The sequence below is a fragment of the Pleurodeles waltl genome, chromosome 10, assembly GCF_031143425.1.
Source record: "Pleurodeles waltl isolate 20211129_DDA chromosome 10, aPleWal1.hap1.20221129, whole genome shotgun sequence".
In the NCBI taxonomy this organism is placed as follows: Eukaryota; Metazoa; Chordata; class Amphibia; order Caudata; family Salamandridae; genus Pleurodeles; species Pleurodeles waltl.
Genome location: NC_090449.1, coordinates 75797376 through 75941554, shown reverse-complemented (window position 1 = coordinate 75941554; position 144179 = coordinate 75797376). Strand labels below are relative to the sequence as shown.

The following is a 144179-nucleotide window of genomic DNA, read 5'->3' as shown; positions in this document are numbered from 1 at the left end:
CATCCCACAGGGAATACATACAGGGCACACTTATGAGCACTGGGTCCCTGGCTGGCAGGGTCCCAGTGACACATACACTAAAACAACATATATACAGTGAAATATGGGGGTAACATGCCTGGCAAGATGGTACTTTCCTACAGAGGCCCAGGCCAGCTTGGTTGCTGACACCTGCTTTGGGCTCCTGAGGAGCCTTAAACCTATTCTTGTTTTTTTTTTATTCCAGTAAGCGACTATTGTCCAGGCGGTAGTTCTATCCCAGTTGGATTACGGTAACATGCTGTACTTAGGAGCTAACAAGTCAATTATTAGAAGACTTTATCTGGTCCAAAATGCTGTAGCTAGGCTGCTATTCTGGCTCCTAAAGTCTTGTTCTTTGTCCAGACGTTTGTGTAAATTACACCGGCTCACTGTGGCCTTATGCGTGGTTCATAAAATTCTGTATTCCCAGAGGGCTCCAATTTTGTCTAAACTGGTTCTTCCATATTGGCCCTCCCGCTCGCTGCGCTTGGCGGATATTATTCTGGCTGAGGTTCCCCGCGTCAGGTGCATAAGGGCCGGAGGACGCTCCTTTCGAGCCAAGGGCCCTGCCGGCTGGAACTTGCTACATTTTTACATCAGGAACACTGAGAACCCCCTGTGTTTTAGGAAGATTTTAAAGACTTGGCTTTTTTTCCTCCAGCACCTTGCAGAGCACTGCTCCTTCACTTTTAGCAGTAGCAGTTCCTTCCACCGCTCAGGCTTAGCACTGGGAAGCCCCGTTGCTGCGGCAGCCATGCACTTTACAAACCCATTCACATAACATAACATTATACATTCACAATGTAGCATATTGAACTTGTCAATTGGAATTTACACTTATCCAATCTTGACCTATTAAATTACATTATGATAAGATGTGATGTTTCTAGTAATAATTCCCATTCTGGTACATTCAGTTCCACTTTTCTATTCCTATTGTAAATGTTAGTAATACCATTGCCTTAATGCAAGGCTGGATACAAATAATATGAGAAATAAAATATGGATTCTAAACTGCTAAACATTTTTGATTTCTAGAATGTTTTATAAAGAAAATTGTCTCAATTTGTAATTACTGTTTGGGTTTTGTCACACTGCTCTATCACTTTGGGTCTGCGTTCGTGATATATATCTCTCCGTATAAAGGCACGAACAGTCCATGGTTTCATTAAACAAAAATATTTTCACAAGAAATTTGTAGAAAAGTGATATTTTATTAAACTATGTATATTATGAAAAAAACATTAAATAACACACACAGTTTTTCATACAATCTACATTAAGCGAAGCAAAAGCGTTGGAATTAACGCAGCAGATGCTATAAATCCATCAAATGGACAATTCTTCTCTTCTTTGGAAACGTGTGTACCAAAGGCTGGGTCTGGCCAAATTCTCCATTGTTGCAGAACGTTGTTTTGTGCAGTGCGCTTGTCATGGTTATTCTAGAACAGAAAATAAAAATGAGTTAGTGTTATGAAGTCTTTCTTTCTTCCTCCTGCAGCAGGAATTAGAAATACGCATAGCACCTGGAAGAATCTAATGCAAAGATCTCAGCTGCTCCATGTCGGCCCCTTGTCAGGTATAGAAATGTGAGCAAGCCCAGGTTCTTCTTTACATTCTGGTACTGGTACTTTTGCTTTTCCCAGAACGTGGAGGACATACAGGCACACACTCCCACAACACAGAATGGCAGGAGCCCTGGAAGGCAGAGTGAAGGGCCCTGGGGGTTCCCACCATCCATAATATCCACTCCCCTCCTCCCACAAGCAGGCCAGATGAGGGCTACACAAAGAGCTTGGCCAAGCGGAAGGTCCTGAAGTTCTATCAGCCCCTGCGGTGCAGACGCTTCGTGGATCTATGTTTCACCTCGGCAGGTCCAGAAAGCAAAAACTATGACTACGGTTGCTACACAGAATTGACACTGAACAACTTGAGACATCTGGCACAGCAACTACCATCACCAACCACTTTCAGAGTTTGGAGGGAAATGAAAATCCTCCATTTTCTGGAGGAAAGTAATACAGAGTAGAATCCAATGGCAATTCAGACAGATGAGGGCCAATGCTTTTGACAGTCATCATGGTGTTCACCCTCCATTGTACAGAACACATTCTGGTACTAACATTAATCCTGTGCCAACCACTGCAACTACAGTGAAATGCAACATGCGTGAACACTGTACAGCACATACCGCGACCCGAGCTGCCTGTTGGTGTTTGGATGAGTTCAGAGACAATGTCCACCAGCCAATCAAAACAAGGGACCAAAGGTGGTCTTGAGTATTACGTTTTGTTCAAAAAGTCTGAACCTAGCAAGGGCTGTGGTCTTACCTGCAGTGTAACGTAGTTTAAACCCCCTCATCTGCACAGTTCTGTCACTGGAGAAGATTATTTGCACAGAGCTTCTGAAAGACACCCAAGTGTTGGGTGCAACAGTGCCGCAGTATTTGCTTTTCGGAATGTATACTGGAATTTCAGATAGGTCATCAAACTTCATGAAGTCGAACGTACAATTCATGCCACTTTCCAACTCAAAATCTACAAATGTTATGTTCACCTGTGAGAAAGGGAAAGGCACCGTTAAATACCACAAAGCAAATGATTATTGTATTCCAGCAAAGCAGCCCTTTTAGTACCACCCACCAGCAGGAGGCAGTGTGGGGCACATTACTTATGTAAATAACAGCAGATCTTTCATTCCCACCAAGAGGTGTCGCTGTGTGGCCATTACATGGTGTGTCTGTGTGGAAGATGAACGTAATCTATTCTCGATTACTGTTATTTTCTTACCTTGTTAACCCTTGCCTTCCTTACATTTTTTTACAAAAATTGCCATTTTGTGAATTTTGGGGCAAATCACAAAATCCTGGAGAGTTTGACTAAACCATGACAAGTCACATAGGACACGTGACTTGAATAACAAACATATATTATGAAACATCCTGGGATGACCGGTCTGAGCCCCACCAACAGAATTGATAGCCACCCTGGTATTGATGTTAATAGGAGGATGTGCCTTTGGATGCATTGAAGAGTCTAAGTGTGAACCTCTCTTACCAGTTTAGTGGCTCTGATGATCCAGGTGCACTGTGTAGATCTTGGGTACTGCAGAGGATAGTATGGGGTGGTTATTTCTCCAGACTTAGCCGTCAGTGTGCCACCACAAGCTGCAAGAACATTTAAAATTTTACTCATCATTGACACATACAGAAGGTAACCTTCATGGGTTCTCCTATGACAAAGCAGGCAACCTCACAGGTATGCTTTAACATCATGCACAAGCCATCGTTTCTTGCAGAGTTGAGGGAACAGACCACTTCTGAAGCCCTTTATGTCTGTTAGATGTTTTTATTCAGCACCCTGGCTTCTATGTCACAATAACAAACATATAGGAAAGTACAGATTTACTATTGTTAACTTTGCCTAACTTGAAGATATAATGGTAGTCTAAACTGTGGATTCCATATTTTTGCAGAGCTATATTTTTGTACCATTTTTTTATTAACCGTCCCTCCCACTCCCAACTGATCTTGGTCTATTGCCCTAGAACTGGCTGACATTGTGCACAGGTGACTATTTTGGCAAATACCTGTTTTCCCAAAAACTGGTCTGCTCTACAGCAATGTTTCAATATGATTTTAATGGATACATTGCCTAAGGATCATTCATCCACATTCATCATTTGCACTAAATGGAAGAAAGCCACTGTCTGCTGCACCCCCCCCATCTCCCCCCTCCCCACCAGAAACACATAAAGGGAATGGAAAAAACCTTGGTCAATCAAGTTAATATTCAAAGGAAACTGTGGCTCTAATGATGCACAACACCTTCTGTCTGAGGGATCACCCCTTCCTATATTAGAACCAAGTTTCCCTCTTCCAGTGGCAGCTCTTGTTTCTGAATACCTGCTACTTTACGCTTTCTGAGCCTGACTTACCACACATTCACAAACACCAAGTCTTCGTTGGCTGCATGGAATATCTGTTTATGTGGAGATTGTAGACTCAACCGCACCCCAGTAAAGGAATGTTATCAGCATCCTCTACTCTGTTCAGTGTTTGCATGCCTCATATTTCCTTGCACCCAGAGTCTATTGCTCCCACCCAAAGCTAGATCTGGCCACCGAGCTTGAGCTAATGTGAGCTGATATGTTGTCTTCTCCAGGAAGAAGCAGCTCCAGAACGATGCAATGATATGGAGGTACCTAACACACTGGAATATGCTCCGATTGCAGCGAGAGCCCATTAGCAGCACACTGGATGCTCTTATTACAATGATGGCACACAGGGAGCTGTTCTTATTATAGAGACAGCACACTAAAACAGAACCATTCTAACACTTCACTGAAAAAATACTGATGTGATGGAAAAAGACAAAATTCAGAAAAAGACACATAAATATGTTTTATGGCTATTGAGTCAGCTTTGCAGATGAAACCACCTTCCTAACTTTTTAGTTGTGTGGTCCACGTTGTAAAGTTGTATAATATATTGAAGATTCAGAATCCTGTGGTTCTCCTTTTAAATTTGTAACAATGTCAACTCAGTAGTAAAACTGTGAAATAAAGCAAAGGTTATTGCAACTTTAAGCCCAAGGGCCCGATTCTCAAAGAGCCTCTACACTCATGGCGAAGGCGCCGCAGTCATCGCGAGGGGGGGCGCATTATTGGCAGGGCCTTTGCACTGCAGTTTCTCATTATGGAGGCCCCACCACAAGGGCAATCCCCCCACCATGAATGCAGTGCCTCCAACACGAGTACAGAGGCCCTTTGTGATTGGGTCCCACGTGTTTTCAGGTTGTGGTTGTAATACCTACCTCGATCATTGGAAACAGTGGTGGTAGTTCCCAGAGTAGTTGGAGTTGTTGTTGCCTTTGTGGTTGTAGTTTCAGTTGTTTTGGTCGTTGTCGTTGGAGTGCTGGTAATTATCTTCATCAACGCAGTGGGAGCCTTTACAGTGGTGGAGGTCGCTGAAGTGGGGGTGGTGGTTGTTGCTGCTGTGGTGGTGGTTGTGGTCTTCATCGTCGTACTTGGAGTGCCGGTGGTCGTAGGTGTTGTGGTGGTTGGAGTGGTAGTGGTGGTGGTTTTTGCTGAAGTGATGGACTGAGAGGGCAGGGCAGTCCTCTGAGGATTCAGAGGTCGCTGGTCCCTGGGGAGAGCGTCGCTGGAGCAGTGTCTTTAGAAGTGGGGAGACAGGACGGTAGAGCTGGGGCCAAAGCAGTTGGTGTCTCCGTCTTCTCTGCAGGGTTTTTCAGCTTAGCAGTCCTCTTCTTCTTAGGTTGCAGGAATCTGAGTTCCTAGGTTCTGGGGAGCCCCTAAATACAGAATTTAGGGGTGTGTTTAGGTCTGGGAGGGCAGTAACCAATGGCTACTAGCCCTGAGGGTGGCTACATCCTCTTTGTGCCTCCTCCCAAGGGGAGGGGGTCACATTCCTATCCCTATTGGGGGAATCCTCCATCTGCAAGATGAAGGATTTCTAAAAGTCAGAGTCACCTCAGCTCAGGTTGCCTTAGGGGCTGTCCTGACTGGCCAGTGACTCCTCCTTGTTTTTCTCATTATCTCCTCCGGCCTTGCCGCCAAAAGTGGGGCCGCGGCCGGAGGGGGCGGGCAACTCCACTAGCTGGAATGCCCTGGGGTCCTGTAACAAAGGGGGTGAGCCTTTGAGGCTCACCGCCAGGTGTTACAGTTCCTGCAAGGGGGAGGTGATAAGCATCTCCACCCAGTACAGGCTTTGTTACTAGCCACAGAGTGACAAAGGCACTCTCCCCATGTGGCCAGCAACATGTCTCGAGTGTGGCAGGCTGCTAAAACCAGTCAGCCTACACAGTAGTTGGTTAAGGTTTCAGGGGGCACCTCTAAGGTGCCCTCTGGGGTGTATGTTACAATAAAATGTACACTGGCATCAGTGTGCATTTATTGTTCTGAGAAGTTTGATACCAAACTTCACAGTTTTCAGTGTAGCCATTATGGTGCTGTGGAGTTCGTGCATGACAGACTCCCAGACCATATACTCTTATGGCTAAGGTTTTGCTTAGACACTGTAGGGGCACAGTGCTCATGCACTGGTGCCCTCACCTATGGTATAGTGCACCCTGCCTTAGGGCTGTCAGGCCTGCTAGAGGGGTGACTTATCTATACTGCATAGGCAGTGTGAGGTTGGCATGGCACCCTGAGGGGAGTGCCATGTCGACTTACTCGTTTTGTCCTCACCAGCACACACAAGCTGGCAAGCAGTGTGTCTGTGCTGAGTGAGGGGTCCCCAGGGTGGCATAAGATATGCTGCAGCCCTTAGAGACCTTCCCTGGCATCAGGGCCCTTGGTACCAGGGGTACCAGTTACAAGGGACTTACCTGGATACCAGGGTGTGCCAATTGTGGAAACAAAAGAACAGGTTAGGGAAAGAACACTGGTGCTGGGGCCTGGTTAGCAGGCCTCAGCACACTTTCAAATCGAAACTTAGCATCAGCAAAGGCAAAAAGTCAGGGGGTAACCATGCCAAGGAGGCATTTCCTTGCAGGATGTTAATATTGATTGGAAGCTGTGAAAAGAATGAACCTTGTTGTTGGCATATGAGAGTGCTATTTTACTACTAATGTATTTCTGATGGGGTGCAGTTGCACCTGCTTGCTTCAGTGGCTTATTCATGGGAGTTATTTCTATGCGTGGTGTAGTGTCTTGAGTTTAGAATGGAATCTTAGTAGATTCCTTTATAGAACGGTCGGGGGACGTGCAAGGAGAAGGGAGAGGAGAGTTGGAGAGTGTCGGTTGGTAGCGCCGGTGGCTGAGGTCTTTTTTCCTGATTTATGTCTTAATAAACTTATCTCTTCGGAAGAACTGAAGAATGGATTTCGTGAATTAATCTACACAGAATACAACACTTGGCGACGAGCGTTTTACGATTGAATTCTACAATTAAGACCTCAACATCAAGATATGCAGCGTGGAATTTCTACCGTTATGTTGAAGCTGTGAGTCTCTCGTTTAGTGGGAATTCCTTTGTTTTCAAACATTACTAAATTTGGAATCACCTGTTTAACAAGCTGACCTGCTCTTTTAACGGATTGCATATACCTCGCGCTCACCGATAGTGGTCTCGTGACGCTTTTCAGTCAAGCAAGCGCACGTGCCATCCTCTCTCTCTCGTGTTTTTTTTTTTGTCTTAACTCCTCAACTCAACATGAGCAACATGGAAATAGACAAGAGACTATATTTCTTTTACTAGAGTCTGGTACGCTAACCTGCAACTCCTGTGAATTCTTTTGGCTGCCATTTTTTTTTTTTTAATAAAGAGAAGGATATAGTGATTTCTTATTACTATTGGAATTCAACTATCATATATTTTCTTGTGTTTTTTCTCTTCTATTTTTTTTGTCTTTTCATCGAAAATTGATAATGCAGAATGTATCTGCTCCACCATTTTTTTTATCCTCCCCAAGTGAACCACCAATCCAATGGTTGAAATGGAAAAAAGTATTCTCACATTATGCCAGAGTGTGTGGTACGTCTTTAAGTGCCGAAAGAAGAACCTCCCTTCTAATGCATTACTTAGGGTCAGAAGGGCAAGATATTTTTGAACATCTTCCAGAACTTCAAGACCAAGAGGCCACTAACCTGAATGAATTTGAGATTTGTATTAAAAAATTGGACGTGCACTATCTACCCAAAATCAGTACCGTTCTTGAGAGATTTCATTTTGGGAGACGCACTCAACGTTCAGGGGAAACAATTGAACAATATATAACAGAATTACGCAAGTTAGCTTCTACATGTAATTTTGGATCTTCCTTAGAGGAGAGGCTAAGAGATCAGTTAATGCTAGGTAGTTCTTATGAAAAAGCCTGGGAGAGCATGAGGCATAAACACAATCCTTTACAAGACGTGGTGTTGGCTGCTAAGAATGTTGAACATGCGAAAGCCTGTACGGAAGTTTTAAGGAAGGAATTGCCTTCGACTTCAAGTGGTTTTGAAACTGGAAAGGGAGACTTTATACATACCATACAAAAATCTAAAGTTGCCAACAAAAATATTGAGTCTAGTAAGACTGTCAGTGGATTTCACCAAGGGAAGTGCTTCAGATGTGGCAATGAAGGCCATTTCGCAACCAATAAAGGATGTCCTGGGTGGAAAGCTATGTGTAAATCCTGTGGGAAGAAGGGACACTTCACCAGATGTTGCAGATCTACAAGAAGCTTGAAGAAAGTTCAAGAAATTGATTTAAGTGAAGGAAATCCGGAGGAAAGTTACAATATTTTTCAAGTTAAAGGTTTTTCTCCAAATGGCCCATTAGAAGAAGTCAAAGTCAACGGGAATATTGTTAAAATGCTGTTTGATTCAGGAGCCAAGATAACTTTGATTCCAAAGACATTTTATGATCATAAATTGGCTGGGCATGTTCAAATATTCAAACCGGACATCAAACCTAGAGGTTATGGGGGTGTTCCAATACCTCTTCTGGGATATTTTTGGGGAACCATTGAGTTTAGTGACATAATTATTTCTGGAAAGATATATATTTCTATGAAGGGTGATTCTCTAATAAGCTGGTTACACCAGCGAGGTCTAAACGTAATTTTAGATCCAAATGCTGACTTCCCTGTGTGTAGTAGGAAGAGTATTGCTAGCTCTCTGTCCGTTGATTCTGTTAATGTGCTAGGGGAAAATTCATCAAGTAGTGAGCAAGAAAGTAGTATGTCTTGGATGAAAGAATTCCCAGAAGTATTTAACAAAAAGATTGGATGTCTTAAGAATGATTTGCACTTAATAAAGTTGAACTCCAATGCTAATCCAAAAATAGCTAAAGTTAGAGGGGTACCGTTATCAGTGCGAGACAGTATGAAGATGGAGTTGGATAGGTTGGTTAGTGAAGGGATTATACAGAAGGTGGAGGCTACAGAGTGGTTGTCTCCAGTAGTTATGGCTTGCAAGGGTAATGGGGAGGTGAGATTATGTGTAGATTTGAAAGAGTTGAACAAAATGGTGGTAGTGGATCACTACCCTCTGCCCAATATATGTGAGTTGTTGTGCTTCTTAGATGGTGCCAAGCATTTTTCGTCACTAGATTTGGCATCCGCCTATCATCAGATAAAGTTACATCCAGACTGTCAGGAATTAACTGCTTTTGTTACACCGTTTGGTACATTCAAATACACAAGAATGCCGTTTGGGTTGATTTCAGCTGCTGCTGTGTTTCAAAGAAGCATGGAACATATTCTGAAGGGTTTAGAAAGAGTCAGAGTTTACCAAGATGATGTATTAATTGTGGCTTCGTCTGAAAAAGGACATGATGTGCGGGTGAGAGCAGTATTGTCAAAGCTGAAGGATGCAGGTTTGACTCTGAAGAAAACAAAATGTAAATTTAATGTTGCAGAAATTGAGTATTTGGGTCATATCATAAGCAGCACTGGGATTAGACCAAAAAATGACTTAGTCAATACCATCAACAGTATGAGATCTCCTCAAACTAAGGAGGAAGTATTTACATTTTTGGGTATGACTGAGTTTTATAGTAAGTTCATTCACAACATGGCTCAAAATACTACACCCATAAGAGAACTTTTGCGTAAAGGGAAGGAGTTCCGTTGGACAGAACATTGTGAAGAAGAATTTTGTTTTTTGAAGCAATGCTTGAATTCAGCTCCAAATCTAGGTAGCTTTGACTGTAGAGATGAGACTTGGGTTGTGACTGATGCCAGTTCCAAAGGTTTAGGAGCAGTGCTAATGCAAAGGAAGAATGGACTAGAACGGACAATTTTATTTAGTTCACGTGCATTGAGAGGAGCTGAGTATAACTATTCTGTGGTTGAAAAGGAGGCGCTTGCTGTGTATTGGTCGGTATGCAAACTAAGGAAGTTTTTGTGGTGAAGGAAGTTTTTGGTTAAAACTGACCACAAACCACTGAAGGAAGTATTTGGTAAGAAAGGGATTGACCTAGTGTCTCATAGGAAACGTAAGTGGGTTGTGGCATTACAGGAATTTAACTTCGAGGTGACATATATCCCTGGTGTGGACAATGTCTTGGTTGATTGTCTTTCAAGATTGGTGGAGATTGGATGCGAGCTGGAGGATGATTGTGAAGATTCTGAGGAGAAAATCAGAGTGTGTGCGATTTCGGAAGGAATTATTTCTGAGGATCAATGGAAAGATGAGTTGAAGAAGGATGATGTTTTAATAAAGGTTATGTTTAATGTATGTAATACTTGGTGTGAAAAAAATAAATGTGAAGAAGGTATGAGAGGCTTTTGGCAAATCAGGAATGAATTATCTGTGTTGGATGTACTACTCATGAGGGGCACAAAATTAATTCCACCTGCTGCTGTGAGGAATGTGTTGATAAAGCATGCTCACGCTAGTCATATGGGCATAGCCAAAATGAAAGAAAGAGTAAGGGAAGGATACTGGTGGCCTGCCATGGACATAGAAATTGAAAGACTGGTTAGAAACTGTGTTGAATGCTCTCAGTGTGATAAGGGTTTGAAGTGTAGGACACAACCCATGGTTGTGAGAGAACAAGCTAGTGGCCCATGGTCTGATATTTCAATTGACATTTTGGGGGGCATAAAATGTCATTCTTGTGACAGATATGTTTTAGTATGTATTGACATGTTTTCACGTTGGCCAGAAGTAAAAATTGTGAATTCAGTAGAGTCTAAAGTTGTCATGGGATTCTTAGAAAGCTTATTTGAGAAAGAAGGGTTTCCTTCTTCAATTTATTAGACAATGGTGTACAATTTGTCTCCAATGAGATGGAGAAATTTCTTCAAGAAAGAGGGGTAAGACATAAAAGGGCTGCTTTATACCATCCTGAAAGTAATGGCGTTGTGGAAAGGTTTATTAAGGTGTTGAAAGAAAGTATACAGTTAGCAGTATCGACGGGCAGTAATTGGGAAAGTGTTGTATATCAAAAAGTGAGGGAGTACCGTTTTACCCCGCATTCGTCCACTGGGGTTTCGCCGTTCAAATTGTTTAGAGGAAGGAGACCTAATACTCACATCATGCCTTTGTGGGTTTTTGAGAAAAGAACATTGGTTGACAATCAAGTTGACAATACTGGGGAATGGAGAGAGAGAGAGAAAGAGAAAATGTTGAGTAGGAAGGTGGTGTTTGATGAGAGAAATGCTGTTAAGGAGACAGTAGTGAGAGTGGGAGACTGTGTTAAAATAAAGTCTCCTAAGAAGTTAGGTTCATCTGGTTTTAGTCAACCTTTTAAGGTGATCAAGGTATTTAGGAATGCTGTGAATCATAGGGTGTGGAACCTTAATAGAGTAGCTAAGTTCATTCCCATCAAAAAAAGTGAGTTGGTGGGGAGGAGCTTAGAAAATAGCTCCTCAAGCAGTGAATCTGTACAAGGATACAAATCTCAACGTGTTCGGAAACGTCCTTCTTACATGAAAGATTATGTCTTGTAATGTTATTAGTATGATATACACACGTTGCATACGCATACATAAAAAAAAAAATTATAATGTTATCTTGTAAAGTTAAGTTTATACATATGTTGTACATCTATTTAATAGTGAATTGAGGGAGGTGGTGTAGTGTCTTGAGTTTAGAATGAAATCTTAGTAGATTCCTTTATAGAACGGTCGGGGGACATGCGAGGAGAAGGGAGAGGAGAGTTGGAGAGTGTCGGTTGGTAGCGCCGGTGGCTGAGGTCTTTTTTCCTGATTTATGTCTTAATAAACTTATCTGTTCGGAAGAACTGAAGAATGGATTTCGTGAATTAATCTACACAGAATACAACACTTGGTGACGAGCGTTTTACGATCGAACTCTACAATTAAGACCTCAACATCAAGATATGCAGCGTGGAATTTCTACCGTTATGTTGAAGCTGTGAGTCTCTCGTTTAGTGGGAATTGCTTTGTTTTCAAACATTACTAAATTTGTAATCACCTGTTTAACAAGCTGACCTGCTCTTTTAACGGCATATACCGGTGATGCTGGTGCAATGAGGATGTATCAGAGGTATGATGGAAGGACCTGGTCATATGGGACTGCAGCTAGCATGATTATGTGGCAATTTTACATGAGCTGATGAGGTGGTATAACATGGACCGCTGTAAACTGAGGCTGGTATAAATAAGATGGTGGGCATATGGGGCTGCAGGTAGCAAACAATGGCTGTTTCTTAGCATAGCAAGGCTTTTTCCAGTGTGTGCTTGTCAGTGACGGTCCCTTAGCAAGTGAGGCAGTATCTATCAAAAGGAGAATGTATTTACGCAAGAAGTGCCATATCTAGCTATGGGAACCTGCACCTGGTTATGTAAGGCTGTCTCAGGAATAAAATAGCAGTACCTGGGCATGTGTGTATGTACCTGGCACATGATGGTTACACGGGTCCGCAACTTCAATACCTGAGCATGTAAATTTGTACCAGGACAGCCGTGGTCGTGGCTGTGCATGGAAATGTGAAACCATACATGAACACGAGAAACTGTGGCTGTGTATAGTCTGCTATATCTGGCACATGATCACAATATCTGGTCCTGGGATGGTTTACCTGGGCACTTGAGCCTGAGCATGTCAAGCTACACACGGGCATCTGAGGGTGTAGCGGCCATAGACAACTGAAGGCAGTCTGGGAAGGCCGACCATCTGGATTTGCCAGTGCTAATTTAAAGATCAAAGTATTTGCTTAACAGGGTTTGGGTGGGTAGAGTAATTGTGTAATTAACCGAGACCCCTTAATTGGAGGCGACAGAACTATGAAACAAAATGGGGAGTTTTGCATACCTAATTAAAATGTAAGCACACATTGTGAAATAAAAAATGTATGTCGTCTAGTCTGACACATTAGTGAGAAAGACTCTCCTTTTCACTACAGACCTTCCCGCACTGCACTTTGGGGGTCATGCCATGTGAGAAGTTCTACAGTACAGCTGGATGTCAAACCATAGCACATAGGGTAATCTAATAGTGACTGAAAGGCCACATGGAGCACAATGCTGCAACCTTAGCCAACCTCACCCTTGCTAGGTGCTGACCACATGGGAACCCTGCTTCCCAACGCACTGGGATGCTGTAACCAGGTAACATGTCCTTGGCTACAGATTAGATGCATCTAATTGTCACTCAGCTACACTGCCGTTTGCAAGACGAATAAAGAAAAGACAGTAAAATTAGAAAACTGCAGTGCTTAAAATAAATAGAAGACGAGTCGATAGCAACTGGACTGGGAACAGATATTTCCCATGTAAGCTGCAGATCACTTGTAACAGTTATTTCTGCTGGTAGATGCTGGACCCCGTGGGAATCATTCTACACTACAAATGCGTCAATTAGATATTACTGTAAAGATGCTATAGTGCTACCAGATGAACAGTGCTGGGGTGTAGCTCCCAGAACATGGACTACTACGTTGGAGAGAGCTCAAACCTTCAGGTAACGTTACGTAACCACAAAACTTATTTCATCTCAATGCACAGATAGAGAAGAGTCAATTTTGTGCAGCAGAAGTGCCTTATCTAATATGGAAATGATAATTTTGCATTTTGGCATGGCATCTCTCCTTTGCTTAACACAGGCCATACATGAGTTTTCCCATCTAGTCATTCTCCTTCAAGATGTGTGGAGTATACTGGTCGGAGTGATGCTCGGAGGAGCACTGACCAAGCACATCGACCAATGGAGGTTTCTGCCTCTTCTCCCCTCCCGCCCCAGGACCAGCAACCCATTTTGGGGAAACATACATCATTATCTATGACTCTTAAAAGTATGGAACATCCGTATGTATCACAAAAATACAAAGAGTATTTTCAATTTGCTGTCATCCCTCCTTGCACTCCATGCAAGGTATCCCTTCTTCACAAAATAGTAAAGAAACCTGTGTTTCTAAAAATCGAGTCTCTTTATTTATAAGCATCATGAGAAGGCACTGATCAAAACGTCCCATGACATGAAAAACTCCCAGGCTGTGGAAAAATCATGAGCCTTGTGAAAAAATAAAGAGAGATAGAAATTCAAGATAGCTGGCAAATGTACCATTTTTTTTTTATAGTCGCAGACATCTGATTAAAACACAGGAGATTAAATATTCTACCCCAATGAGTATCTGTTCCACAAAGTGTAAAACATATGCAGAAATCTATTACAAACTGTATCCCAAGCATACTATGCTCACCTTCCAGGTCTCTCTTCAGTCTATGATTTCTCTCCAAAAGAGGATTCTGGGGGGGGAAAAAAAATCATCACTTGGAACCACGGTTTATTTCAAGAAACTAAAAGCCTCATACAGGCTAATGCTAAATGCAGCACTTGAGGGCAGTTACTCAATATGAAACCTGAGCAGGAGGGGTTAAATCAATGCAATCCTATATAATCCCCATCAACAGACAGGCGTGTTGTGAATTCAAAATATCCCTTCCTTAAACATGGCATTCACTCCTCTTTCGATGTAGGGCCTAGATTACGTAGGTTGCACAGGTTGTATGCAGATTTGTTGTCAAATGTCCATGTTACATATTTGCCCCAATATTTACAGTAGCTTTCTGTATGTATGTTTGTGGTTCTAAAGGGGCTAGGAGGTGGGTACAAACATTTCAATTTTGGGTAAAATGCTATGCTTTCTTTTGAACAGTTATTTTGTCTCTGGTTGCTTTCAAAATCAATTAGGAATAATCTTACTGAGTAAAAACCTTTTCGACTTGTTTTAAGGTAATGTTTAAAAGTGGGAAAATGCCACATTTTATTATTTTGTTTTACCTGTCTTGGAAGGAAAATACTAGTCATGCTGGTAAAATACTGATCGGGTGACATCCCTAGTGAAACAGGAATGCCAAATTGCACCAGCACAAGTGCAGCCTATATAATCCAGAAATATATGTGCAAAATGTCACTAGCAGTCACGCACAAAATGTAACTCCCACCTAGACTTAAAACACAGAGGTCTACAACTGCTTGACTGCTCAGATTTGCAAAATAATGGCTGTTGAAGTAAAGTCACAATGATGCAGTGTGTACTGTATGCTTCTTTTAACACCAGCATCCATTGGTGGGTTTTTAAGAACAATAATATACCACGCCACGCGCGCACCTCAAGAGCAAAAGTTTTAGTGAAAGCGTTGTGGCGCGCGGGTAGGGACAACGTAGTTCACAAGCAGTCTCGCCTCTACCAGGCAGCGTCAGACTAACCTAAACTTGCGCACCCTGTAACGTCCCGCCGACGCGAGCGCATTACGTCATTGCGCCTGTTGTCTCCCAAAACCTTCCAGACATGCACACAGTACGTCTTTCTGCGTAGGTGTGAGTTGTTACAGTGACATCCATGAGAATGTGCGTAAAAATAAAGTTTGGTGTCTATATAAAGTTTCTGGTAACAAATTAATACACCTGTCTGTAAGTTTATCTACTAGGACAAATGTTTGTGGAAATTCTAGATCCATTAAGTAGGCACGCCCCTGCCAAAATGCAAAGAGGTAAGGCTAGGGTGCCTAGGAGACCCTGAGACAAAGAAGGAATATTGTCCCGTCAGATGTGATGTGCAGTCGGCCACTAGAGGCCTGTATCGCTCCCCCTAACGCTCTAGTGAAAGATGTTTGGCTCTGATGGAGTCCACCCAGTTCTGGAACTAGAGGGGCACTTGGACTCCCCGCAGAGAGTGCAATCTGAAAAGAGTAGTTATTACCAGTGCACGACATGGAAAAATAGAAGCGTAGGTACTCTGCACCACGGTAACTGCTTGTTTCTGAGAAGTGCCGGTTCTCTCCAATTATAAGTATGACGTTTTTTCTTGAGAAGTGCAGCTACTCTCCCTCAGAATAAAAAAGTGCCGGCACTCAGTACCGGACAGTACCGACCCATTTAAAGCACTGGTAAACATCACCTTGTTTTCCGAGGAAGAGATGGCGTGCTCGCCCAGCTACTTCTTAGATTAAAACAATAAAGTGACGAATGCTTACATTCATTAAATACACCCGATTTTCCCCCTCGCCCCCCCACACACAACCGACACATGAAGTGGTAGAAACAAAATCTGAAGCGCTCTTCCCGCTGAAGCAAGACTTACCAGTGCAGGGAGTGCCCACCCGGTGGCACAGAGTGCCAGCAGCCCCATCAGTGCCAGGGCGTGCATGGTGCAAGCAGTTTCTGAGACAGCAGGGGCTCGGGTGCCGTGTGCCAGGCAGAGGGCGCGATGCTTCGTGCCGCAGGAGTGGCCAAATATGAGGCGCCATCCCCGGTTTAAGCCCTTTATACTCTGTCATTCGAACCACACCCCCTACCCAGGGGCATTCGCCGAGGCCGAATCAATCCCATGGACAACAGTTCCTGGGAAATGACAGCAGATAGCTATTCTGAGGCTAGTGAGTGTCTAAGAAAGTGTGAAAACCGCATGTAATCGCGGTGGGCGAAAAACAACGATCCTCGCATGGGGACACATTCTCATATGAAGTGTCTTTGTTTAATAGGAGGTGACCCCTGCATTGGGAAATTCCAGCTTCCCTTCTGAATTGCTTCAAGGTGTTCTCTAGGGGTCTGAAGTCACTGACCCGGGGTTCAAACGAGTCTTGGATAAGGCGGTCCCCACTTCACCCGGCTAGTAAAGAAAGTGTGATCATATATTCATTCGTCGTGTTATACTGTATTGTAATCCCACATATATAATTCTTACTTTCTCTCAGAAGCCTAATCATGGCTGCAAACATTTAACCAGAGTGTCCTGCATGTGATGCTAAGAAGCCCCCCAAAAAAGTATTAACGGGTCACCAAAAGTTTTCTCTTTTGTTTCAAGCTCTCAGGGCATCGTGCCCTTCCACGATGCCTTGTACCCCTCCCTCCCACCCCTCTGCCTGGGAATGGACTCTTTTCAACACCATCGACTGGTTTTGCCTCCTGTTTACACTCAGAGGTGTATTTATTTACTAAAAGTTATATTACCCGACAGCGTAAGAACATTCTATATATAAAAGAATCACATTACACACGTGTAAAACGTTGCACGAGAGTTGCAAATGGAATTACAGGTTATAGGCACGAATAAAGTTGGATAAACTTATTTAAATTTCACTACGCCATTTTTCAGGCCTTTTAACAGGGGAACACCCCCCTTGCATATATTATGCCTGGTATAGGCATAATGTGGCACAAGGGGGTACAAACTGGCGCATTTCTAAATATGGCGAGGGGTAAAGGCCACCTTAGCGCCGCTTTAGCGTAAAAAAAAAGACTAATGGCTAAAGTGTCCACGGGGTTCTTAAATCTGCCCCATGTGATTTGCCCAGAATAACAGGATGTGGAGCCAACGCAGATTCGAACGTTGTTCCCCAGCTCCAAGTCCGGCAGCTCTGGCCGCTACTAAAGAATATACCATTCACGAAATGTGAAACACGTCATTATTCTAATGATGTTTTATGACTACCACTCCCTGAAAGTTAATTGAAGCTTTGCCTTGCCCTTGGGTGTTCGGAGCCCTCCATCTCAAGGGGAATCCCTTATCTGGCTCTGCTAAGGCTTTGGGGATGCTTCCCACCAGGTCATGTGATTCCAAGAGATGCGGTGCGTTTATCAGCGCTCCGGGGCAGGGCAGAGGCGCTATAAACAAAGGACGCTGGCCCTTTCGAATTTAAAATAGCTTAATCTTTATTAATTAGGGCATTAGAAAGGTGTTCACAAGGCCAAGTTATTAATCCACATAATTATAAGGTATTCTTTCGGATTTATTAAACTCACATCAGCATCTGCAGGGCCCCTTTCGAGTTTACAGAATGACCAAGAAAGACCACCGAGGGGGACATTGTTTACTTGCTGCTGCAGACCCATGGGGAACAGGGTCAAGACTGATTTGCATATGGCTGGGTCCAAACTGGGGTGGCATGGTGAGCAAAAGAACGATGGATTAAACCCAGATCTGTGACTGGGGGTGAGTGGGCAGTGGCCTCACAAAACGTGATGGCCCCCCCCCTCACTACAAAGTACCTTGAGGCCCTCTCCACCCTGTCCCCCAGTCAGGGGCCTGTCGCCTGTGCACACTGTATTGTGCTGAGGGGGCCCCCTGGAGCGGGGGCCTTTGTTAAGGTACCTGGTGGTGGGGCGCATTTTCAAATACATTATAGGACAAGTAGGGAGCACGAGAGGTGTTCATGGGGCGGTGGAAAGGACGAGAGATGCGGATGGGCATGGTACTACTAAGTGAGAGAAGACAACAAAATATTTGGCAAAATAATCAACATTTTTGCAGACTTTCAAAATAGAGACAGAGGAGAGTCTGTGTGTGGGTTTCTGTCAGTGTGTCTGGAACAACTCCTGGTGAAATCCGACAGGCACCTCACAATACCCAACTGAAAGCCCCCGTTCCAAATTATTTACCTGAAAATACATTTATTGGGGGGAGGGGTAACACCCCAAGCACCCCCCATCGCCACCACTACCTGAAGATAGGCCCCTGGTTACTTGCCAGGAGCTGTGGGCGGGCGGGGGGGGGGGTGCTAATGAACAGCAGCTAAAGTAAAGTGCAGAGATGGCGGCTGTAGCAAATACAACAGCGAGTCCAGGGAGAAGCCGTCAGTAGCAGATTCTATGATCTGAAACAAACTGAATTAAAATTAATTAGTGAATTAAGTGCACAATTACGTGATTTACCTCCACGAACTGCATGTTTTCAAGTAACTGAAGTCTCACTCGTTCAGTGTGACCTTCACGCTTTTGCGGACAGTCTCACTCTTGGTCACAATAGTATAAGAGGGCTTCCATGCCAGGGAAACGCCATGCAACAGGATGTTCGTAAGGGGTGCATTCTGTGGCAGTGCATTGCGTAGCATTACTGGTGGCAGCAACCACGCCCTGCATGCATTAGGCGTGGGCCTAGGGGGGGTGGGGTACAAAGCACGGCATACCGAGGTGTCTGGTGGTGCTGCACAGGACATTGTACATTAAACAGTATGGATTCGTGCTCTGAAAAATAATAGTGCAAGGCAGGAGCAGGGCTGACCCAGGACTTGCTGTGATCAAAGGCGTAACACAGGCCCCTGCAGCCCCTATGGTGCAGTTTGCGCCCCAGCTATCAAGCGGTACCGCATTCAGCCCAATGACCAAGAATATCTGTAGGATAAGGCAGACTCGGGATCCCTCATCACATTCTGCACAGGCCCCATCCTTTTGTGCTACCCTGCTGACCATGATGGGATCTCACAAGGGATGGAGTACTTTCCTGCTGCACAAAGAACTGCTAAACATGCTCAACATATAAAAAAAAGTCGCAAACTTTGTATTATGTGGACTTTGCATGGTTTAAAAAAGAACTTGCAAGTCTAACTTTAGATCTTTGCTTCCCTCTCCTGTGCCACCACACATTGCGCTGCCCTTTGATCTAAAAGTTGGTGTGAAATACTCTACAGCAAAGGACATGGCCTATAGAATGCAGACTCTGTTCTCACGAATGGCCCCATCTTGGATTTATTGCCAACTATCCACTATTAATACACTGTTTTTATTGGTCCATCAGAACACGCAATTGTTAGAGTACTTGGGGTCTTACAACAAGGAAATACTTCCTCCTAGGTTTCAAATTTAAGGAGAATCACCTTACCTTGGGGTGCATCTCAGAATTCACCTACTTAGTTTCCTTTGCCTTTGTTGGAGTATGTGATAACATTGTGAGCACTTGTTCGAATAGGCCATTTGCATTTGGTGTACCCCTCATATATGGTCATGTTAATTCTCTCACGCACACTTACTTTGACCTCCCCCCCAAACATTTTGGGCAATGATATGTAATTTCATCTGGTATGAAAGTGCCAGTGGTGCAATCGTGGTTTCCAGGAGCACTTGCATGCGCACACTAACATGTGTGGTTGCTATGGTGCACGGGGAGGAGGTACTAGTGTGAAAGAGTTTGGTGTGGCGTGTGAGTTTGAGAGATTTGTTCCAGTCGTGCCATGGCAGGCGTGCTGCTGAAGCAAGGTGGGCATATGCCAGGGAGAGGCTTATTAGATTGTAACAGTTCCGTACATTTCATGGCTGTCATGGCGAGGTCTTCCTGAGGCACATTGAAGACTGAATGCCGGTGGATGTAGTGTGGAGACCACATGGCTCAACAGCCATGCGAGGGAAGCAGCCGTGATGTAGCAACGCTTTGTATGGAGGGTTGGTCCTAGAATGTGGTAAACAGGACGGATCCTGAGTGCTTCAGTGCAGTCAGGGGGTAACAGCCTACTGTTGAGAGCTCTATGGAAGGAAAGATGCTCACGGATTAGGTGGCTGCATCCACACTTTTACAGTCTGGACTAGGAAGGAGGGAGCTCGCGATAGAGCTGTAGTATCGAGTAATCTCAGTTACGAGGAGGGTATTTGAGTGTAGACTTGCACAGAGTTGGTAGCTTCACAACTCCTCTTGCACGTTGTTTTATCTCATTCCCTGGAGTCTTCAGTATTCATTGTGAAGACCAAGATTGAGGTTGACCATGACCAGAAGCTGGTGCAGGGCTTGCAGTGGTGAAGGGATGCTGTTCAATGGGTGCAGATAAAAAATGAGGGGTGTAGCTTTGTTCTGAACCCATTGGAGTTTGACGAGTGAGTACAACTGTAGGTCAAAGAAGAACCCAATGCTGTGCTTCTGGTAAGAGAGTATTAGGAGGACGTGGCGGATTGAACTCATTGCAGCAATCCAAGGAAAGGAAACATTCCCCTTAGGCGTCTGAGCATGTGGGAAGGAAACTTGACCTCAAAGTTGGCTTTAGGTCCCAACATGACTGTGAGTTTCCTCACAGAGCTCTCTTGCTTGGTAAGGAGTGTAGCTGTATTAGCCAAGAGTAGGGGAGGGTTTTGTTTGCAGAGAGAGCCAGTTGCCATGTGTCATAAGTATGATTTTGATTCATTCAGTTTCGGATGGTTCTTGGTCATTCAGTCATCAACTTGGAGCCACGGAACAAATGTGCAAGTCGAGAAGTGAGATGAGCATTGTAGTTTCAGCATGTCCTGAGTGCATTGTGAAGGGGATGAAGCACTGGGAGTCAGAAAAGATTGCTTGACATGCTTTACTAAATGAGGCAGACACCATGAGGAGATATGTAACTAAAGATACCTAGCGCATGGACATTAAGTGCAATAGTGATACAGGGCAAAGCCAACATGATTCACAACACTGGATTAAATCAAAATACATTGGCAAGGAAACATCATTCCAAAGTTATGGTAAAGAACTATATTCAGTCATCTTGTCCATTGATATCCTAAAAGTAACAGAGACCTTCCTTAACTTTTGGAGTAAAAAAGCTTGAAGTTGCATAGTGATTGGCTGCATGAGAAGCCCGGCAATGCCAATTATTTTGGCAGCACAAAGGAACTGCCTGGTGTCAATAACCGGGAGCTAAGCGAAGGCTAGCTAAACAGAAGTGAGACAAGAACATGAGCAGCTCAGTGTTTAGTTTGTAAATAACAACGTGCGCGTGCCCAAAGCCCTCCTCTTAAACAAGCGGCTGCTGCAATTAAATATGTGAACACGGAATACTGAGGCTGCAGCGTAAATCTTGAGCCATCTCGGGCCCCTTTAATCCATTCTAAGCCACTCCGTGCCCCTTCAGCCCACTCTTGCAGCTTTCTGCTTTCTCCCGTTGTGACGCTTTTTTGTTTTTCTCTTCCTCATTCTTTCCCATATGTGTTTTTTGATGGCAGTAAATGTTTGAGGCAGAAAAATAAGCGCCGGCCCTCAGAAATAAGTGCCGGTGCTCCGCACCGGAAACAACAAGCACAAATTAAGCACTGGTGCAGCTAGACATTGCAAGGTAAACTTAAAGAAGTCTTCAGTTATGTGTCCTTGTATATATGAGTGTGTGCCTGCCTGTCTTATACTGTGTCTGTATGTGTGTCTCTGACTGCTTGTCTGTTTTAGGACAATTTTACCATGTACTCTTTCAGGACATTTGCCCTTTCAGTTGAGAAGATAGGAAGTAGGATCAGTAAAATATTCTGTTCCACCTGCGAAATTGGCAGAATTTTAGCAACTTCTCATTACTCTTAGAACACAGAGTTCTGTCCAAATTTCACCAATCGCTGTGTGGCAGATTTTTATCTCTTGAAATATGCCCCATAGTCCTGTGTTTTGCAGCAGGCATATTAACCCTCTATGCTACTTTATGTTGAGTCAAAGCTGCGGCTAGGCAAAACTCCCATCTCTCTCCCTAGCAGGAACATGAATCACAAGTGGTATCTTGACATTTTAATTGTTTCCTGAAGGCTGGACGCGCAAGGAACTTTTCAGCAGGTGCTTTTAAATCGCAGGTTTCGGAAGTTATTGATAACACAGCGCCCCCTCTGAGGTCAGCGCCTGGTGTGGCCGCACCGCTCGCACCGCCCAGAAGCCAGCCCTGCGCACATTCAGGTGCTCATTCTGACTTCGGCAGTAACTGAGCCGCCACGCCAGCAGCAGTCTTTTGACCGCCGCCATGGTGGAGGTGCAGACCGCCAAATAAAAAGTGTGGCGGTTTGGCCTGTGCCAAACCACCATTTCCCTGTGGTTACTGCCAGGGCGGTTGGACCCGCCGGGCCGGAGATGAGCATCTCCGACCCTGCGGGCCACCCAATACCGCTGGCGGAATTCTGAGTCCCCTTTCCACAAGAGATTCCGTGGCAGTAGCACCGCTGCGAAATCCCTAGCAGAAAGGCTACCGGCAACAGGAATTTGCATTCCTGTTGCCAGTAGATGACTCCCCCCCTCCACTCCCAGTAGTGAGCCCCCCACTACCACCCTAGTAGAGACCCCCCCAGGAAAGATCCCCCAACCCCTGTAGAGACCCCCCACCCCGATCCCCTTACTGAACCTCGCCCCCCAAATACACACATGCACACCCTTCCACTCATGCGCACACACGCATCCCCACAATTACACACAGACACACACACATGCACACACAAACACTCCCCTCCCACCCCCCATTCATTACACGCATACACAGACTCACACACACCCATTCAGACACCCCAACTCCCTCCCCTTGTGGAGGACACTTACCTCGTCTGACGAGGTGGTCCTCCCTGAGGCAGTCCCCCCACCGGCCCCGCACCACCATCAGTACACCGCCAGGCCGCACAGGTCGTAATACGGTTGGCGGAGTCCTTTTTGGAGGGGTGGGGCCGGCGGTGAAACCGACTCTGCACGGCCGACCGCCAGCATGACTACTGGAGGATTTCTGCCCAAATTGAGGCAGAAGTCCTTCAGCACTCGGAATATGGCAGTCGGAGGACCACCAGCACTGGCGGTCCTCTGGCGTCCGCCACTTCGGCGGTTTCACCAGAAGACCGCCGAAGTCGGAATGAGCACCTCAGTGTTTGGCCTCTCTGCAGAGAGTAATGAGAGATGGATACAAATGTGCCAATCATAGTTAGGATTCTATGGGACAGTATGAAAGAGCTGTCGAAATATGTGTGTGGGAGTGAAAGGGTATGGTGACATAAAAGAGACAAAAGGGAACACATGCTGAAGGAGAGAGTGAAATTATAACAATGGAGAGGAAGTAGTTCAGAAATGGAGAGTGTGTAAGTGACTGACAGAGAGAGAGAGATTGTAGAGGACATTGATATGAAGGCACAAGTAGGAGCTGCTACTCATTTATCGGACATTGAATAAAAATCAGTCCTAACAAGCACTGGTAAAGGCAATAGGTCTGACTGGTTTTAGCTGTGTGTTCGTTGCTGTGTGAATTACGTGAATTAACTGACAGGAAAATAACAATCTGTCCACATCCAAATGCTGGTCAGGTGGCACGCAGTGTCAAGCACAGGATTGTATTAGGACACAGGATGTTGGGATACAGGATGTTTTAGGCCACGCCCTTAATTATGTGAACACATTGGACTGGGCGCTTGTAAATAGTGACAGGTATGCTGGAGGGCAAGCATCTGTAAAGGGTGCCTTCTGGGTGAGGCTTCTGGCAGCACAATCTGAAACACTACCAGGATAGCTCTACCAGGAGAGGGCCTGGATAGCCTCACGGGTGATTGGCCGTGCTCTACAAATCCGAGTTGATTGATTGAACAATTGCTGGACAATATGGGTGGATGGAGGAACGGTGGGCATCCTTGCGGAGCAAGTGACAAAAGGAGGAATTCCAGACCACTAGCGAAACAGAATCACTGCCCAGATTGCACCCTTTGATACCACCCTAGGACTCTCTCAACATTGCTTTGTTTAAGCAGTTCTGCATGCTTACATTGCCTCAGAGTACTGCGAAGTGGCTAAAAGAGGAAATATTAGAACTACAAAATTCACCTCAATAATCAAGCAAAACCCGCTAGACTAAGTAAGTTGGTTCAGGGTTCAAGAGTCCCCCTCAAAAGACTGAGATCTTTGGTACAATATTCTACATTTTGTATTTGGACCGGGTATAACTATCTGAACAGGACAAATCACATTTGTGCTGTCACACACATTGAACTGAGAGGCTCAGAGGGCCTAGGAGTGTATCAAATCATTGGATGAGATACTTTCTTACTGACCGGTATGTGCATAAAGGTCGTTTATAGGACATTATGCACAGACCCAAGAATCAATGAGTGTTTGTGTCTGGCATGGACAGTGTTGGAGCATATTTAATAAACGTTTATGCAACGCAAGCCAGCAAACAAAGTTGCTGTGCTGCGCTGTGGGAGAGAGTTGAACAGTGCTGTTTCTACTAAGATATGGTGCTCTTCAGCTTCTCTTCTACCTGCACTGGCGCTCTTGAGGCGGCTGGACCCAAAGCAGGCACCCTTGTGCCATGCTGCAAGGATGCCTGTATTACAGGCAGGATTGTGTTCGTGCAGGAAGGACCACCTTCCTGCACAAAAATAATCCTAAAAGGCAATTTCCTCTTTTTATGTGTGATGCAGAATGTGCTATACATTGAATGAGGATGTAACAAGGGAGAAATAAACATGTTTCTCCTTGTTTCACCTCCAGTGGTAGGTCTCTCCTCCAGGGCTACTGTGCCTTGCTGCCTAGGTTCTCGAGCTCCCACAGCAAGCCTTCTCTCTGTTATCCCCTTCTCCACAGCAAGGCATATTAGTCTGCTAAACCTCGGTCTTCATGCCTCCCCCTATAAGTCCCTAATCTGCTTGGTGACTGCTCCAAGCACTATGACTTCGTAGACATCCGCCCTGTAAGGAAATGCCTCCTTGGCATGGTTACCCCCTGACTTTTTGCCTTTTGCTGATGCTAAGTTTTGATTTGAAAGTGTGCTGAGGCCTGCTAACCAGGCCCCAGCACCAGTGTTCTTTCCCTAACCTGTACTTTTGTTTGCACAATTGGCACACCCTGGCATCCAGGTAAGTCCCTTGTAACTGGTACCCCTGGTACCAAGGGCCCTGATGCCAGGGAAGGTCTCTAAGGGATGCAGCATGTCATATGCCACCCTGGGGACCCCTCACTCAGCACAGACACACTGCTTGCCAGCTTGTGTGTGCTAGTGAGGACAAAACAAGTAAGTCGACATGGCACTCCCCTCAGGGTGCCATGCCAACCTCACACTGCCTATGCAGTATAGATAAGTCACCCCTTTAGCAGTTCTTACAGCCCTAAGGCCGGGTTCACTATACCATAGGTGAGGGCACCAGTTCATGAGCACTGTGCCCCTACAGTGTCTAAGCAAAACCTTAGACATTGTAAGTGCAGGGTAGCCATGAGAGTATATGGTCTGGGAGTCTGTCATGCACGAACTCCACAGCACCATAATGGCTACACTGAAAACTGTGAAGTTTGGTATCAAACTTCTCAGCACAATAAATGCACACTGATGCCAGTGTACATTTTATTGTAACATACACCCCAGAGGGCACCTTAGAGGTGCCCCCTGAAACCTTAACCGACTATCCGTGCAGGCTGACTAGTTCTAGCAGCCTGTCACACACCAGACATGTTGCTGGCCACATGGGGAGAGTGCCTTTGTCACTCTGTGGCTAGTAACAAAGCCTGTACTGGGTGGAGGTGCTTCACACCTCCCCCTGCAGGAACTGTAACACCTGGTGGTGAGCCTCAAAAGCTCACCCCCTTTGTTACAGCACCACAGGGCACTCCAGCTAGTGGAGTTGCCGGCCCCCTCCGGCCACGGCCCCACTTTTGGCGGCAAGGCCGGAGGAGATAATGAGAAAAACAAGGAGGAGTCACTGGCCAGTCAGGACAGCCCCTAAGGTGTCCTGAGCTGAGGTGACTCTGACTTTTGGAAATCCTCCATCTTGCAGATGGAGGATTCCCACAATAGGGATAGGAATGTGCCCCCCTCCCCTCGGGAGGAGGCACAAAGAGGGTGTACCCACCCTCAGGGCTAGTAGCCATTGCCTACTAACCCCCCAGACCTAAGCACGCCCTTAAATTTAGTATTTAAGGGCTCCCCAGAACCTAGGAACTCCGATTCCTGCAACCTAAGAAGAAGAGGACTGCTAAGCTGAAAAACCCTGCAGAGAAGACGGAGACACCAACTGCTTTGGCCCCAGCTCTACCGGCCTGTCTCCCCACTTCTAAAGACACTGCTCCAGCGACGCTTTCCCCAGGGACCAGCGACCTCTGAATCCTCAGAGGACTGCCCTGCTCTAGACGGACCAAGAACTCCTGAGGACAGCGGCCCTGTTCACCAACGACTGAAACTTTGAAACAAAGAAGCAACTTTGAAACAACTTGCGTTTCCCGCCAGAAGCGTGAGACTTGACACTCTGCACCCGACGCCCCCGGCTCGACTTGTGGAGAACAATCACTTCAGGGAGGACTCCCCGGCGACTGCGAGACCATGAGTAGCCAGAGTTGCCCCCCCTGAGCCCCCACAGCAACGCCTGCAGAGGGAATCCCGAGGCCCCCCTGACCGCGACTGCCTGCTCCTCAGATCCCGACGCCTGGTAAAGACTCTGCACCCGCAGCCCCCAGGACCTGAAGGATCCGAACTCCAGTGCAGGAGTGACCCCCAGGAGGCCCTCTCCCTTGCCCAGGTGGTCGCTACCCTGAGGACCCCCCCCTTGCCTGCCTGCATCGCTGAAGAGACCCCTTGGTCTCCCATTGCTTTCTATTACAAACCCGACGCGTGTTGGCACACTGCACTCGGCCGCCCCCATGCCGTTGAGGGTGTACTTTCTGTGCTGACTTGTGTCCCCCCAGTGCCCTACAAAACCCCCCTGGTCTGCCCTCCGAAGACGCGGGTACTTACCTGCTGGCAGACTGGAACCGGGGCACCCCCTTCTCCATTGAAGCCTATGCGTTTTGGGCACCACTTTGACCTCTACACCTGACCGGCCCTGATCTGCTGGTGTGGTAACTTTGGGGTTGCTCTGAACCCTCAACGGTGGGCTACCTTGGACCCAAACTTGAACCCCGTAGGTGGTTTACTTACCTGCAAAAACTAACAAACTCCTACTCCCCCCAGGAACTGTTGAAAATTGCACTGTGTCTAGTTTTAAAATAGCTATATGTGATTTATGTGAAAACTGTATATGCTATTTTGCTAATTCAAAGTTCCTAAAGTACCTACCTGCAATACCTTTCATTTGAAGTATTACATGTAAATCTTGAACGTGTGGTTCTTAAAATAAACTCAGAAAATATATTTTTCTATACAGAAACGTATTGGCCTGGAATTGTCTTTGAGTGTGTGTTCCTCATTTATTGCCTGTGTATGTACAACAAATGCTTAACACTACTCCTTTGATAAGCCTACTGCTCGACCACACTACCACAAAATAGAGCATTGGTATTATATCTTTTTGCCACTATCTTACCTTTAAGGGGAACCCTTGGATTCTGTGCATACTATTCCTTGCTTTGAAATAGTGCATACAGAGCCAACTTCCTACATTGGTGGATCACCGGTGGGGTACAAGACTTTGTATTTGCTGGACTACTCAGCTAATACCTGATCACACGACTAAATTCCAAAAATTGTTATTAGAAACTGATTTTTGCAATTTGAGCTATTTTTCTAAATTTTTAAAAGTCCTGCTAGGGCCTTGTGTTAGTCCCTGTTAGCATTTCTTTTAGAGTTTAAAAGTTTTGTGAAAGTTTGAATTAAGTTCTAGAGATAGTTTTAGATTCTTAAAAAGTATTCCAACTTTTAGAAACATAGGGGGTCATTCCAACCCTGGCGGTCGGTGTTAAAGCAGCGGCCAACCCGCCAACAGGCAGGCGGTCAAAAAAATGGAATTCTGACCCTGGCGGGAACTGCCAACACAGCACGCCACTTTAACACTCCGACCGCCACGGCGGGACAAACAAACAGCTTGGCGGTCACCGCCAACAGGCAGGCGGCAGACAATGTACCGCCCACCCTATCACAACTTACCAATCCACCACCTTTTCCGGGGCGGGAGCCCCGCCGATAAAAACACGGCGGAAACAGACTACGAACGGGAAAACGCTCACCTCTATACACTCCACGAGGAATCTGGACAGCATGGAACCTGAATTAAACATCCTACCAGCTATTGTCTACCTGCTCTTCTACCAGGAGCATGAACGCCGGCGCAGACGACAACGGTGAGTACTGCACCTACGACACAGGGGAGGGGGGAGGAGAAAAGGTCACAGGCACACACATACGCGATACACCCACCCCCCCACCCCAAATACCTACACACCAATGCAGAGCAACAAGTCAGAGTGACACCCCCAAACCCCCCGGAATAATGCAAAGACAAAATAAAATGATCATTAAAATAGAAGTATATTATAGCTCAAATGAAGTAATGTGAATTATGAAAGATGAAATATACATATTAAATAAAGAACATAGTTAAAAATATATACATAGGCTATAAGTCCAGCACATTTTGCCAAAGTTCCATCGTTCGTGGGCCAATGTGCACAAACACATGGGCAAAGCCCACACACGAGACCAGATACCATTGGAGAGAACACTGCTGGGGCATCAGATGATAAAATTACAGGCACCTCAGGGGTAAGGGAAGGGGGGGCACCTCAGCCACATGAGTCCACGACGCCAGATCCACGAGGGGCCTCCATGGCCACTGTACCATCCTGGGGAGTGCAAAGCCACAGTCTCTCAAGTCCATACAGTGGGTGGGTTGCCCACTGTACCATCCTGGGGAGTGCAAAGCCACAGTCTCTCAAGTCTCTACAGTGGGTGGATTGCCCACTGTACCATCCTGGGGAGTGCAAAGCCACAGTCTCTCAAGTCTCTACAGTGGGTGGATTGCCCACTGTACCATCCTGGGGAGTGCAAAGCCACAGTCTCTCAAGTCTCTACAGTGGGTGGATTGCCCACTGTGCCATCCTGGGGAGTGCAAAGCCACAGTCCATCAGGTGGATTACAGACTCCACTGGTCATGGAGGAGGCATGGTGGCCCGAGTGCTTCGTGAAGCCCTGCTCGACACAGAACCGTCACTGCCAATGGGCCAGCGGTGCCTGACAGGAAGGGCCCAGCAGAGCAGTTCAGAGACGGCGGTGCCCAGCGGAGCGGTGTTTGACAGGAAGGGCCCAGCGGAGCGGTGCTTGAGATGAAGGGCCCAGCGGAGCGGTGCTTGAGATGAAGGGCCCAGCGGAGCGGTGTTTGACAGGAAGGGCCCAGCGGAGCGGTGCTTGAGATGAAGGGCCCAGCGGAGCGGTGCTTGAGATGAAGGGCCCAGCGGAGCGGTGCTTGACAGGAAGGGCCCAGCGGAGCGGTGCTTGGCAGGAAGGGCCCAGGAGAGCGGTGCTTGACAGGAAGGGCCCAGCGGAGCGGTGCTTGAGATGAAGGGCCCAGCGGAGCGGTGCTTGACAGGAAGGGCCCAGCGGAGCGGTGCTTGACAGGAAGGGCCCAGCGGAGCGGTGATTGACAGGAAGGGCCCAGCGGAGCGGTGCTTGAGATGAAGGTCCCAGCGGAGCGGTGCTTGACAGGAAGGGCCCAGCAGAGCGGTGCTTGACAGGAAGGGCCCAGCTGAGCGGTGCTTCTCACGGCGGCCCCTGTTCAGCGGTGCTTGTCTTGGCGGGGCCCTGTTCAGCGGTGCTTCTCACGGCGGGCCCCTGTTCAGCGGTGCTTCTCACGGCGGGCCCCTGTTCAGCGGTGCTCCTCACGGCGGGGCCCTGTTCAGCGGTGCTTCTCACGGCGGCCCCTGTTCAGCGGTGCTTCTCACGGCGGGCCACTGTTCAGCGGTGCTTCTCACGGCGGCCCCTGTTCAGCGGTGCTTCTCACGGCGGCCCCTGTTCAGCGGTGCTTGTCTTGGCGGGGCCCTGTTCAGCGGTGCTTGTCTTGGCGGGGCCCTGTTCAGCGGTGCTTCTCACGACGGGGCCCTGTTCAGCGGTGCTTCTCACGGCGGGGCCCTGTTCAGCGGTGCTTCTCACGGCGGCCCCTGTTCAGCGGTGCTTGTCTTGGCGGGGCCCTGTTCAGCAGTGCTTGTCTTGGCGGGGCCCTGTTCAGCGGTGCTTCTCACGGCGGGGCCCTGTTCAGCGGTGCTTCTCACGGCGGGGCCCTGTTCAGCGGTGCTTGTCTTGTGTTTCTAGGGAACCAGACCTGGCCAATACTTCCCGCTCAGTCGCCATCCGACCTTTCGGTTGCGGGGCCCTCCTGTGATGGAGTCCTGGGCCCGTGGGTGTCCTCCGTCACACCCAGAATGGGCTGGTGGGGCCCTCCTGGCCAGCTCGCCTGCTGCCTGACTTGTCCACCCTGCTGCCCTTGCCCTCCTTCGCTGAATCTCTGGGGCCCTTGCCTCCCTTTGTTGATGTGCCAGGTGACGGGGTAAGGCTACTGTCCTTGGTGGCAGCCATCTCAGGCTTGTCGCGCAGGCCCTTCACTTTTTTGGTCCTCTTCCCAGGGGGTGGGCTCGCTGTCCCCTTGCTGCTGGCCGATGTTCCTGCCCTAGGAGCTGGTGGACTCCAATAGCCCTGAACTATGGTCCTAGTAGGTGCAGGGCTTGTGGTGGCTGAGGTGCTGTTTGGACTCGTACAAGATGGAGGGGGTGGGTCAGGTCATGCAAAGAGGTCAATTTTGGAGAGGAAAAACTTTTTAGGAGCAGTGGGAAGGGTAGGTGCAGTGGGTATGGGAGTGGAGGAAGAGGATGTGGTTGTAGGAGAGTCAAGTGTGCTGTCTTTGGGTGCAGGTGCTTGTGACGGAGGCTGTCGTGAGGTGGATGGCTGTTGGGTGGGTGTCTGTCTGCGTTTGTGTGGTTTGGAAGAGGGGGTGACAGACACACTGGAAGAGGACACTGGGGACGTGTAAATGGCAGTGGGGGTGGTGACTGCACGTGTGCGGACTGGTCTGGAGGGTGTGCTGGTGATGGACGTACTGGCTGATGGGGGTGTGCATGCAGGTGTGAGTGGAGACGTCACAGGGAGGGAGGAGGGAAACGAGGAGGTGGGGGACTGTTGGCATGTCTGCATCTGGATGTTGCTTGGGTGAATGCTTGTGTGATCTGTGGTGCTTATGTCTGGATGAGCTGCCCTTGGGTGTTGAGGTGTGTGCAGGCTGGTCTGATGGTGTTGATGGGGTAGGCAGAGGAACAGGGGTTTGGGACTGGGTGGAGGGAGTTTGAAGAGGGAGGCTGGAGACAGGGACAATGGCTGCCGTCAGTGCTGAGGCCAGAGCATTGAACGATCGCTGATGGGCAGCCTGACCCGAATGAAGGCCCTCCAGGTATGCATTGCTCCGATGCACCTCACTTTCTACACCCTGGATGGCATTCAAAAGGGTAGACTGCCCAACAATGATGGTCCTCAGGAGGTCAATGACCTCCTCACTGAGGGCAGCTGGGGTAACTGGGGCAGGGCCTGAGGTGCCTGGGGCGAAGGAGATGGCCGGCTTCCTGGCCGAGCTCGCACCGCCCAGAAGCCAGCCCTGCGCACATTCAGGTGCTCATTCTGACTTCGGCAGTAACTGAGCCGCCACGCCGGCAGCAGTCTTTTGACCGCCGCCATGGTGGAGGTGCAGACCGCCAAATAAAAAGTGTGGCGGTTTGGCCTGTGCCAAACCACCATTTCCCTGTGGTTACTGCCAGGGCGGTTGGACCCGCCGGGCCGGAGATGAGCATCTCCGACCCTGCGGGCCACCCAATACCGCTGGCGGAATTCTGAGTCCCCTTTCCACAAGAGATTCCGTGGCAGTAGCACCGCTGCGAAATCCCTAGCAGAAAGGCTACCGGCAACAGGAATTTGCATTCCTGTTGCCAGTAGATGACTCCCCCCCACTCCCAGTAGTGAGCCCCCCACTACCACCCTAGTAGAGACCCCCCCAGGAAAGATCCCCCAACCCCTGTAGAGACCCCCCACCCCGATCCCCTTACTGAACCTCGCCCCCCAAATACACACATGCACACCCTTCCACTCATGCGCACACACGCATCCCCACAATTACACACAGACACACACACATGCACACACAAACACTCCCCTCCCACCCCCCATTCATTACACGCATACACAGACTCACACACACCCATTCAGACACCCCAACTCCCTCCCCTTGTGGAGGACACTTACCTCGTCTGACGAGGTGGTCCTCCCTGAGGCAGTCCCCCCACCGGCCCCGCACCACCATCAGTACACCGCCAGGCCGCACAGGTCGTAATACGGTTGGTGGAGTCCTTTTTGGAGGGGTGGGGCCGGCGGTGAAACCGACTCTGCACGGCCGACCGCCAGCATGACTACTGGAGGATTTCTGCCCAAATTGAGGCAGAAGTCCTTCAGCACTCGGAATATGGCAGTCGGAGGACCACCAGCACTGGCGGTCCTCTGGCGTCCGCCACTTCGGCGGTTTCACCAGAAGACCGCCGAAGTCGGAATGAGCACCTCAGTGTTTGGCCTCTCTGCAGAGTAATGAGAGATGGATACAAATGTGCCAATCATAGTTAGGATTCTATGGGACAGTATGAAAGAGCTGTCGAAATATGTGTGTGGGAGTGAAAGGGTATGGTGACATAAAAGAGACAAAAGGGAACACATGCTGAAGGAGAGAGTGAAATTATAACAATGGAGAGGAAGTAGTTCAGAAATGGAGAGTGTGTAAGTGACTGACAGAGAGAGAGAGATTGTAGAGGACATTGATATGAAGGCACAAGTAGGAGCTGCTACTCATTTATCGGACATTGAATAAAAATCAGTCCTAACAAGCACTGGTAAAGGCAATAGGTCTGACTGGTTTTAGCTGTGTGTTCGTTGCTGTGTGAATTACGTGAATTAACTGACAGGAAAATAACAATCTGTCCACATCCAAATGCTGGTCAGGTGGCACGCAGTGTCAAGCACAGGATTGTATTAGGACACAGGATGTTGGGATACAGGATGTTTTAGGCCACGCCCTTAATTATGTGAACACATTGGACTGGGCGCTTGTAAATAGTGACAGGTATGCTGGAGGGCAAGCATCTGTAAAGGGTGCCTTCTGGGTGAGGCTTCTGGCAGCACAATCTGAAACACTACCAGGATAGCTCTACCAGGAGAGGGCCTGGATAGCCTCACGGGTGATTGGCCGTGCTCTACAAATCCGAGTTGATTGATTGAACAATTGCTGGACAATATGGGTGGATGGAGGAACGGTGGGCATCCTTGCGGAGCAAGTGACAAAAGGAGGAATTCCAGACCACTAGCGAAACAGAATCACTGCCCAGATTGCACCCTTTGATACCACCCTAGGACTCTCTCAACATTGCTTTGTTTAAGCAGTTCTGCATGCTTACATTGCCTCAGAGTACTGCGAAGTGGCTAAAAGAGGAAATATTAGAACTACAAAATTCACCTCAATAATCAAGCAAAACCCGCTAGACTAAGTAAGTTGGTTCAGGGTTCAAGAGTCCCCCTCAAAAGACTGAGATCTTTGGTACAATATTCTACATTTTGTATTTGGACCGGGTATAACTATCTGAACAGGACAAATCACATTTGTGCTGTCACACACATTGAACTGAGAGGCTCAGAGGGCCTAGGAGTGTATCAAATCATTGGATGAGATACTTTCTTACTGACCGGTATGTGCATAAAGGTCGTTTATAGGACATTATGCACAGACCCAAGAATCAATGAGTGTTTGTGTCTGGCATGGACAGTGTTGGAGCATATTTAATAAACGTTTATGCAACGCAAGCCAGCAAACAAAGTTGCTGTGCTGCGCTGTGGGAGAGAGTTGAACAGTGCTGTTTCTACTAAGATATGGTGCTCTTCAGCTTCTCTTCTACCTGCACTGGCGCTCTTGAGGCGGCTGGACCCAAAGCAGGCACCCTTGTGCCATGCTGCAAGGATGCCTGTATTACAGGCAGGATTGTGTTCGTGCAGGAAGGACCACCTTCCTGCACAAAAATAATCCTAAAAGGCAATTTCCTCTTTTTATGTGTGATGCAGAATGTGCTATACATTGAATGAGGATGTAACAAGGGAGAAATAAACATGTTTCTCCTTGTTTCACCTCCAGTGGTAGGTCTCTCCTCCAGGGCTACTGTGCCTTGCTGCCTAGGTTCTCGAGCTCCCACAGCAAGCCTTCTCTCTGTTATCCCCTTCTCCACAGCAAGGCATATTAGTCTGCTAAACCTCGGTCTTCATGCCTCCCCCTATAAGTCCCTAATCTGCTTGGTGACTGCTCCAAGCACTATGACTTCGTAGACATCCGCCCTGTAAGGAAATGCCTCCTTGGCATGGTTACCCCCTGACTTTTTGCCTTTTGCTGATGCTAAGTTTTGATTTGAAAGTGTGCTGAGGCCTGCTAACCAGGCCCCAGCACCAGTGTTCTTTCCCTAACCTGTACTTTTGTTTGCACAATTGGCACACCCTGGCATCCAGGTAAGTCCCTTGTAACTGGTACCCCTGGTACCAAGGGCCCTGATGCCAGGGAAGGTCTCTAAGGGATGCAGCATGTCATATGCCACCCTGGGGACCCCTCACTCAGCACAGACACACTGCTTGCCAGCTTGTGTGTGCTAGTGAGGACAAAACAAGTAAGTCGACATGGCACTCCCCTCAGGGTGCCATGCCAACCTCACACTGCCTATGCAGTATAGATAAGTCACCCCTTTAGCAGGCCTTACAGCCCTAAGGCCGGGTTCACTATACCATAGGTGAGGGCACCAGTTCATGAGCACTGTGCCCCTACAGTGTCTAAGCAAAACCTTAGACATTGTAAGTGCAGGGTAGCCATGAGAGTATATGGTCTGGGAGTCTGTCATGCACGAACTCCACAGCACCATAATGGCTACACTGAAAACTGTGAAGTTTGGTATCAAACTTCTCAGCACAATAAATGCACACTGATGCCAGTGTACATTTTATTGTAACATACACCCCAGAGGGCACCTTAGAGGTGCCCCCTGAAACCTTAACCGACTATCCGTGCAGGCTGACTAGTTCTAGCAGCCTGTCACACACCAGACATGTTGCTGGCCACATGGGGAGAGTGCCTTTGTCACTCTGTGGCTAGTAACAAAGCCTGTACTGGGTGGAGGTGCTTCACACCTCCCCCTGCAGGAACTGTAACACCTGGTGGTGAGCCTCAAAGGCTCACCCCCTTTGTTACAGCACCACAGGGCACTCCAGCTAGTGGAGTTGCCCGCCCCCTCCGGCCACGGCCCCACTTTTGGCGGCAAGGCCGGAGGAGATAATGAGAAAAACAAGGAGGAGTCACTGGCCAGTCAGGACAGCCCCTAAGGTGTCCTGAGCTGAGGTGACTCTGACTTTTGGAAATCCTCCATCTTGCAGATGGAGGATTCCCACAATAGGGATAGGAATGTGCCCCCCGCCCCTCGGGAGGAGGCACAAAGAGGGTGTACCCACCCTCAGGGCTAGTAGCCATTGGCTACTAACCCCCCAGACCTAAACACGCCCTTAAATTTAGTATTTAAGGGCTCCCCAGAACCTAGGAACTCCGATTCCTGCAACCTAAGAAGAAGAGGACTGCTAAGCTGAAAAACCCTGCAGAGAAGACGGAGACACCAACTGCTTTGGCCCCAGCTCTACCGGCCTGTCTCCCCACTTCTAAAGACACTGCTCCAGCGACGCTTTCCCCAGGGACCAACGACCTCTGAATCCTCAGAGGACTGCCCTGCTCTAGACGGACCAAGAACTCCTGAGGACAGCGGCCCTGTTCACCAACGACTGAAACTTTGAAACAAAGAAGCAACTTTGAAACAACTTGCGTTTCCCGCCAGAAGCGTGAGACTTGACACTCTGCACCCGACGCCCCCGGCTCGACTTGTGGAGAACAATCACTTCAGGGAGGACTCCCCGGCGACTGCGAGACCATGAGTAGCCAGAGTTGCCCCCCCTGAGCCTCCACAGCAACGCCTGCAGAGGGAATCCCGAGGCTCCCCCTGACCGCGACTGCCTGCTCCTCAGATCCCGACGCCTGGTAAAGACTCTGCACCCGCAGCCCCCAGGACCTGAAGGATCCGAACTCCAGTGCAGGAGTGACCCCCAGGAGGCCCTCTCCCTTGCCCAGGTGGTCGCTACCCTGAGGACCCCCCCCTTGCCTGCCTGCATCGCTGAAGAGACCCCTTGGTCTCCCATTGCTTTCTATTACAAACCCGACGCGTGTTGGCACACTGCACTCGGCCGCCCCCATGCCGTTGAGGGTGTACTTTCTGTGCTGACTTGTGTCCCCCCAGTGCCCTACAAAACCCCCCTGGTCTGCCCTCCGAAGACGCGGGTACTTACCTGCTGGCAGACTGGAACCGGGGCACCCCCTTCTCCATTGAAGCCTGTGCGTTTTGGGCACCACTTTGACCTCTACACCTGACCGGCCCTGATCTGCTGGTGTGGTAACTTTGGGGTTGCTCTGAACCCTCAACGGTGGGCTACCTTGGACCCAAACTTGAACCCCGTAGGTGGTTTACTTACCTGCAAAAACTAACAAACTCCTACTCCCCCCAGGAACTGTTGAAAATTGCACTGTCTAGTTTTAAAATAGCTATATGTGATTTATGTGAAAACTGTATATGCTATTTTGCTAATTCAAAGTTCCTAAAGTACCTACCTGCAATACCTTTCATTTGAAGTATTACATGTAAATCTTGAACGTGTGGTTCTTAAAATAAACTCAGAAAATATATTTTTCTATACAGAAACTTATTGGCCTGGAATTGTCTTTGAGTGTGTGTTCCTCATTTATTGCCTGTGTATGTACAACAAATGCTTAACACTACTCCTTTGATAAGCCTACTGCTCGACCACACTACCACAAAATAGAGCATTGGTATTATATCTTTTTGCCACTATCTTACCTCTAAGGGGAACCCTTGGATTCTGTGCATACTATTCCTTGCTTTGAAATAGTGCATACAGAGCCAACTTCCTACATTGGTGGATCACCGGTGGGGTACAAGACTTTGTATTTGCTGGACTACTCAGCCAATACCTGATCACACAACTAAATTCCAAAAATTGTTATTAGAAACTGATTTTTGCAATTTGAGCTATTTTTCAAAATTTTTAAAAGTCCTGCTAGGGCCTTGTGTTAGTCCCTGTTAGCATTTCTTTTAGAGTTTAAAAGTTTTGTGAAAGTTTGAATTAAGTTCTAGAGATAGTTTTAGATTCTTAAAAAGTATTCCAACTTTTAGAAACATAGGGGGTCATTCCAACCCTGGCGGTCGGTGTTAAAGCAGCGGCCAACCCGCCAACAGGCAGGCGGTCAAAAAAATGGAATTCTGACCCTGGCGGGAACCGCCAACACAGCCCGCCACTTTAACACTCCGACCGCCACGGCGGGACAAACAAACAGCTTGGCGGTCACCGCCAACAGGCAGGCGGCAGACAATGTACCGCCCACCCTATCACAACTCACCAATCCACCACCTTTTCCGGGGCGGGAGCCCCGCCGATAAAAACACGGCGGAAACAGACTACGAACGGGAAAACGCTCACCTCTATACACTCCACGAGGAATCTGGACAGCATGGAACCTGAATTAAACATCCTACCAGCTATTGTCTACCTGCTCTTCTACCAGGAGCACGAACGCCGGCGCAGACGACAACGGTGAGTACTGCACCTACGACACAGGGGAGGGGGGAGGAGAAAAGGTCACGGGCACACACATACGCGATACACCCACCCCCCCACCCCAAATACCTACACACCAATGCAGAGCAACAAGTCAGAGTGACACCCCCAAACCCCCCGGAATAATGCAAAGACAAAATAAAATGATCATTAAAATAGAAGTATATTATAGCTCAAATGAAGTAATGTGAATTATGAAAGATGAAATATACATATTAAATAAAGAACATAGTTAAAAATATATACATAGGCTATAAGTCCAGCACATTTTGCCAAAGTTCCATCGTTCGTGGGCCAATGTGCACAAACACATGGGCAAAGCCCACACACGAGACCAGATACCATTGGAGAGAACACTGCTGGGGCATCAGATGATAAAATTACAGGCACCTCAGGGGTAAGGGAAGGGGGGGCACCTCAGCCACATGAGTCCACGACGCCAGATCCACGAGGGGCCTCCATGGCCACTGTACCATCCTGGGGAGTGCAAAGCCACAGTCTCTCAAGTCCATACAGTGGGTGGGTTGCCCACTGTACCATCCTGGGGAGTGCAAAGCCACAGTCTCTCAAGTCTCTACAGTGGGTGGATTGCCCACTATACCATCCTGGGGAGTGCAAAGCCACAGTCTCTCAAGTCTCTACAGTGGGTGGATTGCCCACTGTACCATCCTGGGGAGTGCAAAGCCACAGTCTCTCAAGTCTCTACAGTGGGTGGATTGCCCACTGTGCCATCCTGGGGAGTGCAAAGCCACAGTCCATCAGGTGGATTACAGACTCCACTGGTCATGGAGGAGGCATGGTGGCCCGAGTGCTTCGTGAAGCCCTGCTCGACACAGAACCGTCACTGCCAATGGGCCAGCGGTGCCTGACAGGAAGGGCCCAGCAGAGCAGTTCAGAGACGGCGGTGCCCAGCGGAGCGGTGTTTGACAGGAAGGGCCCAGCGGAGCGGTGCTTGAGATGAAGGGCCCAGCGGAGCGGTGCTTGAGATGAAGGGCCCAGCGGAGCGGTGCTTGAGATGAAGGGCCCAGCGGAGCGGTGTTTGACAGGAAGGGCCCAGCGGAGCGGTGCTTGAGATGAAGGGCCCAGCGGAGCGGTGCTTGAGATGAAGGGCCCAGCGGAGCGGTGCTTGACAGGAAGGGCCCAGCGGAGCGGTGCTTGGCAGGAAGGGCCCAGCGGAGCGGTGCTTGACAGGAAGGGCCCAGCGGAGCGGTGCCTGAGATGAAGGGCCCAGCGGAGCGGTGCTTGACAGGAAGGGCCCAGCGGAGCGGTGCTTGACAGGAAGGGCCCAGCGGAGCGGTGATTGACAGGAAGGGCCCAGCGGAGCGGTGCTTGAGATGAAGGTCCCAGCGGAGCGGTGCTTGACAGGAAGGGCCCAGCAGAGCGGTGCTTGACAGGAAGGGCCCAGCTGAGCGGTGCTTCTCACGGCGGCCCCTGTTCAGCGGTGCTTGTCTTGGCGGGGCCCTGTTCAGCGGTGCTTCTCACGGCGGGCCCCTGTTCAGCGGTGCTTCTCACGGCAGGCCCCTGTTCAGCGGTGCTCCTCACGGCGGGGCCCTGTTCAGCGGTGCTTCTCACGGCGGGCCCCTGTTCAGCGGTGCTTCTCACGGCGGGCCACTGTTCAGCGGTGCTTCTCACGGCGGCCCCTGTTCAGCGGTGCTTCTCACGGCGGCCCCTGTTCAGCGGTGCTTGTCTTGGCGGGGCCCTGTTCAGCGGTGCTTGTCTTGGCGGGGCCCTGTTCAGCGGTGCTTCTCACGACAGGGCCCTGTTCAGCGGTGCTTCTCACGGCGGGGCCCTGTTCAGCGGTGCTTCTCACGGCGGCCCCTGTTCAGCGGTGCTTGTCTTGGCGGGGCCCTGTTCAGCAGTGCTTGTCTTGGCGGGGCCCTGTTCAGCGGTGCTTCTCACGGCGGGGCCCTGTTCAGCGGTGCTTCTCACGGCGGGCCCTGTTCAGCGGTGCTTCTCACGGCGGGGCCCTGTTCAGCGGTGCTTGTCTTGTGTTTCTAGGGAACCAGACCTGGCCAATACTTCCCGCTCAGTCGCCATCCGACCTTTCGGTTGCGGGGCCCTCCTGTGATGGAGTCCTGGGCCCGTGGGTGTCCTCCGTCACACCCAGAATGGGCTGGTGGGGCCCTCCTGGCCAGCTCGCCTGCTGCCTGACTTGTCCACCCTGCTGCCCTTGCCCTCCTTCGCTGAATCTCTGGGGCCCTTGCCTCCCTTTGTTGATGTGCCAGGTGACGGGGTAAGGCTACTGTCCTTGGTGGCAGCCATCTCAGGCTTGTCGCGCAGGCCCTTCACTTTTTTGGTCCTCTTCCCAGGGGGTGGGCTCGCTGTCCCCTTGCTGCTGGCCGATGTTCCTGCCCTAGGAGCTGGTGGACTCCAATAGCCCTGAACTATGGTCCTAATAGGTGCAGGGCTTGTGGTGGCTGAGGTGCTGTTTGGACTCGTACGAGATGGAGGGGGTGGGTCAGGTCATGCAAAGAGGTCAATTTTGGAGAGGAAAAACTTTTTAGGAGCAGTGGGAAGGGTAGGTGCAGTGGGTATGGGAGTGGAGGAAGAGGATGTGGTTGTAGGAGAGTCAAGTGTGCTGTCTTTGGGTGCAGGTGCTTGTGACGGAGGCTGTCGTGAGGTGGATGGCTGTTGGGTGGGTGTCTGTCTGCGTTTGTGTGGTTTGGAAGAGGGGGTGACAGACACACTGGGAGAGGACACTGGGGACGTGTAAATGGCAGTGGGGGTGGTGACTGCACGTGTGCGGACTGGTCTGGAGGGTGTGCTGGTGATGGACGTACTGGCTGATGGGGGTGTGCATGCAGGTGTGAGTGGAGACGTCACAGGGAGGGAGGAGGGAAACGAGGAGGTGGGGGACTGTTGGCATGTCTGCATCTGGATGTTGCTTGGGTGAATGCTTGTGTGATCTGTGGTGCTTATGTCTGGATGAGCTGCCCTTGGGTGTTGAGGTGTGTGCAGGCTGGTCTGATGGTGTGGATGGGGTAGGCAGAGGAACAGGGGTTTGGGACTGGGTGGAGGGAGTTTGAAGAGGGAGGCTGGAGACAGGGACAATGGCTGCCGTCAGTGCTGAGGCCAGAGCATTGAACGATCGCTGATGGGCAGCCTGACCCGAATGAAGGCCCTCCAGGTATGCATTGCTCCGATGCACCTCACTTTCTACACCCTGGATGGCATTCAAAAGGGTAGACTGCCCAACAATGATGGTCCTCAGGAGGTCAATGACCTCCTCACTGAGGGCAGCTGGGGTAACTGGGGCAGGGCCTGAGGTGCCTGGGGCGAAGGAGATGGCCGGCTTCCTGGCCGAGCGGGCACGGGCCGAACGCTGAGGGGCTGCTGAGAGGGCGGAGCTGGTGCGCTGGGTGGCGGCTGTACCTGTTGTAGCGGTGGGCACGGATGTTGCCGCCAACGCAAGGGAGCTCCCTTCCGAGGACGTGTCGGTGTCGCTGAGGTCTCCACGGGTCCCCGTTGTGGAGCCCCCCTCGCCCTCCGTCTCACTGGTCAACTCGGAGTCGGTTGCATGGCCCTCCGGGCCCATGTGAGATCCAACTCCCTCGTGCGCCGATGCTACTTCTCCTCCGCCTGATGATGCTAATGCACACATGAACAGGAAGACAAAGAAAATGGGGGGGGGAGAAATAAAGACAGGTTGAGTGCATGCATTGGCAACACCGTTGTCGGAGAGGACAGACACAGAAGCCCCCAGCACTACGCCGCGCACTCGGGGTACACTACTCAATTATTGTGACTTGGCCTACAGGTCTATGGACGACAAATGCACACATAGGTGAGGCCGGACCATGGATAGCTGTACATAGCACCCTACAGAGGTGGGGGGCGGGGGCACAGAGCCATGCCTAACGGAGGGGCCTAGCCTACAGAAAGCGCCCTGGCCTAGAGATAGCCACAGCCCTCCTCCCCCACCCAGACACCTCCACTGCGCGCAAAGATAGCAGAATGTGCTGATACTCACCCCCTTGTGTCTGCTGTGATGTCCTCACGCGCCCATCCAAATCGGGGTAGGCCACCGCCAGGATCCGGGACATCAGGGGGGGTCAATTGGCGGCTGGCACCCCTCCTACGTTGGGAGGCCATCCCCAGCAGAGCCTTGGCGGTCTTTCTGCTCCCGCGGCGGATGTCCTCCCACCTCTTTCGGCAGTGGGTGCCCCGTCTGTTGTGGACCCCCAGGGCCCGGACGTCCTTGGCGATGGCACGCCAATTGTCGATCTTCTGATGGGCGCTGACCTATGTGACATGTACAGGGTTGGAAAGGAAATATCATCACTTTTCTGCATGGTCGATGTGAGTGGCCCCCCCTCCCCAACCTTGCCATGTGGCACATGCTCTCATCTGTCGTGCGTTGCACTCCTCATTCGCTCACCTCCCCACCATCTTACAGCCACCCCACTCAACACAGGCATAGCCCATACTACGTGCTCCCTGTGTACTTACCTGTTGGTCTGGAGGACCGTAGAGTAGCGCATACTGGGGGAGGACCCCATCCACAAGTTTCTCCAGTTCCTCAGATGTGAAGGCAGGGGCCCTTTCCCCAGTCGCAGCAGCCATTGTCTCTCCCAGACCGAGGTCACAGCAGCACTTGCAGTATAGGTCCTCTCCTGTGGATGATCAGGTCGCGAGTGATTAAGCAGTTAGAAAATGGCGGTCACGCCCGCGGCGGTGCGTACCGCGACCGCCGGCGCACATCGTCATTGGCTCCTGAAACCCATAGGGTTCAATGTTAACCAATGCGGTTTTGCACCGCGGTCTTCGACCGCCTACCGCTACGGTGTGCCACGCCAGCGCATTGACCTCACATCCCATTGTCACACTTCACAGGTCAGGCAGCCGCCATTTCAAGGGCCCACATGGCTTTATTTCTACTGCGTCACACAGGCCTAGGCCTTGCATTGCCACTCATACAAGCCATTCAATGCATAGCGAATCGTGTACTGTGCAAGCTGTGTGAACGTACCTGTGGGTTGCTTGACTCTGTGCTCCATGTTGTCCTTCCTAGGCACCGTCCGGTGGGACTTGCGAGGAGAAGGATGAATCCTCCCGTGTACAGACCGCTGGTGGACCTGTCGACAATGGAAGAACGACATATCATACTGACATACAGGCTTGACAGAGCCACTATACATGAACTGTGTGCCCAGCTGGAGCCAGACCTGATGTCCCCCATTCGCCAACCCACAGGGATTCCCCCTCTGGTGCAGGTTCTGTCAGTACTCCATTTTTTGGCAAGTGGATCATTCCAAACAACAGTGGCCATATCATCAGGGATGTCTCAGCCTATGTTTTCTAAGGTTTTGTCCAGAGTGTTGTCTGCCCTGATGAAATACATGCGGAGCTACATTGTGTTCCCTGAGGTGGGCGATTTGGCTACAGTGAAGGGTGATTTCTATGCCCTTGGACATATCCCCAACATCATTGGTGCCATTGATGGGACCCATGTGGCTTTGGTTTCCCCCAGAGAAAGTGAACAGGTGTACAGGAACAGAAAAAGTTATCATTCGATGAATGTCCAGGTGGTCTGTTTGGCAGACCAGTACATCTCCCATGTAAATGCCAAGTTCCCTGGGTCAGTGCATGACGCGTATATCATGCGAAATAGCAGCATCCCGTATGTGATGGAACAGCTACAGAGACATCGTGTGTGGCTATTGGGGGACTCTGGTTACCCCAACCTCTCCTGGCTATTGACCCCAGTGAGGAATCCCCGGACCAGGGCAGAGGAACGGTACAATGAGGCCCATGGGCGTACTAGGAGGATCATAGAAAGAACCTTCGGCCTCCTGAAGGCCAGGTTCAGGTGCCTACATATGACAGGTGGATCCCTAATGTACTCACCAAAGAAGGTGTGCCAGATCATCGTGGCCTGCTGTATGCTTCACAATATGGCTTTGCGACGCCAGGTGCCTTTTCTGCAGGAGGATGGTCCAGATGGTGGTGTTGTAGCAGCTGTGGAGCCTGTGGAGAGTGAAGAGGAGGAAGACGACGGGGACGACACAGACACCAGGGACACAGTGATACAACAGTATTTTCAGTAGCACACAGGTAAGAATCAACCACCCCATTTTACATTTACTGACAGCCTCCTGCCTCTCTACTGTCGGTGTTTCCACCCAGTTCCTGTTCACTGATTTGTGACTTTACCTTCCCTTTTCAGAGCTGTATGCGCCACTGCGTGACTTCTGCTTTGTTTGCCCATGGACTACAGCCGTATGACAGTGGTATGTTGTCATCACAATGTAACTGAACATTTTTGCACCGTTATGTGTAATACATTTGTTAAGAATACAAGCAGGCTCCAGATTATTTGAGTGAAATAAGTGATTTAATTAAAGTGCTACATTTAGGTACATGATTGTAAAACGGTGATGGGTGGGGGTGGAGTAATGTCCATGGCAGAGTCCAGTTCTCAGTCTCACAGGTGCATTGTCCATATGCCTGTGGAAGGATGGAGCAGGGGCAGTTTGAGGTTGGACAGGGTGACAATGTGGGACAGTGGGATGACATCAGGAGGTATCTTATGCTGGCGGGGGTCTTGGCATCCTACTCTGTCTTCTTGTGAGATCTCAGGTTCCGCTTGCGGGGTGGTTGTTCTTCTGCAGGAGGTGGGGTTCTGGTGGCCTGTCGTTGTGTGGGGGCCTCCTGTCCACTAGCGCCGGCGGAGGTGGTAGGTTGTTCCTGGTCGAGGCTAGTGACAGGGGCCCTTTGGGGTGCCACATGGTCCCGCAATGTGGTGACTATCTGGTTAAGGGCCACGACGATGGTCCCCATTGCGAACTAATGTTCCTCAGTTCCTCTCTGAACCCCATGTACTGTTCCTCCTGCAGTGCCTGGATCTCCTGGAACCTGGCCAGTACCGTCGCCATCGTCTCCTGGGAGTGGTGGTATGCTTCCATGATGGAGGAGAGGGCCTCGTGGAGAGTGGGTTCCCTTGGCCTGTCCCCCCCCTGTCGCACAGCAGCCCTCCCAGTTCCCCTGTGTTCCTGGGCCTCTGTCCCCTGGACGGTGTGCCCACTACCACTGCCCCCAGGTCCCTGTTGTTGTTGGGGTGGTGGGTCAACCTGGGTGCCCTGTAGTGGTGGACACACCGCTGATTGACGTGTCCTGGAGACAGAGGCATGGGCCCGCTGGGTGGGAGCTGTGCTGGTGTTCCCAGAGGGGATTGGGTCTGATGTAGCCTGTGGCTGTCTGAGGGGAACCGACTGTCCCGAGGTCCCCGATGGGCCGGGCTGGTCATCTGGGTCCAGGGAGACAGAGCTGCTGTCATAACTGGGGGCCTCTTCTGGGGGTGGGATGGACATCTCTGGACCCTCCGTGGCGGTGTAGTGGCGTTCGGGTCCTGCAGGGGTATAAGGGTATGGTTATTGCTTCTGTGTGTGGCATTTCCTGTGATGGGTGGGTGGCCGTGTACCCAAGTGCAGGCATTCCCTTGTGGGGGCTTTTGTGAGGGTGGCTTGTGGGGGAGATGTGTGTGTGCAGTGGGCATGCTTTGGTGATGGGTGTCCATGCTTTGTGGACGCATGCAGGGCTTGGTGTTGGGATGGGTGGGTTGTGATGGTGAGCCATTTGCAAGGAGTTGGTGTGATGGGGTGGGGGTGAGGGTGGTGGTATGATTTGGGATGCAGGTGGGGAGGGGGTGGGAAGAAGTAGTTAAGATTAGACTTACCAGAGTCCATTCCTCCAGATACTCCTGCGAGGCCCTCAGGATGCAGGATGTGCAAGACTTCCTCCTCCCATGCTGTAAATTCTGGGGGAGTAGGTGGGGGTCCGCCGCCAGTCTTCTGCACCGCTATGTTGTGCCTTGATACCATGGAACGCACCTTCCCCCGTAGGTCGTTCCAGCGCTTCCTTATGTCATCCCGATTGCGTGGATGCTGTCCCACAGCGTTGACCCTGTCGACTATCCTTTGCCATGGCTCCATCTTCCTAGCAATTGTGGTGTGCTGCACCTGTGCCCCGAAGAGCTGGGGCTCTACACAAACTATTTCCTCCACCATGACCCTGAGTTCTGCGTCAGAGAACCTGGAGTGTCTTTGGGGTGCCATGGGGTGGTGTGGATGAGGTGAGGGATGTTGTATGTGTTGTAGAGTGTGGTGTGTGTGGTGGTGTATGGTGTTTTGTGCGTGGGAATTGTGTGGGTGATGTTTTGATTTGCCTCTGTGTGATGGTCTACTCTAAGCAGTGCTGTCTCTCTCTGTCCTTCAGTCGCTATTGTGGTCGTAAGGGTTTGTGGGTGATGTGGGTGTGTGTTTTATATTGTATTGGGTGTGTGGGAGTGTTGTGTGTATGTGTATCAGGTGTGTGTGTTTCAAATTGTCCAATGTGGTTGTGTTTTGTAAGGGTGTGTGTATTTTGACCGCGGCGATGTGTACCGCCAATGGAATACCGCGGTAGAAAGACCGCCGCGTGGATTCGTGGGTCGGAATGGCATGGGCGTATTTCTGTTGGCGTGACGGTGGAGGTTTGGTCATCGCCAGTTTTTCGCTGACCTTTGGTGTGGCGGACTTTTGTTGATGTCGGGTTTTTGGCGGTTTGCCAGTTGCGGGTCAGAATGACCGTGGCGGTTTACCGCGGCCGCGGCGGTGTTATGGCGGTCTTCTGACCGGTGGTAAGCGCCTTTTACCGTCGAGGTCAGAATGACCCCCATAATGTCTAATGCAGAAGAGAGTGTGATGGAACTCGACCTCACACCTTACCTCCATCTTAGAATGAGGGAGCTAAGGTCTCTCTGCAAAATAAAGAAAATAAAAGTTGGCATAAGCCCTTCCAAAGCACAGATCCAGGAGCTGCTGGCAGAGTTTAACAAAGCCAACCCCTCTGAGGATGACCTCCCAGAGGATGAAGCTAGTGACTTGGAGGAAAGTTCCCCCCCTCCAGTCCTAATTAGGGAGATCAGGGCACCTCAAGCCCTGACTCCAACTGTGATAGTCAGAGATGCTGCTTCCCTCACAGGAGGGTCCAGCACCTCTGTAATCACTGAGGATAGCCTCAGTGAAGATGACCTCCTGCTAGCCAGAATGGCCAAAAGATTGGCTTTAGAGAGACAGCTCCTAGCCATAGAAAGGGAAAGACAAGAGATGGGTTTTGGTCCCGTCCATGGTGGCAGCAACATAAATAGGGTCAGAGATTCTCCTGACATGTTGAAAATCCCAAAAGGGATTGTAACTAAATATGAAAATGGTGATGACATCACCAAATGGTTCACAGCTTTTGAGAGGGCTTGTGCAACCAGAAAAGTAAACAGATCTCAATGGGGTGCTCTCCTTTGGGAAATGTTCACTGGAAAGTGTAGGGATAGACTCTTCACACTCTCTGGAAAAGATGCAGAATCCTGTGACCTCATGAAGGGTACCCTGATTGAGGGCTTTGGATTCTCCACTGAGGAGTATAGAATTCGATTCAGGGGGGCTCAAAAGTCCTCGAGCCAGACCTGGGTTGATTTTGTGGACTACTCAGTGAAATCACTGGATGGTTGGATTCAAGGCAGTGGTGTAAATGATTATGATGGGCTGTACAATTTATTTGTGAAAGAACACCTATTGAGTAATTGTTCAAATGATAAACTGCATCAGCATCTGGTAGACCTAGGACCAATTTCTCCCCAAGAATTGTGAAAGAAGGCGGACCATTGGGTCAAGACTAGGGTGACCAAGACTTCCACAGAGGGTGACCAAAAGAAAGGGGTCACAAAGCCTCCCCAGGGGAAGAGTGTTGAGACATCCAAAGGTAAAAATAGTAAAGAGTCTTCTACAGGCCCCCAAAAACCTGCACAGGAGGGTGGGCCCAGAGCCTCTTCACAAACCAATTTTGGGTACAAGGGTAAAAACTTTGATCCCAAAAAGGCCTGGTGTCGTAGCTGTAATCAGCCTGGACACAAAACTGGAGACAAGGCCTGTCCCAAGAAAAGTACCACTTCTAACTCCACTCCAGCTAACACTGGAATGGCCAGTCTCCAAGTGGGATCAACAGTGTGCCCAGAGCAAATCAGGTGTCACACTGAAGCTACATTAGTCTCTGAGGGTGGGGTAGATTTAGACACACTGCTTGCCTGGCCTCCTAACATGCAAAAATACAGGCAGCAGCTCTTAATTAATGGGACAAGTGTAGAAGGCCTGAGGGATACAGGTGCCAGTGTCACCATGGTGACAGAGAAACTGGTTTCCCCTGGTCAATAGCTGGCTGGACAAACTTACCCAGTCACCAACGCTGACAATCAGACTAAAGTACATCCCATGGCTATGGTAACTTTAGAGTGGGGAGGGGTCAATGGCCAGAAAAAGGTGGTGGTCTCCTCAAATATCCCTGTAGACTGTTTGCTTGGAAATGACCTGGAGTCCTCAGCATGGGCTGAGGTAGAACTGAAAACCCATGCAGCCATGCTGGGTATCCCTGAACTGGTGTGTGTCAAGACAAGGGCACAGTGCAAGGCTCAGGGTGAAAAAGTAGTGTTGGAGCCTGGAAAAAGGCCCCAACCTACCAAGAGAAAAGGAAAGACAACTGGGGAACCAGTTGCAACACAACACCAAAGAGAGAACCTCTCTTCTCAGGAAGAAGTTCTGCCCTATGAGGGAACTGAGCCTATGGAGTTCGGACCTTATCAGGTTGAGCTCTTAGGCCCAGGGGGACCCTCAAGGGAGCAGTTGTGTAAGGGGCAGGAAACCTGTCCCTATCTTGAAGGCCTTAGGCAGCAAGCTGCTGAAGAGTCCAATGGAAAGAAAACAGGAACACATAGGGTTTATTGGGAAGATGGACTCCTTTACACTGAGGCAAGAGATCCCAAACCTGGTGCCACTAGGAGAGTGGTAGTGCCTCAGGAGTTTATGGAGTTCATACTGACCTTAGCCCATGATATTCCTCTTACTGGGCATTTGGGACAGACCAAGACGTGGGAGAGATTAGTCAACCACTTCTATTGGCCCAACATGTCCCAGAAGGTCAAGGAGTTTTGTGTCTACTGTGCCACCTGTCAAGCCAGTGGTAAGACAGGTGGGCACCCAAAGGCCCCCCTCATTCCACTTCCAGTGGTGGGGGTCCCCTTTGAAAGAGTGGGTGTGGACAAAGTGGGTCCACTTGAACCTCCCACAGCCTCAGGGAACCTATGCATACTAGTAGTAGTGGATCATGCTACTAAATACCCTGAAGCAATTCCCCTTAGGTCGACTACTGCCCCTGCAGTAGCCAAAGCACTCATTGGTATTTTTACCAGCGTGGGTTTTCCTAAGGAGGTGGTGTCTGACAGAGGTACCAACTTCATGTCAGCATACCTGAAACACATGTGGAATGAGTGTGGGGTGACTTACAAATTCACCACACCATACCATCCACAAACCAATGGCCTTGTTGAGAGATTCAACAAGACATTGAAAGGCATGATCATGGGGCTCCTTGAAAAACTCAAAAGGAGATGGGATGTCCTCTTGCCATGTCTGCTTTTCGCTTACAGAGAGGTGCCTCAGAAGGGAGTAGGGTTCTCACCCTTTAAACTTCTGTTTGGCCACCCTATAAGGGGACCACTAGCTCTTGTTAAAGAAGGCTGGGAGAGACCTCTTCATGAGCCTAAGCAAGATATAGTGGACTATGTACTTGGCCTACGTTCAAGGATGGCAGAGTACATGGAAAAGGCAAGTAAAAACCTTGAGGCCAGCCAACAGCTCCAGAAGTTTTGGTATGACTAAAAGGCTGCAATGGTTGAATTTCAACCAGGGCAGAAAGTCTGGGTTTGGGAGCCTGTGGCTCCCAGGGCACTTCAGGACAGATGGAGTGGCCCTTACCCAGTGCTGGAAAAGAAGAGTCAGGTCACCTACCTGGTGGACCTAGGCACTAGCAGGACCCCCAAGAGGGTGATCTATGTGAACCGCCTTAAGCTCTTCCATGACAGGGCTGGTGTGAATCTGTTGATGGTAACAGATGAGGACCAGGAAGCTGAGAGTGAACCTCTCCCTGATCTCCTCTCCACCAACCCTAAAGATGGCTCAGTTGATGGAGTGATCTATTCAGACACCCTCTCTAGCCAACAGCAATCTGACTGTAGGAAGGTCCTGCAACAGTTTGCTGATCTCTTTTCCCTAACCCCTGGTCAGACACACCTGTGTACCCATGATGTGGACACAGGAGACAGCATGCCTGTCAAAAACAAAATTTTCAGACAGTCTGACCAAGTTAAGGAAAGCATCAAAGTGGTAGTCCACAAGATGCTGGAATTGGGAGTCATTGAGCACTCTGACAGCCCCTGGGCTAGCCCAGTGGTCTTAGTCCCCAAACCTCACACCAAAGATGGAAAGAGCGAGATGAGGTTTTGTGTGGACTACAGATGACTTAATTCTGTCACCAAGACAGATACCCATCCCATTCCAAGGGCTGATGAACTGATTGATAAATTAGGTGCTGCCAAATTCTTAAGTACCTTTGACTTAACTGCAGGGTACTGGCAAATCAAAATGGCACCAGGAGCAAAAGAAAAGACAGCATTATCCACACCTAATGGGCATTATCAGTTTACTGTTATGCCCTTTGGTTTAAAGAATGCCCCTGCCACCTTCCAAAGGTTGGTGAATCAAGTCCTTGCTGGTTTGGAGTCCTTTAGTGCAGCTTTTCTTGACGATATTGCTGTCTTTAGCTCCAGCTGGCAGGATCACCTGGTCCACCTGAAGAAGGTTTTGAAGGCTCTGCAGTCAGCAGGCCTCTCTATCAAGGCATCCAAATGCCAGATAGGGCAGGGAACTGTGGTTTACTTGGGACACCTTGTAGGTGGAGGCCAAGTTCAGCCACTCCAGCCTAAGATCCAGACTATCCTGGACTGGGCAGCTCCAAAAACCCAGACTCAAGTCAGGGCATTCCTTGGCTTGACTGGGTATTACAGGAGGTTTGTGAAGGGATATGGATCCATAGTGACAGCCCTCACAGAACATACCTCCAAGAAAATGCCCAAGAAAGTAAACTGGACTGTAGAATGCCAACAGGCCTTTGACACCCTGAAACAAGCAATGTGCACAGCACCAGTTCTAAAAGCTCCAGATTACTCCAAGCAGTTAATTGTGCAGACAGATGCCTCTGAACATGGGATAGGGGCAGTTTTGTCCCAAACAAATGATGATGGCCTTGACCAGCCTGTTGCTTTCATTAGCAGGAGGTTACTCCCCAGGGAGCAGCGTTGAACTGCCATTGAGAGGGAGGCCCTTGCTGTGGTTTGGTCCCTGAAGAAGCTGAGACCATACCTCTTTGGTACTCACATTTGTAGTTCAAACTGACCACAGACCTCTCAGATGGCTGATGCAAATGAAAGGTGAAAATCCAAAACTGTTGAGGTGGTCCATCTCCCTACAGGGAATGGACTTTATAGTGGAACACAGACCTGGGACTGCCCATGCCAATGCAGATGGCCTTTCCAGGTTCTTCCACTTAGAAAATGAAGACTCTCTTGGGAAAGGTTAGTCTCATCCTCTTTCGTTTGGGGGGGGTTGTGTAAGGAAATGCCTCCTTGGCATGGTTACCCCCTGACTTTTTGCCTTTTGCTGATGCTAAGTTTTGATTTGAAAGTGTGCCGAGGCCTGCTAACCAGGCCCCAGCACCAGTGTTCTTTCCCTAACCTGTACTTTTGTTTGCACAATTGGCACACCCTGGCAACCAGGTATGTCCCTTGTAACTGGTACCCCTGGTACCAAGGGCCCTGATGCCAGGGAAGGCCTCTAAGGGATGCAGCATGTCTTATGCCACCCTGGGGACCCCTCACTCAGCACAGACACACTGCTTGCCAGCTTGTGTGTGCTAGTGAGGACAAAACGAGTAAGCCGACATGGCACTCCCCTCAGGGTGCCATGCCAACCTCACACTGCCTATGCAGTATAGATAAGTCACCCCTCTAGCAGGCCTTACAGCCCTAAGGAAGGGTGCACTATACCATAGGTGAGGGCACCAGTGCATGAGAACTGTGCCCCTACAGTGTCTAAGCAAAACCTTAGACATTGTAAGTGCAGGGTAGCCATAAGAGTATATGGTCTGGGAGTCTGTCATGCATGAACTCCACAGCACCATAATGGCTACACTGAAAACTGTGAAGTTTGGTATCAAACTTCTCAGCACAATAAATGCACACTGATGCCAGTGTACATTTTATTGTAACATACACCACAGAGGGCACCTTAGAGGTGCCCCCTGAAACCTTATCCGACTATCCGTGTAGGCTGACTAGTTCTAGCAGCCTGCCACACACCAGACATGTTGCTGGCCACATGGGGAGAGTGCCTTTGTCACTCTGTGGCTAGTAACAAAGCCTGTACTGGGTGGAGGTGCTTCACACCTCCCCCTGCAGGAACTGTAACACCTGGCGGTGAGCCTCAAAGGCTCACCCCCTTTGTTACAGCACCACAGGGCACTCCAGCTAGTGGAGTTGCCTGCCCCCTCTGGCCACGGCCCCACTTTTGGCAGCAAGGCCGGAGGAGATAATGAGAAAAACAAGGAGGAGTCACTGGCCAGTCAGGACAGCCCCTAAGGTGTCCTGAGCTGAGGTGACTCTGACTTTTAGAAATCCTCCATCTTGCAGATGGAGGATTCCCCCAATAGGGATAGGAATGTGCCCCCCCTCCCCTCGGGAGGAGGCACAAAGAGGGTGTGCCCACCCTCAGGGCTAGGAGCCATTGGCCACTAACCCCCCAGACCTAAACCCGCCCTTAAATTTAGTATTTAAGGGCTCCCCAGAACCTAGGAACTCCGATTCCTGCAACCTAAGAAGAAGAGGACTGCTAAGCTGAAAAACCCTGCAGAGAAGACGGAGACACCAACTGCTTTGGCCCCAGCCCTACCGGCCTGTCTCCCCACTTCTAAAGACACTGCTCCAGCGACGCTTTCCCCAGGGACCAGCGACCTCTGAATCCTCAGAAGACTGCCCTGCTCTAGACGGACCAAGAACTGCCGAGGACAGCGGCCCTGTTCACCAAAGACTGCAACTTTGAAACAAAGAAGCAACTTTGAAACAACTTGCGTTTCCCGCCGGAAGCGTGAGACTTGACACTCTGCACCCGACGCCCCCGGCTCGACTTGTGGAGAACAATCATTTCAGGGAGGACTCCCCAGCGACTGCGAGACCGTGAGTAGCCAAAGTTGCACTCCCTGAGCCCCACTGCAACGCCTGCAGAAGGAATCCCGAGGCTCCCCCTGACCGCGACTGCCTGCTCCTCAGATCCCGACGCCTGGTAAAAACTCTGCACCCGCAGCCCCTAGGACCTGAAGGATCCGAACTCCAGTGCAGGAGTGACCCCCAGGAGGCCCTCTCCCTTACCCAGGTGGTGGCTACCCGAGGAGCCCCCCCCCTTGCCTGTCTGCATCGCTGAAGAGACCCCTTGGTCTCCCATTGCTTTCTATTACAAACCCGACGCGTGTTTACACACTGCACCCGGCCGCCCCCGTGCCGTTGAGGGTGTACTTTCTGTGCTGACTTGTGTCCCCCCCCGGTGCCCTACAAAACCCCCCTGGTCTGCCCTCCGAAGACATGGGTACTTACCTGCTGGCGGACTGGAACCAGGGCACCTCCTTCTCCATTGAAGCCTATGCGTTTTGGGCACAACTTTGACTTCTGCACCTGACCGGCCCTGAGCTGCTGGTGTGGTAACTTTGGTGTTGCTCTGATCCCCCAACGATGGGCTACCTTGGACCCAAACTTGAACCCTGTAGGTGGTTTACTTACCTGCAAGAACTAACAAACTCTTACTCCCCCGAGGAACTGTTGAAAATTGTAGTGTCTAGTTTTAAAATAGCTATATGTGATTTATGTGAAAACTGTATATGCTATTTTGCTAATTCAAAGTTCCTAAAGTACCTACCTGCAATACCTTTCATTTGAAGTATTACATGTAAATCTTGAACCTTTGGTTCTTAAAATAAACTCAGAAAATATATTTTTCTATACAAGAACCTATTGGCCTGGAATTGTCTTTGAGTGTGTGTTCCTCATTTATTGCCTGTGTATGTACAACAAATGCTTAACACTACTCCTTTGATAAGCCTACTGCTCGACCACACCACCACAAAATAGAGCATTGGTATTATCTCTTTTTGCCACTATCTTACCTCTAAGGGGAACCCTTGGACTCTGTGCATACTATTCCTTGCTTTGAAATAGTGCATACAGAGCCAACTTCCTACATGCCCTCAGCTTTTTCTGTTTCTTTCAGGCTCTATGAAGACACGCGACAACAACACACAAAGTACCTGGCCTAAATAAAAATAAGAAACAACCAGCCATTATGATAGAAAGCTGAGTTTGTGCTGGCAGCTCTGGAAGAATTCCAGTTGACTATTTGCAAATTGTTTTAACAGATTTTTAGTTGCAAATGGATGTTTTATTTTTTGGGAAATTGGCCTGTTTGTGCACACATGAAAAAAAATGCTCTAGAACTGAATCCAAAAAATGCTTGTATGTCAAAATATAAAACATTAAATATCGACCTGCAATAATATCCACTGCATGATATCACCTAGCACACAAAATGGAGTGGGATTCACCACTCTAACTCCACATCTGCCTGATTTGATATTATGCAAGTCGATATCTTGTAGTCGATATGAAAGTCAACATTGTGGTACCACACCTCAGTAGACACCATCAGACACCAATAACAAGCTCCAAAATGCAACTGGAATCAACTAGAGTTTCTACACAAGACTTCATTATATATTCCAGTATACATTGCATCCAATATACATTGCGAGACGTTAGCAGACTATTTTGTCGACAAGATAGAAGATATTTATACACATTTTCCCACGGACATTTCTACAGCTAAGTTAGAAGACATAACAACATTTGAGGACATCAAGTCCACACCTGCACTCAATTCTTTTCCCCTCTTGGATTTGCCAGAGCTGACTGCCATCCGTCGTCAAGACAAATCTGGGTCTCCTGCAGACCCATTAAAACCTGATTGGTTACTTAAGCTCACGGACCCCCTCCTCCCACTCTGCTTACAGGTTATAAATGTATCTCTGTCCTCAGGTCAGGTGCCTACTAAGTGGAAACATGGTAAGGTCATTCAACCCTTGAAGAAGCCATCTCTAGGTGCCTCCAAGCCAGAAAACCTCTGCCCTATTTTGCTCCTGCCTTTCTTAGCAAAGGTAACAGCGAAGCATGTAAACAGCATTTTGGCAAAATATCTGGACGACAACCATCTCCCACAATGCTTTCAGGCCATGGCGCAGCACAAAATCTGCACTTCTTGCGGTCACTGAGCAACTCCGATGTGCCCTAGATAAAGCCCGTACATCTGTTCTGATCTTGCGTGATTTGAGAGCTGCTTTTCATACGGTGTCTCACAAAATTCAAATACAGCGCCAACAGAGCATCGGCATAGGCTGTACGGCACTGTCCGGGTTCACCTTTTTCTCCAAGAATGCTCCTTTCAGGTTATTTCCCCTCCTTTTAGTTCTGATACACATATTTTACAGCATGGTGCTCCACAAGGGTCTTCACTAAGCTCTACCCTGTTTAACATGTATATCCAACCACTAGCACAGGTCGCTAAATCCACCGGAATGACGTTGATATCCTATGCTGACAATCCCCTGTGCTCTCACTTACAGATAATCCCTCACTTGACTGTGCAAACTTCTAAAAAGAACTGTTAGTGCTTGCAGAGTGGGTGAATGTTAACTGTCTCCGCCTGAACACTAATAAAATGAAAGTACTCCTTTTAGGAAAAGATACCCACATTTGGGGTGACTATTGGTGGCCTACCCCCCTTGGAGCTTCTCCCACACCTAAACCTTCTGGAAAAAAATTAGGAAAACTCTTTGACATTTGAGGCTGTAGGAGGCTGGCCTGGCTTGTAGTGGGTACCAAGGGGTACTTACACTCTGTACCAGGTCCAGTTATCCCTTATTAGTGTAGAAGAGGTGTTTCTAGCAGCTTAGGCTGATAGAAGGATGCTATAGCAGAGCAGCTTAGGCTGAACTAGGAGACATGCAAAGCTCCTATTATACCACTGGTGTCATATGCACAATATCATAAGAAAACACAATACACAGATATATAAAAAATAAAGGTACTTTATTTTTATGACAATATGCCAAAAGTATCTCAGTGAGTACCCTCAGTATGAGGATGCCAAATATACACAAGATATATGTACACAATACCAAAAATATGCAGTAATAGCAAAAGGAAGTAATGCAAGCAATGTAAAGTTACAGTAGATTGCAATAGGAGCACATAGGTATAGGGGCAACACAAACCATATACTCCAAAAGTGGAATGCGAACCACAAATGGACCCCAAACCTATGTGAGCTTGTAGAGGGTCGCTGAGACTGTAAGAAAACAGTGAGGGTTAGAAAAATAGCCCACCCCAATACCCTGAAAAGTAGGTGTGAAGTGCACCTATAACTCCCAGAGAGCACAGAAGTCGTGATAGGGGGTTTCTGCAAGGAAGACCAGCAAAGCAACAACAGTGGATTTCTGGACCTGAGTACCTGTGAAACAAGGGGACCAAGTCCAAGAGTCGCGACAATGTTGAGAGTGGGCAGATGCCCAGGAAATGCCAGCTGAGGGTGCAAAGAAGCTGCCACCGGATGGAAGAAGCTTTGGTTTTTGCAAGAACGAAGAGGACTAGGAACTTCCCCTTTGGAAGGTGGATGACCCACGTCGTGAAGAAGCTTGCAGAGGTGTTCCCACGCAGAAAGACCACAAACAAGCCTTGCTAGCTGCAAGGGTCGCGGTAAGGGTTTTTCGATACTGCTGTGGCCCAGGTGGGACCAGGATGTCACCACTTGGACGAGGAGACAGAGGGGGCGCCCAGCAAGTCAGGGAGCCCTCACAGAAGCAGGCAGCACCCGCAGAAGTACCGGAACAGGCACTTGGAAGAGGAGTGAACCGGAGTCCACCCGAAGACACAAAAGGGAGTCCCACGACGCCGGAGGACAACTCAGAAGGTTGTGCACTGCAGGTTAGAGTGTCGGGGACCCAGGCTTAGCTGGGCACAAAGGAAATCCTGGAAGAGTGCACAGGAGCCGGAGCAGCTGCAAATCACGCGATACCCAGCAATGCAGTCTAGCGTGGGGAGGCAAGGACTTACCTCCACCAAACTTGGACTGAAGAGTCACTGGACTGGGGGAGTCACTTGGACAGAGTTGCTGAGTTCCAGGGACCACGCTCGTCGTGCTGAGAGGGGACCGAGAGGACCGGTGATGCAGTCTTTTGTTGCCTGCGGTTGAAGGGGGAAGATTCCGTCCACCCACGGGAGATTTCTTCAGAGCTCCTAGTGCAAGAAGGAGGCAGGCTACCCCCAGAGCATGCACCACCAGGAAACAGTCGAGAGGGCGGCAGGATAAGCTTGTTGCGGTTTTGCAGGCGTCCTGAGCAGTCAGCGGTCGATCCTTTGGCAGAAGGTGAAGAGAGAGATGCAGAGGAACTCTGGTGAGCTCTTGCATTCGGTATCTGAAGAATTCCCCAAAGCAGAGACCCTAAATAGCCAGAAAAGGAGGTTTGGCTACCTAGGAAGGAGGATAGGCTAGTAACACAGGTAAGAGCCCATCAGAAGGAGTCTCTGACATCATCTGCTGGCCCTGGCCACTCAGAGCAGTCCAGTGTGCCAGCACACCTCTGAATCCAAGATGGCAGAGGTCTGGGGCACGCTGGAGGAGCTCTGGGCACCTCCCCTGGGAGGTGCAGGTCAAGGGAGTGGTCACTCCCCTTTCCTTTGTCCAGTTTCGCACCAGAGCAGGGCTGGGGGATCCCTGAACCGGTGTAGACTGGCTTATGCAGAGATGGGCACCATCTGTGCCCATCAAAGCATTTCCAGAGGCTGGGGGAGGCTACTCCTCCTCAGCCCTGACACCTTTTTCCAAAGGGAGAGGGTGTAACACCCTCTCTCTGAGGAAGTCCTTTGTTCTGCCTTCCTGGGCCAGGCCTAGCTGGACCCCAGGAGGGCAGAAACCTGTCTGAGGGGTTGGCAGCAGCTGCAGTGAAACCCCGGGAAAGGCAGTTTGGCAGTACCCGGGTCTGTGCTAGAGGCTCGGGGGATCATGGAATTGTCTCCCCAATGCCAGAATGGCATTGGGGTGATAATTCCATGATCTTAGACATGTTACATGGCCATGTTCGGAGTTACCATTGTGACGCTATACATAGGTAGTGACCTATGCATAGTGCACGCGTGAAATGGTGTCCACGCACTCACACAGTCCGGGGAATTTGCCCTGAACTATGTGGGGGCACCTTGGCTAGTGCCAGGGTGCCCACACACTAAGTAACTTAGCACCCAACCTTCACCAGGTGGAGGTTAGACAAATAGGTGACTTAAAAGTTACTTAAGTGCAGTGGTAAATGGCTGTGAAATAACGTGGACGTAATTTACTCAGGCTGCAGTGGCAGCCCTGTGTAAGAATTGTCAGAGCTCCCTATGGGTGGCAAAAGAAATGCTGCAGCCCATAGGGATCTCCTGGAACCCCAATACCCTGGGTACCTCAGTACCATATACTAGGGAATTATAAGGGTGTTCCAGTATGCCAATGTGAATTGGTGAAATTGGTCACTAGCCTATTAGTGACAATTTAGAAAGCAGTGAGAGCATAACCACTGAGGTTCTGGTTAGCAGAGCCTTAGTGAGACAGTTAGTCATCACACAGGGAACACATATAGGGCACACTTATGAGCAGTGGGGCCCTGGCTGGCAGGGTCCCAGTGACACATACACTAAAACAACATATATACAGTGAAATATGGGGGTAACATGCCAGGCAAGATGGTACTTTCCTACACAATCCCCCCCCCCCCCAAACGAAGGACAATAAGACTAGCCATGACCTGATGAGTCTTTATTGTCTAAGTGGAAATATCTGGAGAGTCCATCTGCATTGGAGTGGGTACTACCAGGTCTATGTTCCACTGTATAGTCCATTCCCTGTAGAGATATGAACCACCTCAACAATTTAGGGTTTTCACCTTTCATCTGTTTTAGCCAAAGTAAAGGTTTGTGGTCTGTCTGAACAATGAAGTGAGTGCCAAACAGGTATGTCCTCAACTTCTTCAGTGCCCAGACCACAGCAAAGGCCTCCCTCTCTATGGCAGACCAACACATTTCTCTAGGGGTCAACCTCCTGCTGATGAAAGCAACAGGTTGATCCTGGCCCTCAGAATTGAGTTGTGATAAGACTGCCCCTACCCCTAATTCAGATGCATCAGTTTGAACAATGAATTTGTTGGAGTAACATGGGCTTTTTAGGACAGGTGCAGGGCACATGGCCTGTTTCAGCTCCTCAAAAGCTTTCTGACAGCTAGCTGTCCACAATACCTTTTTAGGCATTTTCTTGGAAGTGAGATCATTAAGTGGGGCTGCAATGGAGCCATAGCTCTTAATGAACCTCCTGTAATACCCAGTGAGGCCTAAGAAGGCTCTCACCTGGGTCTGAGTTGTAGGGGGAACCCAATCCATGATTGTTTGGATTTTCCCCTGAAGTGGTGCAATCTGTTCTCCACCTACCAGGTGTCCCAGATAAACCACTTTCCCCTGCCCTATCTGGCACTTTGAAGCCTTGATAGTGAGGCCTGCCTTCTGCAGGGCCTCCAAAACGTTCCACAGGTGGACCAGGTGATCATCCCAGGTGGAGCTAAAGACAGCTATATCGTCCAGATATGCTGCACTAAAAGCCTCCAACCCTTGCAGGACTGTATTCACCAACCTCTGAAAAGTGGCAGGTGCATTTTTCAAACCAAAGGGCATTACTGTGAATTGGTAGTGCCCTCCAATAGTCGAAAATGCAGTTTTTGTTTTAGCATCCTCTGATAACTTGATCTGCCAATACACTGCAGTTAAATCAAAGGTGCTTAGATACTTGGCAGATGCCAGTGTATCTATGAGCTCATCTGCCCTGGGTATAGGGTGAGCAGCAGTTTTAGTTACCTGATTGAGACCTCTGTAATCTACACAAAACCTCATTTCCCTTTTTCCATCTTTAGAGTGAGGCTTTGGTACAAGCACCACAGGAGAGGCCCATAAGGCCCATAAGGCTTTCAGAATGTTCAATCACTCCTAGTTCAAGCATTTTCTGAACTTCTTGTTTTATGCAGTCCCTGACATGGTCAGGCTGCCTATAGATCTTACTTTTGACAGGCATGCTGTCTCCAGTATCTATAGTGTGCTCACACCAAGAAGTGGTGCCTGGCACAGTAGAGAAGAGTTCAGAAAACTGACCTAGGAGGTTTATGCAGTTGTCTTTTTGCTCAGCAGTAAGACAGTCTGCCAAAACTACACCTTCCACTAGAGCATCCTGTTCTGTGGAAGAGAAGAGATCAGGGAGAGGGTCACTATCTTCTTCCTGTCCTTCATCTGTTGCCATGAGCAGGGTGAGATCAGCCCTGTCATAGTAGGGTTTAAGGCGATTGACATGGAGCACCCTAAGGGGACTCCTGGCAGTGCCCAGGTCAACCAAGTAGGTGACCTCGCCCTTCTTTTCAACAATGAGATGGGGTCCAGTCCATTCGTCTTGGAGTGCTCTTGGGGCCACAGGCTCCAATACCCACACCTTCTGTCCTGGTTGGTACTCAATCAGAACAGCCTTCTGGTCATCCCATTGCTTTTGGAGCTCTTGGCTGGCCTGAAGGTTTTTACTGGCCTTTTTCATGTACTCAGCCATTCTGGATCTTAGGCCGAGTACATAGTCCACTATGCCTTGCTTAGGAGCCTTTAAAGGTTGTTCCCAACCCTCCTTTACAAGTGTTAGAGGACCTCTTAAAGGGTGCCCAAATAGGAGTTCAAAGGGGCTGAAGCCCACTCCTTTTTGGGGTACCTCCCTGTAAGCAAAAAGGAGGCAAGGTAACAGGACATTGCATCTCCTCCTGAGTTTTTCAGGGAGTCCCATTATCATTCCTTTGAGAGTTTTATTAAACCTCTCTACCAGTCCATTTGTTTGTGGATGATAAGGTGTGGTGAATCTGTATGTTACACCATATTCCTTCCACATGGCCTTCAAGTATGCAGACATAAAGTTGCTACCCCTGTCTGATACCACCTCTTTTCAGAAACCCACCCTGGAAAAGATTCCCAGGAGGGCTTTTGCCACTGCAGGAGCTGTAGTGGTCCTTAGACGAATAGCTTCAGGATATCTTGTGACATGGTCCACTACCACCAAGATAAACCTATTGCCTGAAGCAGTAGGAGGGTCAAGCGGGCCAACTATGTCAACCCCTACCCTTTCAAAGGGAACCCCAACCACAGGCAGTGGAATAAGGGGAGCCTTTGGAGTGCCACCAGTCTTGCCACTGGCTTGGCAGGTCACGCAGGACTTACAAAAGTCTTTTGTGTCCTCTAACATCCTAGGCCAGTGAAACAGGGGGACAAGCCTTTCCCATGTTTTAATCTGACCCAAATGTCCAGCGAAAGGAATGTCATGTGCCAGAGTTAGGAGGAACTCTCTGTACTGCAGGGGAATGATCAATCTACTGGCTGCTCCAGGTTTTGGGTCCCTTGCCTCTGTGTACAAGAGGTTGTCCTCCCAGTAAACTCTATGTGAGTCACTGACATCCCCATTTTGCTGTTTGACAGCTTGCTGTCAGAGACCCTCTAATGTGGGACAGGATTGCTGTGCCACACTCAGCTCCTCCCTGGCAGGCCCCCCTCCACCCAAAAGCTCAGCAGTGTCTGCTGCCAGCTCCTCTGGTGAAGGTTCTGCACAGGGTGGAAATTCTTCTTCCTCAGAAGTTGAATCATCTGTAGAGGGAGGGATAGTGGGTAGGGATTTACCCTTACTAACCCTAGCTTTAGGGAGCACTTGGTCCATTGTTCCAGGATCCAAGTCACCCTGTCCTTTTTGCTTTTTGGCCTGAGCCCTTGTCAAAGCAAAAATATGCCCAGGAATGCCCAGCATTGCTGCATGAGCCTCCAACTCCACTTCTGCCCAAGCTGATGTCTCTAAATCATTCCCTAGTAGACAGTCTACAGGTATATCTGAGGCAACCACAACTTTCTCTGGACCAGTAAGCCCCCCCAGTTGAGATTTACAACAGCCATGGGGTGGCTAAGAGTGTTGTTATGAGCGTCTGTCACTTGGTACTGGTGACCAAGTAGGTGTTGTTCAGGGTAACACTGGCACCTGTGTCCCTGTAGTCCTGAACCTCAACACCATTGATTAGGGGGAGTGCCTTGTACTTATCCATATTAAGGGGACAAGCAACCAAGGTGGCCAAATCAATGGCACCTTCAGAGACTAGCACAGCCTCTGTGGTCTCCCTAACAAGACCAACCCCAACTAAATTACCAAAAGTGAGCCCAGCTACTCCCTTGGATTGGCTATTAGTAGGTTTGCTCCCACCACCACTGCTATTACTAGGGGCACTAGAGGTTGCAGTAGGGGTTGTGGTAGTGGGATGCTTAGTGCTTTTCTTTGGACAACTGCCATCAGTTGTCCAATGGCCTTTTACTTTACATAAATAGCACCATGTTTTTTTTTACTTGATTAGAAGAGGATTTGGACCCACCACCCCCACCAGAGTGTTTTTGTGGGCCTGATGAAGACTAATTTTTAGATTTGTCCCCACCCTTGTCTGAAGACTTACCATCCTTCTTCTTGCCATCCTTGTCACCCCCTGTATGAACTTTTCTGTTCACTCTGGTTCTGACCCATTTGTCTGCCTTCTTTCCCAATTCTTGGGGAGAGGTCAGATCTGAGTCCACTAGATATTGGTGTAACAAATCAGACACACAGTTATTCAGAATATGTTCTCGCAAGATTAGATTGTACAGGCTTTCATAGTCAGAAACTTTACTGCCATGTAACCACCCCTCCAAGGCCTTCACTGAATAGTCAACAAAGTCTACCCAGTCTTGTGAGGACTCTTTTCTGGTTTCTCTGAACTTAATCCTGTATTGTTCAGTGGTTAAGCCAAATCCATCCAAGAGTGCATTCTTCAAAACCGTAAAATTATTGGCATCACTTTCCTTAACAGTGAGGAGCCTATCCCTACCCTTTCCACTGAAAGATAGCCATAGGATAGCAGCCCACTGCCTTTGAGGGACTCCCTGTACCATACAGGCCCTCTCAAGTGCAGCAAACCACTTGTTAATGTCACCCCCCTCCTTGTAAGGGGGAACTATCTTGTGCAGATTCCTAGAATCATGCTCTTTCACAGGATTGCTATCAGGAATACTGCTGCTGTCACCATGGGGTCCAAACCCCAACCTCTGTCTCTCTTTTTCTAAGTCTAGGGATTCCCTGGCTAGAGCCAGCTGTTGCTGTTTAAGCTTCAGCCTGGTCTCTTCCACTCTCAACTTATTGAGTTCCCTTTCTAACATCTTTCCATCAGGGTGGGTGGGTTTGGAATGTTTTGACACAGAAGAAAGATTTGAATGAGCAGAGGGAGACCTGTCCCTAACAGTTGGCACCCTAACAACCTGGCCTACAGGAACAAAAACATCCCTACTGTGATGGGAGCTTCTGGTACTACCAGCATGTTAGGTGGTCTGCTAAGGGGCAGATTAAGAAGGGAACCCTGTAACACTCTCTCAAGGGGCTCCCCTGAGTCAGAGTGGGAGCTATCTATCAACTTTTCAGATGAGGTGCCACCCTGGGCCTTATCATTCTCAATAAGCATATTAGACAGTAACTCTCTAGAAGGGTTCTTTCCTACCACTAAACCTCTCTCAATGCAGAGACTTCTTAGGCTCTTAAAGTTAAGATTGTCATAAGTTGTACTGACCAAATTAAGAGGAGTTCCTACACCAGACATGATAGAAAAAGGTTTAGAGACAGATAAAAGACAGAAAAAGTTTCAGGACTTTTTAAGGAACAAGAAAAAAACTTTTTCAACTTTTTTGAAAGTTTAGGAGTACTTTTCAGCACTTAGCAGATAGTGTAAGAGAAGAAAAGCAAAACTTTTTGGTTAGGTGTACATAGACTGAACTTGTTTTGTATATTATTCTCTTATGAAAAGTACACAATGACAAAGTGGTAAGTAGTTGCAAGTACTTATCCCACCGCTGCACAACCAATGTAGGAGGCTGGCCTGGCTTGTAGTGGGTACCAAGGGGTACTTACACTCTGCACCAGGTCCAGTTATCCCTTATTAGTGTAGAAGAGGTGTTTTAAGCAGCTTAGGCTGATAGAAGGTAGCTATAGCAGAGCAGCTTAGGCTGAACTAGGAGACATGCAAAGCTCCTACTATACCACTGGTGTCATATGCACAATATCATAAGAAAACACAATACACAGATATACTAAAAATAAAGGTACTTTATTTTTATGACAATATGCCAAAAGTATCTCAGTGAGTACCCTCAGTATGAGGATGCAAATATACACAAGATATATGTACACAATACCAAAAATATGCAGTAATAGCAATAGGAAGTAATGCAAGCAATGTAAAGTTACAGTAGATTGCAATAGGAGCACATAGGTATAGGGGCAACACAAACCATATACTCCAAAAGTGGAATGCGAACCACGAATGGACCCCAAACCTATGTGAGCTTGTAGAGGGTCGCTGGGACTGTAAGAAAACAGTGAGGGTTGTAAAAATAGCCTACCCCAAGACCCTGAAAGTAGGTGTAAAGTGCACCTATAACCCCCAGAGAGCACAGAAGTCGTGATAGGGGGTTTCTGCAAGGAAGACCAACACCAGCAAAGCAATAACAGTGGATTTCCGAACCTGAGTACCTGTGAAACAAGGGGACCAAGTCCAAGAGTCGCAAAAATGTCGAGAGTGGGCAGATGCCCAGGAAATGCCAGCTGAGGGTGCAAAGAAGCTGCCACCGGATCGAAGGAGCTTTGGTTTCTGCAAGAACGAAGAGGTCTAGGAAGTTCCCCTTTGGAGGATGTATGTCCCACGTCGTGAAGAAGCTTTCAGACATGTTCCCACGCAGAAAGACCGCAAACAAGCCTTGCTAGCTGCAAGGGTCGCGGTACGGGTTTTTGGATGCTGCTGTGGCCCAGGAGGGACCAGGATGTCGCCACTTGGATGAGGACACAGAGGGTGCGCCCAGCAAGTCAGGGAGCCCTCACAGAAGCAGGCAGCACCTGCAAAAGTACCAGAACAGGCACTTGGAAGAGGAGTGAACCGGAGTCCACCCGAAGACACAACAGGGAGTCCCACGATGCCGGAGGACAACTCAGAAGGTTGTGCACTGCAGGTTAGAGTGTCGGGGACCCAGGCTTGGCTGTGCACGAAGGAAATCCTGGAAGAGTGCACAGGAGCCGGAGCAGCTGCAAATCACGTGGTACCCAGCAATGCAGTCTAGCGTGGGGAGGCAAGGAATTACCTCCACCAAACTTGGACTGAAGAGTCACTGGACTGGGGGAGTCACTTGGACAGAGTTGCTGAGTTCCAGGGACCATGCTCGTCGTGCTGTGAGGGGACCCAGAGGACCGGTGATGCAGTCTTTTGTTGCCTGCGGTTGCAGGGGAAGATTCCGTCGACCCACGGGAGATTTCTTCATAGCTCCTGGTGCAAGAAGGAGGCAGGCTACCCCCAGAGCATGCCCCACCAGGAAACAGTCGAGAAGGCGGCAAGATAAGCGATACAAAGTTGCAGTGGTCGTCTTTGCAACTTTGTTGCGGTTTTGCAGGCGTCCTGAGCAGTCAGCGGTCGATCATTTGTCAGAAGGTGAAGAGAGAGATGGAGAGGAACTCTGGTGAGCTCTTGCATTCGGTATCTGAAGAATTCCCCAAAGCAGAGACCCTAAATAGCCAGAAAAGGAGGTTTGGCTACCTAGGAAGGAGGATAGGCTAGTAACACAGGTAAGAGTCCATCAGAAGGAGTCTCTGACGTCACCTGCTGGCCCTGGCCACTCAGAGCAGTCCAGTGTGCCAGCACACCTCTGAATCCAAGATGGCAGAGGTCTGGGGCACGCTGGAGGAGTTCTGGGCACCTCCCCTGGGAGGTGCAGGTCAGGGGAGTGGTCACTCCCCTTTCCTTTGTCCAGTTTCACGCCAGAGCAGGGCTGGGGGATCCCTGAACCGGTGTAGACTGTCTTATGCAGAGATGGGCACCATCTGTGCCCATCAAAGCATTTCCAGAGGCTGGGGGAGGCTACTCCTCCCCAGCCCTGACACCTTTTTCCAAAGGGAGAGGGTGTAACACCCTCTCTCTGAGGAGGTCCCTTGTTCTGCCTTCCTGGGCCAGGCCTGGCTGGACCCCAGGAGGGCAGAAACCTGTCAGAGGGGTTGGCAGCAGTAGCAGCTGCAGTGAAACCCCGGGAAAGGCAGTTTGGCAGTACCCGGGTCTGTGCTAGAGGCTTGGGGGATCATGGAATTGTCTCCCCAATGCCAGAATGGCATTGGGGTGATAATTCCATGATCTTAGACATGTTACATGGCCATGTTCGGAGTTACCATTGTGACGTTATACATAGGTAGTGACCTATGCATAGTGCACGCGTGAAATGGTGTCCCCGCACTCACAAAGTCCGGGGAATTTGCCCTGAACTATGTGGGGGCACCTTGGCTAGTGCCAGGGTGCCCACACACTAAGTAACTTAGCACCCAACCTTCACCAGGTGGAGGTTAGACATATAGGTGACTTATAAGTTACTTAAGTGCAGTGGTAAATGGCTGTGAAATAACGTGGACGTTATTTCACTTAGGCTGCAGTGGCAGGCCTGTGTAAGAATTGTCAGAGCTCCCTATGGGTGGCAAAAGAAATGCTGCAGCCCATAGGGATCTCCTGGAACCCCAATACCCTGGGTACCTCAGTACCATATTCTAGGGAATTATAAGGGTGTTCAAGTATGCCAATGTGAATTGGTGAAATTGGTCACTAGCCTGTTAGTGACAATTTAGAAAGCAGAGAGAGCATAACCACTAAGGTTCTGGTTAGCAGAGCCTCAGTGAGACAGTTAGTCATCACACAGGGAACACATACAGGGCACACTTATGAGCACTGGGGCCCTGGCTGGCAGGGTCCCAGTGACACATACTCGAAAACAACATATATACAGTGAAATATGGGGGTAACATACCAGGCAAGATGGTACTTTCCTACGCAACCCCCCCCCCTAACGAAGGACAATAGGACTAGCCATGACCTGATGAGTCTTCATTGTCTATGTGGAAATATCTGGAGAGTCCATCTGCATTGGAGTGGGTACTCCCAGGTCTATGTTCCACTGTATAGTCCATTCCCTGTAGAGATATGGACCACCTCAACAATTTAGGGTTTTCACCTTTCATTTGTTTTAGCCAAAGTAGAGGTTTGTGGTCTGTCTGAACAATGAAGTGAGTGCCAAACAGGTATGGCCTCAACTTCTTCAGTGCCCAGACCACAGCAAAGGCCTCCCTCTCTATGGCAGACCAACACTTTTCTCTATGGGTCAACCTCCTGCTGATGAAAGCAACAGGTTGATTCTGGCCCTCAGAATTGAGTTGTGATAAGACTGCCCCTACCCCTAATTCAGATGTATCAGTTTGAACAATACATTTGTTGGAGTAACATGGGCGTTTTAGGACAGGTGCAGACCACATGGCCTGTTTCAGCTCCTCAAAAGCTTTCTGACAGCTAGCTGTCCACAATACCTTTTTAGGCATTTTCTTGGAAGTGAGATCATTAAGTGGGGCTGCAATGGAGCCATAGTTCTTAATGAACCTCCTGTAATACCAAGTGAGGCCTAAGAAGGCTCTCACCGGGGTCTGAGTTGTAGGGGGAACCCAATCCATGATTGTTTGGATTTTCCCCTGAAGTGGTGCAATCTGTTCTCCACCTACCAGGTGTCCCAGATAAACCACTTTCCCCTGCCCTATCTGGCACTTTGAAGCCTTGATAGTGAGACCTGCCTTCTGCAGGGCCTCCAAAACTTTCCACAGGTGGACCAGGTGATCATCCCAGGTGGAGCTAAAGACAGCTATATCGTCCAGATATGCTGCACTAAAAGCCTCCAACCCTTGCAGGACTGTATTCACCAACCTCTGAAAAGTGGCAGGTGCATTTTTCAAACCAAAGGGCATTACTGTGAATTGGTAGTGCCCCCCAATAGTCGAAAATGCAGTTTTTGCTTTAGCATCCTCTGATAACTTGATCTGCCAATACCCTGCAGTCAAATCAAAGGTGCTTAGATCCTTGGCAGATGCCAGTGTATCTATGAGCTCATCTGCCCTGGGTATAGGGTGAGCAGCAGTTTTAGTTACCTGATTGAGACCTCTGTAATCTACACAAAACCTCATTTCCCTTTTTCCATCTTTGGAGTGAGGCTTTGGTACAAGCACCACAGGAGAGGCCCATGGGCTTTCAGAATGTTCAACCACTCCTAGTTCAAGCATTTTATGAACTTCTTGTTTTATGCAGTCCCTGACATGGTCAGGCTGCCTATAGATCTTACTTTTGACAGGCATGCTGTCTCCAGTATCTGTAGTGTGCCCACACCAAGAAGTGGTGCCTGGCACAGTAGAAAAGAGTTCAGAAAACTGACCTAGGAGGTTTATGCAGTTGTCTTTTTGCTCAGCAGCAAGACAGTCTGCCAAAACTACACCTTCCACTAGAGCATCCTGTTCTGTGGAAGAGAAGAGATCAGGGAGAGGGTCACTCTCTTCTTCGTGTCCTTCATCTGTTGCCATGAGCAGGGTGAGATCAGCCCTGTTATAGTAGGGTTTAAGGCGATTGACATGGAGCACCCTAAGGGGACTCCTGGCAGTGCTCAGGTCAACCAAGTAGGTGACCTCGCCCTTCTTTTCAACAATGAGATGGGGTCCAGTCCATTCGTCTTGGAGTGCTCTTGGGGCCACAGGCTCCAATACCCACACCTTCTGTCCTGGTTGGTACTCAATCAGAACAGCCTTCTGGTCATTCCATTGCTTTTGGAGCTCTTGGCTGGCCGGAAGGTTTTTACTGGCCTTTTTCATGTACTCAGCCATTCTGGATCTTAGGCCGAGTACATAGTCCACCATGTCTTGCTTAGGAGCTTTTAAAGGTTGTTCCCAACCCTCCTTTACAAGTGTTAGAGGACCTCTTACAGGGTGACCAAATAGGAGTTCAAAGGGGCTGAAGCCCACTCCTTTTTGGGGTACCTCCCTGTAAGCAAAAAGGAGGCAAGGTAACAGGACATCACATCTCCTCCTGAGGTTTTCAGGAAGTACCATTATCATTCCTTTGAGAGTTTTATTAAACCTCTCTACCAGTCCATTTGTTTGTGGATGATAAGGTGTGGTGAATTTGCATATTACACCACATTCTTTCCACATGGCCTTCAAGTATGCAGACATAAAGTTGCTACCCCTGTCTGATACCACCTCTTTTGGGAAACCCACCCTGGAAAAGATTCCCAGGAGGGCTTTTGCCACTGCAGGAGCTGTAGTGGTCCTTAAAGGAATAGCTTCAGGATATCTTGTGGCATGGTCCACTACCACCAAGATAAACCTATTGCCTGAAGCAGTAGGAGGGTCAAGAGGGCCAACTATGTCAACCCCTACCCTTTCAAAGGGAACCCCAACCACATGCAGTGGAATAAGGGGAGCCTTTGGAGTGCCACCAGTCTTGCCACTGGCTTGGCAGGTCACGCAGGACTTACAAAAGTCTTTTGTGTCCTCTGACATCCTAGGGCAGTGAAACAGGGGGACAAACCTTTCCCATGTTTTAATCTGACCCAAATGTCCAGCCAAAGGAATGTCATGTGCCAGAGTTAGGAGGAACTCTCTGTACTGCAGGGGAATGACCAATCTCCTGGCTGCTCCAGGTTTTGGGTCCCTTGCCTCTGTGTACAAGAGGTTGTCCTCCCAGTAAACTCCATGTGAGTCACTGACATCCCCATTTTGCTGTTTGACAGCTTGCTGTCTGAGACCCTCTAATGTGGGACAGGATTGCTGTGCCACACTCAGCTCCTCCCTGGCAGGCCCCCCTCCACCCAAAAGCTCAGCAGTGTCTGTTGCCAGCTCCTCTGGTGAAGGTTCTGCACAGGGTGGAAATTCTTCTTCCTCAGAAGTTGAATCATCTGTAGAGGGAGGGATAGTGGGTATGGATTTACCCTTACTAACCCTAGCTTTAGGGAGCTCTTGGTCCATTGTTCCAGGATCCAAGTCACCCTGTCCTTTTTGCTTTTTGGCCTGAGCCCTTGTCAAAGCAAAAATATTCCCAGGAATGCCCAGCATTGCTGCATGAGCCTCCAACTCCACTTCTGCCCAAGCTGATGTCTCTAAATCATTCACTAGTAGACAGTCTACAGGTAAATCTGAGGCAACCACAACTTTCTTTGGACTAGTAACCCCCCCCCCCCCCAGATGAGATTTACAACAGCCATGGGATGGCTAAGAGTGTTGTTATGAGCGTCTGTCACTTGGTACTGGTGACCAAGTAGGTGTTTTTCAGGCTGTACCAGTTTCTCTATTACCATGGTAACACTGGCACCTGTGTCCCTGTCAGAGAATTGTCAGAGCTCCCTATGGGTGGCAAAAGAAATGCTGCAGCCCATAGGGATCTCCTGGAACCCCAATACCCTGGGTACCTCAGTACCATATTCTAGGGAATTATAAGGGTGTTCCAGTATGCCAATGTGAATTGGTGAAATTGGTCACTAGCATGTTAGTGACAATTTAGAAAGAAGAGAGAGCATAACCACTAAGGTTCTGGTTAGCAGAGCCTCAGTGAGACAGTTAGTCATCACACAGGCAGGGAACACATACAGGGCACACTTATGAGCACTGGGGCCCTGGCTGGCAGGGTCCCAGTGACACATACACTAAAACAACATATATACAGTGAAATATGGGGGTAACATACCAGGCAAGATGGTACTTTCCTACGCAACCCCCCCCCCCTAACGAAGGACAATAAGACTAGCCATGACCTGATGAGACTTCATTGTCTAAGTGGAAATATCTGGAGAGTCCATCTGCATTGGAGTGGGTACTCCCAGGTCTATGTTCCACTGTATAGTCCATTCCCTGTAGAGATATGGACCACCTCAACAATTTAGGGTTTTCACCTTTCATTTGTTTTAGCCAAAGTAGAGGTTTGTGGTCTGTCTGAACAATGAAGTGAGTGCCAAACAGGTATGGCCTCAACTTCTTCAGTGCCCAGACCACAGCAAAGGCCTCCCTCTCTATGGCAGACCAACACTTTTCTCTATGGGTCAACCTCCTGCTGATGAAAGCAACAGGTTGATTCTGGCCCTCAGAATTGAGTTGTGATAAGACTGCCCCTACCCCTAATTCAGATGTATCAGTTTGAACAATACATTTGTTGGAGTAACATGGGCTTTTTAGGACAGGTGCAGACCACATGGCCTGTTTCAGCTCCTCAAAAGCTTTCTGACAGCTAGCTGTCCACAATACCTTTTTAGGCATTTTCTTGGAAGTGAGATCATTAAGTGGGGCTGCAATGGAGCCATAGTTCTTAATGAACCTCCTGTAATACCCAGTGAGGCCTAAGAAGGCTCTCACCTGGGCCTGAGTTGTAGGGGGAACCCAATCCATGATTGTTTGGATTTTCCCCTGAAGTGGTGCAATCTGTTCTCACCTACAAGGTGTCCCAGATAAACCACTTTCCCCTGCCCTATCTGGCACTTTGAAGCCTTGATAGTGAGACCTGCCTTCTGCAGGGCCTCCAAAACTTTCCACAGGTGGACCAGGTGATCATCCCAGGTGGAGCTAAAGACAGCTATATCGTCCAGATATGCTGCACTAAAAGCCTCCAACCCTTGCAGGACTGTATTCACCAACCTCTGAAAAGTGGCAGGTGCATTTTTCAAACCAAAGGGCATTACTGTGAATTGGTAGTGCCCCCCAATAGTCGAAAATGCAGTTTTTGCTTTAGCATCCTCTGATAACTTGATCTGCCAATACCCTGCAGTCAAATCAAAGGTGCTTAGATCCTTGGCAGATGCCAGTGTATCTATGAGCTCATCTGCCCTGGGTATAGGGTGAGCAGCAGTTTTAGTTACCTGATTGAGACCTCTGTAATCTACACAAAACCTCATTTCCCTTTTTCCATCTTTGGAGTGAGGCTTTGGTACAAGCACCACAGGAGAGGCCCATGGGCTTTCAGAATGTTCAACCGCTCCTAGTTCAAGCATTTTATGAACTTCTTGTTTTATGCAGTCCCTGACATGGTCAGGCTGCCTATATATCTTACTTTTGACAGGCATGCTGTCTCCAGTATCTGTAGTGTGCCCACACCAAGAAGTGGTGCCTGGCACAGTAGAAAAGAGTTCAGAAAACTGACCTAGGAGGTTTATGCAGTTGTCTTTTTGCTCAGCAGCAAGACAGTCTGCCAAAACTACACCTTCCACTAGAGCATCCTGTTCTGTGGAAGAGAAGAGATCAGGGAGAGGGTCACTCTCTTCTTCGTGTCCTTCATCTGTTGCCATGAGCAGGGTGAGATCAGCCCTGTCATAGTAGGGTTTAAGGCGATTGACATGGAGCACCCTAAGGGGACTCCTGGCAGTGCTCAGGTCAACCAAGTAGGTGACCTCGCCCTTCTTCAACAATGAGATGGGGTCCAGTCCATTCGTCTTGGAGTGCTCTTGGGGCCACAGGCTCCAATACCCACACCTTCTGTCCTGGTTGGTACTCAATCAGAACAGCCTTCTGGTCATCCCATTGCTTTTGGAGCTCTTGGCTGGCCTGAAGGTTTTTACTGGCCTTTTTCATGTACTCAGCCATTCTGGATCTTAGGCCGAGTACATAGTCCACCATGTCTTGCTTAGGAGCTTTTAAAGGTTGTTCCCAACCCTCCTTTACAAGTGTTAGAGGACCTCTTACAGGGTGACCAAATAGGAGTTCAAAGGGGCTGAAGCCCACTCATTTTTGGGGTACCTCCCTGTAAGCAAAAAGGAGGCAAGGTAACAGGACATCGCATCTCCTCCTGAGGTTTTCAGGAAGTACCATTATCATTCCTTTGAGAGTTTTATTAAACCTCTCTACCAGTCCATTTGTTTGTGGATGATAAGGTGTGGTGAATTTGTATATTACACCACATTCTTTCCACATGGCCTTCAAGTATGCAGACATAAAGTTGCTACCCCTGTCTGATACCACCTCTTTTGGGAAACCCACCCTGGAAAAGATTCCCAGGAGGGCTTTTGCCACTGCAGGAGCTGTAGTGGTCCTTAAAGGAATAGCTTCAGGATATCTTGTGGCATGGTCCACTACCACCAAGATAAACCTATTGCCTGAAGCAGTAGGAGGGTCAAGAGGGCCAACTATGTCAACCCCTACCCTTTCAAAGGGAACCCCAACCACATGCAGTGGAATAAGGGGAGCCTTTGGAGTGCCACCAGTCTTGCCACTGGCTTGGCAGGTCACGCAGGACTTACAAAAGTCTTTTGTGTCCTCTGACATCCTAGGGCAGTGAAACAGGGGGACAAACCTTTCCCATGTTTTAATCTGACCCAAATGTCCAGCCAAAGGAATGTCATGTGCCAGAGTTAGGAGGAACTCTCTGTACTGCAGGGGAATGACCAATCTCCTGGCTGCTCCAGGTTTTGGGTCCCTTGCCTCTGTGTACAAGAGGTTGTCCTCCCAGTAAACTCTATGTGAGTCACTGACATCCCCATTTTGCTGTTTGACAGCTTGCTGTCTGAGACCCTCTAATGTGGGACAGGATTGCTGTGCCACACTCAGCTCCTCCCTGGCAGGCCCCCCTCCACCCAAAAGCTCAGCAGTGTCTGCTGCCAGCTCCTCTGGTGAAGGTTCTGCACAGGGTGGAAATTCTTCTTCCTCAGAAGTTGAATCATCTGTAGAGGGAGGGATAGTGGGTATGGATTTACCCTTACTAACCCTAGCTTTAGGGAGCTCTTGGTCCATTGTTCCAGGATCCAAGTCACCCTGTCCTTTTTGCTTTTTGGCCTGAGCCCTTGTCAAAGCAAAAATATGCCCAGGAATGCCCAGCATTGCTGCATGAGCCTCCAACTCCACTTCTGCCCAAGCTGATGTCTCTAAATCATTCACTAGTAGACAGTCTACAGGTAAATCTGAGGCAACCACAACTTTCTTTGGACCAGTAACCCCCTCCCCCAGTTGAGATTTACAACAGCCATGGGGTGGCTAAGAGTGTTGTTATGAGCGTCTGTCACTTGGTACTGGTGACCAAGTAGGTGTTTTTCAGGGTGTACCAGTTTCTCTATTACCATGGTAACACTGGCACCTGTGTCCCTGTAGGCCTGAACCTCAACACCATTGATTAGGGGGAGTTGCTTGTACTTATCCATATTAAGGGGACAAACAACCAAGGTGGCCAAATCAATGGCACCTTCAGAGACTAGCACAGCCTCTGTGGTCTCCCTAACAAGACCAACCCCAACTAAATTACCAAAAGTGAGCCCAGCTACTCCCTTGGATTGGCTATTAGTAGGTTTGCTCCCACCACCACTGCTATTACTAGGGGTACTAGAGGTTTCAGTAGGGGTTGTGGTAGTGGGAGGCTTGGTGCTTTTCTTTGGACAACTGGCATCAGTTGTCCAATGGCCTTTTACTTTACATAAATAGCACCATGTTTTTTTTACTTGATTAGAAGAGGATTTGGACCCACCACCCCCACCAGAGTGTTTTTGTGGGCCCGATGAAGACTCATTTTTAGATTTGTCCCCACCCTTGTCTGAAGACTTACCATCCTTCTTTTTGCCATCATTGTCACCCCCTGTATGAACTTTTCTGTTCACTCTGGTTCTGACCCATTTGTCTTCCTTCTTTCCCAATTCTTGGGGAGAGGTCAGATCTGAGTCCACTAGATATTGGTGTAACAAATCAGACACACAGTTATTCAGAATATGCTCTCTCAAGATTAGATTGTACAGGCTTTCATAGTCAGAAACTGTACTGCCATGTAACCACCCCTCCAAGGCCTTCACTGAATAGTCAACAAAGTCTACCCAGTCTTGTGAGGACTCTTTTCTGGTTTCTCTGAACTTAATCCTGTATTGTTCAGTGGTTAAGCCAAATCCATCCAAGAGTGCATTCTTCAAAACTGTAAAATTATTGGCATCACTTTCCTTAACAGTAAGGAGCCTATCCCTACCCTTTCCACTGAAAGATAGCCATAGGATAGCAGCCCACTGCCTTTGAGGGACTCCCTGTACCATACAGGCCCTCTCAAGTGCAGCAAACCACTTGTTAATGTCACCCCCCTCCTTGTAAGTGGGAACTATCTTGTGCAGATTCCTAGAATCATGCTCTTTCACAGGATTGCTATCAGGAATACTGCTGCTGCCACCATGAGGTCCAAACCCCAACCTCTGTCTCTCTTTTTCTAAGTCTAGGGATTCCCTGTCTAGAGCCAGCTGTTGCTGTTTAAGCTTCAGCCTGGTCTCTTCCACTCTCAACTTATTGAGTTCCCTTTCTAACATCTTGTCATCAGGGTGGGAGGGTTGGGAATGTTTTGACACAGAAGAAAGATTTGAAGGAGCAGAGGGAGACGTGGACTTAACAGTTGGCACCCTAACATCCTGGCCTACAGGAACAAAAACATCCCTACTGTGATGGGAGCTTCTGGTACTACCAGCATTGCTAGGTGGTCTGCTAAGGGGCAGATTAAGAAGGGAACCCTGTAACACTCTCTCAAGGGGCTCCCCTGAGTCAGAGTGGGAGCTATCTATCAACTTTTCAGATGAGGTGCCACCCTGGGCCTTATCATTCTCAATAAGCATATAAGACAGTAACTCTCTAGAAGGGTTCTTTCCTACCACTAAACCTCTATCAATGCAGAGACTCCTTAGGCTCTTAAAGTTAAGATTGTCATAAGTTGTACTGACCATATTAAGAGGAATTCCTACACCAGACATGATAGAAAAAGGTTTAGAGACAGATAAAAGATAGAAAAAGTTTCAGGACTTTTTAAGGAACAAGAAAAAAACTTTTTTGAAACTTTTTTGAAAGTTTAGGAGTACTTTTCAGCACTTAGCAGATAGTGTAAGAGAAGAAAAGCAAAACTTTTTGGTTAGGTGTACATGGACTGAACTTGTTTTGTATATTATTCTCTTATGAAAAGTACACAATGACAAAGTGGTAAGTAGTTGCAAGTACTTATCCCACCGCTGCACAACCAATGTAGGAGGCTGGCCTGGCTTGTAGTGGGTACCAAGGGGTACTTACACTCTGTACCAGGTCCAGTTATCCCTTATTAGTGTAGAAGAGGTGTTTCTAGCAGCTTAGGCTGATAGAAGGTAGCTATAGCAGAGCAGCTTAGGCTGAACTAGGAGACATGCAAAGCTCCTATTATACCACTGGTGTCATATGCACAATATCATAAGGAAACACAATACACAGAGATACTAAAAATAAAGGTACTTTATTTTTATGACAATATGCCAAAAGTATCTCAGTGAGTACCCTCAGTATGAGGATGCCAAATGTACACAAGATATATGTACACAATACCAAAAATATGCAGTAATAGCAAAAGGAAGTAATGCAAGCAATGTAAAGTTACAGTAGATTGCAATAGGAGCACATAGGTATAGGGGCAACACAAACCATATACTCCAAAAGTGGAATGCGAACCACGAATGGACCCCAAACCTATGTGAGCTTGTAGAGGGTCGCTGGGACTGTAAGAACACAGTGAGGGTTAGAAAAATAGCCCACCCCAAGACCCTGAAAAGTAGGTGTAAAGAGCGCCTATAACCCACAGAGAGCACAGAAGTCGTGATAGGGGGTTTCTGCAAGGAAGACCAACACCAGCAAAGCAACAACAGTGGATTTCCAGACCTGAGTACCTGTGAAACAAGGGGACCAAGTCCAAGAGTCGCGAAAATGTAGAGAGTGGGCAGATGCCCAGGAAATGCCAGCTGAGGGTGCAAAGAAGCTGCCACCGGATGGCAGGAGCTTTGGTTTCTGCAAGAACGAAGAGGTCTAGGAACTTCCCCTTTGGAGGATGGATGTCCCACGTCGTGAAGAAGCTTGCAGACATGTTCCCACGCAGCAAGACCGCAAACAAGCCTTGCTAGCTGCAAGGGTCGCGGTTAGGGTTTTTGGATGCTGCTGTGGCCCAGGAGGGACCAGGATGTCGCCACTTGGATGAGGAGAGAGAGGGTGCGCCCAGCAAGTCAGGGAGCCCTCACAGAAGCAGGCATCACCCGCATAAGTACCGGAACATACACTTGGAAGAGGAGTGAACCGGAGTCCACTCGAAGACACAAAAGGGAGTCCCACGATACCGGAGGACAACTCAGAAGGTTGTGCACTGCAGGTTAGAGTGTCGGGGACCCAGGCTTGGCTGTGCACGAAGGAAATCCTGGAAGAGTGCACAGGAGCCGGAGCAGCTGCAAATCACGCGGTACCCAGCAAAGCAGTCTAGCGTGGGGAGGCAAGGACTTACCTCCACCAAACATGGACTGAAGAGTCACTGGACTGGGGGAGTCACTTGGACAGAGTTGCTGAGTTCCAGGGACCACGCTCGTTGTGCTGAGAGGGGGCCCAGAGGACTGGTGATGCAGTCTTTTGTTGCCTGCGGTTGCAGGGGGAAGATTCTGTCGACCCACGGGAGATTTCTTCAGAGCTCCTGGTGCAAGAAGGAGGCAGGCTACCCCCAGAGCATGCACCACCAGGAAACAGTCGAGAAGGCGGCAGGATAAGCGATACAAGGTTGCAGTAGTCATCTTTGCAACTTTGTTGCGGTTTTGCAGGCGTCCTGAGCAGTCAGCGGTCGATCCTTTGGCAGAAGGTGAAGAGAGATGCAGAGGAACTCTGGTGAGCTCTTGCATTCAGTATCTGAAGAATTCCCCAAAGCAGAGACCCTAAATAGCCAGAAAAGGAGGTTTGGCTACCTAGGAAGGAGGATAGGCTAGTAACACAGGTAAGAGCCCATCAGAAGGAGTCTCTGACGTCACCTGCTGGCCCTGGCCACTCAGAGCAGTCCAGTGTCCCAGCTCACCTCTGAATCCAAGATGGCAAAGGTCTGGGGCACGCTGGAGGAGCTCTGGGCACCTCCCCTGGGAGGTGCAGGTCAGGGGAGTGGTCACTCCCCTTTCCTTTGTCCAGTTTTGCGCCAGAGCAGGGCTGGGGGATCCCTGAACCAGTGTACACTGGCTTATGCAGAGATTGGCACCACCTGTGCCCATCAAAGCATTTCCAGAGGCTGGGGGAGGCTACTCCTCCCCAGCCCTGACACCTTTTTCCAAAGGGAGAGGGTGTAACACCCTCTCTCTGAGGAAGTCCTTCGTTCTGCCTTCCTGGGCCAGGCCTGGCTGGACCCCAGGAGGGCAGAAACCTGTCTAAGGGGTTGGCAGCAGCAGCAGCGGGAAAGGCAGTTTGGCAGTACCCGGGTCTGTGCTAGAGGCTCAGGGGATAATGGCATTGTCTCCCCAATGCCAGATTGGGGTGACAATTCCATGATCTTAGACATGTTACATGGCCATGTTCGGAGTTACCATTGTGACGTTATACATAGGCAGTGACCTATGCATAGTGCACGTGTGAAATGGTGTCCCCGCACTCACAAAGTCCGGGGAATTTGCCCTGAACTATGTGGGGGCACCTTGGCTAGTGCAAGGGTGCCCACACACTAAGTAACTTAGCACCCAACCTTCACCAGGTGGAGGTTAGACATATAGGTGACTTATAAGTTACTTAAGTGCAGTGGTAAATGGCTGTGAAATAACGTGGACGTTATTTCACTCAGGCTGCAGTGGCAGGCCTGTGTAAGAATTGTCAGAGCTCCCTATGGGTGGCAAAAGAAATGCTGCAGCCCATAGGGATCTCCTGGAACCCCAATACCCTGGGAACCTCAATACCATATACTAGGGAATTATAAGGGTGTTCCAGTATGCCAATGTGAATTGGTGAAATTGGTCACTAGCCTGTTAGTGACAATTTAGAAAGCAGAGAGAGCATAACCACTGAGGTGCTGGTTAGCAGAGCCTCAGTGAGACAGTTAGTCATCACACAGGGCACACTTATGAGCACTGGGACCCTGGCTGGCAGGGTCCCAGTGACACATACACTAAAACAACATATATACAGTTAAATATGGGGGTAACATGCCAGGCAAGATGGTACTTTCCTACAGCGGCCCAGGCCAGCTTGGTTGCTGACACCTGCTTTGGGCTCCTGAGGAGCCTTAAACCTATTCTTGTTTTTTTTTTATTCCAGTAAGCGACTATTGTCCAGGCGGTAGTTCTATCCCAGTTGGATTACGGTAACATGCTGTACTTAGGAGCTAACAAGTCAATTATTAGAAGACTTTATCTGGTCCAAAATGCTGTAGCTAGGCTGCTATTCTGGCTCCTAAAGTCTTGTTCTTTGTCCAGACTTTTGTGTAAATTACACCGGCTCACTGTGGCCTTATGCGTGGTTCATAAAATTCTGTATTCCCAGAGGGCTCCAATTTTGTCTAAACTGGTTCTTCCATATTGGCCCTGCCGCTCGCTGCGCTTGGCGGATATTATTCCGGCTGAGGTTCCCTGCGTCAGGCGCATAAGGGCCGGAGGACGCTCCTTTCGAGCCAAGGGCCCTGCCGGCTGGAACTTGCTACATTTTTACATCAAGAACACTGAGAACCCCCTGTGTTTTAGGAAGATTTTAAAGACTTGGCTTTTTTTCCTCCAGCACTTTGCAGAGCACTGCTCCTTCACTTTTAGCAGTAGCAGTTCCTTCCACCGCTCAGGCTTAGCACTGGGAAGCCCTGTTGCTGCGGCAGCCATGCACTTTACAAACCCATTCACATAACATAACATTATACATTCACAATGCAGCATATTGAACTTATCAATTGGAATTTACACTTATCCAATCTTGACCTATTAAATTACATTATGATAAGATGTGATGTTTCTAGTAATAATTCCCATTCTGATACATTCAGTTCCACTTTTCTATTCCTATTGTAAATGTTAGTAATACCATTGCCTTAATGCAAGGCTGGATACAAATAATATGAGAAATAAAATATGGATTCTAAACTGCTAAACATTTTTGATTTCTAGAATTTTTTATAAAGAAAATTGTCTCAATTTGTAATTACTGTTTGGGTTTTGTCACACTGCTCTATTACTTTGGGTCTGCGTTCGTGATATATATCTCTCCATATAAAGGCACGAACAGTCCATGGTTTCATTAAACAAAAATATTTTCACAAGAAATTTGTAGAAAAGTGATATTTTATTAAACTATGTATATTCTGAAAAAAACATTAAATAACACACACAGTTTTTCATACAATCTATATTAAGGGAAGCAAAAGCGTTGGAATTAACGCAGCAGATGCTATAAATCCATAAAATGGACAATTCTTCTCTTCTTTGGAAACATGTGTACCAAAGGCTGGGTCTGGCCAAATTCTCCATTGTTGCAGAACGTTGTTTTGTGCAGTGCGCTTGTCATGGTTATTCTAGAACAGAAAATAAAAATGAGTTAGTGTTATAAAGTCTTTCTTTCTTCCTCCTGCAGCAGGAATCAGAAATACGCATAGCACCTGGAAGAATCTAATGCAAAGATCTCAGCTGCTCCATGTCGGCCCCTTGTCAGGTATAGAAATGTGAGCAAGCCCAGGTTCTTCTTTACATTCTGGTACTGGTACTTTTGCTTTTCCCAGAACGTGGAGGACATACAGGCACACACTCCCACAACACAGAATGGCAGGAGCCCTGGAAGGCAGAGTGAAGGGCCCTGGGTGTTCCCACCATCCATAATGACCACTACCCTCCTCCCACAAGCAGGCCAGCTGAGGGCTACACAAAGAGCTTGGCCAAGCGGAAGGTCCTGAAGTTCTATCAGGCCCTGCGGTGCAGACGCTTCGTGGATCTATGTTTCACCCCGGCAAGTCCAGAATGCAAAAACTATTACTACGTTTGCTACACAGAATTGACACTGAACAACTGGAGACATCTGGCACAGCAACTACCATCACCAACCACTTTCAGAGTTTGGAGGGAAATGAAAATCCTCCATTTTCTGGAGGAAAGTAATACAGAGTAGAATCCAATGGCAATTCAGACAGATGAGGGCCAATGCTTTTGACAGTCATCATGGTGTTCACCCTCCATTGTACAGAACACATTCTGGTACTAACATTAATCCTGTGCCAACCACTGCAACTACAGTGAAATGCAACATGCGTGAATACTGTACACCACATACCGCGACCCGAGCTGCCTGTTGGTGTTTGGATAAGTTCAGAGACAATGTCCCCCAGCCAATCAAAACAAGGGACCAAAGGTGGTCTTGAGTATTACGTTTTGTTCAAAAAGTCTGAACCTAGCAAGGGCTGTGGTCTTACCTGCAGTGTAACGTAGTTTAAACCCCCTCATCTGCACAGTTCTGTCGCTGGAGAAGATTATTTGCACAGAGCTTCTGAAAGACACCCAAGTGTTGGGTGCAACAGTGCCGCAGTATTTGCTTTTCGGAATGTATACTGGAATTTCAGATAGGTCATCAAACTTCATGAAGTCGAACATACAATTCATGCCACTTTCCAACTCAAAATCTACAAATGTTATGTTCACCTGTGAGAAAGGGAAAGGCACCGTTAAATACCACAAAGCAAATGATTATTGTATTCCAGCAAAGCAGCCCTTTTAGTACCACCCACCAGCAGGAGGCAGTGTGGGGCACATTACTTATGTAAATAACAGCAGATCTTTCATTCCCACCAAGAGGTGGCGCTGTGTGGCCATTACATGGTGTGTCTGTGTGGAAGATGAACGTAATCTATTCTCGATTACTGTTATTTTCTTACCTTGTTAACCTTTGCCTTCCTTACATTTTTTTACAAAAATTGCCATTTTGTGAATTTTGGGGCAAATCACAAAATCCTGGAGAGTTTGACTAAACCATGACAAGTCACAGAGGACACGTGACTTGAATAACAAACATATATTATGAAACATCCTGGGATGACCGGTCTGAGTCCCACCAACAGAATTGATAGCTACCCTGGTATTGATGTGCCTTTGGATACATTGAAGAGTCTAAGTGTGAACCTCTCTTACCAGTTTAGTGGCTCTGATGATCCAGGTGCACTGTGTAGATCTTGGGTACTGCTCAGGATAGTATGGGGTGGTTATTTCTCCAGACTTAGCCGTCAGTGTGCCACCACAAGCTGCAAGAACATTTAAAATTTTACTCATCATTGACACGTACAGAAGGTAACCTTCATGGGTTCTCCTATGACCAAGCAGGCAACCTCACAGGTATGCCTTAACATCATGCACAAGCCATCGTTTCTTGCAGAATTGAGGGAACAGACCACTTCTGAAGCCCTGTATGTCTGTTAGATGTTTTTATTCAGCACCTTGGCTTCTATGTCACAATAACAAACATATAGGAAAGTACAGATTTTCTATTGTTAACTTTGCCTAACTTGAAGATATAATGGTAGTCTAAACTGTGGATTCCATATTTTTGCAGAGCTATATTTTTGTACCATTTTTTTTATTAACCGTCCCTCCCACTCCCAACTTATCTTGGTCTATTGCCCTAGAACTGGCTGACATTGTGCACAGGTGACTATTTTGGCAAATACCTGTTTTCAAAAAAACTGGTCTGCTCTACAGCAATGTTTCAATATGATTTTAATGGATACATTGCCTAAGGATCATTCATCCACATTCATCATTTGCACTAAATGGAAGAAAGCCACTGTCTGCTGCTCCCCCCCTTCACTCCCCCCTCACCCACCCCACCAGAAACCACATAAAGGGAATGGAAACACCTTGGTCAATCAAGTTAATATTCAAAGGAAACTGTGGCTCTAATGATGCACAACACCTTCTGCCTGAGGGATCACCCCTTCCTATATTGGAACCAAGTTTCCCTCTTCCAGTGGCAGCTCTTGTTTCTGAATACCTGCTACTTTACGCTTTCTGAGCCTGACTTACCACACATTCACAAACACCAAGTCTTCGTTGGCTGCATGGAATATCTGTTTATGTGGAGATTATAGACTCAACCGCACCCCAATAAAGGAATGTTATCAACATCCTCTACTCCGTTCAGTGTTTGCATGCCTCATATTTCTTGCACCCAGAGTCTATTGCTCCCATCCCAAAGCTAGATCTGGCCACCGAGCTTGAGCTAATGTGAGCTGATATGTTGTCTTCTCCAGGAAGAAGCAGCTCCAGAACAATGCAATGATATGGAGGTACCTAACACACTGGGATATGCTCCGATTGCAGCGAGAGCACATTAGCAGCACACTGGATGCTCTTATTACAATGATGGCACACAGGGAGCTGTTCTTATTATAGTGACAGCACACTAAAACATGCTTCTACTGCAGTGACAGCACAAAGCATCTCCTATTACAATGATATCACACTGGACACTGCTCTTATTGCTGTGACAGCACCCAGGAAGATGCAGCAACCGCAGCAACAGCATAATGGTAGCTCTTTTTGCAGTGACTGCACACTGAGAACTTGCATGTGAAATATCTATCTGTAGCAGAAAAGGATGGTAGTACTTATAAGACAGTGTTTAATATTCATTCAGAGCTGCTTCCTGGATTGGGTGATCCCTCCTTCATGCAATCCTGAAAGCAGCCCTGTATCCCTAGGCTGCTGCAGGGTGTGGTTATCCCTTGTGCACACTCTGTCTGTCCAGCATATGACTGTGGAAGCACACTGCTAGTGTTTGTCACTATGGACACTGCAAGAGGCCATGAATGATATTTTTATGGTAAACTATACATAAAAAAAGATGAGAAAAGTGCACAAACAGATGCAACACACAGAACCATTCTAACACTTCACTGAAAAAATAATGATGTGATGGAAAAAGACCAAATTCAGAAAAAGACACATAAACATGTTTTATGGCTATTGAGTCAGCTTTTCAGATGAAACAACCTTCCTAACTTTTTAGTTGTGTGGTCCACGTTGTAAAGTTGTATAATATATTGAAGATTCAGAATCCTGTGGTTCCCCTTTTAAATTTGTAACAATGTCAACTCAGTAGTAAAACTGTGAAATAAAGCAAAGGTTATTGCAACTTTAAGCCCAAGGGCCCGATTCTCAAAGAGCCTCTACACTCATGGCGAAGGCGCCGCAGTCATCGCGAGGGGGGCCGCATTCGTGGCAGGGCCATCGCACTGCAGTTTCTCATTATGGAGGCCCCAATGCAAGGGCAAACCCCCCACCATGAATGCAGTGCCTCCAACACGAGTACAGAGGCCCTTTGTGATTGGGTCCCACGTGTTTTCAGGTTGTGGTTGTAAAACCTACCTCGATCATTGGAAACAGTGGTGGTAGTTCCCAGAGTAGTTGGAGTTGTTGTTGCCTTTGTGGTTGTAGTTTCAGTTGTTTTGGTCGTTGTCGTTGGAGTGCTGGTAATTATCTTCATCAACGCAGTGGGAGCCTTTACAGTGGTGGAGGTCGCTAAAGTGGGGGTGGTGGTTGTTGCTGCTGTGGTGGTGGTTGTGGTCTTCATCGTCGTACTTGGAGTGCCGGTGGTCGTAGGTGTTGTGGTGGTTGGAGTGGTAGTGGTGGTGGTTTTTGCTGAAGTGATGTACTGAGAGGATGCTAGGTTTGATTTTGAATTTTCCAGATAACGATCTGTTGGAAAGGAGATAAATATAAAGACATAGATATATATGTATCCTTTATATTTAATAGCCAATCTGCTTATCTTATGCTCTCACATGTAAATCACTCATTTGTGCATGGAAATCTATTCATAGTCTTAGAACAGCAGCAGTATCGACATAACATTGTTCATAGACTACTTCTGCCTCCCAGCTCCTTCTTACATGCAGAGGGGATGCTGGAGTGCCATGCTGATACCTGGGCACAAGTGTTGAAGGCGAGCGCCCATGGGCAAGTAGGTGCCTGATGTTTTGGAAAAGACAGTGGCTGCTATGTGCGGTTCCTCCTTTCTGTGTGGTAGGTGCACACATTATACTGGCAGCAATAAGTTTAGCCATCACTTACTTGCTCCTCCAAAGCAGTGCCACCCTACACCTGCTGAACAAGCACTGGTATTCCCAACCCATAAACATTCAGCTGCTGTCTTGCTTCCATCTACATCCCAGGTTCCCATGCCAGCAGAACAAAGGTGCATCCAACCGAAAAAGACGCAGGGGCATTGAGCCATTTGCTACATCAACATAAAAGAACATCATCACTGTCAGAAATGACCAAAGCCACTCACTTTTACCTTCAATGGTGTATTCTCCCACCATCAGCAGACATTTATGAATGCATGCTCCAATTCCAAGCCTGCTTGTATCAGGGGCCCCAATGCTTCATTCACCTTCCTCAACCAACCTTTTTTTCATGCCTTGTCAGCTTTTTAACGGTCTGTGATTCACTTCATTGACTTACTATCTATTGGGTGCACTGATACTTAACAAAGACTTTCTGGTGCTCAGAAAAAAAAACAATAATCCTTTGAAACAAAAAAAAAGTAAAACTAAGACAAGATCACAGCCGGGTAATGGATCAAAGACAACATAAACATGATTTTCAGTGCAATAATCGTGAATTTCTAACCCCTGCATTTGAAATGGCGTTATTCCAGAGTGGACGCATGAGATACTTGGGGTGCCTACCCTTGTGGGGCTTATCAGTTCTTGGCACATGGTACATGGAAATATTTGGATACCACAAACTCAAATAAGAGCATGATTCTTCAGCAACAGGCTAGTCTCTGATCTCTCGTGTTGTAAAATATACTGCTGGCCCTGCAGAGAAATTTAGGCGCAAAGTGACACAAACTGGAATAAAGTGTTGTTTTTGGATTTACTATCCAGCTCACAGTTCACTTTGTGTTGAAAAGCATTCCTAAAGTAACACAAAGCAGTAATTTGCACTACTTTGTCCTACTTTGCATCAAGAGGGCATTGCATGGGTGGTACATAGCTGCTCCCATCCACTCAACCATGGGTTTTACACAATCTCTATTTGCTAACATTAGTAGATGTGGATGTGCACCAACAAATTACAGCTCCTCAATAAAGCCATACCTTTAGAAGGTTATCTAAATGTTTCCAAACCTTTCAAACTTTGGATGTGTGCGTCATTGTAAACAAGCACACATAAAAACTGAGAAACAATGTAATATTTAGGCATCGTATTTTCTTACTGGAAAAGTACCCTTCCACTACAAAACCTTTGCTAAACATCACACTTGCAGTTTGGTGCAAGGAATTGTGGGTGGCACAAGACAGCCTTAAGTGCACCAGCTATGAGGGAGAGAGCAACAACCTCATATTTTAATAGATAAGGCTCTGCCCTCTGTCTTCTTTTCACGCAACAGTTGCTGTGCTGACTTGCTGCATGACCTCCTAGTACATTTGCTTACTGAAGTGAACATGTTACACCACGGTTAGCCAATGAAAGCTTCCACAGGCTCACAAACATGATCAAATTATTGGAATACACAAAGAGTTCTCACAGAGTACTCCACTCTCTGAAGGATTGCCATGACATAGGTCAGAGGTTCAGAATACTAACTATTGCAGTAGTTTATTTAAGATATAAGACAGGCCACATTAGAACATATGTGTTGACTTGGTGCAGGGAGGGTGTGTGATGGTCGAACATGGTTCTGGAATTGGGAACAATGAGATGTATACTTGCCAATGGACTGCTAAACATTGAGATCTCGGTTTTACCACTGTTGAGACAGAAGCACTGTCCCTCTATATTACAAATGGGACAGGGTCAGGTGAAGCAGCAAGATGCTCTACATTTCTTTTTAACATAGAGTCCTCCAAGTGGTAAACATTTTTTGCCACTGACTGTTCCCTTACTAAAGGAAAGACTCCTCCATCCACAGAGTAAGCTGAGCGGGCTGGGTCCCACATCTGCAGAAGTGCCTTAAAACCCCTTTAACTAATGCTCTTAAGTTGCCCCAACCCATCCATGTGTAGATTACTGTACCATACTATTCTGCTATACTATTATTATCATTATTGTATTTATACAGAGCAGGCCTCACTACATGGGAAGCAGGTTACAGATTACATACAACTAGTTAACAACAACAAGGTTGTGTCTACTGCTGTAGAACAAGTTAGATGTAAACTACAAGAAACCCGAATAAAGAATGTCTCCATGACCAGTCCAATGTCAGATGGAGTTTGAACAGGTGAATTTGTAGTGCCTGTCTTAAATTGAGCCTGAGTCCTCCAGGGAGTAGATAATCTAGTTTAAAACTTTCTTTGCATTCTGGAACTTGTAGTCCTGTTTATCCCATTGTAAACACAGGACTACAGGTAAAGAAATGCAAAAACACGAGAACAAAAAGAGCTACTCACTCAAGGACCTGGGAGACATGAAAACTCTGCTCTAGGCAGCTCTAAGAATTCATCGCCACAGCCTTCAATGACACCCTATCTTCCTGATACTTTTTGCCTAAGTAGTCTCTGGGTGAGTGGCTGCGTTCCTATGTCACTATGTACACAAGCATTGGCAAAGCCAATAGGTCTCGCTTTGGTCACCAACCTTTTCACTTTGTCAATGCTTGTCAAGGTCTTTACAAAACATTATTGTTAAGGAGGGTGCAGGGTCCCAAAAAAGAACAATGATTAAAAATAAAAAATACAAATGTTTTAGGTCTCAAAAAGCACACATTGCTTTAGCAGTCTCTGGCACTTAAAGACAACTCCTTTGTGGACGTGATCATTGTGGAAGGGCAGAATGATGTCACGCACAGTGAAGTTAGCCAGACATGGGCTGAACACTCTCATGCAGTATGCTGAGGTGGGACGAAATAAAAAGTAAATGAGACAATAACCATATCACTGGATGAAGAGTGTTAGACTTGCCATCCTTGGCGTGGTCTACCCTAACTTTTTGCCCCTGTTTCCCAGATTGTTGATGAGTGACTATTTTGGCAAATACCTGTTTTCCAAAAAACTGGTCTGCTCTACAGCAATGTTTCAATATGATTTTAATGGATACATTGCCTAAGGATCATTCATCCACATTCATCATTTGCACTAAATGGAAGAAAGCCACTGTCTGCTGCTCCTCCCCCCTCCCCCCCCCCACCAGAAACCACATAAAGGGAATGGAAACACCTTGGTCAATCAAGTTAATATTCAAAGGAAACTGTGGCTCTAATGATGCACAACACCTTCTGTCTGAGGGATCACCCCTTCCTATATTGGAACCAAGTTTCCCTCTTCCAGTGGCAGCTCTTGTTTCTGAATACCTGCTACTTTACGCTTTCTGAGCCTGACTTACCACACATTCACAAACACCAAGTCTTCGTTGGCTGCATGGAATATCTGTTTATGTGGAGATTGTAGACTCAACCGCACCCCAGTAAAGGAATGTTATCCGCATCCTCGAATCTTTGTTCAGTGTTTGCATGCCTCATATTTCCTTGCACCCAGAGTCTATTGCTCCCACCCCAAAGCTAGATCTGGCCACCGAGCTTGAGCTAATGTGAGCTGATATGTTGTCTTCTCCAGGAAGAAGCAGCTCCAGAACGATGCAATGATATGGAGGTACCTAACACACTGGGATATACTCCGATTGCAGCGAGAGCACATTAGCAGCACACTGGATGCTCTTATTACAATGATGGCACACAGGGAGCTGTTCTTATTATAGTGACAGCACACTAAAACATGCTTCTACTGCAGTGACAGCACAAATCATCTCCTATTACAATGATATCACACTGGACACTGCTCTTATTGCTGTGACAGCACCCTGGAAGATGCAGCAACCGCAGCAACAGCATAATGGTAGCTCTTTTTGCAGTGACTGCACACTGAGAACTTGCATGTGAAATATCTATCTGTAGCAGAAAAGGATGGTAGTACTTATAAGACAGTGTTTAATATTCATTCAGGGCTGCTTCCTGGATTGGGTGATCCCTCCTTCATGCAATCCTGAAAGCAGCCCTGTATCCCTAGGCTGCTGCAGGGTGTGGTTATCCCTTGTGCACACTCTGTCTGTCCAGCATATGACTGTGGAAGCACACTGCTAGTGTTTGTCACTATGGACACTGCAAGAGGCCATTAATGATATTTTTATGGTAAAGTATACATAAAAAAAGATGGGAAAAGTGCACAAACAGATGCAACACACAGAACCATTCTAACACTCCACTGAAAAAATACTGATGTGATGGAAAGAGACCAAATTCAGAAAAAGACACATAAACATGTTTCATGGCTATTGAGTCAGCTTTGCAGACGAAACCAACTTCCTAACTTTTTAGTTGTGTGGTCCACGTTGTAAAGTTGTATAATATATTGAAGATTCAGAATCCTGTGGTTCCCCTTTTAAATTTGTAACAATGTCAACTCAGTAGTAAAACTGTGAAATAAAGCAAAGGTTATTTCAACTTTAAGCCCAAGGGCCCGATTCTCAAAGAGCCTCTACACTCATGGCGAATGCGCCACAGTCATCGCGAGGGGGGGGCGCATTATTGGCAGGGCCTTTGCACTGCAGTTTCTCATTATGGAGGCCCCACCGCAAGGGCAATCCCCCCACCATGAATGCAGTGCCTCCAACACGAGTACAGAGGCCCTTTGTGATGGGGTCCCACGTGTTTTCAGGTTGTGGTTGTAAAACCTACCTCGATCATTGGAAACAGTGGTGGTAGTTCCCAGAGTAGTTGGAGTTGTTGTTGCCTTTGTGGTTGTAGTTTCAGTTGTTTTGGTCGTTGTCGTTGGAGTGCTGGTAATTATCTTCATCAACGCAGTGGGAGCCTTTACAGTGGTGGAGGTCGCTAAAGTGGGGGTGGTGGTTGTTGCTGCTGTGGTGGTGGTTGTGGTCTTCATCGTCGTACTTGGAGTGCCGGTGGTCGTAGGTGTTGTGGTGGTTGGAGTGGTAGTGGTGGTGGTTTTTGCTGAAGTGATGTACTGAGAGGATGCTAGGTTTGATTTTGAATTTTCCAGATAACGATCTGTTGGAAAGGAGATAAATATAAAGACATAGATATATATGTATCCTTTATATTTAATAGCCAATCTGCTTATCTTATGCTCTCACATGTAAATCACTCATTTGTGCATGGAAATCTATTCATAGTCTTAGAACAGCAGCAGTATCGACATAACATTGTTCATAGACTACTTCTGCCTCCCAGCTCCTTCTTACATGCAGAGGGGATGCTGGAGTGCCATGCTGATACCTGGGCACAAGTGTTGAAGGCGAGTGCCCATGGGCAAGTAGGTGCCTGATGTTTTGGAAAAGACAGTGGCTGCTATGTGCGGTTCCTCCTTTCTGTGTGGTAGGTGCACACATTATACTGGCAGCAATAAGTTTAGCCATCACTTACTTGCTCCTCCAAAGCAGTGCCACCCTACGCCTGCTGAACAAGCACTGGTATTCCCAACCCATAAACATTCAACTGCTGTCTTGCTTCCATCTACATCCCAGATTCCCATGCCAGCAGAACAAAGGTGCTTCCAACCCAAAAAGACGCAGGGGCATTGAGCCATTTGCTACATCAACATAAAAGAACATCATCATTGTCAGAAATGACCAAAGCCACTCACTTTTACCTTCAATGGTGTATTCTCCCACCATCAGCAGACATTTATGAATGCATGCTCCAATTCCAAGCCTGCTTGTATCAGGGGCCCCAATGCTTCATTCACCTCCCTCAGCCAACCTTTTTTTCATGCCTTGTCAGCTTTTTAACGGTCTGTGATTCACTTCATTGACTTACTATCTATTGGGTGCACTGATACTTAACAAAGACTTTCTGGTGCTCAGAAAAAAAAACAATAATCCTTTGAAACAAAAAAAAAGTAAAACTAAGACAAGATCACAGCCGGGTAATGGATCAAAGACAACATAAACATGATTTTCAGTGCAATAATCGTGAATTTCTAACCCCTGCATTTGAAATGGCGTTATTCCAGAGTGGACGCATGAGATACTTGGGGTGCCTACCCTTGTGGGGCTTATCAGTTCTTGGCACATGGTACATGGAAATATTTGGATACCACAAACTCAAATAAGAGCATGATTCTTCAGCAACAGGCTAGTCTCTGATCTCTTGTGTTGTAAAATATACTGCTGGCCCTGCAGAGAAATGTAGGCGCAAAGTGACACAAACTGGAATAAAGTGTTGTTTTTGGATTTACTATCCAGCTCAAAGTTCGCTTTGTGTTGAAAAGCATTCCTAAAGTAACACAAAGCAGTAATTTGCATTACTTTGTCCTACTTTGCATCAAGAGGGCATTGCATGGGTGGTACGTAGCTGCTCCCATCCACTCAACCATGTGTTTTACACAATCTCTATTTGCTAACATTAGTAGATGTGGATGTGCACCAACAAATTACAGCTCCTCAATAAAGCCATACCTTTAGAAGGTTATCTAAATGTTTCCAAACCTTTCAAACTTTGGATGTGTGCGTCATTGTAAACAAGCACACATAAAAACTGAGAAACAATGTAATATTTAGGCATCGTATTTTCTTACTGGAAAAGTATCCTTCCACTACAAAACCTTTGCTAAACCTCACACTTGCAGTTTGGTGCAAGGAATTGTGGGTGGCACAAGACAGCCTTAAGTGCACCAGCTATGAGGGAGAGAGCAACAACCTCATATTTTAATAGATAAGGCTCTGCCCTCTGTCTTCTTTTCACGCAACAGTTGCTGTGCTGACTTGCTGCATGACCTCCTAGTACATTTGCTTACTGAAGTGAACATGTTACACCACGGTTAGCCAATGAAAGCTTCCACAGGCTCACAAACATGATCAAATTATTGGAATACACAAAGAGTTCTCACAGAGTACTCCACTCTCTGAAGGATTGCCATGACATAGGTCAGAGGTTCAGAATACTAACTATTGCAGTAGTTTAATTAAGATATAAGACAGGCCACATTAGAACATATGTGTTGACTTGGTGCAGGGAGGGTGTGTGATGGTCGAACATGGTTCTGGAATTGGCAACAATGAGGTGTACACTTGCCAAATATTGAGATCTCGGTTTTACCACTGTTGAGACAGAAGAGGCTTTTTTCGCACAATAGCAGGAGTGATCCAAGTCATCTGATGCAAGCCTGAATTCATAAGTTCCTTTCCAGACAAAGATGGATTTGTGCATCCTCAGCATACATCTGCAGATTGTGGTGGATGCTTAATTCACCTAAGGGACTGATTCAGTTAAACAGAATTGTTGCATCCATTTCAGGATGGTCCCTCAGATCACTATCCCTAGATTTAGCCTTGGAATGGAGTAGTCTACAGTGTGATAAGCCATCAAGAGATCCCCAAGGAGCTGGTCTTACTGGTTCCAGGTACCCATCGTCTAGTACAGGATCTCTAGAATTATTGTAACTGCAGTTTCGGGTCCCCTCATAGAAATGAAGGCTGACTGGTGGTCTTGAAGTATATTATTTCCTAACACAGGGGCTTTCAGTTGCCTTATCATTTAACTCTCAAATACTTAGTTGGAGCGATGGAAGTTTGAGACCAGTTTAGACTTGGCTAATATCACCGGGTCAGCTGTGGGCTCCTTCAAGCCTCACATAATGAATGCTCGTTTCATGCAGATGGGGACTGGTCCTTTAAGATTCATGTTATTGGAAAATACATTTAGGAGCAGGTCTTTGTGGGATGCTGGTAAGTAAAGTCCAACTGCCGTGTTAGAGAGTTTGGTTCTTCTGTTTAATTTTTTGCAGTCTTTCTTTTATCTCTATTGAAAGGGTGCAGAGATGTAGGCTTGATGGCTGGAGTCAAGGTGTGGGGAAAGGCAAGTTCACAAATTGACTGTATAATGCCAGATAGCAACTATTTTTATTTTAAAAAGGCTACATTTTGGGCATTCTTCTGCCCCTCTGCTGGTGTTCCAAGTTAAGGCCTACACATTGGTGTGTGGCCAGTTCCGAGTCGTACAGATTGCTGCTCTATGACTTTATTTTGCTTTGGTATGGTCCCTTCAATTTGGTTAGTGTGATAATGTCTAATGTTCTTGTGGTGTTCAAGTGAGGGGCTTATAGAAGGACTCCACTTTCTGTGATTTCAGGAGGTGTTTGTTGTACTGAGATGGATTGTTGTGGAAGTGATTTTGCCCTGTTTTAAGTCTGATAGCCATTTGCTTTCTGGTGCACGATATGGTGAGGTGCCCGGATCTGCCTCATTCCCGGGAGCAGAAATCTGATCAATGAGTGTTCTGACCAAAGCTGATGTTATACTGATAGAACAGATATTTCAGCATTATATATAAGCACCAGGTTTAGCCTGTAGTCAACCTTGTCTTGGGGTCATTCAAGAGTTGGCTGATTCCCCAGAGCTGCCCTGCACTTTATGAAGTATGAACCCCATTTATTCCCAGGAATGTTCATCCACAGATTAAAATCTCTAACTATTGATCTTCTGGGCTTTCGGTTACTGGTACAGTACCAGATTCAGGTACTCCTCGAGGAGGGCTTTATTTACCCCATATTAGAGATCACTGTAGTGATGAAAGTCATATTTGGGGTGACTTAGCAACTAACTTTCACACATTCATACAACTTATTTGTTGGTACCATGATGAAGGCACATAGTTGGTCATGTGTGAGTACAATGATCTCTAGCCCCTCCACATACCTTACTATTTGTGTAAATGATCCTGTAACTCAATGGCGAAGCAACCCAAAATCTTGGAAATAAGGTTTCTGTCAAGTGTGAGCCGAAATTCAGATTCACTAACCAACGGAGGGATGTTGAAAACATGCAATGGGCAATCATGACCAAGCCAAGGGGAGACACTTGGCATCCATGGGTCATGCACCAGACGGTGTTGGTCAGACCCCTTCTACCATTGCTGTAAGAACAGTTCCAGAGTCTATGACGTGGAGCTTCGTGGAAACCTTAACCGTGTTGTGCTGATCACCTATGCATCGCCATCCAAATTTCTGAGGAACTCTTGAATGTGCATCTGCTCTAAATATAATCACCAGTGGTATTGACATGTGTCCTAATGCAAAATAAGACAGTAGTCCCCGTTCCCTATCTGGAAAGCAAAAGAGAGTCATTATCGTGATGCAGTGGGTCCATCATTCCTCTCCTCTGGGCCCCTATAGCACTGCACCTGCTACATTAAAAACAACTACACCCCTGATGATTGCGGAGCGGTGGGTCTGGCAGCTCAGTGGGTTAACACATCCACTTCAGGAATCTCTGGTTGATGTCATGGTCACGGTTTCTGATCCAAGTGAGCCCACTCAGCTTTTCATCTTTCTGAGCTCAACAAAATTAACACAACTGAGATAGATACGTACAAACATTTGTTAATGAGTGCCAAGATGCCTCAAAGGTGAAACCTTTACATTAGGTGTAGTGTATGTAAGTCCTTCGGAGACCAGAGCACTACCATGTGAATACCTTCTGTAAGCACTGTCCCTCTATATTACAAATGGGACAGGGTCAGGTGAAGCAGCAAGATGCTCTACATTTCTTTTTAACATAGAGTCCTCCAAGTGGTAAACATTTTTTGCCACTGACTGTTCCCTTACTAAAGGAAAGACTCCTCCATCCACAGAGTAAGCTGAGCGGGCTGGGTCCCACATCTGCAGAAGTGCCTTAAAACCCCTTTAACTAATGCTCTTAAGTTGCCCCAACCCATCCATGTGTAGATTACTGTACCATACTATTCTGCTATACTAATATTATCATTATTGTATTTATACAGAGCAGGCCTCACTACATGGGAAGCAGGTTACAGATTACATACAACTAGTTAACAACAACAAGGTTGTGTCTACTGCTGTAGAACAAGTTAGATGTAAACTACAAGAAAACCCGAATAAAGAATGTCTCCATAACCAGTCCAATTTCAGATGGAGTTTGAACAGGTGAATTTGTAGTGCCTGTCTTAAATTGAGCCTGAGTCCTCCAGGGAGTAGATAATCTAGTTTAAAACTTTCTTTGCATTATGGAACTTGTAGTCCTATTTATCCCATTATAAACAGAGGACTACAGGTAGAGAAATGCAAAAACACGAGAACAAAAAGAGCTACTCACTCAAGGACCTGGGAGACATGAAAACTCTGCTCTAGGCAGCTCTCAGAATTCATCGCCACAGCCTTCAATGACACCCTATCTTCCTGATACTTTTTGCCCAAGTAGTCTCTGGGTGAGTGTCTGTGTTCCTATGTCACTATGTACACAAGCATTGGCAAAGCCAATAGGTCTCGCTTTGGTCACCAACCTTTTCACTTTGTCAATGCTTGTCAAGGTCTTTACAAAACATTATGGTTAAGGAGGCTGCAGGGTCCCGAAAAAGAACAATGATTAAAAATAAAAAATAAAAATGTTTTAGGTCTCAAAAGCACACATTGCTATAGCAGTCTCTGGCACTTAAAGACAACTCCTTTGTGGACGTGATCATTGTGGAAGGGCAGAATGATGTCACTCACAGTGAAGTTAGCCAGGCATGGGCTGAACACTCTCATGCGGTATGCTGAGGTGGGACAAAATAAAAAGTAAATGAGACAATAACCATATCACTGGATGAAGAGTGTTAGACTTTCCATCCCTAGCGTGGTCTGCCCTAACTTTTTGCCCCTGTTTCCCAGATTGTTGATGACGGCTGGACTCTGTTTTTGTTACTCTGGGCACTTTACCACTGCTAACCAGTGCTAAAGTGCAAGTGCTCCTATATAAAATGTGTATGTAATTGGCTTTCCATGATTGGCATATTTGATTTACTATTAAGTCCCTGGTGCAATGCACTAGAGGTGCCCGGGGCCTGTAAATCAAATGCTACTAGAGGGCCTGCAGCACTGGTTGTGACACCCACATTAGTAGCCCTGTAAACGTGGCTCAGACCTGCCACTGAAGGGTCTGGGTGTGCAGATTTTCACTGCCAATTCGACTTGGCAAGTGTACCCATTTGACAGGCTTAAACCTTCCCATTTCTTACATGTAGAACACCGCCATGTTAGGCCCTAGGTAGCCCTATGGGGGGTGTGCAGTGTATGTTTAAGGTAGGACATATACTATTGTGCTTTATATTTCCTGACAGTGAAATACTACCAAAATCGTTTTCATTGTTGCAAGGCCTATCTCTCTCATAGGTTAACAGGGGGGCTACCTTTAAATATGATTAAAGTGTAGATTCCCCTTGGGAGCAGATAGACGTGGAGTCTGGGGTCTCTGAGCTCCCAATTTAAAAATACATCTTTTAGTGAAGTTAGTTTTGAGATTGTGTTTTAAAAATACCACTTTTAGAGAGTGGGTATTTTCTTGCTTAAACCATTCTGTAACTCTGTCTGTTTGTGGATTCCCTGTCTGGGTCAGTTTGACAGTTGGGCTGGTTGCACCTCACACTAGACAGTGACATAAAGGGAGCTGGGGTGTAGCCTGCATATCCTGATGAGCCATCTGTGCTAGGACGGAGGGGAGGAGTGGGCACTTACACCTGAAAGGGCTGTGCCTGCCCTCACACAATGCAGTCTCCAACCCCCTGGTGTGTGTCTGGGGCCTGGCCAGGGCAAGGCAGGATTTCACAAACAAGAGAGACTTTCCTTTGAAGTAGGCCTACTTCAAAGGCCAAAATGGTTGTAAGAAGAGGACACAAACCCCTGAAAATTAGATCACTTCTGGACACCAAGAGGAACCTCTGCCTGGAGAAGTGCTGAAGAGCTGAGGAGAAGTGCTGCCCTGCCTGTGACTGTGCTTTGAGGAGCTATCCTGCAGTTGCTGCTTCTGCCTGTGCAAGGGGACAAAGACTGGACTTTGTTGTGCATTCCTGCTTGTGCCAAGCTACCAAGGGGGTGAGCGAGGTTAACTAAGGGTGATCCTCCTTTACCCTGACTAGAGTGAGGATCCTTGCTTGGACAGGGAGTAACCTGACAGCCAACCAAAGACCCCATTTCTAACAAAGAGAGTTTGTTGAAAATCAATGAGTAATAATAGTTAAGGCTCCCGCTTTTCCGGTTTTACTGAGTTTTACAGAAAAATACAGACAGAAACCCGTCTATTTTCCTGACTGTATTTATTTTTAAATATGGATAAATACGGAAAATAGATTTTCTTTTGGATGACTCTCACTACTGTCAGTCACAGGTGCTAGGTCAGTAGCTGTGCAGATTGTCAGGTAGAGGAGTTAAGAAATGAAAAACTGATTTTCTATTGAAGCTTAAACAACTGCAGCAGTACATCTGTTTAAGCTATTCTACAATCCAAATAGTTCCAAATGACTGTATTGTACTGTAAGAGATTAAAACTCATTGGACATTTAAACATGAGTAAACAATTGCCGGGTAAATAAGTGTGGAAATATTCCCATTACAGCTTTATTTTTTTACAATAAATACACAATAAATATATAAATACAGATAAAATTAACAAAAAATTAATACTAAACAATTCAGATGGAAATGTCAAAAAATAACTAACATAAAAGAGGAAACCCTAATAATGATATACATATCATTTTAGTAAGATCAAAATGTCTTTGCAGACTTTGAATTGGTCTTAGGCGGCCTGAATTGACTTGTTTATGAAATGCAGCACTAGTCGGTATCTAAAAACACCACAACCTACTTTTGAGGAATGCAACTGAATCTCACCTTTTGCACAAAAAAACCAAGGATTTCCCAGTGGCCACAAAGAATCAGGAAGAAGCCGGCTCTGCGCAGTGATTGTATGCAGAGCCACAGCACTTGGTTACATTGAGTTGAAGCGCTCTGTGAATGAGTGAATATCAACAGTAGGCTTGCTGAGCAAATATCAAGGGGAGATAAAGCGGCAAACAAAGGAAGTGTCCGAACGAGAGGGAGTTGTGGAGATAGGAGCGAGAGTCTAGGAAGTGTCATGGAAAGTGCTGAAACCAAGTTAAGGGTAGGGAGGAAAAGGAATATAAAAAAGGAAACCATGGGGGAGGGAGGGAAAGGGAGAGGGGAGAAAGAAGACAGAGTGGAAGGAAAAGAGATGGGATAGGTTTGAAAACTAAGAGGGAGACAATTAGAAGAGGAGAAAGAGAGGGCAGTCTAAAATGAGGAATAACAGCTTCATGAGGGAAAAGTGAAATAGAAGGGTTGATGGCGAGAGGAATCGAGAGAGTGATAGCGGCGGAGGAGAGATAGGGTCAAGCGGAAAAAAGAAAAGTAGAGAGGAAAGAGACTATAACTACTGGAGGAAGATGAGGCAAGAGGATAGAAGAGATAGAGGGGTGGATGCGTGAGAGGGGAAGAGAGAGAAAAGTATATTGGGAGGGAAGAGGAAAAAAGAAAGAGACAAGAGGTGGACGATGGGGGAGTGATGGTGAGGAGCATGGGGAAGGAGGAAGGAAAAGTAGTATCTCAACATCAGGCAAGCTTTGAGGGGGTATCTGAAGCATTGGTACTACTAGAGAGACAGGATGTCCAACCCTCTCCCATGGGTTTTTGACACTGTGCTTTCACTTTCTTACATATTCCTGCCTGGAACTTTAATCTCTGTATATTCTAGGGTATCTCTTATTTTTGTGTTTACTTCTTTTTCTACACCCCTTGCCTCTGCATTTAAAAATCCCAATTTTCCAAGGAAGAAAAGGCCTCAAGTGCTATCTGTTTCTAAGTAATGATTATCTAAATTGGAAGTCTATCACTTTTTTAGGACTGGAGCTAGCGAAGACGTTTTCCTTTTACTGAAATAATATATAAACATACTTCCCTACCTAGGCTACCAGCCAACCCTCTACTTCCACTGGTCTGTTGTTGTGTCATTCAAAATTTACTTCCACCCACCATAACATCCAGCATGGGAAAGTTGGTCAGCCCACTTCAGCCATTGGCTAACTTCACTGTGAGTGACAGCGTTCTGCTCTTTCACAAGGAACACTGCCACGCACAAAGTAGTTATCTTCAGTGCCAGAGACCACTTAAGCAATGTGCGCTTTTTGAAACAAAAAATGTTTCACTTATACATATATTTTTTTAAAGATTGACTAGAGCCTGGCATCCCAAAGTATGACGTTTGGCAAAAGCCATGGCAAAACAAACATCGGCAAAGCCAAAAGGCTAGCAGCCAGGACTAGATCTATTGGCTTTGCAAATGGTTCTTTCTATCAGAGCACGTGAGGTTTTTGGTTTTAACTAAAAGCCTATATTTCTGTCTGGTGGACTGTTTTCAGTGGTGATCAACTGAAACCAAAATCATGTACACCATTTACTCAGATCTCTTCAAATATTCCCTATCGGGCACCAAAAACTTCTGAACCAGACAGCCATAATTTATCCTGCCCCTAAACAAGTACCAGAATCACATCAGATCAAACTCACACTGGAAGCATTCCACTGGCTCAATTCAACTAACTTGTGCACTGTCCATAAAGCATACTAAGGCATGAGTCCCAACTGAGGAACTTCAGATACTGTCATTCACCCATCTGCCTGGAATCTTGAATCCCCGCCACACTGTAGTATACCAACCGACAAGGCTCTTAGGTAAGCAGAAAGAGGCACACTGCACTTTACAAACTTACTTCACAAACAAATAACTAAATATGTCTCATATGCTGTGTTTTTAAACAATCACTTGATGAAACAATGATAGAGCCAGCACATTTTGAATTGCTGGTTGTTCTACAGCATAACATTCATTGTGAGATCTAGCCCTCTCTTTCAGATGTTTGCAGAGGAGAAAAAGTATCCGGTAATCAGGCTATCAGACATTTTTCATACTATGCACCATTATGAAAAGATGTTCAGCGTTAGTGTAAAAGTGAGCTGTAATGCCAGTAGATGACATTCTAATGCCACTTATTTTCAACAATTTCACCCACCCACAGCTTTTTGCTGTCAGAGGAAAGTTACACAATTACCAATGGTAACAATACTTCCGTCAGTAAGTCCTCTAATTACTGACCCCAAATCTAAATACATCAGAAAGAGTTGCCAGGAATGGTATTACCGGCACTGCGATCTCTACCAATGTTACTGGCATACAGTGCAATTGAGTCCAGGAAAAAAAGGTTTATGTTGTTCTCTTGAATACTGAGGCAAGACCTTTGGAAATCTTAAGTATCTCTTTTCTTCTATTTCCAATTAAGAAAGAAAGAAGAAGAAAGTAAGCAATTAATTTTTAAAAACTGGCTGCATACTGAAGATACCATCACCAAGGATCTAGCGTGATCTCGTAAACCTGATTAGATTCACTCGTAGAAAAAGGAGAATGACCGCCATACTTGACCAAACTTACCACAATGGTAGAGCAGATTGATTTTCTGGATATCTACATCGCTCATGGCAAAAGTCTGCCCTATGTTGACACTGCTGTCGGGAACTGGGATCAAGGTCTGGGAGACACCATCTTTAGAGTATGCCTTCCTGATGGATATAAAGAAGAATAGAGTAAAACAGATGCGTAATCTCACATATTTCTCTCAGTCGTAAAATTTTTAGAGATGTTAAATGGTGAACTAATTTGTGATATACATATAATATAATAAAAATGAACATCTTGAAATATTAAAGTGAAGTTGCACAGCCTCGTCCAGGAATGTTTATAAACATATAGGATAAGATACAAAGAATTATATTCATGTGGCTAAACATGGCCTTACCACAGTCTGCCCAATAATCAAAACCTTTGCCTATCACTAGATCAATAATGCAACCCCATTTACAGAGTAGCTGACAAACAATAGCCCACTGCACCATGCTGATGTCTTCCATGGGTATGTATGAACTATGATTTGCCTTTGTGCTTGTTCATGTTCAATCACATGATACATTTGCATGTTTGCAAATGTATTGCATGCATTGCATGTCATTGCATGTTCAATCACATGATACATTTGACCCAAAGAGGGCAAATGTGCTGGGAATTACACCCAAAAATCAAAGTTCTAAAATCCTGAAATGCTCAGTAATGTTTTAAATTGGATCGGTGGCATCATGCACAGACTAGTAGGTAAGTAGTTGGCTTTCTGATCTGGTCTTTATTGGTACACACTACTACTGTAGGTGGCTGCCCATATGCTGTTCTACAGTATTATCTCCCCTACCCCACTCACTACCTGTGCCTTGCCCTTGCAGGAGGTGGTGTCATTTGCCCAGAGGCAGGCTATCAGTCTTCAGTTCCTGCTGCCCCTTCTAATGACACAATATCATATTTTCTGAACATGCCACGTCCACCAGCTGTGCAGTATCCTTTGTGAAAGAGCAACTGCAAAAAGCAGAAGAAGCCCATACAAAAAATACCCTATGTCTGAGAAAAGCCTCCCCAGTAGAGGCCATGGATCTAAACATCAGCCAGCCATCCTCCTACTTAGACAACAGATTTAGAAATATAACCCCAAAGTCACACGTGCCATGATGGAGTCCCACAGAGGGCACAGTACTTACTTCCCATAGTGCAGGATGGAGCCATAGTCATATGGAGTGTATTTTATATTGTTGGTGTCATCCATTTCGAATTCATATTCATGACCTGAAAGAAAAAGAAACACCCACCCCTGTAAATATTGACCCACGCCAGTCACTTTGTCATGTAGATGTACCAAATGAAAAACAAATTGATACAAAAAACTGCATCTTTGGCAATGTATGTTCAAGTCAATCTGCATTGCTTTACAGGTACTATAAAGTTATGGGATGGGCCACAACACGAATTGTGGAATATATGACCCTCCGCCTAACAAAATAATTGGAAAAAACTAGAAGTAACCAGTAAACCCACCAGAATCAAGGGGGAAACACAAACAACAGAGTGATGAATGAGTAGTTGTGCGTCAAGGTAGGTCTACTGCATTAAGGGATAGCTGGTGCTTTAATCTAGGTCAAATGGTGCACATGTCTCACAGTTCAAAGTCAGCACTCTAGAGCTCTGTAGAAAGGAAGAATTAGACTTACTGGTGAGGCATGTGAGAATATTTCTATATTCGCTAATTGCTTTCCTTAGAGATTGAACAAGTAGCATTCTATGCTGTACAAAATATTTTCTTTCACAGTGCTTGTGTCACACGTAAATGTGTTCTGAAATTCATGTTATGTCCCAAATAAGGTCTGGTTGCAACTGATGACTTATGAGGGCTGAAACACATGCAAACAAGTGACATATATTCGGTACGTATTTTTATCTTTCTCTTTTGTGACCAGTGTTGAACAGCAAATTGCCACTGCATGAATTTATTTTATATTTAATCATGATCACTGTGAAATTAATCTTGTAATTTATGTTGCAATTATATGAATTGTATTTCTCTGCTCATTATTTCTTCAATGTCTGTTTCCTGTCAAACTTTGAAAAATATTCTACAATAAACATTGAGTTTTAAATTGTTGATCAATAGTATAATGTCGACCGCTTAAAAACGATTTACATATAGCAGCCTCATTTCGAATATTTATACAATCTCTCTCGGAGTCTTAAAGGACATATAATAATGCTGTTCTCCAATGCAGTCATTTAAGGGGGCACTGTAATAGTCCACAATTATTTACCGATTGCCCCCTATGTTCTTTACAACATTCTGGATGTTTTCTTATAGTAAGTCCGTCAGGGATTCTACATACATTTTGCTATTCAAATTTACAAACGAGATAGGTCAGTTCAGCACACAGCTAGGATATTTGCCTGATTTATTAAAAACCACAATGTATGTTCTCTGCCATGAAGTTGGAGTTTGTTCTGTTCAAATACCTCCCAACAGCATATTAACAAACACCCTTTAATTTCTCCTCAAAAGTACTTCCAAAACTCATTGGGTAGACCATCTGGCTAGCTCATTTTCCTACTTTAAGTTACAAACACCTTTTTCAATCTCTTATGTATTAATTTCAGACGCAAGATTCTTTTGTTCGCTGTCTTTTATCATCTGATTCATAATCAAGAGTTCAAAGTTCTAGGGAGCACTGGTTGGGATACAAGGTGGCAAAACGTTCGAGGATCTCATCTTCTTTGTAAACTTGTACCATGTTTTTTGTTTATTAGCGTTTGTCTTAAGATTTGAGTAGGTTAACCATTCAGTATATCTTTCTTGTTGAGCTGTCAATTTGCTTTCTATCTGGAAGGATAGACTTTCTTAAAAACATAGAAACATTTCATCAATTGGTCAACCTTTGCTGGTGTAAGTCCATTTTGAGTCTGCAGTAAGACACCAACATTTGCTAACAAATGAATATTCTTAGGGCTGGGCATTTCCTGCCCATTGGTGCCCTGGTGAATCAAGATATTAGTGAAAGAAACTAATACTCATGTCGTTATTGTATATTAAAAAAAATGTTTACTTGGAAAAGTATTGCAATTATTCAAGGAACTAAAAAACGGCTTCAGCTTCAGAGTCAATACTGCTAAAACATGGAAAGGCTAGAGGACACATTTGGAGCTGGTTTGTGAGAACAAAAGTGTAGGCCTAATTTAAACAGACAAAAATCCTGTAGAGAAAATGAAAAAAGTTAAAAGAAATATACCGCTTAGAATGTTGTCCCACTGCACAGACACATAATTGTCTCTGTCCTTCCTGACATGCTCGTGGTGGAAACCCAGACTATGCATCAGCTGGTGTGCTATGACGCCGGTCACCATGCAGGACGATTTGGCTATTGAGACAAACTGCTGGTTCCCCATACGGCCTATTGGAGACCAGCACCTAATGGGTAAAAAGAAAAGTGCAGAGGCAAGGCACATGTTACATATTTTTCCATGCACAACACAATAACAATCGCACAGTTTTGTTTGCAGTCTATCAGCAACTAAGAACAATGAGCCTAGTATTTTTTTTATTTGATCAAATGATTACTAGAGCCGTTGCTACTTTTACACAAAGCAGCACTGGAGCTTGACTTTTTCTACATCCATGGAAGTTGTAGAGCACTTCCTCTATGAACCGAGGGAGCAAGAGCTCCATCCGCTGTGCCGCATGAGGAGCTGAACAATCCATCCAGCATCTTTTCAGCTGTGTTGAGCGGTTCTGACATCAGGTCTCCTTCCAGGTGAGAACATCTCCATTCCCTAGCTTGAGTTTTTACGCCCTCATACCCACAGAACTACATTATTTGACCCTTTTGTCTATTCTTGTAGCTTGCCTACTGTGACACTTGACTTAACTATGAGCTCCGTCTTCCAGAGCTACCATATTTACATGCGTGCCAACTTGAGGCAACTTCCACCAAACAGCTGCGGAGATTTCTTGTTTCTACTTGAATCTAACAAAGTTTCTCTCTGCTCTCCCAAAGGTATTTTACTACACTTATTATTATCATAACGATGTACAACTACTTCAAAAGTACTGCATCCAGGACCACAACATAGTCAAGGCAAGTATGTAATGTATTTCACAACTACTTTGACCTCTCTCATTTACCTTACACCTATACATACCTTTTTATGAGTTTATCAAATTATAATTTGAATTATTTTTCTCGATTGTAACTTCATTGCCACCTTTTCTTCTATATGCATAGTAAAGTGTTCTCTTATATGTTGCCCTTTATTTAATTCTAATATTAACCCTAAATAGTAATTATTTGTATTGCCTTTATCTTATTTCTCCTTATTCTAGCCTTAATTATTATCTGAACCTCAACTTTCTGTTCACTTTTTATTTCATTAACGTACATTATTCAACCTTAACCAAAACCTAATGTTAATTCAAACACTTATTTTTCCATTTTAATGTCACTCATCCTTAACCTCAACTGAATACTCATTCTAAACTGATTTAATTTAAATTGTTTACTGAACCTAAACCTATACAAAACACTAACCTCTCAAATTATTTTAATTATTTATATATTGTATTGTGTTTTTTTCCCTATACTAAAACTAACCCATAATTATTCTAAAATATGTTAATCTAAAGTAAATCACCTGATTACAATGGGAAATATATGTCTCAAGGTCAACTCTACATTTTAAAAATAAATGTAGTTATACTATAAATGTTATTTTCTTTATATATATAAATGTACTATATCAATGAACCCCTTTTTTAAAGAATACATTATGTTAATTAATGATTTATGTCTTGCGGGTGGGGAAGTGGGTTGGAAACCTCTTGTGATCTTTTTATTCCTTTTTCATCAAATGGTAATACATTTCAGTGGGTTGTCCTTAGGTTTCTTTAAAATGTATTTATTTTTTAATGGACCGAACTTATTTTCCTTCGTTTTTAAATGCTTACCGTAGTTGACGCAGTGGCTCATTATGTTGTTGTTATCTTGAAATGATGTCCCATGAAGTAGAGTTCTCAATGTTGAGCCATCAATGCTGCAGAGCTTTACCCATGCAGTCACCACGGACCTTGCAAACATTCTGTCTATTCCTATGGTGTCTACCAGGCCGCCTCAATGTTTCACTCTTAGATCACTGCACAGTGAAGTAACCTCTGGTCTACTCAATCTCTGCCATCCAGGCCTCAGCCTCTCTGGTATCCTACTTAAATCTCTTATTGTGAAGTCTCCCACCAATCAATACCTGAAATAACAAGCTTTGTGCATTTCAAGTCATACTACCCTACCATGTAGGCTGAGTTCCACATCAGCCATTCAATTGCCCTTTTGCCCACTACCCTGTACCTTGCCATGTATTTTCAGCCTTTCCTTATTTTCAGATATTACGCTTTGGTAGCAATTTATTTATATTTTTTCATTTTTAAGTGTATTCTATCCTTGGAGGTATGTGCTCTTCTGTGTCCCCTATTTTGCTCTTCTAGTCATATTGTTTGAAATCAAACATCGGAATCATCACACACCATAAGAAGAACAACATTTAGGTGGAGGAAAGAGTTGGTTAGTCTCTCTGGCAACTTTCTGCCTTCACTATCTACCAAAGTGCAAGCATGTTAGGAAAAGAAGTTAGCATTGCTGAGCACAAAGGGGAATTACTGTGCATTAATGCCTCCTTTTACCGCTCTGTTGTCGCCATGAATCAACATATGTGCCAGTTGAAAACTAGGCATACTTTATATGTATGTGTTATGATGAGTTGGGCATACTTCAACCTTGCAAATCAGGTCATACAATGTATTCAGTTAATTCTTACCCACTGCCTGACTCAAAGGTGATGTAGTCTGTTTCGTTGGTTCGTGGCACAAATCGAATACAAGTCGCACTGGCAAATTCTCTGAACGCAGTGAGAAAGACAATGTTGTGGTAGCGGGCTACAGAGGAGACAGAAGCAACCCATTGAGAAAGATGTTTTGGAGTAAAGAGGCGTTCTTCCAGAAAACACAGAAAGGTTTATGAAAAGAACTAGCTGAGTAATGGATTTTATATAAACCTATTGCAGCCACAGATGCAAACAGTGCCAACGACTAAATGAATCAGACACCAGGATCTGACCTCCACCCTGAACTACACCATTCCCAAACACACTCATCTTCAGGAACCAAAGTGTACCTGTTCATTCCAGAAATTGTCATTGGTCTCTTGTGAGATTACCTCCCTAAAGGGGGGCAATGGAAGATGACCAAAAAGTAAGCAAAATGTCTATTCTGAGCAGGCTATGGACAGCGCATGCTCAACCAAAGTATAAAATTTGCAAGCCCCAGTTGCATTGCACTTCTTCAACTCACTCATTTGAAGGTGCTTTCATATGTGGTAAGAAAGAAGAAGAAGGTTCGTTGAAATAAAATATTTGCCTACAATCACAATCTGTTGAAACGGGGAAGCTGGAATTGAGCCAAAAAGTTCTGGTTTCACATTGTTCAATTCAGCTACTAGATGGGTATTTTTTTTCTCTCCCCCTTTTTACATCCAATGTCACTGTTTTAATCTTTAATTCATGGTGAGTGAGGCTAGATGTGAGGGCATGCAGAAGGCATATGAAAGCTTAGCTCTTTTTGTGTTCAAAGATCCAAGATGACCTTAAGATGAGCTGAAACCAGGCTTGAGCTTTCAGTGGCTTGGCCACCTCTAAGACTGGGCCAGATATGGCAGAGTGACCTATGAAAATGTGTGTGATGCGCAGGCAGAGCTGAGGGCACTATTCTAATTGGGCCCCCAGCCTGTCAATCAGTCCATAGCAGTGTGCAACCTGCAGGGCATGAAGCAGATTGAATCCTGCCAGGTCTTAGATGTGACAGTAATTAAACACCAGCTGTAAAAGCCTTGAGGTAATCGATCACAGCCATGAGGTCCCTGTTAACATTTAATTTTAACTTCATCATGCATTCTTAAAGAGTATTTGATTTTTTCTGTATGTTGTGTTTCTGTAGTTTTTTCATGCAACATTTGACACTTATGTGAGACAAGTCGCCTCTAAACGCCTGGGTGAGTTCCAGTTGTGGGTCAGTATTCATGATGGGGCACAACTGAGAGCTATGGATATGAGCCTATAGGTGGTATGTCTTTCTCATAGTGACTGTCAGTGGTTCATAAAGGTATTAAGACTTCATACACGTGGAATCCTTGGCCTCTCTACAGAGTGCGAAGAGTGATGGTCACGTATCTAGTAATTGAGAATTTAGGCCAAAAGTGTGAAAGTGGTACACATAATATGAACAGTGCCAGATGAAAATAATATGCAGTGCTTAAAGCTAACTTGTTGGGTGGTGTTTGGGGCTGGGGTGAACTTAGGACATGAACCGAAAGAACTTAATAACCACTTGAAGTCGTATGTACTATTTTACACCACAGTAGAACTAAACTAATTGCAAAGTACTTCGACATACAAATCCACACACATCATCTTCAAAGCTTTAAATTTGTGTTGTCATTTCAATTTTTTCTGTCAGAAGGGAGAAAGCAAGAGGGATCACTGGTTTCTTTCTGTTATATCACCCCAGTGTGCAGGGTTTTATGGTCTAAGTAGATTTTAAACTTTCCTTTTCTGGAGTTTTATGTGCCGTATGTCACTACACCCAGCTGGGTATTTTGCAGCCTTTCTTCTATTTTGCAGCTTTCAACTAGCCTATTCTCTCTGATTCTTGTCTTCTTCCACATATCATCTGCTGCTGGGCCTGTGCTAGTAGGACGCCTTCTCTTGCTGCCCATCCTGGTCTGCTGATGTTAGGTATAAGTTTATGCTAGCCTACTCTGCTGGGTCTCTTTGCCCTACATTGCCACAAGGAAGAAATGGACTAGAGTGGACAGGCTACCTCACTGGAGCTCCACGCTAGCTAACCATACTTTTCAGAAAAATGGACAATTGATGCACCAAACCTTGTTTATTACCACTGTCCAGCTGCCCCAGCCTGCCCTATTCTTTTTAGTTGGGTCCACCTCTTTGCTTTTTGGGAAATCTAAAACTCGCACCCACCTAACTTTACAGACTTTCTGACTAACTTTACGCTAAAACCTTGAAGAAACCTGAAGCAGCCCTCCTCTCCTGGGTACTCACACAAATGATGGCTCTGTCTCATCAGTTAGCTAAGACCCAAACTCCACTATTCAGGTGATGCTTGAACATGGCTACCATCTAAATACTAGAGGAAATTACATCACACACTTTGTATCTCCCTCCGCCTTTCCATGACGTCAAAAGGACCCTGTTGGCAGTGCATTCAGTGAAATATGGTGCCAGCTGCTTCAAATACGCTCCATGTTCTCTGTGCAGGTGGCAACGGGCCTGCACTTTGAAGAGGGTTTAGAGGTCCCCATGCAGGCAGGAGAAGTGATTGACTGCTGGAGGATGTCTGGGGGTCCATGGGATCCCCTTAACCGGCTCTAGAGGGCTTCCTCCAGGAGACACACTGACAGTGCACCACCTTTTTGGGGCACTTTGTCAGTGTGCTTCCTTAGGGCATGTTTGCCTCTGAACCTGCATCCACTGCCCATTTTGTAATACTATAGTGCCTGAGGGTGTAAAAAGTGGGTGCAAATGTCCATTGGGACCCAAGGGCACTCTCTGTAATATGGCTCTAGCACTACTCATGTAACATTCACTGGATGCTTGATATTTCCTTTGAGGCAATGTTTCATTGCAGCCACAGAATTCTCTCAAAAGTGTAGTAGAGATTCTGTAGGCAACTATCTGCTGTGCTTAACACGGATGGTGTCTTCCTAGTAAAGCTACAAACATCTTCTGTTCTCTTGAGGTTTTCTGGGACTTTCCGACCTTTGTTGACATTCTTGTACATCATTTAAGACCCTTTAAATTCATTGGGAAAATCTGTCCTGTTGTTGTAGACATGGGTGGAGCCTGGGATATTGCAGCTTCTTGTTCGTCAGTACCCTTTTTTTTTACTCTCAGCACATTCTGGGCCAAATCTACTAAGCATTTTAAAAGTTACAAACACTCCGATTCAGGGTTGTGATTGTTAAAATATTTTTTTTCAAATATGTTAAAGTCATTTTAGGAGTTAGTACGTTTTACAGAGTTTTAAAATGGCTTTGCCAATTGATACAGATTCACAATTTGGAAGGGATACGTTGTACGAGTCCTTCCCAAAAATGCAAGTTCGCTTGGAATGTATCAGTGTTTTGCAATTGTAATCCGGTCGCAAAAAAATACCAACACCCAAGACAGTGATGTTAATCCATTCTCAAATGGTAAGGGGTCCCAAAGGCACCACTGCCAATTCTTATTTTTTTAATGCACCCATGTTTCCTTTAGGAGAGATAGGCTACATTTATTCAAATGCAGCCCATTGCATGACGCCTGTCCCTCGCAAAAGACTAGTATTTGCATAATGGCGACATTCCCTGCCATTCAGGGCATCATGCCCACCAGTACTAAAGTCCTGGCCCTGGTATAATAGTAGCATCACTTCATATTTAGTGGCAAACCATGGTCTGATGGTATGTATCTCTGCATTATGGTAGTTAGCCAATATATATTGTGCAAAGGAGTGCCATAAAGGTGCCCACACTGGCAGAATTATGGCACCAGTTTAGTGATGGTACATTATGGGCAGTCATGGTATGATGGCGCAAAGGGACAAATGTAAGAAAGAGAACATGGGAGCAAGGGCAAGTCAACATACGTCCTATGTACGCTAGTGTAACATGCTTAGCCAACTCCCTCTCCAGAGCCCAGGAGAGACATGTCTTTAAAATGTCCCAGTTTTGGAGAGAAAATGTTGATCAAGGTGAAACCTGCTGAATTACTAAACGATTTTTTGTTATAGACATCATTTACATCCAACTTTCAGGTGCAGAAATATTGGCTTTTTGGACGTCATGGTACAGAATTGTATCACTTCCTCTCTTAAGAAATAAAGTTGTGTGGGTGGGTATCGAAGATGCACCTATAATGTTTTAGGATCACCGCTGTGTTAAACACTCCTGCATGTTTAAATGGCTTCCTCAGTCAGCATGGAGGTCTGTCGATATAAGCAGTGTATGAGCCCTAACAATCTGGGACAGCAAAGTGGGAATCTGCACTTGAGTGTAAAGATGGGTGTTTGAAGATGGTGTCAAGTGGTGTCTGTGGAAGCAGATAATGCAAGGCTGTTCAGTAAACTTGGTCCATCCCCGGATTCAAGAGGCATGGAGGATAATTTGTCTACAAAAGCAGTAATGCTAGTACTGCTTTATCAGGAATTACAAAATCAGAGGTTTGCAGCTTTGTGAGTTCTGCTGTATCAGGAATTGCACAGCATCACAGTAGTAAATTTTAGAATAGAATTCCTTTTCATTTCCGGTAAGGAAACTGTTTCATACTCTACTCTGAACTGTTTTGAAAACAGTCAGCTGAAAAAAGTGTTTAAAGTAAGTTTTTTTCGAGAGGTTACTGGCAGGAAAAAAATAACACGAAAATTTTCTTGCGAAACATTTCCCTTCAAGTAGATTTACTCCACAGTTGAAGTTGTGCAACCCAAAATACAGAATCTTCGCTACTTCTTGAGCAAAAGTTTTGAACTTTACACACATTTACCCTATAATTTGAATATGTACACCCTGCTATGAGAGAGTAATGGTCAGAGACTGGAAAGCTGTAGAAACAACTTCTGAAAAAAATTACATGCTCTTTCTTGGACCATCCAGTTCTCGGACTGGCAAGCATCCTTTCTTGCCTTCTCAACAAAGAGGGGTCCATATCAAAGCATAAAGTGATTGCTATGTATTTTGAATAAAGTGTGTCAAAACCCCAAACATATGATGTTACATTGCTTTCCAGTATATCCACAAGTAGTGGAGAGGCGTAGGTTAGAGTCAAAATGCCCCAAGTTAAGTTATATCTTAAAACGGTTTGTTTGAGCGGTACCCGAGATGACAGTGGTTGCAAGCTTGCAACAACAGAGAAGGAATGTTGAAGAGATTACTTAGCATTAGAAGACAACACATCTCTCCTCTGATAGCTCAAGAAGTTAAGATTCCCAATGTAATACAACATAGGCAGGTTGATTATAATCAAGAGGTCATTACTGAAGCCACAAACCTTACCCACCCAAACCTAGTTGACATGGACAGCCAGTCACACTTACTGTAATCTTTCGCCTGTGTGTAGGGAATATATACATTTCCATCCGGGTTTTTGCGCCACGTACAGGTGCCACTGCTGCACATGCCTGCAATCCTTTTGGTTGATCTCACAGTATCAAGGTCTATCACAAAGTACTTTCCGGGCTGTTGCACCACTGAAAACAAAAAAAACGGTAAAAACTGTAACCTTTGCACATGTATAGCGCACTACTCACCCGTTAGGGTCTCAAGGTGCTGTACGCATACCGCTGTGGAACCCCTCCTGGATTTTCCCTGTGAGGCACCCACTCCTGGACAGCCCCAGGGTGAAGCCAGGCATCCAAGCGCTGTGAGGGCCATTGTGGAGATTAAGCAAGCTATTGCCCAGAGTTACAGAGTGGGACCCATTAATTAGATTAGGCACTGAGGCGAGAATTACGAACACTCACCATTCTCATTGGCTTCAGCTATAATGTCGAAGGTGCTCTTCAGCGATTCTCCACCTGGAGAAAGGCACACAACATAAATATGCTATTTTTACTCTGCAGAGTTAAAGAGGATGCAGGAGCATCTGCTTGAAAGACACATAAAACGTTGTACCATTTTGCCACAATGTGTATATATGTGTTTTACTCAAATATTTGGCATTTAGTGTCGATGTGACTGCCGTTTCTATCAGTGAGAAACTGAATGGAAGGTGAGAGGATTAAATGTGGTTCTAAATATTGGGATGTGTAGGAAGTTGGCTATGTATGCACTATTTCAAAGTAAGGAATAGTATGCACAGAGTCCAAGGGTTCCCCTTAGAGGTAAGATAGTGGCAAAAAGAGATAATTCTAATGCTCTATTTTGTGGTAGTGTGGTCGAGCAGTAGGCTTATCAAGGGAGTAGTGTTAAGCATTTGTTGTACATACACAAGCAATAAATGAGGAACACACACTCAGAGACAAATCCAGGCTAATAGGTTTTTGTATAGAAAAATATATTTTCTTAGTTTATTTTAAGAACCACAGGTTCAAGATTTACAGTTAATACTTTAAATGAAAGGTATTTCAGGTAGGTACTTTAGGAACTTTGAATAATCACAATAGCATATATACTTTTCACATAAATCACATATAGCTATTTTAAAACTAGACACAGTGCAATTTTCACAGTTCCTAGGGGGAGTAAGAGTTTGTTAGTTCTTGCAGGTAAGTAAACCACCTACGGGGTTCAAGTTAGGGTCCAAGGTAGCCCACCGTTGGGGGTTAAGAGCAACCCCAAAGTTACCACACCAGCAGCTCAGGGCCGGTCAGGTGCAGAGGTCAAAGTGGTGCCCAAAACACATAGGCTTCAATGGAGAAGAGGGTGCCCCGGTTCTAGTCTGCCAGCAGGTAAGTACCCGCGTCTTCGGAGGGCAGACCAGGGGGGGTTTGTAGGGCACTGGGGGGGACACAAGTTAGCACAGAAAGTATACCCTCAGCAGCACGGGGGCGGCCGGGTGCAGTGTGCAAACACACGTCGGGTTTCCAATGGATTTCAATGGGAGACCAAGGGGTCTCTTCAGCGATGCAGGCAGGCAAGGGGGGGGCTCCTCGGGGTAGCCACCACCTGAGCAAGGGAGAGGGCCTCCTGGGGGTCACTCCTGCACTGGAGTTCCGATCTTTCAGGTCCTGGGGGCTGCAGGTGCAGAGTCTTTACCAGGCGTCGGGATCTGGGAGTCAGGCAGTCGCGGTCAGGGGGAGCCGCGGGATTCCCTCTGCAGGCGTCGCTGTGGGGGCTCAGGAGGGACAACTCTGGCTACTCACGGTCTCGCAGTCGCCAGGAAGTCCTCCCTGAAGTGCTGTTTCTCCACAAGTCGAGCCGGGGGCGTCGGGTGCAGAGTAGCAAGTCTCACGCTTCCGGCGGGAAACGCAGTTGTTTTAAAGTTGCTCCTTTGAAACAAAGTTGCAGTCTTGGGTGAACAGAGCCGCTGTCCTCGGGAGGTTCTTGGTCCTTCTAGGGCAGGGCAGTCCTCTGAGGATTCAGAGGTCGCTGGTCCCTGGGGAAAGCGTCGCAGGAGCAGTGTCTTAAGAAGTGGGGAGACCGGCCGGTAGAGCTGGGGCCAAAGCAGTTGGTGTCTCCGTCTTCTCTGCAGGGTTTTTCAGCTTAGCAGTCCTCTTCTTCTTAGGTTGCAGGAATCTGAGTTCCTAGGTTCTGGGGAGCCCCTAAATACAGAATTTAGGGGTGTGTTTAGGTCTGGGAGGGCAGTAACCAATGGCTACTAGCCCTGAGGGTGGCTACACCCTCTTTGTGCCTCCTCCCAAGGGGAGGGGGTCACATTCCTATCCCTATTGGGGGAATCCTCCATCTGCAAGATGGAGGATTTCTAAAAGTCAGAGTCACCTCAGCTCAGGTTGCCTTAGGGGCTGTCCTGACTGGCCAGTGACTCCTCCTTGCTTTTCTCATTATCTCCTCCGGCCTTGCCGCCAAAAGTGGGGCCGTGGCCGGAGGGGGCAGGCAACTCCACTAGCTGGAATGCCCTGGGGTGCTGTAACAAAGGGGGTGAGTCTTTGAGGCTCACCGCCAGGTGTTACAGTTCCTGCAAGGGGGAGGTGATAAGCATCTCCACCCAGTACAGGCTTTGTTACTAGCCACAGAGTAACAAAGGCACTCTCCCCATGTGGCCAGCAACATGTCTCGAGTGTGGCAGGCTGCTAAAACCAGTCAGCCTACACGGGTAGTTGGTTAAGGTTTCAGGGGGGCACCTCTAAGGTGCACTCTGGGGTGTATGTTACAATAAAATGTACACTGGCATCAGTGTGCATTTATTGTGCTGAGAAGTTTGATACCAAACTTCACAGTTTTCAGTGTAGCCATTATGGTGCTGTGGAGTTCGTGCATGACAGACTCCCAGACCATATACTCTTATGGCTACCCTGCACTTACAATGTCTAAGGTTTTGCTTAGACACTGTAAGGGCACAGTGCTCATGCACTGGTGCCTTCACCTATGGTATAGTGCACCCTGCCTTAGGGCTGTAAGGCCTGCTAGAGGGGTAACTTATCTATACTGCATAGGCAGTGTGAGGTTGGCATGGCACCCTGAGGGGAGTGCCATGTCGACTTACTCGTTTTGTCCTCACCAGCACACACAAGCTGGCAAGCAGTGTGTCTGTGCTGAGTGAGGGGTCCCCAGGGTGGCATAAGATATGCTGCAGCCCTTAGAGACCTTCCCTGGCATCAGGGCCCTTGGTACCAGGGGTACCAGTTACAAGGGACTTACCTGGATGCCAGGGTGTGCCAATTGTGGAAACAAAAGAACAGGTTAGGGAAAGAACACTGGTGCTGGGGCCTGGTTAGCAGGCCTCAGCACACTTTCAAATCAAAACTTAGCATCAGCAAAGGCAAAAAGTCAGGGGGTAACCATGCCACGGAGGCATTTCCTTGCAGGATGTTAATATTGATTAGAAGCTGTGAAAAGAATGAACCTTGTTGTTGGCATATGAGAGTGCTATTTTACTACTAATGTATTTCTGATGGGGTGTAGTTGCACCTGCTTGCGTCAGTGGCTTATTCATGGGAGTTTTTTCTATGCGTGGTGTAGTGTCTTGAGTTTAGAATGGAATCTTAGTAGATTCCTTTATAGAACGTTTGGGGGACGTGCAAGGAGAAGGGAGAGGAGAGTTGGAGAGTGTCGGTTGGTAGCGCCGGTGGCTGAGGTCTTTTTTCCTGATTTATGTCTTAATAAACTTATCTCTTCGGAAGAACTGAAGAATGGATTTCGTGAATTAATCTACACAGAATACAACACTTGGCGACGAGCGTTTTGCGATCGAACTCTACAATTAAGACCTCAACATCAAGATATGCAGCGTGGAATTTCTACTGTTATATTGAAGCTGTGAGTCTCTCGTTTAGTGGGAATTCCTTTGTTTTCAAACATTACTAAATTTGTAATCACCTGTTTAACAAGCTGACCTGCTCTTTTAACGGCTTGCATATACCTCGCGCTCACCGATAGTGGTCTCGTGATGCTTTTCAGTCAAGCAAGCGCGTGTGCCATCCTCTCTCTCTCGTGTTTTTTTTTTCTGTCTTAACTCCTCAACACGAGCAACATGGAAATAGACAAGAGACTATGGGGGTCATTCTGACCCTGGCGGTCTATGACTGCCAGGGCGCAGAATGACTGAAGCACCGCCAACAGGCTGGTGGTGCTTCAATGCCCATTCCGACCGCGGCGCTAAAGCTGCGGTCGGAAAATCGGGTCCGGCGGTTTCCCGCCGGATTTCCCCCGGCTTCCCGCCGGATTTCCCCCGGCTGGGCGAATCCTCCATGGCGGCGCTGCAAGCAGCGCCGCCATGGGGATTCTGACCCCCTTCCCGCCAGCCTGTTTCTGGCGGTTTTCATCGCCAGGAACAGGCTGGTGGGAACGGGTGTCCTGGTGCCCCTGGGGGCCCCTGCACTGCCCATGCCACTGGCATGGGCAGTGCAGGGGCCCCCTAACAGGGCCCCAGCCTGCTTTTCACTGTCTGCCTGCCTAGCAGTTACTAGACTTAGACTTACTAGAGTCTAGTACGCTAACCTGCAACACCTGTGGATTCTTTTGGCTGCCATTTTTTTTTTTTTAATAAAGAGAAGGATATAGTGATTTCTTATTAATATTGGAATTCAACTATAATATATTTTCTTGTGTTTTTTCTCTTCTATTTTTTTTGTCTTTTTATCGAAAATTGATAATGCAGAATGTACCTGCTCCACCATTTTTTTTATCCTCCCCAGGTGAACCACCAATTCCATGGTTGAAATGGAAAAAAGTATTCTCACATTATGCCAGAGTGTGTGGTACGTCTTTAAGTGCCGAAAGAAGAACCTCCCTTCTAATGCATTGCTTAGGGTCAGAAGGGCAAGAAATTTTTGAACATCTTCCAGAACTTCAAGACCAAGAGGCCACTAACCTGAATGAATTTGAGATTTGTATTAAAAAATTGGACTTGCACTATCTACCCAAAATCAGTACCGTTCTTGAGAGATTTCATTTTGGGCGACGCACTCAATGTTCAGGGGAAACAATTGAACAATATATAACAGAATTACGCAAGTTAGCTTCTACATGTAATTTTGGATCTTCCTTAGAGGAGAGGCTAAGAGATCAGTTAACGCTAGGTAGTTCTTATGAAAAAGCCTGGGAGAGCATGTGGCATAAAGACAATCCTTCTTTACAAGACGTGGTGTTGGCTGCTAAGAATGTTGAACATGCGAAAGCCTGTACGGAAGTTTTAAGGAAGGAATTGCCTTCGACTTCGAGTGGTTTTGAAACTGGAAAGGGAGACTTTATACATACCATACAAAAATCTAAAGTTGCCAACAAAAATATTGAGTCTAGTAAGACTGTCAGTGGATTTCACCAAGGGAAGTGCTTCAGATGTGGCAATGAAGGCCATTTCGCAAACAATAAAGGATGTTCTGGGTGGAAAGCTATGTGTAAATCCTGTGGGAAGAAGGGACACTTCACCAGATGTTGCAGATCTACAAGAAGCTTGAAGAAAGTTCAAGAAATTGATTTAAGTGAAGGAAATCCGGAGGAAAAATACAATATTTTTCAAGTTGAAGGTTTTTCTCCAAATGGCCCAATAGAAGAAGTCAAAGTCAACGGGAATATTGTTAAAATGCTGTTTGATTCAGGAGCCAAGATAACTTTGATTCCGAAGACATTTTATGATCATAAATTGGCTGGGCATGTTCAAATATTCAAACCGGACATCAAACCTAGAGGTTATGGGGGTGTTCCAATACCTCTTCTGGGATATTTTTGGGGAACCATTGAGTTTAGTGACATAATTATATCTGGAAAGATATATATTTCTATGAAGGGTGATTCTCTAATAAGCTGGTTACACCAGTGAGATCTAAACGTAATTTTAGATCCAAATGCTGACTTCCCTGTGTGTAGTAGGAAGAGTATTGCTAGCTCTCTTTCCGTTGATTCTGTTAATGTGCAAGGAGAAAATTAATCACGTAGTGAGCAAGAAAGTAGTATGTCTTGGATGAAAGAATTCCCAGAAGTATTTAACAAAAAGATTCGATGTCTTAAGAATTATTTGCACTTAATAAAGTTGAAATCCAATTCTAATCCAAAATAGCTAAAGTTAGAGGGGTACCGTTATCAGTGCGAGACAGTATGAAGATGGAGTTGGATAGGTTGGTTAGTGAAGGGATTATACAGAAGGTGCAGGCTACGGAGTGGTTGTCTCCAGTAGTTATGGCTTGCAAGGGTAATGGGGAGGTGAGATTATGTGTAGATTTGAGAGAGTTGAACAAAATGGTGGTAGTGGATCACTACCCTCTGCCCAATATATGTGAGTTGTTGTGCTTCTTAGATGGTGCCAAGCATTTTTCGTCACTAGATTTGGCATCCGCCTAGCATCAGATAAAGTTACATCCAGACTGTCAGGAATTAACTGCTTTTGTTACACCGTTTGGTACATTCAAATACACAAGAATGCCGTTTGGGTTGATTTCAGCTGCTGCTGTGTTTCAAAGAAGCATGGAACATATTCTGAAGGGTTTAGAAGGAGTCAGAGTTTACCAAGATGATGTATTAATTGTGGCTTCGTCTGAAAAAGAACATGATGTGCGGGTGAGAGCAGTATTGTCAAAGCTGAAGGATGCGGGTTTGACTCTGAAGAAAACAAAATGTAAATTTAATGTTGCAGAAATTGAGTATTTGGGTCATATCATAAGCAGCACTGGGATTAGACCAAAAAATGACTTAGTCAATACCATCAACAGTATGAGATCTCCTCAAACTAAGGAGGAAGTATTTACATTTTTGGGTATGACTGAGTTTTATAGTAAGTTCATTCACAATATGGCTCAAAATACTACAGCCATAAGAGAACTTTTGCATAAAGGGAAGGAGTTCCGTTGGACAGAACATTGTGAAGAAGAATTTTGTTTTTTGAAGCAATGTTTGAATTCAGCTCCAAATCTAGGTAGCTTTGACTGTAGAGATGAGACTTGGGTTGTGACTGATGCCAGTTCCAAAGGTTTAGGAGCAGTGCTAATGCAAAGGAACAATGGACTAGAATGGACAATTTTATTTAGTTCACGTGCATTCGTAGGAGCCGAGTATAACTATTCTGTGGTTGAAAAGGAGGCACTTGCTGTGTATTGGTCGGTACGCAAACTAAGGAAGTTTTTGTGGGGAAGGAAGTTTTTGGTTAAAACTGACCATAAACCACTGAAGGAAGTATTTGGTAAGAAAGGGATTGACCTAGTGTCTCATAGGATACGTAAGTGGGTTGTGGCATTACAGGAATTTAACTTCGAGGTGACATATATCCCTGGTGTGGACAATGTCTTGGCTGATTGTCTTTCAAGATTGGTGGAGATTGGATGCGAGCTGGAGGATGATTGTGAAGATTCTGAGGAGAAAATCAGAGTGTGTGAGATTTCGGAAGGAAATATTTCTGAGGAACAATGGAAAGATGAGTTGAAGAAGGATGATGTTTTAATAAAGGTTATGTTTAATGTATGTAATACTTGGTGTGAAAAAAATAAATGTGAAGAAGGTATGAGAGGCTTTTGGCAAATCAGGAATGAATTATCTGTGTTGGATGGACTACTCACGAGGGGCACATAATTAATTCCACCTGCTGCTGTGAGGAATGTGTTGATAAAGCATGCTCACGCTAGTCATATGGGCATAGCCAAAATAAAAGAAAGAGTAAGGGAAGGATACTGGTGGCCTGCCATGGACATAGAAATTGAAAGACTGGTTAGAAACTGTGTTGAATGCTCTCAGTGTGATAAGGGTTTGAAGTGTAGGACACAACCCATGGTTGTGAGAGAACAAGCTAGTGGCCCATGATCTGATATTTCAATTGACATTTTGGGGCCCATAAAAAATAAATTCTTGTGACAGATATGTTTTAGTATGTATTGACATGTTTTCACGTTGACCAGAGGTAAAAATTGTGAATTCAGTAGAGTCTAAAGTTGTCATGGGATTCTTAGAAAGCTTATTTGAGAAAGAAGGGTTTCCTTCTTCAATTTTATCAGACAATGGGGTACAATTGGTCTCCAATGAGATGGAGAAATGTCTTCAAGAAAGAGGGGTAAGACATAAAAGGGCTGCTTTATACCATCCTGAAAGTAATGGCGTTGTGGAAAGGTTTATTAAGGTGTTGAAAGAAAGTATACAGTTAGCAGTATCGACGGGCAGTAATTGGAAAAGTGTTGTAAATAAAAAAGTGAGGGAGTACCGTTTTACCCCGCATTCGTCCACTGGGGTTTCACCGTTCAAATTGTTTAGAGGAAGGAGACCTAATACTCACATCATGCCTTTGTGGGTTTCTGAGAAAAGAACATTGGTTGACAATCAAGTTGACAATACTGGGGAATGGAAAGAGAGAGAGAGAGAGAGAGAGAGAGAGAGAGAGAGAGAGAGAGAGAGAGAGAGAGAGAAAGAGAAAATGTTGAGTAGGAAGGTGGTGTTTGATGAGAGAAATGCTGTTAAGGAGACAGTAGTGAGAGTGGGAGACTGGGTTAAAATAAAGCCTCCTAAGAAGTTAGGTTCATCTGGTTTTAGTCAACCTTTTCAGGTGATCAAGGTATTTAGGAATGCTGTGAAACTTGATGATCATAGGGTTTGGAACCTTAATAGAGTAGCTAAGTTCATTCCCATCAAGTGAGTTGGTGGGGAGGAGCTTAGAAAATAGCTCCTCAAGCAGTGAATCTCTACAAGGATACAAATCTCAACGTGTTCGGAAACGTCCTTCTTACATGAAAGATTATGTCTTGTAATGTTATTAGTATGATACACACACGTTGCATACGCATACATAAAAAAAAAAAATTAAAGTTAAACTTATACATATGTTGTACATCTATTTAATAGTGAAGTAAGGGAGGTGGTGTAGTGTTTTGAGTTTAGAATGGAATCTTAGTAGATTCCTTTATAGAATGGTCGGGGGACATGCGAGGAGAAGGGAGAGGAGAGTTGGAGAGTGTCGGTTGGTAGCGCCGGTGGCTGAGGTCTCTTTTCCTGATTTATGTCTTAATAAACTTATCTCTTCGGAAGAACTGAAGAATGGATTTCGTGAATTAATCTACACAGAATACAACACGTGGCTATACAGGCAAAAGCCTAATACTGGTACCAGCCCAGCCTGTATCAGGCAAGGTACAGGCTGAAGTTGTGCAAAAGGGGGGGGTCCTTGCAATGAGGCTACCCTCAGAGCACACCCACTCTCCTGCCCTCCTCATAAAGATCCCTTCTTCCACACTGCTTCTTGCTCAGAGTATAAGAGCCTGAGTGCAAGCAGAGATGCGTCAGCATTGAGAGCCCGCCCCTGCATCCCTTCTCTCCTCTCACTCTTTTGGAGTGGAAGGCTCTAGGAGTGTGGGGACTTCACCCCTACCTACTCTGTTCCTGATTGGTAGACAGACCAAATCCCTCTCCAGTCAGGATGCCCTTCAAGTAAGAGTGGACTAGGACCTATACCTGAGCTTATAAAGCTGAGTCTGGCATATACCGGTGGTGCTGGTGCAATGAGGATGTATCAGAGGTATGATGGAAGGACCTGCTCATATGGGACTACAGCTAGCATGATTATGTGGACATTTTACATGACCTGATGAGGTGGTATAACATGGACCGCTGTAAACTGAGGCTGGTATAAATAAGATGGTGGGCATATGGGGCTGCAGGTAGCAAACAATGGCTGTTTCTTAGCATAGCAAGGCTTTTTCTGTGTGTGCGTGTGTGTGTGTGTGTCAGTGACGGTCCCTTAGCAAGTGAGGCAGTATCTATCAAAAGGAGAATGTATTTACGCAAGAAGTGCCATATCTAGCTATGGGAACCTGTACCTGGTTATGTAAGGCTGTCTCAGGAATAAAATAGCAGTACCTGGGCATGTGTGTATGTATCTGGCACATGATGGTTACACGGGTCCGCAACTTCAATACCTGAGCATGTAAAGTTGTACCAGGACAGCCGTGGTCGTGACTGTGCATGGACATGTGAAACCATACATGAACACGAGAAACTGTGGCTGTGTATAGTCTGCTATATCTGGCACATGATCACAATATCTGGTCCTGGGATGGTTTACCTGGGCACTTGAGCCTGAGCATGTCAAGCTACACACGGGCATCTGAGGGTGTAGCGGCCATAGACAACTGAAGGCAGTCTGGGAAGGCAGACCATCTGGATTTGCCAGTGCTAATTTAAAGATCAAAGTATTTGCTTAACAGGGTTTGGGTGGGTAGAGTAATTGTGTAATTAACCGAGACCCCTTAATTGGAGGCGACAGAACTATGAAACAAAATGGGGAGTTTTGCATACCTAATTAAAATGTAAGCACACATTGTGAAATAAAAAATTTATGTCGTCTAGTCTGACACATTAGTGAGAAAGACTCTCCTTTTCACTACAGACCTTACCGCACTGCACTTTGGGGGTCATGACATGTGAGAAGTTCTACAGTACAGCTGGAGGTCAAACCATAGCACATAGGGTAATCTAATAGTGACTGAAAGGCCACATGGAGCACAATGCTGCAACCTTAGCCAACCTCACCCTTGCTAGGTGCTGACCACATGGGAACCCTGCTTCCCAACGCACTGGGATGCTGTAACCAGGTAACATGTAATTGGCTACAGATTAGATGCATCTAATTGTCACTCAGCTATACTGCCGTTTGCAGGAAGAAAAAAGTAAAGACAGTAAAATTAGCAAACTGCAGTGCTTAAAATAAATAGAAGACGAGTCGATAGCAACTGGACTGGGAACAGATATTTCCCATGTAAGATGCAGATCACTTGTCACAGTTATTTCTGCTGGTAGATGCTGGACCCCGTGGGAATCATTCTACACTACAAATGCGTCAATAACTTATTACTGTAAAGATGCTACAGTGCTACCAGATGAACAGTGCTGGGGTGTAGCTCCCAGAATATGGACTACTACGTTGGAGAGAGCTCAAACCTTTAGATAACGTTACGTAACCACAAAACTTATTTCATCTCAATGCACAGATAGAGAAGAGTCAATTTTGTACAGCAGAAGTGCCATATCTAATATGGAAATGATAATTTTGCATTTTGGCATGGCATCTCTCCTTTGCTTAACACAGGCCATACATGAGTTTTCCCATCTAGTCATTCTCCTTCAAGATGTGTGGAGTATACTGGTCGGAGTGATGCTCGGAGGAGCACTGACCAAGCACATCGACCAATGGAGGTTTCTGCCTCTTCTCCCCTCCCGCCCCAGGACCAGCAACCCATTTTGGGGAAACATACATCATTATCTATGACTCTTAAAAGTATGGAACATCCGTATGTATCACAAAAATACAAAGAGTATTTTCAATTTGCTGTCATCCCTCCTTGCACTCCATGCAAGGTATCCCTTCTTCACAAAATAGTAAAGAAACCTGTGTTTCTAAAAATCAAGTCTCTTTATTTATAAGCATCATAAGAAGGCACTGGTCAAAACGTCTCATGACATGAAAAACTCCCAGGCTGTGGAAAAATCATGAGCCTTGTGAAAAAATAATGAGAGATAGAAATTCAAGATAGCTGGCAAATGTACCAATTTTTTTTACAGTCGCGGACATCTGATTAAAACACAGGAGATTAAATATTCTACCCCAATGAGTATCTGTTCCACAAAGTGCAAAACATATGCAGAAATCTATTACAAACTGTATCCCAAGCATACTATGCTCACCTTCCAGGTCTCTCTTCAGTCTTTGATTTCTCTCCAAAAGAGGATTCTGGGGGAAAAAAAAAAAAAATCACCACTTGGAACCACAGTTTATTTTAAGAAACTAAACGCTTAATACAGTCTTATGCTAAATGCAGCACTGGAGGGCAATTATTCAATATGAAACCTAAGCAGGAGGGATTAAATCAATGCAATCCTATATAATCCCCATCAATAGGCAGGCGTGTTAGGTGTATTCAAAATATCCCTTCCTTAAACATGGCATGCACTCCTCTTGCCATGTAGTGCAGGGATTACGTAGATTGCACAGGTTGTGTGCAAATTTGTGGTCAAATTTCCATGGTACATATTTGCCCCAATATTTACAGTAGCTTTCTGTATGTATGTGTGCGGTTCTCAAGGGGCTAGGTGGGCAAAATCCTTTGCATTCTTTTGAACACAGTTATTCTGTCTCTGGTTGCTTTCAAGATCAGTTAGGAATAATCTTACTGAGTAAAAACCTTTTTGACTTGTTTTAAGGTAATGTTTAAAAGTGGGAAAATGCCACATTTTAATATTTTGCTTTACCTGTCTTGGAAGGAAAATACTAGTCATGCTGGTAAAATACTGATCGGGTGACATCCCTAGTGAAACAGGAATGCCAAATTGCACCAGCACAAGTGCAACCTATATAATCCAGAAATACATGTGCAAAATGTCACTAGCAGTCACGCACAAAATGTAACTCCCACCTAGACTTAAAACAGAGGTCTACAACTGCTTGACTGCTCAGATTTGCAAAATAATGGCTGTTGAAGTAAAGTCACAATGATGCAGTGTGTACTGTATGCTTCTTTTAACACCAGCATCCATTGGTGGGTTTTTAAGAACAATAATATACCACGCCACACGCGCGCCTCAAGAGCAAAGGTTTTAGTGAAAGCGTTGTGGCGCGCGGGTAGGGACAACGTAGTTCACAAGCAGTCTCGCCTCTACCAGGCAGCGTCAGACTAACCTAAACTTGCGCACCCTGTAACGTCCCGCCGACGCGAGCGCATTACGTCATTGCGCCTGTTGTCTCCCAAAACCTTCTACACATGCACACAGTACGTCTTTCTGCGTAGGTGTGAGTTGTTACAGTGACATCCATGAGAATGTGCGTAAAAATAAAGTTTGGTGTCTATATAAAGTTTCTGGTAACAAATTAATACACCTGTCTGTAAGTTTATCTACTAGGACAAATGTTTGTGGAAATTCTAGATCCATTAAGTAGGCACGCCCCTGCCAAAATGCAAAGAGGTAAGGCTAGGGTGCCTAGGAGACCCTGAGACAAAGAAGGAATATTGTCCCGTCAGATGTGATGTGCAGTCGGCCACTAGAGGCCTGTATCGCTCCCCCTAACGCTCTAGTGAAAGATGTTTGGCTCTGATGGAGTCCACCCAGTTCTGGATCTAGAGGGGCACTTGGACTCCCCGCAGAGAGTGCAATCTGAAAAGAGTAGTTATTACCAGTGCACGACATGGAAAAATAGAAGCGTAGGTATTCTGCACCACGGTAACTGCTTGTTTCTGAGAAGTGCCGGTTCTCTCCAATTATAAGTATTACGTTTCCCCCTCGCCCCCCCCCCCCACACACACACACACAACCGACACACGAAGTGGTAGAAACAAAATCTGAAGCGCTCTTCCCGCTGAAGCAAGACTTACCAGTGCAGGGAGTGCCCACCCGGTGGCACAGAGTGCCAGCAGCCCCATCAGTGCCAGGGCGTGCATGGTGCAAGCAGTTTCTGAGACAGCAGGGGCTCGGGTGCCGCGTGCCAGGCAGAGGGCGCGATGCTTCGTGCCGCAGGAGTGGCCAAGTATGAGGTGCCATCCCCGGTTTAAGCCCTTTATACTCTGTCATTCGAACCACACCCCCTACCCAGGGGCATTCGCCGAGTCCGAATCAATCCCATGGACCTCAGTTTCTGGGAAATGACAGCAGGGAGCTATTCTGAGGCTAGTGAGTGTCTAAGAAAGTGTGAAAACCGCATGTAATCGCGCTGGGCGAAAAACAACGAACCTCGGATGGGGACACATTCTCATATGAAGTGTCTTTGTTTAATAGGAGGTGACCCCTGCATTGGGAAATTCCAGCTTCCCTTCTGAATTGCTTCAAGGTGTATCTAGGGGTATGAAGTCACTGACCCGGGGTTCAAACGAGTCTTGGATAAGGCGGTCCCCACTTCACCCGGCTAGTAAAGAAAGTGTGATCATATATTCATTCGTTGTGTTATACTGTATTGTAATCCCACATATATAATTCTTACTTTCTCTCAGAAGCCTAATCATGGCTGCAAACATTTAACCAGAGTGTCCTGCATGTGATGCTAAGAAGCCCCCCAAAAAAGTATTAACGGGTCACCAAAAGTTTTCTCTTTTGTTTCCATCTCTCATGCATCGTGCCCTTCCACGATGCCCTGTACCCCTCCCTCCCACACCTCTGCCTGGGTATGGACTCTTTTCAACACCATCGACTGGTTTTACCTCCTGTTTACACTCAAAGGTGTGTTTATTTACTAAAAGTTATATTACCCGACAGCGTAAGAACATTCTATATATAAAAGAATCACATAACACACGTGTAAAACGTTGCACGAGAGTTGCAAATGGAATTACAGGTTACAGGCACGAATAAAGTTGCATAAACTTATTTAAATTTCACTACGCCATTTTTCAGGCCTTTTAACAGGGGAACACCCCCCTTGCATATATTATGCCTGGTATAGGCATAATGTGGCACAAGGGGGTACAAACTGGCGCATTTCTAAATATGGCGAGGGGTAAATGCCACCTTACCGTCGCTTTAGCGTAAAAAAATGACTAATGGGGGGTTCTTAAATCTGGCCCATGTGATTTGCCCAGAATCACAGGATGTTGAGCCAACGCAGACTCGAACCTTGTTCCCCAGCTCCAAGTCCGGCAGCTCTGGCCGCTACTAAAGAATATAGCATTCCCGAAATGTGAAACGACGTCATTATTCTAATGATGTTTTATGACTACCACTCCCTGAAAGTTAATTGAAGCTTTGCCTTGCCCTTGGGGGTTCGGAGCCCTCCATCTCAAGGGGAATCCCTTATCTGGCTCTGCTAAGGCTTTGGAGATGCTTCCCACCGGGTCACGTGATTCCAAGAGATGCGGTGCGTTTATCAGCGCTCTGGGGCAGGGCAGAGGCGCTATAAGCAAAGGACGCTGGCCCTTTCCAATTTAAAATAGCTTAATCTTTATTAATTAGGGCATTAGAAAGGTGTTCACAAGGCCAAGTTATTAATCCACATAATTATAATGTATTCTTTCGGATTTATTAAACTCACATCAGCATCTGCAGGTCCCCTTTCGAGTTTACAGAATGACCAAGAAAGACCACCGAGGAGGACATTGTATACTTGCGTGCTGCGGACCCCCTGAGGGAAGCCAGTAATTCCCCACTGCTTTCAGGGGCGTAGCTTGGTCAGTAAACTTGGGGGGTGGGGCAGTGGCGTCACAAGACGTGAGGGGGCCCCCCTCACTACAAAGTACCTTGAGGCCCTCTCCACCCTGTCCCCCAGTCAGGGGCCTGTCGCCTGTGTACACTGTATTGTGCTGAGGGGGTCCCCTGGAGCGGGGGCCTTTGTTAAGGTACCTGGTGGTGGGGCGCAGGAGTGGGGTGCAGATTTTCAAATACATTATAGGACAAGTAGGGAGCACGAGAGGTTCTCATGGGGCGGTGGAAAGGACGAGAGAGGCGAATGGGCATTGTACTAAGTGAGAGAAGACAACAAAATATTTGGCAAAATAATCAACATTTTTGCAGACTTTCAAAATAGAGACAGAGGAGAGTCTGTGTGTGGGTTTTTGTCAGTGTGTATGGAACAACTCCTGGTGAAATCCGACAGGCACCTCACAATACCCAACTGAAAGCCCCCGTTCCAAATTATTTACCTGAAAATACATTTATTGGGGGGAGGGGTAACACCCCAAGCACCCCCCACCACCACCACTACCTGAAGATAGGCCCCTGGTTGCTTGCCAGGAGCTGTGGGCGGGGGTTTAATGAACAGCAGCTAAAGTAAAGTGCAGAGATGGGGGGGGCACCCCCCCCTCTCCACCACCACCTGACGTTGGCCCCTGGCTGCTTGCCGAACTGTGGTCGGGGTTTAATGTACAGCAGCTAAAGTAAGGTGCTGAGATGGCGGCTGTAGCAAATACAACAGCGAGTCCAGGGAGAAGCCGTCAGTAGCAGATTCTATGATCTGAAACAAACTGAATTAAAATTAATACTAATTAAGTGCACAATTATGTGATTTACCTCCACGAACTGCATGTTTTCAAGTAACTGAAGTCTCACTCGTTCAGTGTGACCTTCACGCTTTTGCGGACAGTCTCACTCTTGGTCACAATGGTATAAGAGGGCTTCCATGCCAGGGAAACAACATGCAAGAGGATGTTCGTAAGGTGTGCATTCTGTGGCAGTGCATTCCGTAGCATTACTGGTGGCAGCAACCACGCCCTGCATGCATCAGGCGTGGGCCTAGGGAGGTGGGGTACAAAGCACGGCATACCGAGGTGTCTGGTGGTGCTGCACAGGACATTGTACATTAAACAGTATGGATTCGTGCTCTGAAAGATAATAGTGCAAGGCAGGAGCAGGGCTGACCCAGGACTTGCTGTGATCAAAGGCGTAACACAGGCCCCTGCAGCCCCTATGGTGCAGTTTGCGCCCCAGGTATCAAGGGGTACTGCATTCAGCCCAATGACCAAGAATATCTGTAGGATAAGGCAGACTCGGGATCCCTCATCACATTCTGCACAGGCCCCATCCTTTTGTGCTACCCTGCTGACCATGATGGGATCTCACAAGGGATGGAGTACTTTCCTGCTGCACAAAGAAATGCTCAACATATAAAAAAAAGTCGCAAACTTTGTATTATGTGGACTTTGCATGGTTTAAAAAAGAACTTGCAAGTCTAACTTTAGATCTTTGCTCCCCTCTCCTGTGCCACCACACATTGCGCTGCCCTTTGATCTAAAAGGTGGTGTGAAATACTCTACAGCAAAGGACATGGCCTATAGACTGCAGACTCTGTTCTCACGAATGGCCCCATCTTGGATTTATTGCCAACTATCCACTAATAATATACTGTTTTTATTGGTCCATCAGAACACGCAATTGTTAGAGTACTTGGGGTCATACAACAAGAAAATACTTCCTCCTAGGTTTCAAATTTAAGGAGAATCACCTTACCTTGGGGTGCATCTCAAAATTCACCTACTTAGTTTCCTTTGCCTATGTTGGAGCATGTAATAACATTGTGAGCGCTTGTTCGAATAGGCCATTTGCATTTGGTGTACCCCTCATATATGGTCATCTTAATTCTCTCACGCACACTTACTTTGACCTCCCCCCCAAACATTTTGGGCAATGATAAGTGATTTAATCTGGCATGAAAGTGCCAGTGGTGCAATCGTGGTTTCCAGGAGCACTTGCATGCGCACACTTACATGTGTGGTTGCTATGGTGCACGGGGAGGAGGTACTAGTGTGAAGGAGTTTGGTGTGGCGTGTGATTTTGAGAGATTTGTTCCAGTCGTGCCATGGCAGGCGTGCTGCTGAAGCAAGGTCGGCATATGCCAGGGAGATGCTTATTAGATTGTAACAGTTCCGTACATTTCATGGCTGTCATGGCGAGGTCTTCCTGAGGCACATTGAAGACTGAATGCCGGTGGATGTAGTGTGGAGACCACATGGCTCAACAGCCATGCGAGGGAAGCAGCCGTGATGTAGCAACGCTTTGTATGGAGGGTTGGTCCCAGAATGTGGTAAACAGGTCGGATCCTGAGTGCTTCAGTGCAGTCAGGGGGTAACAGCCTACTGTTGAGAGCTCTATGAAGGAAAGATGCTCCCGGATTGTGTGGCTGCATCCACACTTTTACAGTCTGGACTGGGAAGGAGGGAGCTCGCGATAGAGCTGTAGCATCGAGTAATCTCAGTTACGAGGAGGGTATTTGAGTGTAGACTTGCTCAGAGCTGGTAGCTTCACAACTCCTCTTGCACGTTGTTTTATCTCATTCCCTGGAGTCTTCAGTATTCATTGTGAAGACCTTGATTGAGGTTGACCATGACCAGAAGCTGGTGCAGGGCTTGCAGTGGTGGAGGGATGCTGTTCAATGGGTGCAGATAAAAAATGAGGGGTGTAGCTTTGTTCTGAACCCATTGGAGTTTGACGAGTGAGTACAACTGTAGGTCAAAGAAGAGCCCAATGCTGTGCTTCTGGTAAGAGAGTATTAGGAGGACGTGGCGGATTGAACTCATTGCAGCAATCCAAGGAAAGGAAACATGCACCTTAGGCGTCTGAGCATGTGGGAAGGAAACTTGACCTCAAAGTTGGCTTTAGGTCCCAACATGAGTGTGAGTTTCCTCACAGAGCTCTCTTGCTTGGTAAGGAGTGTAGCCGTACTAGCCAAGAGTAGGGGAGGGTTTTGTTTGCAGAGAGAGCCAGTTGCCATGTGTCATAAGTATGATTTTGATTCATTCAGTTTCGGATGGTTCTTGGTCATTCAGTCATCAACTTGGAGCCACGGAACAAATGTGCAAGTCGAGAAGTGAGATGAGCATTGTAGTTTCAGCATGTCCTGAGTGCATTGTGAAGGGCATGAAGCACTGGGAGTCAGAAAAGATTGCTTGACATGCTTTACTAAATGAGGCAGACACCATGAGGAGATATGTAACTAAAGGTACCTAGCGCATGGACATTAAGTGCAATAGTGATACAGGGCAAAGCCAACATGATTCACAACACTGGATTAAATCAAAATACATTGGCAAGGAAACATCATTCCAAAGTTATGGTAAAGAACTATATTCAGTCATCTTGTCCATTGATATCCTAAAAGTAACAGAGACCTTCCTTAACTTTTGGAGTAAAAAAGCTTGAAGTTGCATAGTGATTGGTTGCATGAGAAGCCCGGCAATGCCAATTATTTTGGCAGCGCAAAGGAACTGCCTGGTGTCAATAACCGGGAGCTAAGCGAAGGCTAGCTAAACAGAAGTGAGACAAGAACATGAGCAGCTCAGTGTTTAGTTTGTAAATAACAACGTGCGCGTGCCCAAAGCCCTCCTCTTAAACAAGCGGCTGCTGCAATTAAATATGTGAACACAGAATACTGAGGCTGCAGCGTAAGCCTTGAGCCATCTCGGGTCCCTTTAATCCATTCTAAGCCACTCCGTGCCCCTTCAGCCCACTCTTGCAGCTTTCTGCTTTCTCCCGTTGTGACGCTTTTTTGTTTTTCTCTTCCTCATTCTTTCCCATATGTGTTTTTTGATGGCAGTAAATGCATGAGGCAGAAAAATAGGCGCCGGCCCTCAGAAATAAGTGCCGGTGCTCCGCAACTGAAACAACAAGCACAAATTAAGCACTGGTGCAGCTAGACATTGCAAGGTAAACTTAAAGAAGTCTTCAGTTATGTGTCCTTGTATATATGAGTGTGTGCCTGCCTGTCTGATACTGTGTCTGTATGTGTGTCTCTGACTGCTTGTCTGTTTTAGTACAATTTTACCATGTACTCTTTCAGGACATGGGCCCTTTCAGTTGAGAAGATAGGAAGTAGGATCAGTAAAATATTCTGTTCCACCTGCGAAATTGGCAGAATTTTAGCAACTTCTCATTACTCCTGGAACACAGAGTTCTGTCCAAATTTCACCAATCGCTGTGTGGCAGATTTTTTTCTCTTGAAATATGCCCCATAGTCCTGTGTTTTGCAGCAGGCATATTAACCCTCTATGCTACTTTATGTTGAGTCAAAGCTGCGGCTAGGCAAAACTCCTATCTCTCTCCCTAGCAGGAACATTAATCACAAGTGGTATCTTGACATTTTAATTGTTTCCTGAAGGCTGGACGCGCAAGGAACTTTTCAGCAGGTGTTTTTAAATCGCAGGTTTCGGAAGTTATTGCTAAACACAGCGCCCCCCCTGAGGTCAGCGCCTGGTGTGGCCGCACCGCTCGCACCGCCCAGAAGCCAGCCCTGCGCACATTCAGGTGCTCATTCTGACTTCGGCAGTAACTGAGCCGCCACGCCGGCAGCAGTCTTTTGACCGCCGCCAGGGTGGAGGTGCAGACCGCCAAATAAAAAGTTTGGCGGTTTGGCCTGTGCCAAATCACCATTTCCCTATGGTTACTGCCAGGGCGGTTGGACCCGCCGGGCCGGAGATGAGCATCTCCGACCCTGCGGGCCACCCAATACCGTTGGCGGTATTCTGAGTCCCCTTTCCACAAGAGATTCCGTGGCAGTAGCACCGCTGCGAAATCCCTAGCAGAAAGGCTACCGGCAACAGGAATTTGCATTCCTGTTGCCAGTAGATGACTCCCCCCCCACTCCCAGTAGTGAGCCCCCCACTACCACCCTAGTAGAGACCCCCCCAGGAAAGATCCCCCAACCCCCCACCCCCTGTAGAGACCCCCCACCCCGATCCCCTTACTGAACCTCGCCCCCCAAATACACACACACACACCCTGACACACACTCACAACACCCTTCCACTCATGCGCACACACGCATCACCACAATTACACACAGACACACACATGCACACACAAACACTCCCCTCCCACCCCCCATTCATTACACGCATACACAGACTCACACACACCCATTCAGACACCCCAACTCCCTCCCCTTGTGGAGGACACTTACCTCGTCTGACGAGGTGGTCCTCCCTGAGGCAGTCCCCCCCGCCGGCCCCGCACCACCATCAGTACACCGCCAGGCCGCACAGGTCGTAATACGGTTGGTGGAGTCCTTTTTGGAGGGGTGGGGCCGGCGGTGGGACCGCCTCTGCACGGCCGACTGCCAGCATGACTACTGGAGGATTTTGCCCAAATTGAGGCAGAAGTCCTTCAGCACTCGGAATATGGCGGTCGGAGGACCACCAGCACTGGCGGTCCTCTGGCGTCCGCCACTTCGGCAGTTTCACCAGAAGACCGCCGAAGTCGGAATGAGCACCTCAGTGTTTGGCCTCTCTGCAGAGAGTAATGAGAGATGGATACAAATGTGCCAATCATAATTAGGATTCTATGGGACAGTATGAAAGAGCTGTCGAAATATGTGTGTGGGAGTGAAAGGGTATGGTGACATAAAAGAGACAAAAGGGAACACATGCTGAAGGAGAGAGTGAAATTATAACAATGGAGAGGAAGTAGTTCAGAAATGGAGTGTGTAAGTGACTGACAGAGAGACAGAGATTGTAGAGGACATTAATATGAAGGCACAAGTAGGAGCTGTTACTCATTTATCGGACATTGAATAAAAATCAGTCCTAACAAGCACTGGTAAAGGCAATAGGTCTGACTGGTTTTAGCTGTGTGTTCGTTGCTGTGTGAATTACGTGAATTAACTGACAGAAAAATAACAATCTGTCTACATCCAAATGCTGGTCAGGTGGCACGCAGTGTCAAGCACAGGATTGTATTAGGACACAGGATAATGGGATACAGGATGTTTTAGGCCACGCCCTTAATTATGTGAACACATTGGACTGGGCGCTTGTAAATAGTGACAGGTATGCTGGAGGGCAAGCATCTGAAAAGGTGCCTTCTGGGTGAGGCTTCTGGCAGCACAATCTGAAACACTACCAGGATAGCTCTACCAGGATAGTGCCTGGATAGGCTCATGGGTGATTGGCCGTGCTCTACAAATCCGAGTTGATTGATTGAACAATTGCTGGACAATATGGGTGGATGGAGGAACGGTGGGCATCCTTGCGGAGCAAGTGACAAAAGGAGGAATTCCAGACCACTAGCGAAACAGAATCACTGCCCAGATTGCACCCTTTGATACCACCCTAGGACTCTCTCAACATTGCTTTGTTTAAGCAGTTCTGCATGCTTACATTGCCTCAGAGTACTGCGACGTGGCTAAAAGATGAAATATTAGAACTACAAAATTCACCTCAATAATCAAGCAAAACCCGCTAGACTAAGTAAGTTGGTTCAGGGTTCAAGAGTCCCCCTCAAAAGACTGAGATCATTGGTACAATATTCTACATTTTGTATTTGGACCGGGTATAACTATCTGAACAGGACAAATCACATTTGTGCTGTCACACACATTGAACTGAGAGGCTCAGAGGGCCTAGGAGTGTATCAAATCATTGGATGAGATACTTTCTTACTGACCGGTATGTGCATAAAGGTCGTTTATAGGAAATTATGCACAGACCCAAGAATCAATGAGTGTATGGGTCTGGCATGGACAGTGTTGGAGCATATTTAATAAACGTTTATGCAACGCAAGCCAGCAAACAAAGTTGCTGTGCTGCGCAGTGGGAGAGAGTTGAACAGTGCTGTTTCTTCTAAGTTATGGTGCTCTTCAGCTTCTCTTCTACCTGCACTGGCGCTCTTGAGGCGGCTGGACCCAAAGCAGGCACCCTTGTGCCATGCTGCAAGGATGCCTGTATTACAGGCAGGATTGTGTTCGTGCAGGAAGGACCACCTTCCTGCACAAAAATAATCCTAAAAGGCAATTTCCTCTTTTTATGTGTGATGCAGAATGTGCTATACATTGAATGAGGATGTAACAAGGGAGAAACAAACATGTTTCTCCTTGTTTCACCTCCAGTGGTAGGTCTCTCCCCCAGGGCTACTGTGCCTCGCTGCCTAGGTTCTCGAGCTCCCACAGCAAGCCTTCTCTCTGTTATCCCCTTCTCCACAGCAAGGCATATTAGTTTGCTAAACCTCGGTCTTCATGCCTCCCCTTATAAGTCCCTAATCTGCTTGGTGACTGCTCCAAGCCCTATGACTTCGTAGACATCCGCCCAGTAAGGAAATGCCTCCTTGGCATGGTTACCCCCTGACTTTTTGCCTTTTGCTGATGCTAAGTTTTGATTTGAAAGTGTGCTGAGGCCTGCTAACCAGGCCCCAGCACCAGTGTTCTTTCCCTAACCTGTACTTTTGATGCACAATTGGCATACCCTGGCAGCCAGGTATGTCCCTTGTAACTGGTACCCCTGGTACCAAGGGCCCTGATGCCAGGGAAGGTCTCTAAGGGATGCAGTATGTCTTATGCCACCCTGGGGACCACTCACTCCTCAGCACAGACACACTGCTTGCCAGCTTGTGTGTGCTAGTGAGGACAAAACGAGTAAGTCGACATGGCACTCCCCTCAGGGTGCCATGCCAACCTCACACTGCCTATGCAGTATAGATGAGTCAACCCTCTAGCAGGCCTTACAGCCCTAAGGCAGGGTGCACTATACCATAGGTGAGGGCACCAGTGCATGAGCACTGTGCCCCTACAGTGTCTAAGCAAAACCTTAGACATTGTAAGTGCAGGGTAGCCATAAGAGTATATGGTCTGGGAGTCTGTCATGCAGGAACTCCACAGCACCATAATGGCTACACTGAAAACTGTGAAGTTTGGTATCAAACTTCTCAGCACAATAAATGCACACTGATGCCAGTGTACATTTTATTGTAACATACACCACAGAGGGCACCTTAGAGGTGCCCCCTGAAACCTTACCCAACTATCTGTGTAGGCTGACTAGTTCTAGCAGCCTTCCACACACCAGACATGTTGCTGGCCACATGGGGAGAGTGCCTTTGTCACTATGTTGGCTAGTAACAAAGCCTGTACTGGGTGGAGGTGCTTCACAGCTCCCCCTGCAGGAACTGTAACACCTGGCGGTGAGCCTCAAAGGCTCACCCCCTTTGTTACAGCACCACAGGGCACTCCAGCTAGTGGAGTTGCCGCCCCCTCTGGCCACGGCCCCACTTTTGGCAGCAAGGCCGGAGAAGATAATGAGAAAAACAAGGAGGAGTCACTGGCCAGTCAGGACAGCCCCTAAGGTGGCCTGAGCTGAGGTGACTCTGACTTTTAGAAATCCTCCATCTTGCAGATGGAGGATTCCCCCAATAGGGATAGGAATGTGCCCCCCTCCCCTCGGGAGGAGGCACAAAGAGGGTGTGCCCACCCTCAGGGCTAGTAGCCATTGGCTACTAATCCCCCAGACCTAAACCCGCCCTTAAATTTAGTATTTAAGGGCTCCCCAGAACCTAGGAACTCCGATCCCTGCAACCTAAGAAGAAGAGGACTGCTAAGCTGAAAAACCCTGCAGAGAAGACGGAGACACCAACTGCTTTGGCCCCAGCTCTACCGGCCTGTCTCCCCACTTCTAAAGACACTGCTCCAGCGACGCTTTCCCCAGGGACCAGCGACCTCTGAATCCTCAGCGGACTGCCCTGCTCTAGAAGGACCAAGAACTCCCGAGGACAGCGGCCCTGTTCACCAAAGACTGCAACTTTGAAACAAAGAAGCAACTTTGAAACAACTTGCGTTTCCCGCCGGAAGCGTGAGACTTGACACTCTGCACCCGACGCCCCCGGCTCGACTTGTGGAGAACAATCATTTCAGGGAAGGACTCCCCGGCGACTTCGAGACTGTGAGTAGCCAAAGTTGCCCCCCCTGAGCCCCCACTGCGACGCCTGCAGAGGGAATCCCGAGGCTCCCCCTGACCGCGACTGCCTGCTCCTCAGATCCCGACGCCTGGTAAAGACTCTGCACCCGCAGCCCCCAGGACCTGAAGGATCCGAACTCCAGTGCAGGAGTGACCCCCCAGGAGGCCCTCTCCCTTGCCCAGGTGGTGGCTACCCCGAGGAGCCCCCCTTGCCTGCCTGCATCGCTGAAGAGACCCCTTGGTCTCCCATAGCTTTCTATTACAAACCCGACGCATGTTTACACACTGCACCCGGCCGCCCCGTGCCGTTGAGGGTGTACTTTCTGTGCTGACTTGTGTCCCCCCCGGTGCCCTACAAAACCCCCCTGGTCTGCCCTCCGAAGACGCGGGTACTTACCTGCTGGCAGACCGGAACCGGGGCTCCCCCCTTCTCCATTGAAGCCTATGCGTTTTGGGCACCACTTTGACCTCTGCACCTGACTGGCCCTGAGCTTCTGGTGTGGTAACTTTGGGGTTGCTCTGAACCCCCAACGGTGGGCTACCTTGGACCCAAACTTGAACCCCGTAGGTGGTTTACTTACCTGCAAAAACTAACAAACTCTTACTCCCCCCAGGAACTGTTGAAAATTGCAGTGTCTAGTTTTAAAATAGCTATATGTGATTTATGTGAAAACTGTATATGCTATTTTGCTAATTCAAAGTTCATAAAGTACCTACCTGCAATACCTTTCATTTGAAGTATTACATGTAAATCTTGAACCTTTGGTTCTTAAAATAAACTCAGAAAATATATTTTTCTATACAAAAACATATTGGCCTGGAATTGTCTTTGAGTGTGTGTTCCTCATTTATTGCCTGTGTATGTACAACAAATGCTTAACACTACTCCTTTGATAAGCCTACTGCTCGACCACACTACCACAAAATAGAGCATTGGTATTATCTCTTTTTGCCACTATCTTACCTCTAAGGGGAACCCTTGGACTTTGTGCATACTATTCCTTGCTTTGAAATAGTGCATACAGAGCCAACTTCCTACATGCCCTCAGCTTTTTCTGTTTCTTTCAGGCTCTAGGAAGACACGCGACAACAACACACAAAGTACCTGGCCTAAATAAAAATAAGAAACAACCAGCCATTATGATAGAAAGCTGAGTTTGTGCTGGCAGCTCTGGAAGAATTCCAGTTGACTATTTGCAAATTGTTTTAACAGATTTTTAGTTGCAAATGGATGTTTTATTTTTTGAGAAATTGGCCTGTTTGTGCACACATGAAAAAAAATGATCTAGAACTGAAACCAAAAAATGGTTGTATATCAAAATATAAAACATTAAATATCGACCTGCAATAATATCCACTGCATGATATCAACCTGTACAATATTCACCTAGCACACAAAATGGAGTGGGATTCACCACTCTAACTCCACATCTGCCTGATTTGATATTATGCAAGTCGATATCTTGTAGTCGATATGAAAGTCAACATTGTGGTACCACACCTCAGTAGACACCATCAGACACCAATAACAAGCTCCAAAATGCAACTGGAATCAACTAGAGTTTCTACACAGACTTCATTATATATTCCAGTATACATTGCATCCAATATACATTGCGTCCAATATACATTGCGAGAAGTTAGCATTTTGTCAACAAGATAGAAGATATTTATACACAGTTTCCCACGGACATTTCTACAGCTAAATTAGAGGACATAACATCATTTGAGGACATCAAGTCCACACCTGCACTCAATTCTTTTCCCCTCTTGGATTTGCCAGAGCTGACTGCCATCCGTCGTCAAGACAAATCTGGGTCTCCTGCAGACCCAATCAAACCTGATTGGTTACTTAAGCTCACGGACCCCCTCCTCCCACTCTGCTTACAGGTTATAAATGTATCTCTGTCCTCAGGTCAGGTGCCTACTAAGTGGAAACATGGTAAGGTCATTCAACCCTTGAAGAAGCCATCTCTAGGTGCCTCCAAGCCAGAAAACCTCTGCCCTATTTTGCTCCTGCCTTTCTTAGCAAAGGTAACAGCGAAGCATGTAAACAGCATTTTGGCAAAATATCTGGACGACAACCATCTCCCACAATGCTTTCAGGCCATGGTGCAGCACAAAATCTGCACTTCTTGCGGTCACTGAGCAACTCCGATGTGCCCTAGATGAAGCCCGTACATCTGTTCTGATCTTGCGTGATTTGAGAGCTGCTTTTCATACGGTGTCTCACAAAATTCAAATACAGCGCCAACAGAGCATCGGCATAGGCTGGACGGCACTGTCCTGGTTCACCTTTTTCTCCAAGAATGCTCCTTTCAGGTTATTTCCCCTCCTTTTAGTTCTGATACACATATTTTACAGCATGGTGTTCCACAAGGGTCTTCACTAAGCTCTACCCTGTTTAACATGTATATCCAACCACTAGCACAGGTCGCTAAATCCACCGGAATGACGTTGATATCCTATGCTGACAATCCCCTGCTTGTGCTCTCACTTACAGATAATCCCTCACTTGACTGTGCAAACTTCCAAAAAGAACTGTTAGTGCTTGCAGAGTGGGTGAATGTTAACTGTCTCCGCCTGAACACTAATAAAATGAAGTTACTCCTTTTAGGCAAAGATACCCACATTTGGGGTGACTATTGGTGGCCTACCCCCCTTGGAGCTTCTCCCACACCTAAACCTTCTGGAAAAAATATAGGAAAACTCTTTGACACTTGAGGCTGTAGGAGGCTGGCCTGGCTTGTAGTGGGTACCAAGGGGTACTTACACTCTGTACCAGGTCCAGTTATCCCTTATTAGTGTAGAAGAGGTGTTTCTAGCAGCTTAGGCTGATAGAAGGTAGCTATAGCAGAGCAGCTTAGGCTGAACTAGGAGACATGCAAAGCTCCTACTATACCACTGGTGTCATATGCACAATATCATAAGAAAACACAATACACAGATATACTAAAAATAAAGGTACTTTATTTTTATGACAATATGCCAAAAGTATCTCAGTGAGTACCCTCAGTATGAGGATGCCAAATATACACAAGATATATGTACACAATACCAAAAATATGCAGTAATAGCAAAAGGAAGTAATGCAAGCAATGTAAAGTTACAGTAGATTGCAATAGGAGCACATAGGTATAGGAGCAACACAAACCATATACTCCAAAAGTGGAATGCGAACCACAAATGGACCCCAAACCTATGTGAGCTTGTAGAGGGTCGCTGGGACTGTAAGAAAACAGTGAGGGTTAGAAAAATAGCCGACCCCAAGACCCTGAAAAGTAGGTGTAAAGTGCACCTATAACTCCCAGAGAGCACAGAAGTCGTGATAGGGGGTTTCTGCAAGGAAGACCAGCAAAGCAACAACAGTGGATTTCCGGACCTGAGTACCTGTGAAACAAGGGGACCAAGTCCAAGAGTCGCGACAATGTCGAGAGTGGGCAGATGCCCAGGAAATGCCAGCTGAGGGTGCAAAGAAGCTGCCACCGGATGGAAGAAGCTTTGGTTTTTGCAAGAAAGAAGAGGACTAGGAACTTCCCCTTTGGAGGATGGATGTCCCACGTCGTGAAGAAGCTTGCAGAGGTGTTCCCACGCAGCAAGACCACAAACAAGCCTTGCTAGCTGCAAGGGTCGCGGTTAGGGTTTTTGGATACTGCTGTGGCCCAGGAGGGACCTGGATGTCGCCACTTGGATGAGGAGACAGAGGGGGCGCCCAGCAAGTCAGGAAGCCCTCACAGAAGCAGGCAGCACCCGCAGAAGTACCGGAACAGGCACTTGGAAGAGGAGTGAACCGGAGTCCACCCGAAGACACAAAAGGGAGTCCCATGACGCCGGAGGACAACTCAGAAGGTTGTGCACTGCAGGTTAGAGTGTCGGGGACCCAGGCTTGGCTGTGCACAAAGGAAATCCTGGAAGAGTGCACAGGAGCCGGAGCAGCTACAAATCATGCGGTACCCAGCAATGCAGTCTAGCGTGGGGAGGCAAGGACTTACCTCCACCAAACTTGGACTGAAGAGTCACTGGACTGGGGGAGTCACTTGGACAGAGTTGCTGAGTTCCAGGGACCACGCTCGTCGCGCTGAGAGGGGACAGAGAGGACCGGTGATGCAGTCTTTTGTTGCCTGCGGTTGCAGGGGGAAGATTCCGTCCACCCACAGGAGATTTCTTCAGAGATCCTAGTGCAAGAAGGAGGCAGGCTACCCCCAGAGCATGCACCACAAGGAAACAGTCGAGAAGGCGGCAGGATAAGCTTGTTGCGGTTTTGCAGGCGTCCTGAGCAGTCAGCGGTCAATCCTTTGGCAGAAGGTGAAGAAAGAGATGCAGAGGAACTCTGGTGAGCTCTTGCATTCGGTATCTGAAGAATTCCCCAAAGCAGAGACCCTAAATAGCCAGAAAAGGAGGTTTGGCTACCTAGGAAGGAGGATAGGCTAGTAACACAGGTAAGAGCCCATCAGAAGGAGTCTCTGACATCACCTGCTGACCCTGGCCACTCAGAGCAGTCCAGTGTGCCAGCACACCTCTGAATCCAAGATGGCAGAGGTCTGGGGCACTCTGGAGGAGCTCTGGGCACCTCCCCTGGGAGGTGCAGGTCAGGGGAGTGGTCACTCCCCTTTCCTTTGTCCAGTTTCGCACCAGAGCAGGGCTGGGGGATCCCTGAACCGGTGTAGACTGGCTTATGCAGAGATGGGCGCCATCTGTGCCCATCAAAGCATTTCCAGAGGCTGGGGGAGGCTACTCCTCCTCAGCCCTGACACCTTTTTCCAAAGGGAGAGGGTTTAACACCCTCTCTCTGAGGAAGTCCTTTGTTCTGCCTTCCTGGGCCAGGCCTGGCTGGACCCCAGGAGGGCAGAAACCTGTCTGAGGGATTGGCAGCAGCTGCAGTGAAACCCCGGGAAAGGCAGTTTGGCAGTACCCGGGTCTGTGCTAGAGGCTCGGGGGATCATGGAATTGTCTCCCCAATGCCAGAATGGCATTGAGGTGGCAATTCCATGATCTTAGACATGTTACATGGCCATGTTCGGAGTTACCATTGTGACGCTATACATAGGTAGTGACCTATGCATAGTGCACGCGTGAAATGGTGTCCACTCACTCACAAAGTCCGGGGAATTTGCCCTGAACTATGTGGGGGCACCTTGGCTAGTGCCAGGGTGCCCACACACTAAGTAACTTAGCACCCAACCTTCACCAGGTGGAGGTTAGACAAATAGGTGACTTATAAGTTACTTAAGTGCAGTGGTAAATGGCTGTGAAATAACGTGGACGTTATTTCACTCAGGCTGCAGTGGCAGGCCTGTGTAAGAATTGTCAGAGCTCCCTATGGGTGGCAAAAGAAATGCTGCAGCCCATAGGGATCGCCTGGAACCCCAATACCCTGGGTACCTCAGTACCATATACTAGGGAATTATAAGGGTGTTCCAGTATGCCAATGTGAATTGGTGAAATTGGTCACTAGCCTGTTAGTGACAATTTAGAAAGCAGAGAGAGCATAACCACTGAGGTTCTGGTTAGCAGAGCCTTAGTGAGACAGTTAGTCATCACACAGGGAACACATATAGGGCACACTTATGAGCACTGGGGCCCTGGCTGGCAGGGTCCCAGTGACACATACACTAAAACAACATATATACAGTGAAATATGGGGGTAACATGCCAGGCAAGATGGTACTTTCCTACACAACCCCCCCCCAAACGAAGGACAATAAGACTAGCCATGACCTGATGAGTCTTCATTGTCTAAGTGGAAATATCTGGAGAGTCCATCTGCATTGGAGTGGGTACTCCCAGGTCTATGTTCCACTGTATAGTCCATTCCCTGTAGAGATATGGACCACCTCAACAATTTAGGGTTTTCACCTTTCATTTGTTTTAGCCAAAGTAAAGGTTTGTGGTCTGTCTGAACAATGAAGTGAGTGTCAAACAGGTATGTCCTCAACTTCTTCAGTGCCCAGACTACAGCAAAGGCCACCCTCTCTATGGCAGACCAACACATTTCTCTAGGGGTCGACCTCCTGCTGATGAAAGCAACAGGTTGATCCTGGCCCTCAGAATTGAGTTGTGATAAGACTGCCCCTACCCTTAATTCAGATGCATCAGTTTGAACAATGAATTTGTTGGAGTAACCTGGGCTTTTTAGGACAGGTGCAGTGCACATGGCCTGTTTCAGCTCCTCAAAAGCTTTCTGACAGCTAGCTGTCCACAATAACTTTTTAGGCATTTTCTTGGAAGTGAGATCATTAAGTGGGGCTGCAATAGAGCCATAGCTCTTAATGAACCTCCTGTAATACCCAGTGAGGCCTAAGAAGGCTCTCACCTGGGTCTGAGTTGTAGGGGGAACCCAATCCATGATTGTTTGGATTTTCCCCTGAAGTGGTGCAATCTGTTCTCCACCTACCAGGTGTCCCAGATAAACCACTTTCCCCTGCCCTATCTGGCACTTTGAAGCCTTGATAGTGAGGTCTGCCTTCTGCAGGGCCTCCAAAACTTTCCACAGGTGGACCAGGTGATCATCCCTGGTGGAGCTAAAGACAGCTATATGGTCCAGATATGCTGCACTAAAAGCCTCCAACCCTTGCAGGACTGTATTCACCAATCTCTGAAAAGTGGCAGGTGCATTTTTCAAACCAAAGGGCATTACTGTGAATTGGTAGTGCCCTCCAATAGTCGAAAATGCAATTTTTGTTTTAGCATCCTCTGATAACTTGATCTGCCAATACACTGCAGTTAAATCAAAGGTGCTTAGATACTTGGCAGATGCCGGTGTATCGATGAGCTCATCTGCCCTGGGTATAGGGTGAGCAGCAGTTTTAGTTACCTGATTGAGACCTCTGTAATCTACTCAAAACCTAATTTCCCTATTTCCATCTTTGGAGTGAGGCTTTGGTACAAGCACCACAGGAGAGGCCCATAAGGCTTTCAGAATGTTCAATCACTCCTAGTTCAAGCATTTTCTGAACTTCTTGTTTTATGCAGTCCCTGACATGGTCAGGCTGCCTATAGATCTTACTTTTGACAGGCATGCTGTCTCCAGTATATATAGTGTGCTCACACCAAGAAGTGGTGCCTGGCACAGTAGAAAAGAGTTCAGAAAACTGACCTAGGAGGTTTATGCAGTTGTCTTTTTGCTCAGCAGTAAGACAGTCTGCCAAAACCACACCTTCCACTAGAGCATCCTGTTATGTGGAAGAGAAGAGATCAGGGAGAGGGTCACTCTCTTCTTCCTGTCCTTCATCTGTAGCCATGAGCAGGGTGAGATCAGCCCTGTCATAGTAGGGTTTAAGGCGATTGACATGGAGCACCCTAAGGGGACTCCTGGCAGTGCCCAGGTCAACCAAGTAGGTAACCTCGCCCTTCTTTTCAACAATGAGATGGGGTCCAGTCCATTCATCTTGGAGTGCTCTTGGGGCCACAGGCTCCAATACCCACACCTTCTGTCCTGGTTGGTACTGAATCAGAACAGCCTTCTGGTCATGCCATTGCTTTTGGAGCTCTTGGCTGGCCTGAAGGTTTTTACTGGCCTTTTTCATGTACTCAGCCATTCTGGATCTTAGGCCGAGTACATAGTCCACTATGCCTTGCTTAGGGGCTTTTAAAGGTTGTTCCCAACCCTCCTTTACAAGTGTTAGAGGACCTCTTACAGGGTGCCCAAATAGGAGTTCAAAGGGGCTGAAGCCCACTCCTTTTTGGGGTACCTCCCTGTAAGCAAAAAGGAGGCCAGGTAACAGGACATTGCATCTCCTCCTGAGTTTTTCAGGGAGTCACATTATCATTCCTTTCAGAGTTTTATTAAACCTCTCTACCAGTCCATTTGTTTGTGGATGATAAGGTGTGGTGAATTTGTATGTTACACCACATTCCTTCCACATGGCCTTCAAGTATGCAGACATAAAGTTGCTACCCCTGTCTGATACCACCTCTTTTGGGAAACCCACCCTGGAAAAGATTCCCAGGAGGGCTTTTGCCACTGCAGGAGCTGCAGTGGTCCTTAGACGAATAGCTTCAGGATATCTTGTGGCATGGTCCACTACCACCAAGATAAACCTATTGCCTGAAGCAGTAGGAGGGTCAAGCGGGCCAACTATGTCAACCCCTACCCTTTCAAAGGGAACCCCAACCACAGGCAGTGGAATAAGGGGAGCTTTTGGAGTGCCACCAGTCTTGCCACTGGCTTGGCAGGTCACGCAGGACTTACAAAAGTCTTTTGTGTCCTCTAACATCCTAGGTCAGTGAAACAGGGGGGCAAGCCTTTCCCATGTTTTAATCTGACCCAAATGTCCAGCCAAAGGAATGTCATGTGCCAGAGTTAGGAGGAACTCTCTGTACTGCAGGGGAATGACCAATCTCCTGGCTGCTCCAGGTTTGGGTCCATTGCCTCTGTGTACAAGAGGTTGTCCTCCCAGTAAACTCTATGTGAGTCACTGACATCCCCATTTTGCTGTTTGACAGCTTGCTGTCGGAGACCCTCTAATGTGGGACAGGATTGCTGTGCCACACTCAGCTCCTCCCTGGCAGGCCCCCCTCCACCCAAAAGCTCAGCAGTGTCGGCTGCCAGCTCCTCTGGTGAAGGTTCTGCACAGGGTGGAAATTCTTCTTCCTCAGAAGTTGAATCATGTGTAGAGGGAGGGATAGTGGGTAGGGACTTACCCTTACTAACCCTAGCTTTAGGGAGCACTTGGTCCATTGTTCCAGGATCCAAGTCACCCTGTCTTTTTTGCTTTTTGGCCTGAGCCCTTGTAAAAGCAAAAATATGCCCAGGAATGCCCAGCATTGCTGCATGAGCCTCCAACTCCACTTCTGCCCAAGCTGATGTCTCTAAATCATTCCCTAGTAGACAGTCTACAGGTAAATCTGAGGCAACCACAACTTTCTTTGGACCAGTAACCCCCCTCCAGTTGAGATTTACAACAGCCATGGGGTGGCTAAGAGTGTTGTTATGAGCGTCTGTCACTTGGTACTGGTGACCAAGTAGGTGTTGTTCAGGGTAACACTGGCACTTGTGTCCCTGTAGGCCTGAACCTCAACACCAGTGATTAGGGGGAGTTGCTTGTACTTATCCATATTAAGGGGACAAGCAACCAAGGTGGCCAAATCAATGGCACCTTCAGCGACTAGCACAGCCTCTATGGTCTCCCTAACAAGACCAACCCCA

At 46.8% G+C, this 144179-nt stretch overlaps 2 protein-coding genes across 3 annotated transcripts; both read right to left on the bottom strand.

The window, feature by feature from the left end:
- Nucleotides 1–1215: 1215 nt before the first annotated feature.
- LOC138261113 (CUB domain-containing protein 2-like) lies at nucleotides 1216–16191 on the bottom strand. 2 transcript variants are annotated; one of them, XM_069209772.1, is made up of 5 exons: nucleotides 16022–16191; nucleotides 14138–14183; nucleotides 3078–3187; nucleotides 2352–2577; nucleotides 1216–1463 (listed from the first exon to the last, which is right to left on the bottom strand). In XM_069209772.1, the coding sequence occupies exons 1-5, from the start codon at nucleotides 16085–16087 to the stop codon at nucleotides 1459–1461; spliced, it is 453 nt and encodes a 150-aa protein (XP_069065873.1). In that variant the 5' UTR covers nucleotides 16088–16191; the 3' UTR covers nucleotides 1216–1458. The 2 variants fall into 2 exon arrangements, with proteins under 2 accessions (XP_069065873.1, XP_069065871.1); XM_069209770.1 differs by lacking the exons at nucleotides 14138–14183; nucleotides 16022–16191 and adding an exon at nucleotides 4836–5201.
- Nucleotides 16192–79851: 63660 nt separating this feature from the next.
- On the bottom strand, nucleotides 79852–124441 carry LOC138261111 (zinc metalloproteinase nas-14-like). The gene is made up of 13 exons (XM_069209768.1): nucleotides 124271–124441; nucleotides 122589–122634; nucleotides 111341–111394; nucleotides 110915–111067; nucleotides 105589–105706; nucleotides 103017–103195; nucleotides 100950–101034; nucleotides 99802–99929; nucleotides 89246–89575; nucleotides 83932–84261; nucleotides 81700–81809; nucleotides 80988–81213; nucleotides 79852–80099 (listed from the first exon to the last, which is right to left on the bottom strand). The coding sequence occupies exons 1-13, from the start codon at nucleotides 124334–124336 to the stop codon at nucleotides 80095–80097; spliced, it is 1830 nt and encodes a 609-aa protein (XP_069065869.1). The 5' UTR covers nucleotides 124337–124441; the 3' UTR covers nucleotides 79852–80094.
- Between the last annotated feature and the right edge of the window lie 19738 nt (nucleotides 124442–144179).

Bases quoted from the DNA above. Each gene is read 5' to 3' on its own strand.
- LOC138261113 (XM_069209770.1), bottom strand. From the start codon at position 5,040: ATGAAGACCACAACCACCACCACAGCAGCAACAACCACCACCCCCACT. The intron at 3,188-4,835 runs GTAGGTATTACA...ATGTTCTTGCAG, and splicing joins CACTGTTTCCAATGATCGAG to CTTGTGGTGGCACACTGACG. The intron at 2,578-3,077 runs GTAAGAGAGGTT...CCTTTCTCACAG, and splicing joins TCATCAGAGCCACTAAACTG to GTGAACATAACATTTGTAGA.
- LOC138261111 (XM_069209768.1), bottom strand. From the start codon at position 124,336: ATGCACGCCCTGGCACTGATGGGGCTGCTGGCACTCTGTGCCACCGGG. The intron at 103,196-105,588 runs GTAAGAATTAAC...TTTACCCATTAG, and splicing joins ACCTTTGAGTCAGGCAGTGG to GTGCTGGTCTCCAATAGGCC. The intron at 84,262-89,245 runs GTAGGTTTTACA...CCTTTCCAACAG, and splicing joins CACTGTTTCCAATGATCGAG to ATCGTTATCTGGAAAATTCA.